This window comes from Coregonus clupeaformis, chromosome 27 (genome assembly GCF_020615455.1).
Source record: "Coregonus clupeaformis isolate EN_2021a chromosome 27, ASM2061545v1, whole genome shotgun sequence".
Lineage (NCBI taxonomy): Eukaryota > Metazoa > Chordata > Actinopteri > Salmoniformes > Salmonidae > Coregonus > Coregonus clupeaformis.
In genome coordinates this window covers 17,007,605-17,136,116 of record NC_059218.1, presented here as the reverse complement: position 1 = coordinate 17,136,116, position 128,512 = coordinate 17,007,605, and the positions used below count along the sequence as shown (strand labels likewise).

Genomic DNA, 128,512 nt, shown 5'->3' with positions numbered 1-128,512 from the left:
ACCGTGTAAAGGAACAGTCCAGCAGGCATCAGCTGTGTAGCTGAGTGATCATAAGGTCCAGTGAACAGCAATAGGTAAGTCCGGGAGCAGTTCGTAGGCTGCTACAGCACAGGCGAGCAGGAGGCACGGCTGTTGATTACGCGTGCTAGCGGGCCGGGGCTAGCAGATGGATCTTCGTGGTCGTCGCAACGGGAAGCCTGTTGAAACCACATCAGACGATTATGTCGGCAGACCAGTCGTGATGGATTGGCGGGGCTCCATGTCGACACTAGGAGGCCCGTCCGGTGGACAGAGAGGTAGATAGCCGGGAGATGGGCCTGGCTTGAGGCTAGCTCAAGGCTAACTGGTGCGTCGGGACAGTGGTGATTAGCCAACAACAGCCATTTGGTTGCAGCTAGCTAGTTGCAATGATCCGGTGTTAAGGTCCAGTGATTCAGTGATTCCGGCAGAAAATCCGATATGCTCTGGGTCGCATATGTGCAGACTGGCCAATAATTGTCCAGGCTAGAGCTGGCTGGTAGGTAGTGCAGGCCACGGACAGTGGTGAAGACTGCTAACGGCTAAAGTGTTAAGAGATGGGAGCTTGTTGGTGTACTGTAAGGAAATGGCGGAGAGGGAAATAGTTCTCAGAGTGAAGCAAATAGGGAAGTGTAAGGTGGTTTCGAGCAGCTGGACTGATCAAGCAGGGAAGCAGTGGATTAAATGGGTGATAACAGGAGTGCCTGTGAGTGTTAGCACTAAAGAGGTAAGCGACAACTTGAAAGGATGCGCTCTAGTGAATGTTCAAAGATTGCAAACAACAAGGGGTGGCGTTAGGGTAGATAACCCGTCTATTCTGTTACACTTCAAGGACTGGGCATTACCAAATAAAGTAACCATAGGATATATGAGTTATTATGTACCAAAGCCTTTAAGATGTTATAACTGCCAGAGGTTTGGGCATGTGGCAACGGCCTGTAAAGACAAAAAGAGGTGTGCCAGGTGTGGAGGGAGTATGGGAAGTGTGGGGATGGTGTACAGCCAAAGTGCCGCAGCTGTGGGGGTGCTCATAGTGTGGCATATAGTGGGCGTGAGGCAATGAAGCAGGCAGTGGAGGTGCAACAAGTGAGAGTGGAGAGAAGGATGTCATATGCAGAGGCAGTGAAGGTGGTCCAGGTCCAGGGAGATACAGGTTCAAGGGAGAGATGGGTATGAGCATCTAGACCGGGGATTATGGGGCAGGTGGGCGACGATATGGTATTGTGATGTCACGAGAGGCTGTGTCCTGGAGGGACGTTACATCCCCCTGAGGTGGCTGCAAACCCAGACAGCTATGGCTCCATCTGCTGGTATGGTCGGGAACTCCACCCCTCTATGGCCAATCTTCCCACGCAGCTGAAACCAATCAGGAGCTGATGAGCTGAAGGTTTGTTGAAGGGAAGAGACACGGTCTCCAAGCTGGGCTCTCTGGAGGACAAGAGTGCTGCACGTCCACTTCCATGAGGAATATAAGGATTTGGAGATACTTACCTTTGGGAAATACTCACCTTTGGATATATGCACCTGTGGAAATACGTGTGGGACATTTGGAAGGACGTTTTGCTGGGTTGGCCACTAGCTGCAACGGGGAATACAGTAAGACTGGGGAAAAGTTATTTGAGCGAGTGAGAGTTATGATTGTGGATGTGGAAGAGACATCCCTGAACTGTTAACCCTTAAAGAGCCACCAGAGAACAGAATTGTGTTATACTTTCGTTAGTTTCCCAAGACCTTTAATAAAATCCTTGTTTTGGTTGAACCTGGTCTCCTTGCACTACGTGAGCAATCCCGCTGAAAGCTGTGTAGCCTCTCGTGACATCACAGATGGTGGAGAATACGGGCACGCTCAAGCGTTAATAGTGCATGTCAGAGGAGGATACCGAAGGTTTGATCACCCAGTTTTCCAAGTTGGCCGTAGGCTCCCCGCCGACTGAAATGGAGGACATATTGAAAGCCCTTGTTGCTGGCCAGCAAGCCCAGATGCAAGCAAACGTGGCTCTCTTGGAGGAGCAAAAGAAAGCCAACCTTCTGAAGGCAGAGGAATTGCAGTTGCAGAGACAGAGGGTGGTCCAAAATACCCGCCCAATAAAGGCAAGTGACTTTATATCTAAGATGGGAGCTACCGATGACATTGAGGCATACCTGCATGCATTTGAGGCCACGGCCACTAGGGAAGCCTGGCCCAAGCAACAGTGGGTTGGTCTGTTAGCCCCTTCCTAACCGGGGAAGCGCTGAATGCTGTCCGGGACCTGGGCCCTGACCAGGTTACTGACTATGATGCCCTGAAGTCTGAGATCCTCAGCAGATATGGACTCACAAGGTTTGGTATGGCCCAGCGCTTTCACAGTTGGACCTTCCAACCAGACCAACCTCCTCGGGCGCAGATGCATGAACTTGTCCGAATCGCAAGGAAATGGCTGGATCCGCGAGAGGAATACAGCAGCGGCGGTGGTGGAGACCGTTGTGGTGGATCGTTACCTACGCGCCCTGCCTTATGAGGCAAAACGGTTCATCAGTCAACAGGCCTTGACCACGGCTGATCTGACCGTGGAAGCTGTGGAAAAGTACCAGGCCACAGCGGAGATGCTGAATGCTTCCCGGAAAAACCCCAGGAGTGCGGCCCCACCACAAATGGGGAAAACCCGTCCAAAGGACCCCAAGGTCTCGGACCCCGCCGCGTCAGGACTTATCCCGGCTCCAGGGGGAGCCAGAAACCAGGCGGGTCCAAGAAGAGTACACCAGGATGGGGAACCTCGACAGTGTTACCGGTGTGGGGAGATGGGACATATCTCCTGGCAGTGTGGGAAACCAGCCGATGAACCTATGCCCACTGCGGAGTCCTCCATCTCAGCACCCACACATCGTTTTGCCTCGCTCTTGGGAGTCGTAGATGGCGGCCCAGATCGACCCCCCACCTGCCCGGTAACTGTGAATCACCATGATGTGGAGGCCTTACTGGATTCTGGTAGCCGGGCCACCCTGGTGCGTAAGGATTTGGTGGGCCCAACGTGTCTGACCCCCGGGGAAAGTCCTCCCAGTTTCCTGTGTCCATGGGGACACCAGAGAATACCCCATTACTGAACTTACAATGACCAGCACACGGGGAACCATACACACGACGGCGGGGGTGGTTGATTCCCTCCCCGTCCCTGTCCTAATTGGACGAGACTGCCCAGCCTTTTACCCACTCTGGAGAGAGTCTCAGGAGAGGATAACCCGAGTACCTCGGAAACGGAGAGGCAAGACTCATCCTGGGAAGGCTCCGGTGCAATCCTCCGAGTTACTCACTCCCGCCCGGGCTCTGATAGGGATGGCAGGTGCCCAGACCGACACAGAGACGGAGCTACAGAAGCTGGACAAAGAACTGTCTGGTCTGAAGGGGACCGCTGAGAGGTATCGTTTGTTAAAGCAACAGTTAGACATGAAGACAGAAGAGTTAGATATCCTCCAGGCTAAACTCCAACAGAGCTCCTTCCATAAGCAACAGGAGGAGCTGGAGAGGCTGCGCAGGACCATCGAGGAGTGTGAGGAGACCCTGCGCAGTAGTAAGGAGGTCCAGAAGAAGGCAGAGGAGAAGTACAAGGTGTTGGAGAACAAGATGAAGAATGCGGAGGCAGAGAGAGAGAAGGAACTGAAAGCTGCTCAACAGAAGCTAAACTCTGCTAAAACCAAGGCTGATGCGTTTCAGTAAGAAACTCAAGGAGAGACAACAGGAGGCTGAGTCCCTGGTCCTAGAGTTGGAGGAGTTGAAGAGAGAGCAGTCTGGCAAGCACCACGGCAATGCAGACGCCCTCTCCCGGCGTGATGCCTTCTTCGCTGCCTTTACCCGACGAGGACGTCGGTCCCGAGGAGGGGGATGTGTGATGTCACGAGAGGCTGTGTCCTGGAGGGACGTTACATCCCCCTGAGGTGGCTGCAAACCCAGACAGCTATGGCTCCATCTGCTGGTATGGTCGGGAACTCCACCCCTCTATGGCCAATCTTCCCACGCAGCTGAAACCAATCAGGAGCTGATGAGCTGAAGGTTTGTTGAAGGGAAGAGACACGGTCTCCAAGCTGGGCTCTCTGGAGGACAAGAGTGCTGCACGTCCACTTCCATGAGGAATATAAGGATTTGGAGATACTTACCTTTGGGAAATACTCACCTTTGGATATATGCACCTGTGGAAATACGTGTGGGACATTTGGAAGGACGTTTTGCTGGGTTGGCCACTAGCTGCAACGGGGAATACAGTAAGACTGGGGAAAAGTTATTTGAGCGAGTGAGAGTTATGATTGTGGATGTGGAAGAGACATCCCTGAACTGTTAACCCTTAAAGAGCCACCAGAGAACAGAATTGTGTTATACTTTCGTTAGTTTCCCAAGACCTTTAATAAAATCCTTGTTTTGGTTGAACCTGGTCTCCTTGCACTACGTGAGCAATCCCGCTGAAAGCTGTGTAGCCTCTCGTGACATCACAGTATACATAGATAAGAGAAAGCTGGTGACGTTCATAACAGGAGCTATCAATAGCTCTGATAAAGTAGAGTCTAAAACAGAGAGGATTCAGCTAATAGTGAAAGCGGCTGGGAGACATCTGAGTATGACAGGGTTGACATGGGAAGAGGTTCGAGATAACCTCAATCAGCCGAGGGTAGAGTCATGTATTACTGGATCTTAGTTATGGTGGTAGTACTACAATGGAATGCTCGAAGCCTGTTGGCTAATGGGCAGGAGTTCAAGCAGTTCATTGTGGATATACCAGCTAAGCCTGATGTGATTTGTGTGCAGAAAACATGGCTCAAACCGACTGTGGAGTTTATCATACAGGGATATGTAGTGGTTCATAGGGACAGAGATGTAGTGGGAGGAGGCGGATGTGCCACCTTCATAAAGCAAGGACTTCCTTACAGGATGCTAGGCAAAGGTATTGAACGAGAATATGTGGTGGTGGAGGTGTGGTTGAGAGGAGGGGTGCTAGTGGTTGTGAACTACTATAATCCGTGTCAGATATTGGACCTGGAAGTGCTGGAGAGGGTGGAGGGCCAGGATAGAAGTAAGGTAAAGTCATCTGTGAGTGGAAGGTATGGGAGGAGTCGACAGTAGGGAGTGATCATTACCCCATAGTATGCACAGGAGGAGGTGTCAGTGAATGGAGTAGGCAGGTGGGTGTTTGGAAGGGCAAAGTGGGATCAGTTTCAGGAGCTGAGTGAGCAGGTGATGGCTCGGGTGGATATGAGAGGGGATGTGGATAGTATGAATAACTGGGTGAGAACAGCATTAGTGGGGGCAGCTACTGAGGCTATACCTAAGAGTTCAGGGAGGAGGAGGAGGAAAGCAGTCCCATGGTGGATGGAGGAGTGTAGGGCAATGGTGAGGAGTAGGAACAGGGCATTTAGAGTACTGAAAAGGACGCATAACTTCCAACATCTGATTCAGTATAAGCAGGCCCTGGTGAGGAGAACTATCCGTCAGACACCATTGGAAGGGCGACACCTGTGGGGGATGATTAAGAGGATGGGTGGGGTCAGAAGGGAGTGGGATTATCCAGTGTTGACGAGTGGGAAGGATGTGGCAGTAACAGATGAGGAGAAAGCAGAGATGATGGCCAAAGCATTTGTCCAAGTGCATAGCTTTGCAAATTTGTCAAAGGAGGGGGAGAGAGAGAACGAGAGAGGAGTGTCCTGGATAGGAGGGAGGATGTAAATGATGCGTTGAATGCACCATTTACCATGGCAGAGGTAAAAGGGCAATAGGTAAGGCTGGGTTAACTTCACCTGGGAAAGATGAGGTGTGCTATGTTATGTTCGCACATCTTAGTGATGAGAAACTGGATAAGGTATTGGTATTGATCAACAGAGTGTGGGAGTAGGGGAAACTACCAGGCAGCTGGAAGGAGGCAGTAGTGGTACCAATCCGGAAGCCAGGGAAGGACCCAACGAGGCCAACAAGCCTCCTTCCTCTGCCAATAGCTTTAACATCACATGTATGTAAGATTATGGAACATATGATTACGTAGAGGCTAACTTACTTCCTGGAGAGCAGGGAGCTAGTATTGCCACATCAGGCGAAGCAGAGGTCAGGAAGGCTCAGGTGAACAAGGAAACTGTTGCAGCTGTCTTTTTTTATGTGGAGCAGGTGTATGATATGATGTGGAAGGAAGGGTTGTTATTCAAGCTTGATATTATGGGGATAGGAGGAAGAACATACAACTGGATAAAGGATTTCCTGTTTGGAAGGTCTAATCAGGTGAGGGTGGGGAAGTCTCTATCAGGCAGCTACCTGGTGAATAACGGTACACCGCAGGGGAGCATGATTAGTCCTCTGTTGTTCTCAATCATGATCAATGATGTTTACTCTCAGGTACGGCCGGATATAGGGAGGTCATTATTTGCAGATGATGGGGCCTTATGGAATAGGGGAAGAAATGTGCCTTACATAGTCAGGAAGGTACAGGAAGCAATTGATGAGGTAGAGCGTTGGGCATTAATGTGGGTATTCAGGTTCTCTGAAGAGAGAAGTCAGACAGTGTTCTTTACCAGGAGGAAGGTGGGAGATGAGGTATGCTTGAGGTTATATGGAGAAACTTGGAGAGGGTGGGTGCCTTCAGGTTCCATGTGGTGTACTTTGACACTAGGATGACTGGGCAGAACACATTGAGAGAGTGGTGGGAAAGTGTAGGAAGGTGCTAAATGTGATGCGCTGTCTGACGGGAAAGGAGTGGGGGGTGTTCATCATTGAGGACCATGTATGTTGCATTGATCCAATCTGTAATAGACTATGGCAGTATAGCGTATGGTTCGGCAGCCCGGACCTCATTGGAAAGGCTAGATGTCATACAGGGGCAAGGACTAGTGGGGCGTTTCGAACCTCCCCAGTGGCTGCAATAGAGGTGGAGATGGGGGATATGCCATTGCAGATTAGGAGACAGCAGCTGGAAATTAATTATTTGGTCAACCTACAGGGACATGGGGTGTCTCATCTGGCGAAAGGGATTTTACAGGCATGCTGGGAACCTGAGTGAAGACAGAACACAAGCTTTGGGTGGGTGGGTAATACCCAGGCGAAGGAGATGGGACTGTATGGAAGGGAGTTTAGTCCAACGGTAGCTATTCCTGTAAATCCACCATGGCTACTCCCGCCTCCAGTAGTTGATCTAGAAGTGTTGGAGAGACTACAGAAAGATAGGGAGGATGTTGATCCATCTGATTTGTTTAAGACACGTGTAGCTCAGTTGGTAGAGCATGGCGCTTGCAACGCCAGGGTTGTGGGTTCGATTCCCACGGGGGGCCAGTATGAAAAATGTATGCACTCACTAAACTGTAAGTCAAGTCGCTCTGGATAAGAGCGTCTGCTAAATGACAAAAAATTGTAATATATCAGGATTTTGTGGCAATTTACACAGATGGTTCAAAAGATCAAAGAACAGGACAGACTGGGTCAGCATTTGTAGTGCAGGAATGTGGGGTGGCAGTCAGGAAACGTATTACTGATCATCTGGCTGTATATACGGCAGAGCTGATGTCCATGCTGTTGGCCTTGCAGTGGGTGGAGGAAGTCAAGCCAGAAAGAGTAGTTATTTGCTCTGATTCATGTGCAGTGTTGAGTCTCCAGTCCTTTAGCTCACGTAGTAGACAAGACCTGCTTTATGAGGTGCTACAAACCCATGGCAGGATTAGACAGATGGGTATACAGATAAGATTTACTTGGGTCGGAGCCCATGTGGGGGTGGAGGGGAACGAGGCAGTTGATGCACTGGCTAAACAAGCACTTAGTAGTGGGGGATGTTGGTGTTTCAATAAGCAAGGCAGAGGCAAAAAGCCTGATCTGGACAGTGATGGTGCAGAGATGGCAGGAGCAGTGGAATAGAGATACTAAGGGCAGGCATTTATTTCAAGTACAGAGGAAAGTCAGGGAGGGGAGGACAGCAGGAAGGGACAGGAGAGAGGTTATTTTTTACAAGATTAAGGGTGGGACACAGCCGGTTTAATAAGACCTTAAATGTGATAGGAAAGCATCCAACAGGAAAGTGTGATTATTGCCAGGAAACAGAGTCCTTTGGAGCGTGTATCAGAGGGAAAGAGAGAGGCTGAGATCTAATATGAGGGATAAGGGGATACAGGAAATTAGTTTAAAGAGTATATTGAGTAGAACGTAATTAGATATAGTCTCAAATATGTTATTGTTTTAAGAGCAACGGGGCTGGCAGATGGGATTTAGTTTCTCCCTGTCGCTGACCCACACTCCAGTACAGCAGGTCGCGGTAATGCACCGTAACGTTGGATGCCAACCGCCGAAAAACCCCACAGAACAAGAAGAAGAAGACTTCCTCAATGCCGAGTTGTGATTGGTTGTTAACACTAGCGTTCTGGACGTCTTGGATGTGGAGGCCTCGTGGTTTATGAGGAGAATACCAGCAGTAGTTGAAGCACGCTGGCTGAACCGTGTAGTGGATGGGGGGGGAATAAAAAAGCCTATCGGTATTATTGATGTTTGACGAAGAGTATCTCCCTTCACGTGTGAAGGTGGGATATGTTAGATATGCGGTGAGAGCTTTTGTGTCCAAGCTGTTGTTTTGCCGGAATTGTAAAAGGTATGGACATGTATCAAGTGTGTGCCGAAGGAATGTTGTTGAAGAATCTGAGGTTGTACGATGATGTAATTGTGATGGCAACCGCATTCCCAATTCACCAGAATGCCCGGTTGGGGTAAAGGAGTATGTGGCAAGAGTCAGGGCTATACAGCAGGTCTCCTACACGGAGGCACGTGAAATAGTTGAAGGAGCGAAGGGAGTTGAAAATATGGCGGCGGATGCTCCGCAGACTGTGGAGATTGTGTTGTTCAAGTGTTACCGTATACGCACTCCATTAGGTGGCGACAAAGACCTTCAGCTAGAATTAATATTCGTCTTGTGAAGACGAAGCCTTCCTCAATACCGAGTTCTGATTGGTTGTTAACACTAGCGGTCAGCGTCTCGTTGGATGTGGAGGCCTCATGGTTTACGAGGAGCATACCAGGAGTAGTTGGAACACGCTGGCTGAACTGTGTGGGGAGGTGGGGGTAAAAAATTAATAAAAGCCTGTTGTATTATTGATGTTTGACGAAGAATATCTCCCTTCACATGTGAAGGTGGGGTATGTTAGATATGCGGTGAGAGCTTTGTGTCGAAGCTGTTTTGCCGGAATTGTAAAATGTATGGACATGTATTTAGTGTGTGCCGAAGGAGTGTTGTTGAAAAATCTGAGGAGGTTCGTTATTGTAATTGTGATGGCAACCACATTCCCAATTCCCCGGAGTGCGGGGTTAGGGTAAAGGAATATGAAGTTGCAAGGGTCAGGGCTATACAGCAGGTCTCCTACACAGAGGCACGTGAAATAGTTGAAGGAGCGAAGGGAGCTGAATATATGTTGGCGGATGCTCCGCAGACCTGGAGATTCAGTGTTCAACAGTTGAGGGAAACTGATATGCTGATCGTGAAGGTGGATTTTATGGTGTTTATTGCACGTGATTAATTGTACTGCACAAACGAACAAAAAGTAAAAGAAACTGGACGTAGTAGTATCTGCGGCTGAAAGGTTTTTGGGTTTCCAGGACTTCACTGGCGAAACATTGCAAAGCTTGTCCGAAGATTCTCTTCCTGTAGGGATGGGCGTTGACAGTTGAACACATTGAGTAGTTTTATTTTAATTATTTGGGCTGATATACAGCCAAAACAGTAGGTGGCGGCATGCACCTATAGCATTTGTTTGAAGACCGCAGTAATATTTAAAAAGAAGACCCCGTACAGTAGATGGCGGCAATACACCAGTAGGTGTAGTCTGCCATAACTTTGAAGAAGAAGAACACTAGCGTTCTACACACTCACGATGGCAGCGTCCTTAGGAAAGGTGTGCTCTTATCAGCTGCATCTGACTGCAGGGAGATCTGGCAGGTAATATACGTTGCTGTTTCAATGTGTGGTAGCTACACACTATTGGAAGAGTCGTAATATACAGTAGCTGTCTTGGTGGGAGAAAATGAATGCTGGTTTGCTCATTTCATAAATTCTTGCAGCTAACATTAGCTAGCCAGCTAGCTAACTAGCAAGCTCTTATTTTATGATGCCAATGTCTTGTTACTCGTGTCAATTTTTTTATTTTATTTAACCTTTATTTAACCAGGAAGGGCTCATTGAGATTTAAAATCTCTTTTTCAAGAGCGTCCTGGCCAAGATAGGCAGCACCAAGTCATTACAAAAAATTACAGACAGACAACATGAAAAACTACAAGTAATCTAGTAAAAACCATTCATGAATTCACAAGAGTATAACAATATCAAAAACAGCAAATTAAAAACATTGACAGGTCAGGGAATCAGCCTCAAAATCCTTCATCAGAGATTTAAAAACACCAATCGGGACAAGTTCTTCCAGTTTAAAATTATTTTGTAAGGTGTTCCAAGACGATGGCGCAGAGTACATAAAAGACCTTTTACCAAATTCAGTTCGGACATTTGGAACAGTTAGCAGGATAAAGTCCAGTGAACGAAGAGAGTACCCACCACATTTCTGAACAATAAAAATGCCCAAATAAAAAGGTAGTAAACCCAAAATGGCTTTGTAAATAAAAGTATACCAGTGACTGAGCCTACGAGTGACTAGAGAAGGCCAGCCAACCCTGGTATACAAAGTACAGTGGTGCGTAAGGGTTTTGCAGTTTAAAATAAATCTCAAAGTACTATGATAAAGAGTGTCAATTGATCTCAAACACTGAGCGGAAGCATTCATATATAAAATATCCCCATAGTCTAGTAAAGGCATAAATTTAGCTGATACTAGCCTCCTTCTGGCTTCAAAAGAAAAACAGGCCTTATTCCTAAAATAAAATCCCAATTTCAGCTTCAATTTTTTTGTAAGTTGTTGAATATGCAATTTAAAAGAGAGGCCGTCATCAATTAGAATTCCAAGATATTTATATGAGGTTACAACCTCAATCTCCTTGCCCTGACAGGAAGTAACAGGTGAAAGGTTCAGAGGTCTATTTCTTGCATTAGAAAACACCATTAGTTTAGTTTTGTCAGTATTGAGGATAAGCTTCAATTGACACAAGGTATGTTGAACAGTATAAAAAGCAGTTTGCAAGTTCTGGAAAGCTTTTTGTAAGAGATGAGGCACAACAGTAAATAACAGTATCATCAGCATAAAAATGAAGTTGTGCATTTTGGACATTTTTGTCTAAATCATTAATATAAATAGTGAATAAGAGAGGACCAAGTACAGAGCCCTGGGGCACACCATTCAGGACAGACAATTTAACAGACATAAGCCCATCAAATTGAGTGCACTGAGTTCTATCAGACAGATAGTTAGCAAACCATGCAACTGCATGCTCCGAAAGACCTACACTCAACAATCTCTGCCTTAGTATAGCATGATCAACTGTATCAAAAGCCTTAGAGAGATCAATAAAAAGTGAGACACAGTGCTGTTTTTTGTCAAGGGCTTCAGTGATATCATTTAAAACCTTCATGGCTGCTGTAATTGTGCTATGCTTCTTCCTGAAGCCCGATTGATACATTGATAAAATAGAGTTAGTAAATAAAAACTCTTTTAGCTGTTCACTTACAAGGGTTTCAAGTATTTTCACCAGGGGTGACAGCTTTGAGATTGGCCTATAATTATTTAAAAGAGTTGGATCTCCCCCTTTTAAAAGTGGTAGGACAAATGCTGACTTCCAGATCTTTGGAATTTCATTACATTCCAGGGTTAGATTGAACAGATATGTAAGTGGTTCAGCAATATAGTCTATTATAGACATGTATAAACTGGGTGGTTCGAGCCCTTAATGCTGATTGGCTAAAAGCCGTCATATACCACTGCTATGACAAAAACAATTTTTTGCTGTTCTAATTACGTTGGTAACCAGTTTATAATAGCAATAAGGCACCTCGGAGGTTTGTAGTATGTAGCCAGTATACCACGGCTAAGGGCTGTATCCAGGCACACCCCCTCGTGCCTTATTGCTTAAGTATACCACACCAACTTACTTTTTTGATTCTGCATTGTCTATGTTAAATTGTCAATGACAGTGTCTCTCAGTTTAGTAGTTGCACCACTATGCCAGGCAAAGGAGAAAGTAACTTTATTGCACCAATAATATGCTCTGGTGGAGAGCTGTTTCTGGCAGGTGCCCTAGTATTATTAGCCTTACAGACATGTCCAACCTGAACAGGAGAGTGGCTGTTCCTTTCTGACTTCTCATCTGACTGTCAAACAGCCACTCCTCTGTTTTTGGTATAGTTTGCAATGCTTTTTGGTCTGAGTATTGTGTCATAATGCCAATAAGTTTGACACAGACAAGTAAGAAACTTCATTTTGGAGGCCATCTCATTGGGTACATTTGCATTACACTACACATTTAATTTTCTATGTCGGATCTCTTAATATAGTATTGGGGTAGTTATTGAAATATATACAGTATATTTACAATATGTGCTTCTTCTCTCTCTCTTGGTCTGTCTGCAGTGACACGCTCCTCCTCAGAGCACAAGGAGCCCGACAGTTTCAGCAGGGGCCATGGCATTCATTATCCGGTGGTGAGTTTCACACTGACATCCTCACGCAACAGTCCCAGACCAGACCCAGGTTTTTACAACCTACATAATGGTGACTGAGGCTGTCACACACTCCTAGGCTACCTTCACATTAGTCTCTGTGCTAATAAGATGAACACACTCGGTGAACACACTTTACTACTTTCTACCCTTTTGTATTGCTTACAAACTTTATTTTAAAACACCTTCAGATTCATACAAGTGCATTCCTCCAATGGCCTCACAGGGGCGACATCTTATCTCTGACACCAAGGTAGCAAATTCAGAGACAGTGAGCCGCAAACTGTAGTACCAACATTCCAATGGCCTTAGTAGGTGTATCAATCAGTGGCTGCGTTATTCTTATGGCAAAGTCATATTTATTTTCTTGAACAGACATTTGCATCTTAAAAGTTTTTCAGTAATGGATTACACCACAATGGTTTCAGTGTTTGCAAGAATTTTGCATCGATGCAAGAATTTAGGCAAATTATTAGGTAGAGGTATTCTAGGGTTGCCACCACAACCATGGCTGTGGGATTGTGAAGCACTGGTCTGTTCATTATTCATATTAGGGGCAGTAGCAGCTACTTTATCAGTAAAAACATACATGGTGAACTTTCACTGACACACATAATGACATAATTTAATGAGTCAAAACTATATCACTATCCAGCTAGTAGCTTAGGCCATTGTCTCAACTCAGTAATTAGTCTACCCTGTTCTATGTTTTATTTAAAGTAACATGAAGTGCACATTTAGGCTACAATAAGAATGATGATCAAATATATATGCAAGACTTGTTATGGGAAATGCTTAAACTGTTCCTAATATAAACCTCTGTGTATGTGCATGGTGCAGGGCGAGGGTGGTTCAGTGCAGCCTCTCTAGGCCTTCAGGCTCGCGTCAGGCCCTTTCCCCTCCTCATCGCCACCGGCGGAGGCTACATGGGATACGACCAGTACGGCCGCTACAAGGACCGCGAGCTAACAAAGATTGGCATCGAGGTGCCTCCACGCATCGCCAATGACACCCAGGTAGGGTAACTTCTGATGTCAATCTATTGTCTTTGGACCTGGTCATGGTCCCAGGTACCAGGAGAGAGCAATATCACATCTTCTTATGCTTGCTGTCAACACTAATTCAGCGCACTGTTTACTGGTTGAACTTGAGTAGCTTACTCAAATGGCTACTCACCAGCAAGGAAAATCCACCCCTGGTATGATTGAGCACCGTGGTTTTTCAGTCCCTCCATGTAAGACAAACTCAAAACCTCAAGTTTGATACCTCTGGATGCTGAGAAGTGTGTACAGAGCTAAGACTCAAAGGATGTGTGTATTATGTATGATTGAGCTCGTATGTTTTTGTCCGTCGGACTCTGTCCATATGTGTCCTTCCTCCATGATGCTGCTCTTTCTTTTCTTCCTGCTTGCTGGCATTGTCTGTGTTCTGTTGCTCTGTTTTGCGATGTCTGTATTTTGTGGATCCACAGGGAATATGTTTGGGGTGTCGCCATAACTCTATTCCTTCCCCAATAGTTGGAAAGTACCTACCCTTGTGTTCAAGATGAGCAGCTGTTGCTAAATTAATTGCTTTCACAGTTTCAGTTCTGTTGCACCTATGGTTTAGCCTATGTAGGCTAAATATTGTTTGCTGAGATCACATCAACTGCATCATTGCTTCGAATTATGCCAGATATGTTGGCTTCATCAGTTTATGTTCTCCGTTTTAGTTCTGTCTTTCTTTCTGAGTGCAGAACTAGGCCTATTTGTTCCTCACTTTGGGCCTCTAATGCCCTACAAGTTGTTGACCTAATTAAGATTGTTTGGAACAGCTGGATTAGCGAACCTAATCCAGAAGTGATACTGAAGCACAATCTGTGGGATTTTACTGTTGGAATAGTGACGAGTGAGGAGGGTCACCGTGTTCTTAAAGAGTCCATAGTGTCATAGGAGTAAAACACGTCCTGTGACGGTAGTAATCACAACAGGTCCTATATCTGTGTGTCATAGGAATAATCACAACAGGCTCCACATAGCTTATTGTTTGCTTAGGCTATTTAACATGGGAGAGAGCCTAGTGGCACCATAGGTGATGTCTTTGGAGATAACTACCATAACATCAGATCAGACAGATCAGATGGGCTAAGCATAGGTTATAAACCTGTTTTACATGCCGTATCAGTGGCTTTTCCCCGCTTTCTGTAGTGATATTCTTCTTACTATAAGTGTGTTAGATACTGTACAAGTCAGACTTTCAAATCACCTATTCTGTCTTATTTATGTAACGGTCCATTTAAAGCCTTCAGGGCATTTACCAACATGACGTTCAAGAGGATCGCGGGGCTGTAGAGAGATAAGATAGAGATAATGTAGCCTATACATGAAGCAATATAGATCTCTTCTAGCACAAATTAGCATGGGTAAAGCCCAGGTTGTGGTATTGCATTTGCAAGTGTGTAGGCACTAGGCATAAGGCAATGTGTACATTTGAGGTCAAGTGATAGCCTAAAAGGTAGGGCTGGGAATTGCCAGGGACCTCACGATACGATATTATCACAATACCTAGGTGCCGATACGATATGTATTGCGACTCTATACAACGTATTCAGCCCCCTTGACTTTTTCCACATTTTGTTACGTTACAGCCTTATTCTAAAATTGATTAATGAAGTATTCAGACCCTTTACTCAGTACTTTGTTGAAGCACCTTTGGCAGCGATTAGACTCAAGTCTTAATAATATATAATAATAATAGTCTAAAAGTCTTCTTGGGTATGACACTACAAGCTTGGCACACCTGTATTTGGGGAGTTTCTCCCATTCTTCTCTGCAGATCCTCTCAAGCTCTGTCAGGTTGGATGGGGAGCGTTGCTGCACAGCTATTTTCAGGTCTCTCCAGAGATGTTAGATCGGGTTCAAGTCCGGGCTTTGTCTGGGGCACCCAAGGACATTCCGAGACTTGTCATGAAACCACTCCTGCGTTGTCTTGGCTGTGTGCTTAGGGTTGTTGTCCTGTTGGAAGGTGAACCTTCGCCCCAGTCTAAGGTCCTGAATGCTCTGGAGCAGGTTTTCATCAAGGATCTCTCTTTCCTCCAGACATGATGCTTGGCATTCAGGCCAAAGAGTTCAATCTTGGTTTCATCAGACCAGAGAATCTTGTTTCTCATGGTCTGAGAGTCCTTTAGGTGCCTTTTGGCAAACTCCAAGCGGGCTGTCATGTGCCTTTTACTGAGGAGTGGCTTCCGTCTGGCCACTACCAAAAAGGCCTAATTGGTGGAGTGCTGCAGAGATGGTTGTCCTTCTGGAAGGTTCTCCCATCTCCACAGAAGAACACTAGAGCTCTGTCAGAGTGACCATCGGGTTCTTGGTCACCTCCCTGACCAAGGCCCTTCTCCCCAGATTCCTCAGTTTGGCTGCGGCGCCAAGCTCTAGGAAGAGTCTTGGTGGTTCCAAACTTCTTCTGTTTAAGAATGATGGAGGCCACTGTGTTCTTGGGGACCTCAATGCTGCAGAATTTTTTTTGGTACTCTTCCCCAGATCTGTGCCTCGACACAATCCTGTCTTGGAGTTCTACAGACAATTCCTTCAACCTCATGGCTTGGTTTTTGCTCTGACATGCACTGTCAACTGTGGGACCTTATATAGACAGGTATGTACTTTTCCAAATCCTGTCCAATCAATTGAATTTACCACAGATGGACTCCAATTAAGTTGTAGAAACATCTCAAGGTTGATCAATGGAAACAGGATGCACCTTAGCTCAATTTCAAGTCTCATAGCAAAGGTTCTGAATACTTACTAAGCTATTTCTGGTGGATTTTTTTTTTGTGCAAATGTATAAAAGATCGAAACTGTATTCGCTTTGTCATTATGGGGTATTGTGTGTAGATTGAGGAAAAAATATAATTTAACCGTTTTAGAATAAGGCTGTAACGTAACAACGTGTGGGAAGGGGTCTGAATACTTTCCGAATGCGCTGTATGTATTGTGATTTGATACTTTGATTTGTATTGCGATTCAATGTTTTTTTTAAATTGCTCACCATGTCTGCTGCAGAGGGACAAGAGAAAGCTATGAGAAAATGGTGAGCTCCAAGTATTGGGACAGATACTTTTTAGTTGTTTTGGCTCTACTCCAGCACTTTGGATTTGAAATTATAGGATGACTGAGGTTAAAGTGCAGACTGTAAGCTTTAATTTTGGGGTATTTTCATCCATATCGGGTGAACCGTTTAGAAATTACAGCACTCTTTTACGTAGTCCCTCCATTTTAAGGGACCAAATGTATTGTGTCAAATTCACTTATGTGTATTAGTAGTCAAAAGTTTAGTATTTGATCCCATATTCCTATCACGCAATGATTACATCAAACTTGTGACTACAAACTTTTTGGATGCATTTGCTGTTTTGTTTTGGTTGTTTCAGATTATTTTGTGCCCAATAGAAATGAATGGTAAATACAGTTGAAGTCGGAAGTTTACACACACCAAATACATTTAAAATCAGTTTTTCACAATTCCTGACATTTAATCCTAGTAAAAATTCCCTTTCTTAGGTCAGTTAGGATAACCACTTTATTTTAAGAATGTGAAATGTCAGAATAATAGTAGAGAATTATTTATTTCAGCTTTTATTTCTTTCATCACATTCCCAGTGGGTCAGAAGTTTACATACACTCAATTAGTATTTGGTAGCATTGCCTTTAAATTGTTTAACTTGGGTCAAACGTTTCGGGTAGCCTTCCACAAGCTTCCCACAATAAGTTGGGTTAATTTTGGCCCATTCCTCCTGACAGAGCTGATGTAACAGAGTCAGGTTTGTAGGCCTCCTTGCTCGCCTTTGTTGTCCTTAAGCCATTTTGCCACAACTTTGGAAGTATGCTTGGGGTCATTGTCCATTTGGAAGACCCATTTGCGACCAAGCTTTAACTTCCTGACTGATGTCTTGAGATGTTGCTTCAATATATCCACATCATTTTCCTTCCTCATGATGCCATCTATTTTGTGAAGTGCACCAGTCCCTCCTGCAGCAAAGCACCTCCACATCATGATGTTGCCACCCCCGTGCTTCACGGTTGGGATGGTGTTCTTTGGCTTGCAAGCAACCCCCTTTTTCCTCCAAACAAAACGATGGTCATTATGGCCAAACAGTTCTATTTTTGTTTCATCAGACCAGAGGACATTTCTCCAAAAAGTACGATCTTTGTCCCCATGTGCAGTTTCAAACCGTAGTCTGGTTTTTTTATGGCGGTTTTGGAGCAGTGGCTTCTTCCTTGCTGAGTGGCCTTTCAGGTTATGTCGCTATAGGACTTGTTTTACTGTGGATATAGATACTTTTGTACCTGTTTCCTCCAGCATCTTCACAAGGTCCTTTGCTGTTCTGGGATTGATTTGCACTTTTCGCACCAAAGTACGTTCAACTCTAGGAGACAACGCGTCTCGTTCCTGAGCGGTATGACGGCTGCGTGGTCCCATGGTGTTTATACTTGCGCACTGTTGTTTGTACAGATGAACGTGGTACCTTCAGGCGTTTGGAAATTGCTCCCAAGGATGAACCAGACTTGTGGAGGTCTACAATTCTTTTTCTGAAGTCTTGGCTAATTTCTTTTGATTTTCCCATGATGTCAAGCAAAGAGGCACAGAGTTTGAAGGTAGGCCTTGAAATACATCCACAGGTACACCTCCAATTGACTCAAATGATGTCAATTAGCTTATCAGAAGCTTCTAAAGCCATAACATAATTTTCTGGAATTTTCCAAGCTGTTTAAAGGCACAGTCAACTTAGTATATGTAAACTTCTGACCCACTGGAATTGTGATACAGTGAAATAATATTGTTTGAAAAATTACTTATGTCATGCACAAAGTAGATGTCCTAACCGACTTGCCAAAACAATAGTTTGTAACAAGAAATGTGTTGAGTGGTTGATAAACGAGTTTTAATGACTCCAACCTAAGTGTATGTAAACTTCCGACTTCAACTGTAATGTGTTGTCATTTTGGAGTCACGTTTATTGTAAATAAGAATAGAATATGTTTCTAAACACTTCTACATTAATGTGGATGCTACCATGATTACAGATAATCCTGAATGAATTGTGGATAATGATTCAGAATGTTAGAGGCATGCTAAATACACCAAATAAAATGCTATTGCTTTAATATGAGGACATTTCTATTCTCTTTCCCTCTGTAGAATCAGTGCTTTTATTCAGTGGTATTTATGGACTTTAGTCTCATACTTTTCTACTACTGTACTGTTAAACGAGAGTCTTGCTTTTGACAAAATTGTACCTGACAAAACATCCCTTTTTAAAACGTTTCACTTTTGTATTTAAAGAAGGAACTCATCTTATGTAAACTGACAGTTTGGTGGTCTTATTTGCTGTAGCTACAAAAGGGTGATTATTTATTCACCAAAACGAATACAATCTTGCTTATTGTGAAGTGTACTCTTTGGGGGCCTGGCCAGCAGATTTGCTCAATAGGGCTTTGCAATAAGTTGAGTGTGGGGTGAGGTTTACAGTGGAAATGTAAGCTCATTGGCAGCTTTGGGGAATTGGTTTAGGGAATTTCCCTGACTGCAAATTATGTTTTTATCTCGCTATATTGTAAATAAAAATGGAACAGCAAACATGGTGGGCTTTCGGTTGCTCCCCCTTTGAACTGTTCAGTACAACATGCAACGATCAGAAAGTGACTTAGCAAGGTCCTGTGGTCCCTGTCAAGGCCAGCATTGTCATCATGACATACTGATTGTGAACCCACGCGCAAACACACCTGGACGCAGACGCACACAATGAAGTGTGAACACTAGGGCTAGATGATATGGCTATGTGTTTATGTATATATGTGTGTGTGTGTGAGTGTACACTACCAGTCAAAAGTTTTAGAACATCTACTCATTCAGGGGTTTTTCTTTATTTTTTTACTATTTTCTACATTGTAGAATAATAGTGAAGACATCAAAACTATGAAATAACACACATGAAATCATGTAGTAACAAAAGAAGTGTTAAACAAATCAAAATATATTTTATATTTGAGATTCTTCAAATAGCCACCCTTTGCCTTGATGACAGCTTTGCACACTCTTGGCATTCTCTCAACCAGCTTCACCTGGAATGCTTTTCAAACGGTCTTGAAGGAGTTCCCACATATGCTGAGCACTTGTTGGCCTCTTTTCCTTCACTCTGTGGTCCGACTCATCCCAAACCATCTCAATTTGGTTGAGGTCGGGGGATTGTGGAGGCCAGGTCATCTGATGCAGCACTCCATCACTCTCCTTCTTGGTAAAATAGCCCTTACACAGCCTGGAGGTGTGTTGGGTCATTGTCCTGTTGAAAAACAAATGATAGTCCCACTAAGCCCAAATCAGATGGGATGGCATATAGCTGCAGAATGATGTGGTAGCCATGCTGGGTAAATGTATTTGGCTAAGGTGTATGTAAACTTCCGACTTCAACTATATGTGAGTGGCGCAGCGGTCTAAGGCACTGCATCTCAGTGCTTGAGGCGTCACTACAGACCCCCTGGTTCGATTCATTTACATTTACATTTTAGTCATTTAGCAGACGCTCTTATCCAGAGCGACTTACAGTTAGTGAATACATATATTTTTTTTTATACTGGCCCCCCGTGGGAATCGAACCCACAACCCTGGCGTTGCAAACGCCATGCTCTATCAACTGAGCTACATCCCTGCCGGCCATTCCCTCCCCTACCCTGGACAACGCTGGGCCAATTGTGCGCCGCCCATGAGTCTCCCGGTCGCAGCCGGCTGCGACAGAGCCTGGATTCGAACCAGGATCTCTAGTGGCACAGTTAGCACTGCGATGCAGTGCCTTAGACCACTGCGCCACTCCAGGCTGTATCACAACCGGCCGTGATTGGGAGTCCCATAGGGCGGCCCAGCGTTGTCCGGGTTTGGCCGGTGTAGGCCGTCATTGTAAATAAGAATTTGTTCTTAACTGACTTGCCTAGTTAAATAAAGGTAAAATGTTAAAAAATGTGTGTGTATATAAAGAGACCACTGCAAAATTATCAGTTTCTCAGGTTTTACAATTTACAGGTATGTGTTTGGGTAAAAATAACATTTTTGTTTTATTCTATAATCTACTGACAACATTTCTCCCAAATTCCAAATAAAAATATTGTCATTTAGAGCATTTATTTGCAGAAAATGACAACTGGTCAAAATAACAAAAAAAGATGCAGTGTTGTCAGACCTCGAATAATGCAAAGAAAAAAAGTTCATGTTAATTTTTAAACAACACAATAGTAATGTTTTAACTTAGGAAGAGTTCAGAAATCAATATTTGGTGGAATAACCCTGATTTTCAATCACAGCGTTCATGCGTCTTGGCATGCTCTCCACCAGTCTTTCACATTGATGTTGGGTGACTTAATGCCACTCCTGGCGCAAAAATTCAAGCAGCTCGGCTTTGTTTGATGGCTTGTGACCATCCACATTCCAGAAGTTTTCAATGGGGTTCAGGTCTGGAGATTGGGCTGACCATGACAGGGTCTTGATCTGGTGGTCCTCCATCCACACCTTAATTGACCTGGCTGCGTGGCATGGCACATTTTCCTGCTGGAAAAAACAATCCTCAGAGTTGGGGAACAATGTCAGAGCAAAAGGAAGCAAGTTTTCTTCCAGGACAACGTTGTACGTGGCTTGATTCATGCGTCCTTCACAAAGACAAATCTGCCCGATTCCAGCATTGCTGAAGCACCCCCAGATAATCACAGATCCTCCACCAAATTTCACAGTGGGTGCGAGACACTGTGGCTTGTAGGCCTCTCCAGGTCTCCGTCTAACCATTAGACGACCAGGTGTTGGGCAAAGCTAAAAATTGGACTCATCAGAGAAGATTACCTTGCTCCAGTCTTCTATGGTCCAATCCTTATGGTCTTTTGCAAACCTCAGCCTGGCACTTCTTTGCTTCTCATTGATGAAGGGCTTTTTTCTAGCTTTGCAAGACTTCAGCCCTGCCCCTAGGGGCCTGTTTCGAACCGTCCTCGCCATGCACTTCATTCCAGCTGTCGTTTGCCATTCTTTTTGTAGGTCACTTGTTGTCATCCTACGGTTGTTGACTGACATTCGAATGAGTTGGCGGTCATCCCGGTCAGTAGTTGTTTTCGCCCTCTGCCGGTCTGTAGCTTTGTTGTCCCCAATGTCTGCTGCTTGACCTTGTTCTTATGAACCGCCGTCTTTGAAATTTTAAGGATGGAAGCAACCTGAAGCTCACTGTATCCCTCTGCCAGTAAAGCCAGAATTGACCCCTTCTTTTCAACTCTTTTTGGCATGGTCAATAGTTATTTTTTGATTAATATTACTTTTGAGGTACTATTAGCACTGTTTTTGCCATCCAGCTGGTCCTATTGCAAGAGGATAGTGATGACCACAGCAGTGTTTTTTATACTTTTCCTCGTTAAATAAGATTTGGTTCAGGTGATCACCTAATCAGTATCTAATTCAGAAGAATGAGGTGTGCCTGTATTGGAATTCAACAGACACTGGAATGGAATGGCTGTCATATATGTAGAGATGCTGATTTAAGAAAAATGTGCAGTGGTCTCTTAATTTTTTCCACAGCTGTGGGTGTGTGTGTGTGTGTGTGTGTGTGTGTGTGTATATACGTGTGTGTATATACAGTGGGGAGAACAAGTATTTGATACACTGCCGATTTTGCAGGTTTTCCTACTTACAAAGCATGTAGAGGTCTGTAATTTTTATCATAGGCATACTTCAACTGTGAGACGGAATCTAAAACAAAAATCCAGAAAATCACATTGTATGATTTTTAAGTAATTAATTTGCATTTTATTGCATGACATAAGTATTTGATCACCTACCAACCAGTAAGAATTCCGGCTCTCACAGACCTGTTAGTTTTTCTTTAAGAAGCCCTCCTGTTCTCCACTCATTACCTGTATTAACTGCACCTGTTTGAACTCGTTACCTGTATAAAAGACACCTGTCCACACACTCAATCAAACAGACTCCAACCTCTCCACAATGGCCAAGACCAGAGAGCTGTGTAAGGACCTCAGGGATAAAATTGTAGACCTGCACAAGGCTGGGATGGGCTACAGGACAATAGGCAAGCAGCTTGGTGAGAAGGCAACAACTGTTGGCGTAATTATTAGAAAATGGAAGAAGTTCAAGATGACGGTCAATCACCCTCGGTCTGGGGCTCCATGCAAGATCTCACCTCGTGGGGCATCAATGATCATGAGGAAGGTGAGGGATCAGCCCAGAACTACACAGCAGGACCTGGTCAATGACCTGAAGAGAGCTGGGACCACAGTCTCAAAGAAAACCATTAGTAACACACTACGCCGTCATGGCTTAAAATCCTGCAGCGCACGCAAGGTCCCTCTGCTCAAGCCAGCGCATGTCCAGGCCCGTCTGAAGTTTGCCAATGACCATCTGGATGATCCAGAGGAGGAATGGGAGAAGTTCATGTGGTCTGATGAGACAAAAATAGAGCTTTTTGGTCTAAACTCCACTCGCCGTGTTTGGAGGAAGAAGAAGGATGAGTACAACCCCAAGAACACCATCCCAACCGTGAAGCATGGAGGTGGAAACATCATTCTTTGGGGATGCTTTTCTGCAAAGGGGACAGGATGACTGCACCGTATTGAGGGGAGGATGGATGGGGCCATGTATCGCGAGATCTTGGCCAACAACCACCTTCCCTCAGTAAGAGCATTGAAGATGGGTCGTGGCTGGGTCTTCCAGCATGACAACGACCCGAAACACACAGCCAGGGCAACTAAGGAGTGGCTCCGTAAGAAGCATCTCAAGGTCCTGGAGTGGCCTAGCCAGTCTCCAGACCTGAACCCAATAGAAAATCTTTGGAGGGAGCTGAAAGTCCGTATTGCCCAGCGACAGCCCCGAAACCTGAAGGATCTGGAGAAGGTCTGTATGGAGGAGTGGGCCAAAATCCCTGCTGCAGTGTGTGCAAACCTGGTCAAGACCTACAGGAAACGTATGATCTCTGTAATTGCAAACAAAGGTTTCTGTACCAAATATTAAGTTCTGCTTTTCTGATGTATCAAATACTTATGTCATGCAATAAAATGCAAATTAATTACTTAAAAATCATACAATGTGATTATATATATATATACACACACATACATGCATACATACATGCATATCCTTAAAAATATAGATATATTCCCCTTTATTACTTTCCAACCCCGCCACCCTTTCCCCACTTGGAGTAAACTAGTGAACAACAACGCCTAGGCCTCTACTTCCAGCCCATACCCACTATCTACATTTTATGGACACAGTCAATTTTACAGTAATTACATTTTTGTTTTGTTCTTTCTCCTGAACTACTTCTACTCTCAACCTCTCCGATCATTTTCATGATGTCCATCCGGTTTGCTTCTATATAATACAATACTTTGTAAAAGTGTTTTTGTTTTGATTCGTTGGTCTTTAGAGTATCTTGTATTTGTAACAAGATACAATTTTATGTATATTTTGCCCATCTCTGATTGCGATACAAATTAATGATTGCCATTTTTTTTTCTAGTCATTACTGAATTATTAAATGTGACAAATAAAACATTAAAATATCGTTATAGAATTATGATTTTATTTATTTTTTACAGTTTATCGCCCAGCCCTAGTAAACACACTCATCATGACACAACACATTGGAACAAATACATACAGAGAGTTTGGCCCATGCTTTCCTAAGACACGAATGCACATCCCCTCCTAACAATGGCCTGAGTTTTTCTCCGGGTGAATTTGGGCTGAGACGTGAATGGAATGGTAATGAGCAGACTGGCGAGGGGCCCTCTATTTTCCCTCCGACAAGCCAAAGACACGCAGCATTCTGAGCCAGCTACATGGATAGGAGCATTCACTGTCTGTCTCACTCTCTAGTCTCTACCCAAAGAGGAACTGCTAAATCTGGCTGTAAAGATAGTGCCACTGAGGTATTTGTATAACTTATTTTACATTTGCATGTAGTATGGATAAATGTGGATGGATACATTTAGAATATCTTAAATATTTCTTAACACTTTTTATTTGGATAGTCCATCTGTAGATGCTTTACAGACTATCAGTAACGTTTCAACTATATCTACTAACCCTAGCTCTAACCCTTATCCTATCCCTAAACTTAACATTAACCCTTACCCTACCCGTTATTTTAAACCTAACCGTCACCTTAGCAAGCAGTTGCTTATCAACAGATAGTTTGTTAGTAGTATGATCTATAGATGAAAAATCCAGACTATCCAAATAAAATGACCAAATATATAAATATATTTAAATAGGCTAATTGTGGTGCTTTCCATCTCTGCTCAGCCTATAACAATATGCATGTCGGTACACAGTTCATCACCCCAAATTGTTAAAGAATCCTTAGTTGCTGTATCCATTTTGTACTGATAAATTAATGAGATATATATATATACCCATTAATTCTTGAAGAATATAACTTTTATAAATGCTTCATGAGGTTAGTTCAACTGTCATACCCCATCAGAACTCAAAATATAAGCTTTTTTACTCCCATGTTTGGAAACAACGTAAATGTAAACAAACTCTGTATAGCCTCAACATGGTTAAATCTATACATTTGATATCATGGATGGTCAGTCCTTGTATCCATAGCAGAACGCTTTATTGTATCAATTAAGGATTGTAGCTTTTAAGTTAGCCTCGCTGTAAACTTGATGAGATATTGTACACCTACAGTAGATTTGTGCGTTTGGACAATCAGGCTACTTTTTCTGATGACATCACCCAGCAATGATAGTCTTTTGAATGTGATATCTGCCCGCCCACCCTCTCTTAAAGGGCTTGTGTTCAACCAGTATGCAGCACTTTGTTGTGAGAGAGTAGAGGGACCTGACTAGCCTTCACCTTTAACTAGCACGCAGTGAGAGACTTCCCCTTCCCCTTTGTCAATTTTATTCACACTTCAGACAAAAAAACACAAAGAGAAGGTAAGGTTCTGAGTTTCTTTTTTTAAATAAGGAAAAACTCAATACTTTCAGATTAACTTTGTATAAAGCATTATCTGAAATACGTAACTATGTTTATGGAAATTGTTCAATGTAATCTAGGTAAACAGAAGAGAGAATGTTTAATAGGGAACTGTTACAGTAAACAGTGGTCAAAAACCTAAGTGAATTTAGGGATAAACAGAATGAAGTTTTATTTGGACAGTTCCTATGTCTTTACAGTAACTGTTATTATAAGTCATCTCACAGGATACGTAGTCTGTAGCGTCAGTGTTACAGATAAGGAAGGAAGTGGTTCCTGTTTCCTGCTTTTAGGGACCGCCTCCCTCTTTGGTCAAGACAAGTTGGTTGAGAGACTAATAGAGTAGGAACTTAACTCTTACCAAGGCAGCAGCTACTCTTCCTGGGGTCCAGCAAAATTAAGGCAGTTCTACATAAAAACGTTACTATACATTCACAACAGGTTTCACTACATATTAAGTGTGTGTACTCAGGCCCCTACTCTACTACCACATAACCACAACGCATCCATGTGTGTGTGTCTGTGCCTATGTTTGTGTTGCTTCACAGTCCCCGCTGTTCCATAAGGTGTATTTTTATCCGTTTTTTTAAATTGACAGACAGATTCATTCACTTATAATTCACTATCACAATTCCAGTAGGTCAGAAGTTTACATACACTAAGTTGACTGTGCCTTAAAACAGCTTTAGAAGCTTCTGATAGGCTAATTGACATCATTTGAGTCAATTGGAGGTATACCTGTGGATGTATTTCAAGGCCTACCTTCAAACTCAGTGCCTCTTTGCTTGACATCACAGGAAAATCAAAAGAAATCAGCCAAGACCTCAGAAAAAAGACTGTAGACCTCCACAAGTCTGGTTCATCCATGGAAGCAATTTCTGAAAAAGTGTGTGCAAGCAAGGAGGCCTACAAACCTGACTCAGTTACACCAGCTCTGTCAGGAGGAATGGGCCAAAATTCACCCAACCTATTGTGGGAAGCTTGTGGAAGGCTACCTAAAACATTTGACCCAAGTTAAACAATTTAAAGGCAATGCTACCAAATACTAATTGAGTGTATGTAAACTTCTGACCCACTGGGAATGTGATGAAATAAATAAAAGCTGAAATAAATCATTCTCTCTACTGTTATTCTGACATTTCACATTCTTAAAATAAAGTGATGATCCTAACTGACCTAAGGGAATGTTTGCTAGGATTAAATGTCAGGAATTGTGTGAAACTGAGTTTAAATGTATTTGGCTAAGGTGTATGTAAACTTCCGACTTCAACTGTACATCACATCTTCCACACTTACTTTACTGAATTCAAAACTACAATGCTTGTCTTTCATAATTTGGTCAGATATACTTGGGTGTGTAGTGTCAGTGTTTGTTGCTGGCATGTCATGCCTAAGTTTGCTAATCTTGCCAATTAAAAAAATAATTAAAGTAGTTGGCAATATCGGTGGGTTTTGTGATGAATGAGCCATCTGATTCAATGAATGATGGAGCAGAGTTTGCATTTTTACCCAAAATTTCATTTAAGATGCCCCGGCGCTTTTGACTATCATTGTCATTTATCTTTGTTTCATAGTGTAGTTTCTTCCTTTTATTCAGTTTAGTCACATGATTTCTCAATTTGCTGTACGTTTGCCAATCGGTTGTACAGCCAGACTTATTTGCTATTTCTTTTGCCTCATCCCGCTCAACCATACAGTTGTTGAATTCCTCATCAATCCACAGGGATTTAACTGTTTTAAAAGTCATTTTCTTAATGGGTGCATGCTTATTAGTAAGGGGGGTAAGCAATTTCATAAATGTGTCAAGTGCAGCGTCTGGTTGCTCCTCATTACACACCATGGACCAACAAATATTATTTACATCAACAACCTAGGAATTGCTACAAAAGGTATTGTATTATTTCTCTCTATCATCAAGCTGCCCCTCCCCCCAGGCAGAACAGTCCTCCTTCAGTCTCTCACCAGTCTGCTGCAGCTCCTCTCAGATCAGCCGTGAAAAAGTCACCCCACCCAGAAGGTGCCCATTCTCTAGTACAAAATAACTGCCAGAGGCCCCTGAGAGCGAGAAGACCGAGAGAGAAGAGGAGCGAACCAATTCCCCCCCTACCCCCTCCCCCCCACGTCACATCCGTCCTACCAGAGAAGGGGGCTGGGCTTGAGAGTAGTGGAGCGAGAGAACGAGATCCAGCAAGAGCACAGAAGTGCGCACACCGAGCGAGAGAGCGGCAGCCCCAGTGAGAGAGAAGCGTCTGTAATCCCCCCCCCACGCCTTCAGTGATCATGTGTCAGAACAGGAGCCTGTGGCGTGCAGCAGCGCAGAGCTCAGGGAAATGGTGAGATGCTGCAGGTCTTTGCACAGCCCTCCGTCTTGCTACAATCTCCACAGAGTTAGGGTTGATGTGCGTCGGCTCCGGACAATCAGCTCCGCAGGAGCTGCCGGGGAGCAGGGGGGAGGCAACGCCGGAAACATCTCAGGCCAGGGGGCCCGGGCACTCAGCCACAGGAACCGATTCAGGTATGCTGGGAGAGAATGAGAGCGAGAACAAGAGATTAATGACCACGGGATGCCTTAGCATGTGTATAACATGCCTGCTGGACATGACGTGACAAAGACAGGACGGACGCGGAGAGAGAATCGATGATACTTAGCCTATAGAGTGATTGTTTACAGTACGTAAGAGAGGGAGATGGATTAAAGGCAAGTGAGAGAGGGATGAATAGAGCGAGCATAGAGGGGATTATTAATGTGATGTTCTGCTGTGAGATTGAAGCTCTAGCAGTTATGGTTTGTGAGTGGGGGGTTGTGTGTACGTTGTTGAGCTGTGGCCTGGCTGCTACATGAGCAGGGGGACAACCGTGAGCCGAGGGGGTGAAATATTGAGTGGGCACAGTCGGTCCACTCTCCCAAAGCCCGGGCTTTCTCTCTTGCTCTCTTTTTCCTCGATCCTTTTCTCTTTTTCCCTCTATGTCCCAGGCAGCACAAAGCCTCTGTTTGGCCTAATTGCAGCGTAATGCCCATAAGCCCCGTCCAGGCAGGCCAGTCTAAGGGGGAACGATGTATCTGTGCCAGGGCCAGCCCTTTGCAGCCATTTAGCCAGCCTTACCTCGGAAGTGGGCCTGAAAGCAGTGAGGGATAGATGGAGTTTTAGAGAGCTTTGTGGAGGCTGAGAGATTCTGCTAATGTAGATAGAGCGAGCCAGTAGAGGCAGGAGAGAGAGAATGCTATGCAGCCAGTGATTGGCTAATATGTGTCTGCATTGAGGAAGAGGGGGGGGGGTGCTGCTAGAGTGTGCGTTTTGTGTTGTGGAGGGAGACCGTACAGCCGGGAAATAAAACAATTATAGAAGTGTATTCTTTACGTGTTGGCTTTTATTGCATTAATCCGGTTGGCTGGGTTGTTTTTAAGCTATACTTTACGATTGCTGAAACCAAGGCATATGACAGGCTACGGTAAATCATATTTAAATTATTCTGCCCTGGTAGACTTGTATGAGAATTGAGATTCAATTACATCAAATGAACGACTTTAAGGTTCATTTCCATGTAAAAGGACCCATGAGCACCAAAGTGAACTTCATAGAAGCATGTCAGATTGGGTGTCAAATTAAAGCTTTTTTGGGAAGTTAAAGTATTATTTTATTTTTTCAACCATTTTCCATCCTAATTATTAGGAATAAGAAGCTTTGATTTCTAGTCAAACAGATGGAAAAGTGGTCTTAGAAAGCATCTACCAAAAAGTCTTAAGGTATTAGAAATACATAAAAACACCATCAATTTAAAGGAAAGACCCCTGCCTACTAATATCAACACATATTTAGTCTGTCTATAGCGATTGCATGGCTGTATGCTCTATTTTATACGCCTGTCAGCAACTTGTGTTGCTGAAATAGCCGAATCCACTAATTTGAAGGGGTGTCCACATACCTTTGTGTATATAGTGTATCTTTAAGATATTTTCTAATTTCTCTCCCTCATGAGGGAGGATAATGAAAGTTCACAGAAGTAACAAGTAAAGTTAGGTCTATCAATTTGTTCGTGTTTTTACTGATATCAATTTTGTTGATTTTAATTATTAAGTGATTAAAACTCAATTCTGTTACCAAATCTTTAACGGAATTTCAGGAAAAAAACGGTAATGGAATTTCTGCAATTGAATTGGCTACAATAGAAAATCCTAGTAGTCAAACAGTTGGGTTCACAAGTTTGGACAGTACAATACTGGAAAGTAAAGTGGAGTATAGGACAGCAGAGTACAGTAAAGAAAAGCAGCGTATAGTTTTGTACAGTATTGTAGAACTCACTAGAGTTGTACTGAACTGTACTTTGATGTCCAACCTTGTGAAACATACATGTCTGATTATTTAAATGTTGTCTTGTTTGTGTGTAGAATAATATTTCTACCCTTTTTGTACCTAATTTAGTATACATCGCTATAAAGAGTTACATTCATATCCATAATTATGCATTTCTGTGTTATACAGTTCAGGGACCCACGATGCAATTCCGTTACCGGGTGTAAATTCACTTCACTTACAGTAGTTCAATAACCAAAAGCAAAAAAAAAAATCAGTCAATGTGTCATGTCATAGCTTACACCCCATTCTTTCTGCAGACATCTCTTTGAATCTTAATTTGGAGCAGATATTTAAGAGTTTTTGGAAACCGTGGACACATAAAAAAAAAACGTGTTTTACCTAAATTGGCATCTGCACAGTTCTTCCATTTTAAATGTGTTTTTGTAAAATGTTCTGTGTCAATTGTTAAAAGTAGTCATTGTGCATGGTTTTTGTTTGGCATACATTTTAAGTGAAAAATCTCGGCGCAATTCCGTTACTGTGGAATTGCCCTAAACCTATATTAGCTCCATTAGCACAAATCTAATTATAGGCTGTTGTCCCAGGCTGTGTAGTAAACCTTGCTGTCCTGTTTAGAGCTTAGCGAGGATGAGTGGCCCAGTCTAACGCTCTGCAGTCCAAACTAGGCCTGCCAGCCAGCGGTGACTGAGGAGAGCAGTCGATCTCCAGTACACTACGCACAGCACCCTACAGCCACATCAGCAGCATGCCTCAGTGGAAGTAATCCCGTACCCAGCTATCCGTGTAGCCAAAGTCATCAGAGATGTGATTTTCCCTGATGAATCAGGAATTTTCATTCCAGATTTTCAGAATCGGGCGTATCTTAAATCTCTTGCTGTGGATCATTCAGATGTGTTAATGATAGCCTTTTCTTTCATGACTGGCGTGCTGTGGTGATCAAACCCTTGAGAAATTAGACAGTAAAAAAAATGTGGTGATGGGGATGTGTGTGCGGCTGTCTGTGCGGACCCACTGAACCGCACAGCTCCACACACTGCTCCGGATCTGAAGGCCATCCTCAGATACATGTGTATTCAGATAGTGGAACAATATTGGCAGTGTTGTGTCTGTGAATGGCTGTGCTGGGAGACGATCACTCAGCACTGGCTGCAGTTTCACAAAGGGGGCATCAACACCAGCCCGTGAAGCACCATTCAATTGATCTGATTCAACACAGAGGCCAAACAGGTCTATAATAACACAGGGATGAATATAGACGACACAGCAGAGCGACAGGAGCTGACTGCTGTTTGCCAGTCACTAGACCATTTTTTGTTGTTGCGTGTGTATTTCTCTGAGTGTGTGTCATGTCAGTGTGTCTCTGGACTGTGTGCTTCTGTGTGTGCATGCGTGAGAGATCGTCGGGGTCAACTGTTTGACAATTGAACGTTTCCAGCCCTACTCCATTGTTGTCATTAGGGTTGTTGGCCTACGGGTCCTCTCGAGCTGGCAGCATGTGTGTGTGTGTGCCAGTGATTAGTGTTAAGGTGCTGCTGACTGACGGATGTCCGTTAGGGTGTCATTGGCTAAACCATGCATGGCTTTGGCCTCATGCTTTGCCTTTATCCTGATTAGTGTGGACAGGTGTTCTTTAGGCCTATAGATAGCCCCACAGAGGCTATACAGCTAGCCTGTATTATACCTCTTTCACTTCTTTCAATTCTGGACTTTGCGGAGCACCTCCGTGTCACTTGGCTATACCTGCCATACACACTGAATTCTTTTGGCATAATTTTTAGTTAACCTAGCTAGAACACCGATAGCTATCACTTGCGTTGTAGGCTATTGTCCTTTTGTAACTCCTATTTCCAAATAAAATAAGAATTGTTTTTACATAGCATATTTTCTATACTCAACTGTTATCCAGGCCTTTTGACTTCAATGCGACAAACTGACATTTTAAAAATTAATCTAGCCCATACTGTTTAAACAACACGTTTGTTTGACCCCCTTGTTGAGGTAACATTGGCCTCCCCCTTAGAGTCCAGTCCACCTCTGCATCACTGCTGCCCTAGTTGTTCCTGTTGTACAGAGTCAGGACAATACAACCACCACTGAAGCCTATTTTAATAGACTTATACAGTGCAGCCAGGCATAGTCATGCACAGATGATGGATTTGGCTGTTGGGTGGATATGCTGTTTCTATGCATTTTTAGCTGTGTGTTTACCACCCACACTTCGAGAGCACAGAGTTTGTCATTAAAATCCCTCTCCGCATTTATCGGCTACGGCTAAGAGAATAAAGTGATGGATTTATCTTTGAGCAATTCTAACATGGCATATTGAGATCTGGATGGATGGGAGTTAGAAATTAGGATATTTTAAGGAGACAGTTAGCTTGACTTAAAGCAGTCTGAAGAGTAGAGTGGATTCTGTATGAAATATTAATACATGATTAATTTTTAGGAAACTATCCATGTGGGGGTTTAGATGCGATACTGTCGAAGAGTATCATCTGCATGGTTGTGGAGAGTTTGGGGAGGATGTGCAGTCAACGTGTGAACGTACAGTAGCCTCTTTCCCGATAGGAATGTGTTGTGTGATTGTTTGAACAGTATAAAGTAAGAGGGAGCTGTCAGCTATTTCTGTTTGTGCGGTTGTGTCATTGAGTTTTTCCCATTATACGTGTATTTACCCACGTCTTTATGTCGTGTCCTTGCGTAGACACAAGCATGTGCATTCTGTCATTTTTCACGTGCTTTGTGGGTGTGCGTGGTTGAGAGAGTCTGTGGGTGTCTGAATGTGAGTCTGTCCTGTCTGTCAGTGTTTGCGTGAGTCTGAGACTCTGTCTGTGTACACTGCCATACCTGTGCCAACCCAGGGCTTTGTATGGTTGCGCAGGTTGCAGTTCCCTCAGTTGGCCTTGCGGCGTCGTCTTGGCCAGTTGAGCTGCATGTCCCGGCCCGTCTTGCGGCTGCGCTCATGGCCGCTCAGCTTCCTCTACTACTTCCTGACCTTCGACGCACTCAAGCCCCTGGCCAAGGTTGGCTGGAGACCAACAAGCAGGGTGAGTACTTCCCTACTAACAAGCTACAACAGCATTTGTCTGTGGGTTTGTGTGTGTGAAAGTCAATCTCAGCATCCAGAGGTACCAAGTCATATAATGCTAGTGGAGTAGGATACCAGTTCCTCCCGTACAAGGTAAAGCACAGCTTGAACACTTGAAAAGGCACTATTCAAATCCACTCGAATAACCCCTATGGTCGTTAGTTCCTACCAAACATAATTTGTTTCCCCTGCGTCGTGGCCCTAGGTGTTCTCGGCTAGAGGTGCTCTGATGTGAGGTGCACCCCCCTCCTCCACCGTCACAGATGGCCAGACCCATATGGACCTGCAGAGCTCTGATCTCTGTACAGACTCTATCATAACGCCTATCAAAGGCCCTTTGTGTGGTCCACACAATAACAGAGGAATGTTTTGTTCTCCTGCTCTGCTCGCTCACGCTGTCACGGTCAAGGGGCGAGTGAGTGGATGTGGTTTCTCACTTATCAGCCAATAAGCATTTAATGTTAATAAAATGTTGATCTATTCCACCTCCCTTGGACCATTAATCAAATGGGACTTAATCATGGAGCTAGAACTTGTCTGCCACCAATATTCTCAGCGGATCTATTTTCTGCAGTTTGGACAAGATCTGTGATCTATCTCTAGAGCTACAGGACCTAACTGCCTATGAGTTATGTGGGGCGGATCCAGACTCCGCAGGCAACACCTGTGTGTGGCTTTAATTCAGGAGGGTGCGCAACGTTCCAGAACATTCGGATAGAAATGTTGTAGAACAGACAGAAGTATATCATGCACATTGAATCAGTTTGTCAGCTCGATCTATACATTCTATTTCTATCGGCAATGTTAAGCTCCTGTATTTCTCCGTTTTTGTTTTTCTGTTTACAGTCTGAACTCGGATCAGCTTGAAGGTTTTTAATCCTGCCGTCAACAATTTGGGTCAAATGGCTTTTCTAGACCCCCTCCTACCTACCTGTTAAAATCCTATTCTATTGCAGGTTTATTTGAAATCTGATGTTCTATGTGTATTATCCTGACCTCGTATCTGAGGCCATGTAAAGAAATAGCTATTTTATTGCATCTTTTAATGTGCCGGCGGTCTATTCGTAGCCGCGTTGGATTTGAGATGGAATATTGTTAAGGGCTTCAGCTGTTCGGCAGGGATAAGGGGTGGGAGATCCCCTAGGCGGCCGATCCCTAAAGTGCACAGTCAGCAAGTTAGAATTAACACAAGGCTCGCTTCCACATATGTCAGTATTAGCGTTGTATTAAATTAAACAAGTTGTGCATATTAAACCCCAACTATATTAAAGCAGTAAGTCCTGAGGGGGTGTGATATATGGCCAATATACCACGGCTAAGGGCTGTTCTTATGCACAACGTAACGCAGAGTGCCTGGATACAGCCCTTAGCCGTGGTATATAGGCTATATACTACAAACCCTCAAGGTGCCTTATTGCTATTATAAACTGGTTACCAATGTAATTAGAGCAGTAAAAATACATGTTTTGTCATACCGTGGTGTACCACGGCTTTCAGCCAATCAGCATTCAGGGCTCAAACCACCCAGTTCATAATATCAGATGAGTTCTTGTAGGACATGTACGGGTCCGATTCGCAAAATTTTTAAAGGGGGGGTTAGCTAAGCTGGTCCAGAAGCTGACTAATCCACTTAACTATGCAGAAGCCATCCATGATGCCAGCGAGCAGCAGTCGCAAATCAAGCGGCAAACCATCTGGAGCTCTGTAGATGGAGATTCTAAAGAGAACTGACTGCTTGCAGGTGCTAGGAGAGGTGCGAGGTGAGATCATCAGACAGCTCTGTCATACTTCATTCACTTCCTTGCACACTGAATTTCTTGCTTCGCATTGTAAGCATCTCGGAGTAGCAGATGGAGGTTCTTCTACACATGTGGCCGCTGCCTGCCGCCACGATGCAGAGAAGTCAAGCGACAAGCGCCTCCTTCAGCTACTGGTCACATCTCATGGATATGAAGATAACTCGGATAGAACAGGATTTAATTGGCTACTCAATTAAGTTTCGTTTTTTTGATGCTGCTGCTCAGACTTGGCCTTGTTTTGGTGAGTGCAGTTTAAGGTGTCTGTAAAGCTGTGACTAGATGGCTTTCTATGCGACTTAAACTTTGCATCTCTGGAAGAGTTTAATTTGCAAATGTACATGGTCTGTGCGAGTTCTAACGTTCACGTTTGGCTTCTACAAGGCACCTGTAAATGAAGACAGTACTTCAGGCGTGCAAAAGTTTGATCTATTCAGGCGTGTTAAAACCCTGTCCACCTCTCGCTTGCTACCTATCCTGCACATGGCCTTGATGCAGTTGACGTAGTGATGTGGGTGGCAAATACTTGTAATATTCTTGTCAAGCTTAGTGATCTAGGCAACTCTATAGCCTCGACTGCCAGGGTACTAGCTTCTCCAGGTAGAGTTCTCCCAGTAGAGAAGCAGTTAGCCTGGTCTCAAATCTGTTTGTGTAGTCTGGCCAACTCCTATAGTTGTTTTGCGCAACAATGAGCATAGGACTTGGCCAGACAGCACAAACAGGTCTGGGAGAAGCCAGGATGCAGTTTAGCTATGTGTAGATTAACCCAACCTTCTCTCCCTCCCTGGCCCAGGTTGCTCTGTACAAGACCATCCCAACACGGCTGCTGTCTCGGGCCTGGGGTCGCCTGAACCAGGTGGAGCTACCGACCTGGCTGAGGAAGCCAGTTTACAGTCTGTATATCTGGACGTTTGGCGTCAACATGCAGGAGGCAGCTGTGGAAGACCTAATTCAATACAGGAACCTGGGAGAGTTCTTTAGACGGAAACTCAAACCGGCTGTCCGGCCCGTGTGCGACTCGCACTGCGTGGTGAGTGTGCGTGTGTACAGGGCCTTCAAAGTATTCATACCCCTTGACTTATTCCACATTTTGTTTCAGAATTCACCCATCTACACACAATACCCCATAATGACAAAGTGAAAACATGTTTTTAGAAATGTTTGCAAATGTATTGAAAATGAAATGCGGAGACCCCTGAGTCAATACTTTGTAGAAGCACCTTTGGCAGCGATTACAGCTGCGAGTCTTTCTGGGTAAGTCTCTAAGAGCTTTCCACACCTGGATTGGCAACATTTGCACATTTTATTATTTTTTGAATTCTTCAAGCTCTGTCAAATTGGTTGTTGATCATTGCTATACAACCATTTTCAGGTCTTGCCATAGATTTACAAGTAGATTTAAGTCAAAACTGTAACTCTGCCACTCAGGAACATTCACTGTCGTCTTGGTAAGCAACTCCAGTGTAGATTTGCCTTGTTTTAGGTGATTGTCCTGCAGAAAGGTGAAATACTCTCCTAGTGTCTGGTGGAAAGCAGACTGAACCATGTTTTCCTCTAAGATTTTGCCTGTGCTTAGCTCCACTAAGTTTCTTTTTCATCCTGAAAAACTCCCAAGTCCTTAATGATTATGAGCATATCCAAAACTACGTAATCTGTTTCAGTAGCTAAATGTCTAGCTAGGTGTCATCTAAAATACCCCTGATTTATAAGACAGTTCGTATTTGCTTAATGATGGTCTGACCCACCTATGTGAAGCTAGCCACAATAGTGGAATTTGGTTCGCCTTCAAAATAAGTATCTAATTGAAAGTGATGCAAATGAACACAAATAGTGGAATCATGCCATAATGGAATAGATAGTGCTAAACGATGTTGAAATGTTATATAAATTCAACAAAATACTTTGTTAATTTGACAATCTGTTGAAATCACACTGTTGATGTATTAAACTTTAGAATTGCATTGGGGCATACTTATTTCACTGTACAGCCTTACCTATGGGATTGTGGATCAATGACATGGGGTACCAGTCTGCTCATTCGCATCATAGCTCTTATTGCAGGACTCTGAAACCACTGAAATGAGCAACAATTATTATACCAGGCAACCTACTATGTGTATTGAACACTATTCCAGAGGAAAACAATATGTGGATGTTTTGGAGTCTCATAACTCCGGGGAGGACTTTGGAGGGAAAAAAGCACTTGTGTACGGAGTAGACTGATACCCCATTTCATTTATCCCCAATCCATAGGCAAGGCTGTACAGTGCAATATGAATGTCAATATGCACAATAGGCTGACTGGGGAGGTGATTTCCCACAGTCAAACTCCCGCAATAAGCGTTACTATGCTAATATTTGTGTAAACTCTTCACAGTTGTGTTCTGTGGGTGTCACCGAGTAGACTGATACCTAATTCCATTGCTCCACATTCCAACACTCCAACCTTGTATAACATTATCTAGTCTAAATATGATATTGTAACCATTTGCATCACTTTCAAATAGGGACTTTTATTTTGAAGGTGAAGCGCAAATTCCACTTGTGGCTAATCCTTATTGTGGCTAGCTTCACAACACATAACCCAGTCCGGTCAAGCCACACTAGCCAGATCAAATCAAATGTTATTTGCCACCTGCGCCAAATACAACAGGTGTAGACATTACAGTGAAATGCTTACTTAAAAGCCCTTAACCAACAATGCAGTTTTTAAGAAAATAAAAGTGTTAAGTAAGAAATAGATAAGTAAAAAATTAAAAGCAAATAATTAAAGAGCAGCAGTAAAATAAAATAACAGTAAGGAGGCTATATACAGGGGGTACCGGTACAGAGTCAATGTTCGGGGGCACTGGTTAGTCAAGGTAATCGAGGTAATATGTACATGTGGGTAGAGTTAAAGTGACTATGCATAAATAATAAACAGAGTAGCAGCAGCGTAAAGCCTCAATTCGTTGTGGCATGGACACTCTAGGTGTCGAAAGCGTTCCACAGGGATGCTGGCCCATGTTGACTCCAATGTTTCACACAGTTGTCAAGTTTGCTGGATGTCCTTTGGGAGGTGGACTGTTCTTGATACACACGGGAAACTGTTGAGCGTGAAAAACCCAGCAGCGTTGGAGTTCTTGACACACACCGGTGCGCCTGGCACCTACTACCATTCAAAGGGGCTTATATTTTTTGTCTTGCCCATTCACTCTCTGAATGGCACACATACACAATCCATGTCTCAATTGGCTCAGGGCTTAAAAATCCTTAAACCTGTCTCCTCCCCTTCATCTACACTGATTTGAAGTGGATTTAACAAGTGATATCAATAAGGGATAATAGCTTTCACCTCGTCAGTGTATGTCATAGAATGTACAGCATGTCATGTATGTCACTTAATGGAAATAAGCTATTTTGTTTTTTTCATGCTCAGGTTGACCTTACTATGGAATTGCTCCATACTGGCTGGCAACGTTCTTATCCCTTGCTTGCTAGCTAGCCAACTACGGCTAACTTACAGTCACGTCAAAAAGTGCAGCCAGAATAACAGGAAAGTAGCTGCATTTGCATTTGTTTAAGCTGTTTTCTAGTGACATTTATTTGGAGACATCCATAACAATGCGCTAATGAGGTGCGATTTCGCCTGGCATAGAAAATGTGCTCACTTGTCAGGACACTGTTGTTCAGAGGAGCTAGACAACAACACAGCTAACACAGTCACTTCAAACTGAAGCTGGAAAGACTGCAAAATAGTTCTTATTTTGTTAATTAAACAGACAAGAGACACACTTTACTTTCCCATGCCCTGATCAGTCAACACACAGGGCCTATAATTTATAGTAAGATTTAATATAATGGAATATAACAGAATAAAATAGAAATGATATTTAGAACGTGTGGAACCACTGTCATATAACAAACGTTTTATTTTGAAATGGAGCCTCATTTTTGTGAGCCCATGTCCTAATTTTTTTGCTATAGAATCTGCTCTTTCCAACAGTTATTTTGACTAAAGACAGAAACTACAAATCGCTAGTAGGCTAAGTTAGAAACATATGCGTAGTAACCCATCATTTATTTGCTAAATATACGGCCCTTTATATGTTTATCTGTCAAAGTCAAAAAATAAATAAATGAAATGGCAGTGTGTGTTCCCCCAGGCTAAATGCCAAAGTATTTATGTGACAATGGACAAGAACAGCTCAAGGATAGAACTACATACATTTAAATGGAGAGAATAAATGCATTAAAAGCATTTCTGTGACGCTTTCTGATTGACAATGACAAGTTTGATGTCAGACAACAATAGAATGTTCATGATTTAATGCGTGTCAGACTGTAATATGAAAGGCAATGTTTATACTGAGGGGTTGGCAGGACTTTTAAATACAATAAAGCAATCATGATGGTGGAAATAAAAGTACAGGCTTTGTTGCCAGCAGATATAAAGAAAAGGCTGCGAAAAGTTGGCGGCATTGGTAAAGTTGGCTGAAAAACGTCTTGGTGTGAAAGGTACAGTGCCTTCAAAGTATTCACACCCCTTGACCTTTCCCCCAAAACAATTGTTACAGCCTGAATTTTAAATAGATTCAATTTTGTTTGTGTGTCACTGGCCTACACACAATACCCCATAATGTGAAAGTGGAATTATGTTTTTAGAAACGTTAACAAATTTATAAAAAATGAAAAGCTGAAATGTCTTGAGTCAATAAGTATTCAACCCCTTTTGTTATGGCAAGTCTAAATAAGTTCAGGAGTAAAAATGTGCTTAAGTCACAGGTTGCATGGACTCACTATGTGCAATAATAGTGTTTAACATTATTTCTTTATGATTACCTCATCTCTGTACCCCACACAACGATTATCTGTGAGGTCCATCAGTTGAGCAGTACATTTCAAACACAGATTCAACCACAAAGACCAGGGAGGTTTTCCAATGTCTCGCAAAGGGCACCTATTGGTAGGTAACTTATTTTTTTTAAAGGAGACATTGAATACCCCTTTTGAGCATGGTGAAGTTATTACACTTTGGATGGTGTATCAATGCAACCAGTCACTACAAAGATACAGGCGTCCTTCCTAACTCAGTTGCCGGAGAGGAAGGAAACTGCTCAGGGATTTCACCAATGGTGACTTTAAAACAGAGTTTTTAATGGCTGTGATAGGAGAAAACTGAGGATGACTCAACAACATTGTATTTACTCCACAATACTAACCTAAATGACAAGAGTGAAAACATGCATCCTGTTTGCAATAAGGTACTAAAGTAAAACTGCAAAAAATGTGGGAAAGAAATGAACTTTATGTCCTGAATACAAAAGTGTTATGTTTGGGGAAAATACAACACATCACTGAGTACCACTCTTCATATTTTCAAGTGTGGTTGTGGCTGCTTCATGTTATAGGTGTGCTTGTCATCGGCAAGGACTAGGGAGTTTTTTTTAGGATGAAAATAAATGCAATAGAGCTAAGCACAGGCAAAATCCTACAGGAAAACCTGGTTAAGTCTGCTTTCCAACAGACACTGGGAGACATTCACCTTTCAGCAGGACAATAACCTAACACACAAGGCCAAATATACAGTGGAGTAGCTTACCAAGAAAACATTGAATGTTCCTGAGTGGCCTAGTTACAGTTTTGATTTAAATCTGCTTGAAAATCTATGCCAAGACTTAAATGGCTGTCTAGCAATGATTAACAACCAACTTGACAAAGCTTGAAGAATTGTAAAAATAATAATGTGCAGATATTGTACAATCCAGGTGTGCAGTGTTTTTAGAGACATACCCAGAAAGACGCACAGCTTTAATCGCTGCCAAAGGTGATTGATTCTAACATGTATTGATTCCGGGGTGTGAATACTTATGTAAATGAGATCTATTTCATTTTCAATAAATTTGCCAACATTTCTAAAAACATGTTTTCACTTTGTCATTATGGGGTATTGTGTGTAAATGAGTGAGAGAACAATATTTAATCTATTTTGAGTTCAAGCTGTAACTCAACAAAATGTGGAATAAGTCTGCGCCACTCCTCCCGAGTGGCGCAGTGGTCTAAGGCACTGCATTGCAGTGCTAGCTGTGCCACTAGAGATCCTGGTTCGAATACAGGCTCTGTCGTAGCCGGCCGCGACCGGGAGACCCATGGGGCGGCGCACAATTGTCCCAGCATCGTCCAGGGTAGGGGAGGGAATGGCTGGCAGGGATGTAGCTCAGTTGGTAGAGCATGGCGTTTGCAACGCCAGGGTTGTGGGTTCGATTCCCACGGGGGGTATGAAAAAAAATAAAATAAACATAAATAAATTAAATAATGTATGCACTCACTAACTGTAAGTCGCTCTGGATAAGAGCGTCTGCTAAATTACTAAAATGTAAAAAAAAATTAAAATGTAAGTCAAGGGGTATGAATACTTTCTGAAGGTACTGTATATTATAGACATATACAGGAGTAGATCCCTGGCTGAAGCCATAAATGTCTGAGTACTTTTTTCAGATCAGCCCAGCAGATGGGAAGATCCTGCACTTTGGGCGGGTGCGGAACTGTGAGGTGGAGCAAGTCAAAGGAGTCACCTACTCTTTGGAGACCTTCCTGGGACCCCACACCTGGGCTGAGGCCATCAACAGTACCATCAAGCCATCAAGTGAGTACCTCTTCCCTTTCCTAATGTCTAATGGGATCTAATGCCCAATCCTAATTCAACCCTTAATCCCCTTGAGATTTGTTGATCTCAAAGGTTTGGGTAGGTAAATACTGTATAACTGATACTTTAGGCCTAATAGACCCACCTTGCCCCCAATCATTTTTATTCATTTTAGCAGAATTAGACCCATCTAATCCTGGTTTGTCTAGATCAGAGGCTATGGATTTAGGATTGGTTTGTATGACGCACCTTACCACCCTGCCTGCTGACAATTATGTGCGTTTTCCCAGATGAAGAGGACCCCAGCTCATTCCAGGATCTGCTGGTGACTAAGGAGGGGAATGAGCTGTTCCACTGTGTGGTGTACCTGGCTCCAGGAGACTACCACTGCTTCCACTCCCCCACAGACTGGAGGGTGGCCCACAGAAGACACTTCCCTGGTCAGTGCACTATTAGGACTGTCCTGCTCATACATTCGACATTGTAATTGCCCTATATAAACACCAGAATTACTCCGCTACGCTAGGACAATCCCAGGACGTTCAGGACACACACACTCACACATCGTAATCAGGGGCGTCATGCACCCGAAAAACCTGTGGAGGCACAAAGTATGTGAGGATGGCTGGGGGTGGTAAATTGGAGAATGTGTTATTTTTCAAAAACCTGAAACAGCTTTTTCCTGCAATCTATAGCCATAATCATTATGGTTAATTCTATGTAATTTATTTTTATTTAAAGTACTTTTTTCTGCATATCTAAGACTACCTCTTGTTGTCTATCATTCTGACTGGTGGTTATTTTTTTAACCCTTCTCTTACAATTTCCGCGGCCACGCAGAAATCTAACATGATAAAAAAAATGCCCATCAGAATCCGTTTAAAATATGTTTTTTTGCATGGGTTGCGTTTCAATCCACCACGTCCGCCGATATCGCCCTTCCGCATCTGCGGTGAAAGGTGGCAGAGCTAGAGCGGTGTTTGTCAGATCATGAGACATCCCGAAAATCTGTCTTCTCGCGAAAACGTCTGTAGTGTCCAAATGGTTTGGCCTAAAAACTATTATGACCCCCACAAGCATCACGGGACTCGTCTGAATTTGGTACGGCCTCTTCTGCCAACTTCTGTCTGTTGGGCTACATTTACATTTACATTTTAGTCATTTAGCAGACTCTTATCCAGAGAGACTTACAGTTAGTGAATACATATATATTTTTTTTATACTGGCCCCCCGTGGGAATCGAACCCACAACCCTGGCGTTGCAAACGCCATGCTCTATCAACTGAGCTACATCCCCGCTGGCCATTCCCTCCCCTACCCTGGACGACGCTGGGCCAATTGTGCGCCGCCCATGAGTCTCCCGGTCGCGGCCGGCTGCGACAGAGCCTGGATTCGAACCAGGATCTCTAGTGGCACAGTTAGCACTGCGATGCAGTGCCTTAGACCACTGCGCCACTCAGGAGAGTCACACACTAAGAGTTTGGGCTACACACTAATATGACCCCTCTTACGAAACACATACATGTCGGTTGTTTTGTTCTAGGACGCCTCACAAGACTCGTCTGAAGCCCCCCCCCCCCGGTACCAGTTAGAACAATTTATGGAAGTATATATGGAGATAGTTTTAGTGTCTAAAACATCAACAACAACAAAAAATAACACTTCAGAATATATATATACACACACACACTCTACCGTTCAGAACTTTGGGGTCACTTAGAAATGTCCTTGTTTTCCATGAAAACATACATGAAATGAGTTTGAATAGAAATATATAGCAAAATGAATAGGAAATGTAGTCATTGACAAGGTTAGAGATAATGATTTTTTATTGAAATAATAATTGTCCTTCAAACTTTGCGTTCGTCAAAGAATCCTCCATTTGCAGAAATTACAGCCTTGCAGACCTTTGGCATTCTAGTTGTCAATTTGTTGAGGTAATCTGAAGAGATTTCACCCCATGCTTCCTGAAGCACCTCCCACAAGTTGGATTGGCTTGATGGGCACTTCTTACATACCATACGGTCAAGCTGCTCCCACAACAGCTCAATAGGGTTGAGATCCGGTGACTGTGCTGGCCACTCCATTATAGACAGAATACCAGCTGATTGCTTCTTCCCTAAATAGTTATTGCATAGTTTGGAGCTGTGCTTTAGGTCATTGTCCTGTTGTAGGAGGAAATTGCCTCCAATCAAGCGCCGTTCACAGGGTATATGGCGTTGGGAAATGGAGTGATAGCCTTCCTTCTTCAAGATCCCTTTTACCCTGTACAAATCTCCAACTTTACCACCACCAAAGCACCCCTACACCATCACATTGCCTCCACCATGCTTGACAGATGGCATCAATTACTCCTCCTGCATCTTTTCATTTGGTCTGCGTCTCACAAATTTTCTTCTTTGTGATCTGAACACCTCAAACTTCGATTTGTCTGTCCATAACACTTTTTTTCCAATCTTCCTCTGTCTAGTGTCTGTGTTCTTTTGCCCATCTTAGACTGGTGTTTTGCGGGTACTATTTAATGAAGCTGCCAGTTGAGGATCTGTGAGGCCCCGGTGCACAAAACATTTCAATAGGACAAATGCATTAGTGTCTAGTTTGAGAAACAGGCGCCTCACAGGTAATCAACTGGCAGCTTCATTAAATAGTACCCGCAAAAAACCCGTCTCAACGTCAACAGTGAAGAGGCGACTCCGGGATGCTGACCTTCTAGGCAGAGTTGCAAAGAAAAAGCCATATCTCAGACTGGCCAATAAAAAGAAAAGATTAAGATAGGCAAAAGAACACACACTGGACTTCTTCTTTGCACCGGGGCCTCCCACTCCTCTTTCTATTATGGTTAGAGCCAGTTTGCGCTGTTCTGTGAAGGGAGTAGTACAGAGCGTTGTACGAGATCTTCAGTTTCTTGGCAATTTCTCGCATGGAATAGCCTGACGAGTTTCAGAAGAAAGTTATTTGTTTCTGGCCATTTTGAGCCTGTAATCGAACCCACAATTGCTGACGCTCCAGATACTCAACTAGTCTCAAGAAGGGACGTTTTATTGCTTCTTTAATCAGCACAACAGTTTTCAGCTGTGCTAACATAATTGCAAAAGGGTTTTCTAATGATCAATTAGCCTTTTAAAATGATAAACTTGGATTAGCAAACACAACGTGCCATTGGAACACAGGACTGATGGTTGCTGATAATGGGCCTCTGTACGCCTATGTAGAGATTCCATAAAAAATCTGCCGTTTCCGGCTACAATAGCCATTTACAACATTAACAATGTCTACACTGTACTTCTGATCAATTTGATGTTATTTTAATGGACAGAAAATGTTGAGTTTTCTTTCGAAAACAAGAATTTCTATGTGACCCCAAACTTTTGAACGGTTGTGTGTGTGTGTGTGTGTTTGTCCAGTCAAAAGTTTGGACACCTAATCATTCCAGGCCTTTTCTTTATTTTTACTATTTTCTACATTCTAACTATGAAATAACACATGGAATCATGTAGTAATCAAATAGCCACCCTTTGCCTTGATGACAGCTTTGCACACTCTTGGCATTCTCTCAACCAGCTTCACCTGGAATGCTTTTCCAACGGTCTTGAAGATAATCCATTTACTCACACCATGTCTCACAAAGCCACGGCAGTTAGAACCAAAAATCTCCAATTTGGACTCCAGACCAAAGGACAAATTTCCACCGGTCTAATGTCAATTACTCGTGTTTATTGGCCCAAGCAGGTCTCTTCTTCTTATTGGTGTCCTTTAGTAGTGGTTTCTTTGCAGCAATTCGACCATGAAGGCCTGATTTCACACAGTCTCCTCTGAACAGTTGATGTTGATATGTGTCTGTTACTTGAACTCTGAAGCATTTATTTGGGCTGCAATTTCTGAGGCTGGTAACTCTAATAAACTTATCCTCTGCAGCAGAGGTAACTCTGGGTCTTCCATTCCTGTGGCGGTCCTCATGAGAGCCAATTTCATCATAGCGCTTGATGGTTTTTGCGACTGCACTTGAAGAAACTTTCAAAGTTCTTGAAATGTTCCGTATTGACTGATCTTCATGTCTTAAAGTAATGATGGACTGTTTCTCTTTGCTTATTTGAGCTGTTCTTGCCATAATATGGACTTTGTCTTTTACCAAATAGGGCTATCTTCTGTATACCACCCCACCCCTACCTTGTCACAACACAACTGATTGGCTCAAACGCATTAAGAAGGAAAGACATTCCACAAATTAACTTTTACGAAGGCACACCTGTTAATTGAAATGCATTCCAGGTGCTTACCTCATGAAGCTGGTTGAGAGAATGCCAAGAGTGTGCAAAGCTGTCATCAAGGCAAAGGGTGGCTATTTGAAGAATCTAAAATCTAAAATATATTTTGTTTTAACACTTTTTTGGTTACTACATGATTCCATATGTGTTATTTCATAGTTTTGATGTCTTCACTATTATTCTACAATGTAAAAATAAGGAAAACCCTTGAATGAGTAGGTGTGTCCAAACGTTTGACTGGTAATGTAAAAAAAAAATATATATATATACAGTGGGGGAAAAAAGTATTTAGTCAGCCACCAATTGTGCAAGTTCTCCCACTTAAAAAGATGAGGCCTGTAATTTTCATCATAGGTACACGTCAACTATGGAAGTTGCTGTAGACCTGCTTGGGATATTTAGCCTACATTGGCTATTGGTTGAGACACAGGGCCCGTTCTAGCTTGGAAAGATGGAGGTAATAATGCATTTAGGTTATACAGTGAGGGAAAAAAGTATTTGATCCCCTGCTGATTTTGTACGTTTGCCCACTGACAAAGAAATGAGGCCACTCCAGGACCTTGAAATGCTTCTTACGAAGCCACTCCTTCGTTGCCCAGGCGGTGTGTTTGGGATCATTGTCATGCTGAAAGACCCAGCCACGTTTCATCTTCAATGCCCTTGCTGATTGAAGGAGGTTTTCACTCAAAATCTCACGATACATGGCCCCATTCATTCTTTCCTTTACACGGATCAGTCGTCCTGGTCCCTTTGCAGAAAAACAGCCCCAAAGCATGATGTTTCCACCCCCATGCTTCACAGTAGGTATGGTGTTCTTTGGATGCAACTCAGCATTCTTTGTCCTCCAAACACGACGAGTTGAGTTTTTACCAAAAAGTTCTATTTTGGTTTCATCTGACCATATGACATTCTCCCAATCCTCTTCTGGATCATCCAAATGCACTCTAGCAAACTTCTGACGGGCCTGGACATGTACTGGCTTAAGCAGGGGGACACGTCTGGCACTGCAGGATTTGAGTCCCTGGCGGCGTAGTGTGTTACTGATGGTAGGCTTTGTTACTTTGGTCCCAGCTCTCTGCAGGTCATTCACTAGGTCCCCCCGTGTGGTTCTGGGATTTTTTGCTCACCGTTCTTGTGATCATTTTGACCCCACGGGGTGAGATCTTGCGTGGAGCCCCAGATCGAGGGAGATTATCAGTGGTCTTGTATGTCTTCCATTTCCTAATAATTGCTCCCACAGTTGATTTCTTCAAACCAAGCTGCTTACCTATTGCAGATTCAGTCTTCCCAGCCTAGTGCAGGTCTACAATTTTGTTTCTGGTGTCCTTTGACAGCTCTTTGGTCTTGGCCATAGTGGAGTTTGGAGTGTGACTGTTTTGAGGTTGTGGACAGGTGTCTTTTATACTGATAAGTTCAAACAGGTCCCATTAATACAGGTAACGAGTGGAGGACAGAGGAGCCTCTTAAAGAAGAAGTTACAGGTCTGTGAGAGCCAGAAATCTTGCTTGTTTGTAGGTGACCAAATACTTATTTTCCACCATAATTTGCAAATAAATTCATTAAAAATCCTACAATGTGATTTTCTGGATTTCTTTTTCTTATTTTGTCTGTCATAGTTGACGTGTACCTATGATGAAAATTACAGGCCTCTCTCATCTTTTTAAGTGGGAGAACTTGCACAATTGGTGGCTGACTAAATACTTTTTTCCCCCACTGTACACACACACACTTCAGAAAGTATTCAGACCGCTTCCCTTTTTCCAAATGTTACATTACAGCCTTATTCAAAAAAAAAATATATATTCTCATCAATCTACAAACAATACCCCTTAATGAGAAAGCGAAAAACAGATTTTTGTTAATGTTTGCAAATTTCTGGAGAAAAAACCCCCCAGAAAAGTATTCAGACCTTTTTCTATGAGACTTGAAATTGAGCTCAGGTGCATCCTGTTTCCATTGATCATCCTTGATGTTTCTACAACTTGATTGGAGTCCACTTGTGGTAAATTCAATTGATTGGACATGATTTTGAAAGACACATACCTGTCTATATAAGGTCCAAGAGTTGACAGTGCATGTTAGAGCGAAAACCAAGCCATGAGGTGGAAGGAATTGTCCGTAGAGCTCCGAGACAGGATTGTGTCGAGGCACAGATATGAGGAAGGGTACCAAAAAATGTCTGCAGCATTGAAGGTATATGTGTGTGTGTGTATGTATATATGTATATATATATATATACACTGCTCAAAAAATGAAGGGAACACTTAAACAACACAATGTAACTCCAAGTCAATCACACTTCTGTGAAATCAAACTGTCCACTTAGGAAGCAACACTGATTGACAATAAATGTAACATGCTGTTGTGTAAATGGAATAGACAACAGGTGGAAATTATAGGCAATTAGCAAGACACCCCCAATAACGGACTGGTTTTGCAGTTGGTGACCACAGACCACTTCTCAGTTCCTATGCTTCCTGGCTGATGTTTTGGTCACTTTTGAATGCTGCCGGTGCTTTCACTCTAGTGGTAGCATGAGACGGAGTCTACAACCCACACAAGTGGCTCAGATAGTGCAGCTCATCCAGGATGGCACATCAATGCGAGCTGTGGCAAGAAGGTTTGCTGTGTCTGTCAGCATAGTGTCCAGAGCATGGAGGCGCTACCAGGAGACAGGCCAGTACATCAGGAGACGTGGAGGAGGCCGTAGGAGGGCAACAACCCAGCAGCAGGACCGCTACCTCCGCCTTTGTGCAAGGAGGAGCACTGCCAGAGCCCTGCAAAATGACCTCCAGCAGGCCACAAATGTGCATGTGTCTGCTCAAACGGTCAGAAACAGACTCCAAGAGGGTGGTATGAGGGCCCGACGTCCACAGGTGGGGGTTGTGCTTACAGCCCAACACCGTGCAGGACGCTTGGCATTTGCCAGAGAACACCAAGATTGGCAAATTCGCCACTGGCGCCCCTGTGCTCTTCACAGATGAAAGCAGGTTCACACTGAGCACATGTGACAGACGTGACAGAGTCTGGAGATGCCGTGGAGAACGTTCTGCTGCCTGCAACATCCTCCAGCATGACCGGTTTGGCGGTGGGTCAGTCATGGTGTGGGGTGGCATTTCTTTGGGGGGCCGCACAGCCCTCCATGTGCTCGCCAGAGGTAGCCTGACTGCCATTAGGTACCGAGATGAGATCCTCAGACCCCTTGTGAGACCATATGCTGGTGCGGTTGGCCCTGGGTTCCTCCTAATGCATGACAATGCTAGACCTCATGTGGCTGGAGTGTGTCAGCAGTTCCTGCAAGAGGAAGGCATTGATGCTATGGACTGGCCCGCCCGTTCCCCAGACCTGAATCCAATTGAGCACATCTGGGACATCATGTTTCGCACCATCCACCAACGCCACGTTGCACCACAGACTGTCCAGGAGTTGGCGGATGCTTTAGTCCAGGTCTGGGAGGAGATCCCTCAGGAGACCATCCGCCACCTCATCAGGAGCATGCCCAGGCGTTGTAGGGAGGTCATACAGGCACGTGGAGGCCACACACACTACTGAGCCTCATTTTGACTTGTTTTAAGGACATTACATCAAAGTTGGATCAGCCTGTAGTGTGGTTTTCCACTTTAATTTTGAGGGTGACTCCAAATCCAGACCTCCATGGGTTGATAAATTTGATTTCCATTGATAATTTTTGTGTGATTTTGTTGTCAGCACAGTTAACTATGTAAAGAATAAAGTATTTAATAATATTATTTCATTCATTCAGATCTAGGATGTGTTGTTTAAGTGTTCCCTTTATTTTTTTGAGCAGTGTGTATATATATATATCTATATATTTATCTAAAATAAATGATATACCTTTTTAGGGGTCTTTTTAAAATTCAAAATCAAGACAAACTAACTTGATTGATAGGCTGAAATGGCTTCTTGGTAGGTAGTTACGATGTTGGGCGATAGGTTCCCAATCTGGGCTAGCTAAAGCCAGCCAACTTCATAAAATTAGGTGCCTAGTAGTATTACAGAGAAACAACCAAAATTAAATATTAACAGGACAAATCTGAGGGGGCACGTGCATGACGCCTCTGATCATAATCCTTCTACATACTCACTCGCCATGCCTCACCTACCACTCACTCCTATCTGATCTGAAATGGCACAGTCCTAAAATCATATTTTGTACTCAGTGACCAGTTTATAAGTTACACCCATCTAGTACTCGGTCGGACCCCCTTTGCCTCCAGAACAGCCTTAATTCTTCGGGGCATGGAAACGTTGCCAGGAAAACATTCCCCACATCATTACACCACTGCCACCAGCCTGTATCGTTGACACCAGGCAGGATGGGGCCATGGACTCATGTTGCGTACGCCAAATCCTGACCCTGACAGGACCCGTGATTCATCGAACCAGGCCAAGTTTTTCCACTCCTCAATTGTCCAGTGTTGGTGATTGTGTGCCCACTGGAGCCGCTTCATTTTGTTTTTAGCTGATAGGAGTGGAACACGGTGTGGTCGTCTGCTGCAATAACCCATCCGTGACAAGGACCAACGAGTCATGCGTTCCAAGATGCCATTCTGCTCACCACTGTTGTAATGCGCCGTTATTTGCATCTTTTTGGCCTGTCTGTTAGCTGGCACGATTCTTGCCATTCTCCTTCGACCTCTCATCAATGAGCTGTTTTCACCCACAGGACTGCCGCTGACGGGATGTTTTTTGTTTGTCGCACCATTCTCGTAAACCCTAAACACTGTCGTGCGTGAAAAGCCCAGGATGCCAGCCGTTTCTGAGATACTGGAACCGGCGCGCATGGCACCGACAACCATACCGCGTTCAGAGTCGCTTAGGTCACTCATTTTGCCCATTTCTAACATTCAATCGAACAGTAACTGAATGCCTCGATGCGTGTCTGCCTGCTTTATATAGCAAGCCACAGCCACGTGACTCATGTTCTGTAGCAGCGAACCATTTCCGTAACCGGGTTGTGTACCTAATAAACCGGCCACTGGATGTACAGTGCTGCTTGCGGTGTTTGTATTATACCTCATGTTTTGTATCTGTGTCGGTATACCTGTGTATTTACCTCCTGCTCCCTCTCTGTGTCCCTCCCAGGCTCTCTGATGTCAGTGAACCCTGGCGTGGCTCGCTGGATCAAAGAACTGTTCTGCCATAACGAGAGGGTGGTGCTGAGCGGAGAGTGGACGCATGGCTTCTTCTCCCTCACCGCCGTAGGAGCCACCAACGTGGGCTCCATACGCATCTACTTTGACAAGGTTGGTTGGCTGTTTACTGGTCTGAACCTATTCTGGTACTGCCTTAGTATTTACTCACTCACTCATCCATTTTGCGCCGGCTGGTGCATAGTGCAGCATCAATGTCTCTCCACGTCATAGTATTTAGGGACCTTGACATTGTCCATACATAGAGGAAGTTCTGAATGAGAGCAACGAAGTTAGTGGTCCCACTATTGTTTCTTAAACATGTATTTACACCACAATTATATACTATTGACAAGCAGTGTAGTTGTAGTGTACGTACACATGTTTTTAACTGGCGTTAGATGTACTACTTATGGTGACCTCTTTCTCTGATAATGTGAGGACAGAGACAAAGGTCACCTGCTTAACCTATTAGGACATAACAGTACATGCAGTACAAAGTCAGTGTGACATAAATCTGCGAGTGGGCCAGCCTGACTCAGGGTTACTGACCCCTTGTCTCTCTGAGCCATGTTCCACTTCTTTTCACTCCCTTCAGCTCCCTCTGCTTCCTGTCTCACATACCTTTACGTCAGGCCATTTCCCTAAGCTGCCGACACACACACCGGTAGGCCTATTTAATCTTCCCACTCACTGTGTTTAAACTGACTGATGTCCCGTAGACTCCCATTGATTAGACCAGAGGCTTAGGATGACGTGGACATTTTAAAAGCCCACCCTCACACTTCCCTACTGTAGGGGTTAGAGGTCAATAGGATCTCAGCTTCGGTTGCAGACAGGCTAATGCGATTGGTCCTCTGGCTCAACCCTCCACTGGGCTGCCTCCCTGTGACAGTAAACAGAGAGGAGGGCAATAAACGGACGTTCTGCTTGCTGGCGCAGCCTGCTGTCTCCTGTTTCATCTGAAATAGATGGGGACAGGAGTTTCTCCTTATCATGTGACATTGTGACATGACCAGGAAAACCCCCCTAGTTTTTGGACCCTAGTCATAGGATTCCGGATTCAGTTGGTATAGGATTAGGCCCTACATTTTTCCTTGACCAGGTGGGAAGGGAGTAAAAAGTAGAGGGGGGATTGGGAGGGAAGGAGAGGCAAGATGAGATGAGAAGGGACGATGAGAGGAAGAGCGAGGAGGAGGCCAGTTATACAAGCTGTTTCAACCTGGGCGTAGTCAACAACACAACAGGAGGATATGACCTCATTCAGCTGCACTGCTCATAGTCTAATGGGGATTAGTCCAATTAAACTATTCTCCCCCCCCCCCCACCAGGAGCTGCGGACCAACAGCCCGCGCTACAGCAAAGGCTCGTACAACGACTTCAGCTACTTGTCCAACAACAACCAGGAGGGCGTGAGCATGAGGAAAGGGGAGCACCTGGGAGAGTTCAACCTGGGCTCCACCATCGTCTTGCTCTTCGAGGCTCCGCACGACTTCACCTTCAACCTGAAGGCTGGCCAGAAGATCCGCTACGGAGAACCCCTGGGGACTATGTGAGCCAAGATGGCTAACCAGAGACACTTTCTGGGGGAAACGGCTAAACTAAAAGAAACTGATGGACACGCTAACGTGTGTGTACAGATCTGAGGGGAGGCATACAGGCTAACTTGCAAACTGACTGACACACACGTACTCATTCATACACTGACATTCAGTACATGCACTGTACTGTACATTGAAATTGAAAGACGTACGGCTATCCATACGATGCACTGACTGACTCACAGCGAAAACTCACAAGCCACCACTGTTGCTTTACCAACAAGGGGGTCTCCCCATTCCATCGACTAATTTCAATTAACTATTTACTTATTTTGACAATTGATTAGAACCAGTACCTAGACCAACAACAGTAAGATAGACCAGCAAAAGCAAGATAGTTTACAGCAATTAGTTACATTTTATTAACCTATTTTTTAAAATTATTTTTTAGATACATTTGACCCATATTGCCTTTTGTCAGGGGTCTCCTCATCAATGGGGAGTTCCTCTGAGGTTTCAGACACGAGCAGCACTAGCCTGGTCCCAGATCTGCTTAGTGCCGTGTAGCCCAACTCCTATAACCGTTGGCCATACATCCCAAACAGATCTGGGACCAGGCTAGAGAGCCGCGAGACACAGCCACACACAGGGTAACCCCTGTCACACACAGCCACTATCATGTGGACAGGCTTCCCTATACAATATACACACCTACAGTAAACACACCACGAAGGAATGTACCAGAGACGATATACACAGCTACCCCCTTCCTTCTCCTCCTCTTTCCCTCCCTCCTTCACTCTGATACTGAATGCCTTCTGTCTCTCACACACACTCTCCGTCCGCACTGCTGGCTCTCCCTCTTCTGCCATCCCCAGAGAAGGTGCTTGTGTTGGGATGATTATGTGGACCTCCCCTCCCCCCTCCCTGTCATGGAGGTAAATACTGTTACGATTCCTCCCAGTCAAATGTGTCTGGGTCGTATTCATTAGGCACCCGCCACAAGAAAACTGTCTGAAACCAGGCAGGAGTACCTGGACTTGGGCCAATAGGAACTGCTTATTTTTGGTATCTGGTAAAAAAAACACGTTTTGCTACGGTGTGCCCTAATGAATACAACCCTGTTGTATTAAGCTCATGGTGTACGATCTCTGCCATCCCAGCCATGCATTATTAATCATCATTAGTGGTAGCTAGTAGTGCTGCCTGCTGCCAATTTACTGCTCCTGTAACCCTAAATGACTGCTAAAAGGGGTATGTCACATTTAGATTAGACATTGTTTAACATATGATAATGAAGTGATGACTACAGTGATTTCTATGAAGATGATGATGATTTATAACGTGTGTTAATCTAACCCAATTCATGAATGGACTAAATCCTGATGTATTCCTCTGAATGGAGCCATACCTTTTATCTGACCATCGTTACAAAAACAAACCCATGCCTACGTGCAGCACGGGTGGTAGGATCATGGGAGAGAATGTGCAAACTGGTACTTTTTGTCTTCTGCTGTTCGGTTGAATTGGAATAAGTTGTTAAACTAGAAGGTATCTGCCAGTGATAATATTAAAATAAGTTGGGCTAAAATATTTTGTTAAGACTGTAAAACGTATGCTGATATCAATACTAACGACTGTGACACCCTTGGCGGAACATTCAGATGCCCAGGGCTGAGCTATTTAAAGCTATATTTTTTTCTGTATTTCTGTTTAGATTTTCTAGTAGTGCCAAAAATGCAGTGTTTTTTGGTTATTGTTTTTCGATGTATTCAACAAAAAAAATGCTTTGAACAAATGTGGACTTTCTGGCGCTTTGTGTTTCTGCTGCTGGACTATTTATTGCTCTGTTTGAGGGGGTAGAGACCTCCTCTGACTCTGACCCCTCGGTAAAGGAACTTTGACCTCTAGCGTATGGCGAGCGGGGGTCACAGACATGATGGACCGGGGAGATGCCTGTGACACCAAACCCCTTGGCTACGTCATCGTTCCACAAATAGTGTCGCATACAGAAACCAAAATGCCAGGGTCTGGCCTGGCCACTGCCTGTTGCATACTTGTTTTTATATGTACATTGTAATATACTTGAATCATGTGACTCATTCAACACTACATAGATTTTAATCTCACATTTTTTTTAGAAGCAAGAAAACATGTCTAATAAATTTTTGCGTATTCTTAAAAAAATTGTTTTTGTATGTGTGTAGGCGTGTGATGAGAAAATGTACTTCACACATTACAGGATTAGAGTTGATCTCTGGAGCTAACCCCCGCTCGATATTAATGTTAGAGGAGTGATTTGATTGGAGAACAACAAGGAAAAATGTTTGGGTAATGGGAGCAATGGTCTGGTATGTAAATTAGCTTGAGGTAGAAGTTACCCTAAACCACAGGTTTAGGATCAGATTCCCCTATCCTAATGTTGATAGTAAGAAGGATCAAGAAATATCTGACTAATAGTGTGGTGAAACAACTTGAACTAAGCTTTCCTGGGCACACCAGTGTGTTTTAGTGCTTCCAACCCCTTTTAAACATTGTGTTTGAGCTACAGACTTTTTTTTTGCAATGGATTCTTCTATTTCTTCTGCACCCGCTGATACCAACCATTAGCCTGTGCGATTAACGGCGGCTGAGCTATCTGAGCTTGAGCGGTGTTTGTGAGGGTGTTTTCACAGTCCTCTTTTAAAAGAACTGATCTCAGTCCTCTTTAAAGTGAACTCTGGGGTAAAAAAGAAAAATAACTCTGTTCTCTTTGTATTCACACTGCCCTTGCTTTTGAATGAGGACTCAACTCTTTTGCCAGTTCACTTCACCGATTTAGTGGTCCGAGTCCCCTTTGTATTCACATTGCTATGTTTAGAAAGGAACCAAGGTCTTTTTCCAACATTCACTCAATGCACTCTGGGTTTTTACAAAGTGCAAGATAAGCCATTCCATCAGATCGTGTTATCGGACAGCTTGATATACCTACTTAAATTGTAAAGCTAATCGATTGCATTTACTTAAAAGGTGAGACATAATTGTAATAAGATACTGTTAACATGTAAATATTATTGATAACAGAATAAATAGCAGAATAATAACTACAGATTTAAATAATTATGTAATTGAAAGTTGTACACCCAATGTAGGCTACTTCCATTTTTACATTTTAGTCATTTAGCAGACGCTCTTATCCAGAGCGACTTACAGTTAGTGCATACATTTTTCATACTGGCCCCCTGTGGGAAACGAACCCACAACCCTGGCGTTGTAAGCGCCATGCTCTACCAACTGAGCTAGAATTGATTTTGTCCCTATGTTGTGATTCTCACCAAATATCGTGTCTTCTCACACAATTCAAACCCCACTATCGAATAAGCAGCCTATGAAGCTTTTAGCCTATAGATCACATATTGCAAATAAATAATCTGAACTAAAAACTCCAATCGCTAATCAATATCCCAAAACTGCACACTTTTTTTCTGTGAACCTGCACATCTCTCTCTTGTGGGACGAGTGTCTAGTGTGTGGGTTTATGGCAGGGGAAACAGTGTTGCAGTAGTCTAGTGTGAGGGTTTATGGCAGGGGAAACAGTGTTGCAGTAGTCTAGTGTGAGGGTTTATGGCAGGGGAAACAGTGTTGCAGTAGTCTAGTGTGAGGGTTTATGGCAGGGGAAACAGTGTTGCAGTAGTCTAGTGTGAGGGTTTATGGCAGGGGAAACAGTGTTGCAGTAGTCTAGTGTGTGGGTTTATGGCAGGGGAAACAGTGTTGCAGTAGTCTAGTGTGTGGGTTTATGGCAGGGGAAACAGTGTTGCAGTAGTCTAGTGTGAGGGTTTATGGCAGGGAAACAGTGTTGCAGTAGTCTAGTGTGAGGGTTTATGGCAGGGGAAACAGTGTTGCAGTAGTCTAGTGTGAGGGTTTATGGCAGGGGAAACAGTGTTGCAGTAGTCTAGTGTGTGGGTTTATGGCAGGGGAAACAGTGTTGCAGTAGTCTAGTGTGTGGGTCTAGTGTGTGGGTTTATGGCAGGGGAAACAGTGTTGCAGTAGTCTAGTGTGTGGGTTTATGGCAGGGGAAACAGTGTTGCAGTAGTCTAGTGTGTGGGTTTATGGCAGGGGAAACAGTGTTGCAGTAGTCTAGTGTGTGGGTTTATGGCAGGGGAAACAGTGTTGCAGTAGTCTAGTGTGTGGGTTTATGGCAGGGGAAACAGTGTTGCAGTAGTCTAGTGTGTGGGTTTATGGCAGGGGAAACAGTGTTGCAGTAGTCTAGTGTGTGGGTCTAGTGTGTGGGTTTATGGCAGGGGAAACAGTGTTGCAGTAGTCTAGTGTGAGGGTTTATGGCAGGGGAAACAGTGTTGCAGTAGTCTAGTGTGAGGGTTTATGGCAGGGGAAACAGTGTTGCAGTAGTCTAGTGTGAGGGGTTATGGCAGGGGAAACAGTGTTGCAGTAGTCTAGTGTGAGGGTTTGTGGCAGGGGAAACAGTGTTGCAGTAGTCTAGTGTGAGGGTTTATGGCAGGGAAACAGTGTTGCAGTAGTCTAGTGTGAGGGGTTATGGCAGGGGAAACAGTGTTGCAGTAGTCTAGTGTGAGGGTTTATGGCAGGGAAACAGTGTTGCAGTAGTCTAGTGTGAGGGTTTATGGCAGGGGAAACAGTGTTGCAGTAGTCTAGTGTGAGGGTTTATGGCAGGGGAAACAGTGTTGCAGTAGTCTAGTGTGAGGGTTTATGGCAGGGGGAAACAGTGTTGCAGTAGTCTAGTGTGAGGGTTTATGGCAGGGGAAACAGTGTTGCAGTAGTCTAGTGTGTGGGTTTATGGCAGGGGAAACAGTGTTGCAGTAGTCTAGTGTGTGGGTTTATGGCAGGGGAAACAGTGTTGCAGTAGTCTAGTGTGAGGGTTTATGGCAGGGGAAACAGTGTTGCAGTAGTCTAGTGTGAGGGTTTATGGCAGGGGAAACAGTGTTGCAGTAGTCTAGTGTGAGGGTTTATGGCAGGGGAAACAGTGTTGCAGTAGTCTAGTGTGAGGGTTTATGGCAGGGGAAACAGTGTTGCAGTAGTCTAGTGTGAGGGTTTATGGCAGGGGAAACAGTGTTGCAGTAGTCTAGTGTGAGGGTTTATGGCAGGGGAAACAGTGTTGCAGTAGTCTAGTGTGTGGGTTTATGGCAGGGGAAACAGTGTTGCAGTAGTCTAGTGTGTGGGTTTATGGCAGGGGAAACAGTGTTGCAGTAGTCTAGTGTGAGGGTTTATGGCAGGGGAAACAGTGTTGCAGTAGTCTAGTGTGAGGGTTTATGGCAGGGGAAACAGTGTTGCAGTAGTCTAGTGTGAGGGTTTATGGCAGGGGAAACAGTGTTGCAGTAGTCTAGTGTGTGGGTTTATGGCAGGGGAAACAGTGTTGCAGTAGTCTAGTGTGAGGGTTTATGGCAGGGGAAACAGTGTTGCAGTAGTCTAGTGTGAGGGGTTTATGGCAGGGGAAACAGTGTTGCAGTAGTCTAGTGTGTGGGTTTATGGCAGGGGAAACAGTGTTGCAGTAGTCTAGTGTGAGGGTTTATGGCAGGGGAAACAGTGTTGCAGTAGTCTAGTGTGAGGGTTTATGGCAGGGGGAAACAGTGTTGCAGTAGTCTAGTGTGTGGGTTTATGGCAGGGGAAACAGTGTTGCAGTAGTCTAGTGTGTGGGTTTATGGCAGGGGAAACAGTGTTGCAGTAGTCTAGTGTGTGGGTCTAGTGTGTGGGTTTATGGCAGGGGAAACAGTGTTGCAGTAGTCTAGTGTGTGGGTTTATGGCAGGGGAAACAGTGTTGCAGTAGTCTAGTGTGTGGGTTTATGGCAGGGGAAACAGTGTTGCAGTAGTCTAGTGTGTGGGTTTATGGCAGGGGAAACAGTGTTGCAGTAGTCTAGTGTGTGGGTTTATGGCAGGGGAAACAGTGTTGCAGTAGTCTAGTGTGTGGTGCGGGAATAATGACGAGAACCTGGGGAGCTTTGTTCAGTGTGCTAAAAAAGGGAACCAGACTGCAGAATTCAAGCAAGCTGAACTCTGATCACCTCAAGATGGTCTCAGTTCGGTTCCCTTCGGGCGCTCTTTTTAGGGGTCTGAGTTTCTTTGGAGAGGTCACACTGCACAAAAAATTCAGTGAACTGCACAGAGTTCACAAATTTGCTGAAAGGGACCAAGTGTGAACACCCGGATCAAGTGTGGATCCCCCTTCCTTCAAATTAGTGAATTCGGTTATTTCAGCCACACCTGTTGCTGACCAGTGTATAAAATCGAGCACACAGCCATGCAATCTCCATAGACAAACATTGGCAGCAGAATGGCCTTACTGAAGAGCTCAGTGACTTTCAACATTGCACCGTCATAGGATGCCACCTTTCCAACAAGTCAGTCAAATTTCTGCCCTGCTAGAACTGCCCCGGTCAACTGTAAGTGCTATTATTTTGAAGTGGAAATGTCTAGAAGCAACAACTGCTCAGCCGTGAAATGGTAGGCCACAGAAGCTCACAGAACGGGAACGCAAAGTGCTGAAGCGCGTAGCCTGCCCCAATGCATAGTGCCAACTGTAAAGTTTGGAGGTGGAATAATGGTCTGGGGCTGTTTTTCATGGTTTGGGCTAGGCCCCTTAATTCCATTGAAGGGAAATCTTAAAGCTACAGCATACAATGGCATTCTAGACGATTCTGTGCTTTCAACTTTGTGGCAACAGTTTGCGGAAGGCCCTTTCCTGTTTCAGCATGACAATGCCCCCGTGCACAAAGCGAGGTCCATACAAAAATGGTTTGTTGATCGGTGTGGAAGAACTTGACTGGCCTGCACAGAGCCCTGACCTCAATCCCATCGAACACCTTTGGGATGAATTGGAACTAAGACTGCGAGCTAGGCCTAATTGCCCAACTCCATATTAATGCCCATGATTTTGGAATGAGATGTTCGATGAGCAGGTGTCCACATACTTGTAGTGTAGCTCCCAGAATTTGAGACCAATTCTGAAAGTGAAAAACTGAAATATATGTAGACTAACATACTCAATAGCATAAATGCACAAAAAAAGTACCAAACCTTAGTTGCTGTAAAGTGAAAAGCATTGACCAGTAAAACCACTTGAGGGAAACAAAGGGCCATAGAATTGTTATCTTACAAAATCATGACACGTGTGTGTGTGCGGTAGTGTTTAACTATACTTGTGGGGACCAGAAGCTAGGGTTAGGTTTTGGGGTTAGGGAAAATAGGATTTTGAATGGCACTGAGTTGTCTCCCCACAAGGTCAGTTATACAAGACCGTGTGTGTGTGCATCTGTCTGTGTGCATGCGCTTGTTCACTTTAATTCATTTAACAAACATTGCTGAGAGGAATGTTTGTTGAGCATACAAATGTAAAGGTTCTGGGTGAAAGTAGAAGAAATAGGTAAATGGAACCAGGTAATTGTAACACTGGAACTAAACCTAAATTCAACAATACCCATACCGGTAGCTATGTCGGCAATCCTGTTCAAGTTAACTGTAGTATCCTGGTTTTAACTTGAGTGGTGTTAATAGAACACTCCCTGCAACCCAACAAGTCTCAAATACAACAAACACAAGACTAGAGACTAATAATAACAAACGACATACTGTACCTGTGATTATAGCTTTGAGTGGTCACACTCATTTACCAGTTACATTATATTGCAATGGGCTGCGTAGCTTAGCAGCAAGCTACAGATACTGAGTGAGATACTGTGAGACAGAGAGAGGAGAGGCAGGGGGAGAAAGAGAGGGACCTGGTCGCCATGACAAATGTGCCTGTGTTGAGCAGCGAGAGGAATTACATTCCAGGACTGAGGCTGCCAGTCGTCACCGCCCTCTCAGGTTTTCAGGTGGCTGCTCTGTTCTCATAGGGGTGGGGTCAGGTGGCTCCCAGGTAGACCAACAGCACTCCCTCTCACCTGAGTGTGTGGCCACCTTAGTCCTTACTCTGACACACTGCTACAGGTGTGGCTCCCTTTTCCAATAAAGACACAAACAGGGAGTACACCTAGAAGGATCTTCAAGAGACAACCATTCAACCTTTTAAGTGCTCACTGGATTGTATGAACCATCTAAAGACCAGGGGAATTGACATGGGATATCATACAACACTTGACTGCTGAGGAACTCCACAAGTTAAAAAGGTAAGCATGAAAAAGCAGTGTTTGTTACTGGTGGTGTTTTAAATAGATCCATATAAACAACATGTTTCAGTTTCGACGTGACATACGAAAATGATTTGGAAAGAGAATGGGATAGAACAATTCTAGCAGTAAGATGAGTTAATGGATAAACCCTAAATTGAGAAAGATCCTACAGTGAGTTTTGGATCAGGAATATGCAGGAAAATTATGAAGCAGAGGGAATGAAAATGGGAAAAAAGAAACATTTAAGTGTAATTCTACTCTATTGTGATGCTCCTCTTTTCCCCAAATGTCTCGAATGTCAAGCAGAACAAAACCAGAGCTTTTGTAGTTTCAGAATTCTCTTTATAACCATAGTTGTTTTTTCAATGTCTTTTACAGGAGTATTCTTGGAAAACCAGTTCAAGTCACCAGAGGAAACCAGAACAAATGGTGACAGCAAAGCTTCATGTTCAGATCAGTCTCAGAGCCTCAATACCCAGTCTGAGATCTAAGACATTGACAGTCACAGACCCTATCTGCCTGTGTTTCGTCCTCTCAGCCTTCTAGAACCAGCCATCATGAATCTGTCTCTGGACAGCTCTTATGGAGACGTGACCATCCCTCGGGCCAAGCTACGTTCTACAGAGGACAGCACAATCATCATTAACCCCATGGCCCTGGAAAGTACCCACAGCAACCGCAACTCCTCCCTCAACCCGTACGGCGCCTTCAAACCCAGCGGGGAGTCGCTAGCCCCGTCAGAAGTAACCAAGGATGGGGACGGTGATGGTGGCGCCTCAAACCCCCATCGCTACAACGCCAAGACCTCCTACACAGTGATGGAGGACACTGAAGAGGAGGTGGGACGCTCTCGGGCCTGCTGCCTGCGCTGCCGACGGAAGTGAACTGGCAACCTCCACCCAGATCAGGAAACAGTCAAACAACGCCCGGCTGCAAAGGATTCTGGGTATATGAACTAAGACAATCAAGGGACACTGTCGGAAGACACTGTCCAATCTGGTGTTACCAGCTGGTTTAAAAGCCAAAGCCATCACTGGTGAAACGTGTAGGTTTTTAAGGATTCATTAGTGATATCATTTATATTTAATGCAATTTCCAAAGGGATTCTTCTCGGGATTCGATGCAAGATGCGCTCACAGCCACTATGGCAGAATCTGCCTTTGAAACAGAAGTTTTACATAAGCCTTTCACTTACGACTTTGTATGCTTGCTTTTTTTCTTACATTTGAGTCATTTAGCAGACGCTCTTATCCAGAGCGACTTACAGTTAGTGAGTGCATACATTTTCATACATTCTTCTAGTCGACAACACTGTGCTATATTTAGCTATGGATTTTTTTGTTAAATATTTATACCCTGATGTCTTTATGCCTTATCTGTCTGTGTTTGAATGACGTCAAAAAGGCCACTCTTGGGTGGATGATGCAATTAGCCAGTGTTCAGGGAGTGGTATAGAGTAGGACAACTGATACAGTACACAAATGTCAAGGAATTAGTATGCAACAACCTTTAACTTCCTCTATCAAACCAACCCGTCACAAAGATGACATGCTAGGCCTTTGCTATGGCCGGGACAGACTTGACCGCACCAGTGAGTTGGAACTAGAGGAGGGGCAGCTAGCTCAGAGGCTGGGTTAGTTTCTATGGGCTGAGTCCAGTCTTCCCAACCCAGATCACACCACAACACACCACTCTGTCCTGCTGATCCATCTGCTGGGTTGGTCGCTCTGCTGCTGATGGTTTACAATGCTGCCTTTGTGCGACTGGGTCCCAGGAAACCAGGCCCCCGCAGCCCCAGCCCCAGCCCCAACCATTCTGCTCTGTGTATGTGGTAGACAGTACCTCACTGTCCCCCCTGGCCAAAAAGAGTTGAAAGCGAGGCCTGACTGGATGAGATTGAAATGCAATATGGCCATGCTCATGCCGTCTTGTTTGTATGAGTTACACAAAACCACTGTATGTCCATAGTTTATGCTTGTGAAACTATTACTGAAATTCAACTCTGCATCGTTTGTTTTTAGAAATTAGATTACATTTTTAGCAAACTTGTACAGCATATTAGGGTCACCTCATGAACTGGTTCCATGTATGAAAGCCCCTCTTAGTTCAAGACCCTAATCCCCCAACAGGATTACATGAGGTGCATGAGTTCGAACTTCACTGCATGAACTGTTCTTTTTTCTCCAGTCAGCAGTGGACTACAACTACTCAGCAAAGCTCACATACTGTAACTAGGACTGAGTTAAAGGAATGTATAACAAAGATCGACACTATGTATGATTGATTTTTGTAATGATAAAGTGGAATAAAATGTTAAAATAAAGAATGTACGAATGATAATTGGGACTGTGGTATTAACTATACTGAACAAAAATATAAACGCAACATGTAAAGTGTTGGTCCCATGTTTCATGAGCTGAAATAAAATATCCCAGAAATGTTCCATTCGCACAAAAAGCTTATTTCTCTAAAATGTGCACAAATTTGTTTACATCCCTGTTAGTGAGCATTTCTCCTTGCCAAGATAATCCATCCACCTGACAGGTGTGGCATTTCAAAAAGCTGATTAAACAGCATGATCATTACACAGGTGCACCTTGTGCTGTGAACAGTAAATGGTCACTCTAAAATGTGCAGTTTTGTCACACAACACAATGCCACAGATGTCTCAAGTTTTGAGGGAAGGTGCAATTGGCATGCTGACTGCAGGAATGTCCACCAGAGCTGTTGCCATGTTCATTTCTCTACCATAAGCCGCCTCCAATGTTGGTTTAGAGAATTTGGCAGTACGTCCTACCGGCCTCACAACTGCAGACCACATGTATTCACACCAGCCCAGGACCTCCACATCCAGCTTATTCACATGCGGGATGGTCTGAGACCAGCCAACTGGACAGCTGATGAAACTGTGGGTTTGCACAACAGAATAATTTCTGCAAAAACTGTCAGAATCCGTCTCAGTGAAGCTCATCTGCGTGCTCGTTGTCCTCACCAGGGTCTTGACCTCACTGCAGTTCGGCGTCGTAACCGACTTCAGTGGGCAAATGCTCATTTTCGATGGCCATTGGCACGCTGGAGAAGTGTGCTCTTTACGGATTAATCCTGGTTTCAACTGTACCAGGCAGATGGCAGACAGCGTGTATGGCGTCGTGTGGGCGAGCGGTTTGCTGACGTCAACATTGTGAACAGAGTGCCCCATGGTGGGATTATGGTATGGGCAGGCATAAGCTACGGACAATGAACACAATTGCATTTTATTGATGGCAATTTGAATGCACAGAGATGCCGTGACGAGATCCTGCCCATTGTCGTGCCAATCATCCGCCGCCATCACCTCATGTTTCAGCATGATAATGCACGGCCCCATGTCGCAAAGATCTGTACACAATTCCAGGAAGCTGAAAATCTACAAGTTCTTCCATGGCCTGGATACTCACCAGACATTGAAAATGTTTGGGATGCTCTGGATCGACAGCATGTTCCAGTTCCCGCCAACATTCCACAGGCCACAATCAACAGTCTGATCAACTCTATGCGAAGGAGATGTGTCCTGCAGCATGAGGCAAATGGTGGTCACACTAGACTGACTGGTTTTCTGATCCACGCCCCTACCTTTTTTAAAGGTATCTGTGACCAACATATGTATATTTACATTTTAGTCATTTAGCAGACGCTCTTATCCAGAGAGACTTAGTTAGTGAGTGCATTTTTTTTCTTTTTTTTCTTTTCATAATGGCCCCCCGTGGGAATCGAACCCACAACCCTGGCGTTGCAAACGCCATGCTCTACCAACTGAGCTACATCCCTGCCGGCCATTCCCTCCCCTACCCTGGACGACGCTGGGCCAATTGTGCACCGCCCCATGGGTCTCCCGGTTGCGGCCGGCTACGACATAGCCGTATATCTGTATTCCCAGTCATGTGAAATCCATAGATTAGGGCCTAATTAATTTATTTCAATTGACTGATTTCCTTTTATGAACTGTAACTCAGTAAAATCTTTCTTCTTTCTACCCATGACGAGGTTGAGGTGTAACAGTCACAGGACAGTGACGGCAGCAACAGAACCGGTTTAGGTTGAACTTGCTGTACTTCTCAGAGCAGGAAGTAGATGCTTAATGTTTTCCAAATAATAGGTAGACATTGTGCAGGTAGACATTTGTAAAAAATAGTTACAGATGCAAATCATGACTAAGAACTTAATCACTGGGTCAAATTGAATCTAGCATTTCTACTGTCATTCATTCACATTTAGTGATCATAATTACGATCATCATTATGTCATACTGCACTTATGAGAACAGTGAAATACACGACTTGTTCAATTTATGAAGCTACTACCCGTCTTTCGTTCACACTTACACTAACTCTGTCACTTGTGAACAACAGACCATTTTATTACTGTGCCTGTGGGAGTACAGGAATGCATTCCTGCCCTTAATAGTCCTCATCTCAGTGAGCTGTCAGAGTACCAATAACAGGTTTGAGTGCATTGCTCGGAAGCTTGTGTCATAGAACAGTTAATGCACCTGTTCCGGCTCACACGTTCCTTCAGAGGCTGTGATTTTTGAGGCTACGTAAGTCGATGTGCCCTTGAGCAAGGCACTTAACCCTAATTGCTCCTGTAAGTCGCTCTGGATAAGAGCGTCTGCTAAATGACGTAAATGTAAGTGTTCTGGAGTAGAGTGTACTATATATGGATGTATCTCCATCCCAGACCCTGCTAGTGGAACAGGATAGGCCATTGGTGTGTCTGTTTTCTATGACAGGCATGCCTTACAAGTCTCTCCACCAAGATACTTACTGGAATAACTGGCCCTACCAGCCTCAGGTGCTCTCTGCCCATAGGCCCCCGTCCTCAGCCTGGTCAACCTTGAATGTCCTGTCCTCTATCAGTGGCGTAGCACAGTTTCGCAAGGTCCCCACCTATTTTACTCATTTTGCCATGAGGCTGAGAGAAAATGTTGCAGCTGCAACAAGCTAGCCGGGCTATCCCCTCCCTCATGGAATGGTAGCACAAAAGCTGCTTTCCACACATTTGGAATATTTCCTGATACTAAAGTTAAATAAAAAATGTGTGTTACTGAGCCAGCAATGAAGGACACTGCATACGTAAAATACAACGATATACAACAACAACAAAAATGATGTGTGTGAAAGTGTATAGTATACATTTGTTTGAACATACAGTTACAACAAATGGGGAAATTATATTATTTTATACTAATACAATTGCTCAGAGAAATAGATTTTGCTTAACAAGTAATATGTTTTTTTTCTCAAAATGATAGGAGTTAAAAATGATTGGCACCCCTAAAGATTCTTATAAATAACATTCTAATTAACATTCTACTTTTTAAAGCCCCTGTGTAGCTCAGTTGGTAGAGCATGGCGTTTGCAACGCCAGGGTTGTGGGTTCGATTCCCACGGGGGGCCAGTATGAAAATGTATGCACTCACTAACTATAAGTTGCTCTGGATAAGAGCGTCTGCTAAATGATGTAAATGTAAATATCAGCTTAAGGAACTGTTTTGTGGCCTTCCATGGCTTCCTGTTTCACTTGGGTATAAAAATTTGGTAACACGCATGTAAAATCCCTTCGTCATCCATCACCATGGGAAAAGGTAAAGAACTTACAAACAAAAAGAGACAAATACTTGTTGACCTTCATAAATCAGGCAATGGGTACAAAAAAATTGCTTCAAAAAAAACAATTGTACCACACCACTATTAGGGCAACAATTAAGAAGCTCCATGCCAGTAAACCTGCCTGGTATTGGACACAAGTGTATCTTGTCCCCACGCACAGTGAGGAAGATGGTTCGGGAGGCAAAGAAAAATCCAAGGGCCACAGTTGGAGAATTACAGGACTAGGTCGCCTCTTGGGGTCACCAAGTTTCTAAATCTCCAATTAGACACCACTTCCATGCCAATAGGCTCTTTGGAAGGGTTGCCAGAAAAAAAGCTTGAATTAAGCGCAACCAACAAATATATATGCCTGGAGTGCTAAACGGCATTGGCATTGGCACTTGGATTGGAACTGGTGTTATGGTCAGATGACACGAAAATAGAGCTATTGGAGCACACACACACCAGTAGTGGATTTGGCATCGAAAGAAGGATGTATACGCAGAAAATAACCTCATACCTATTGTAAAATAAGGTGGTGGATATTTGATGTTATGGGGCTGTTTTCCTTCCACTGGTCCTTGGGCCCTTGTTAAGGTCAAATGCATAATGAGCTTTACCAAGTACCAGGACATTTTAGACAAAAACCTGGTTGTCTCTGCCAGGATGCTGAAACTTGGCTGCAGGTGGATCTTTCAGCAAGACAATAACCCCAAACACACATCAAAATCCACAAAGAAATTGTTAATTGCCCACAAAATCTACATTTTGCAATGCTATCTCACAAACAACAGTAACCCTATAAAAACCAGTGGTTTGAATTGAAGAGGGCAGTCCATAAGCGCAGACTGAAGGATATCAAGGATCTGGAAAGATTCTGTATGGAGGAATGGTCTAAGATCCCTCCCCATGTGTTCTCCAATCTCATAAAACATTTTAGAAAAAGGCTCATTGCCCTTATCCTCGAAAGGGGAGGGTGCTGGAGTATTGAAAACATGGGTGCCAATACTTTTTACACCTACAGTGGCTTGGGAAACAGAAAACTTGAGGTGTTCTCGGGGTGATGAGAGATGTTTAGTTTGCGCCAGACATAGCATTTTCCTTGATGGCCAAAAAGCTCAATTTGAGTCTCATCTGACCAGAGTACCTTCTTCCATATGTTTGGGGAGTCTCCACACATGCGTTTTGGCGAACACCAAACGTGTTTGCTAATTTTTTTCTTTAAGCAATGGCTTTTTTCTGGCCACTCTTCCGTAAAGCCCAGCTCTGTGAGTGTACGGCTTGAAGTGGTCCTATGGACAGATACTCCAATCTCCGCTGTGGAGCTTTGCAGCTCCTTCAGGGTTATATTTGGTCTCTTTGTTGCCTCTCTGATTAATGCCCTCCTTGCCTGGTCCGTGAGTTTTGGTGGGCAGCCCTCACTTGGCAGGTTTGTTGTGGTACCATATTCTTTCAATTTTTAAATAATGGATTTAATGGTGCTCTGTGGGATGTTCAAAGTTTCTGATAATTTTTTATAACCAAACCCTGTTCTGTACTTCTCCACAACTTTGTCACTGACCTGTTTGGAGAGCTCCTTGGTCTTCATGGTGCCACTTGCTTGGTGGTGCCCCTTGCTTAGTGGTGTTGCAGACTCTGGGGCCTTTCAGAACAGGTGTATATATACTGAGATCATGTGACACTTAGATTGCACACAGGTGGACTTTATTTAACTAATTATGTGACTTCTGAAGGTAATTGGTTGCACCAGATCTTATTTAGGGGCTTCATAGCAAAGGGTTGAATACATACAGTGAGGGAAAGTTAGCCACCAGGTTTGCACACATCTCAGGAGGGATTTTGTCCCACTCCTCTTTGCAGATCTTCTCCAAGTCATTAAGGTTTCGAGGCTGACATTTGGCAACACAAACCTTCAGCTCCCTCCACAGATTTTCTATGGGATTAAGGTCTGGAGACTGGAGACTGTGTTTTGGGTCATTGTCATGCTGGAATACCCATCCACGACCCATTTTCAATGCCCTGGCTGAGGGAATTAGGTTCTCACCCAAGATTTGACGGTACATGGCCCCGTCCATCGTCCCTTTGATGCGGTGAAGTTGTCCTGTCCCCTTAGCAGAAAAATACCCCCAAAGCATAACGTTTCCACCTCCATGTTTGACGGTGGGGATGGTGTTCTTGGGGTCATAGGCAGCATTCCTCCTCCTCCAAACACGGTGAGTTGAGTTGATGCCAAAGAGCTCCATTTTGGTCTCATCTGACCACAACACTTTCACCCAGTTCTCCTCTGAATCATTCAGATGTTCATTGGCAAACTTCAGACGGGCATGTATATGTACTTTCTTGAGCAGGGGGACCTTGCGGGCGCTGCAGGATTTCAGTCCTTCACGGCGTAGTGTGTTACCAATTGTTTTCTTGGTGACTATGGTCCCAGCTGCCTTGAGATCATTGACAAGATCCTCCCGTGTAGTTCTGGGCTGATTCCTCACCGTTGTCATGATCATTGCAACTCCACGAGGCAACTCCACATGGAGCCCCAGGCCGAGGGAGATTGACAGTTATTTTGTGTTTCTTCCATTTGCGAATAATCGCACCAACTGTTGTCACCTTCTCACCAAGCTGCTTGGCGATGGTCTTGTAGCCCATTCCAGCCTTGTGTAGGTCTACAATCTTGTCCCTGACATCCTTGGAGAGCTCTTTGGTCTTGTCCATGGTGGAGAGTTTGGAATCTGATTGATTGATTGCTTCTGTGGACAGGTGTATTTTATACAGGTAACAAGCTGAGATTAGGAGCACTCCCTTTAAGAGTGTGCTCCTAATCTCAGCTCATTACCTGTATAAAAGACACCTGGGAGCCAGAAATCTTTCTGATTGAGAGGGGGTCAAATACTTATTTCCCTCATTAAAATGCAAATCAGTTTATAACATTTTTGACATGCGTTTTTCTGGATTTTGTTGTTGTTATTCTGTCTCTCATTGTTCAAATAAACCTACCATTAAAATTATAGACTGATCATTTCTTTGTCAGTGGGCAAACGTACAAAATCAGCAGGGGATCAAATACTTTTTTCCCTCACTGTATGCACGCACCACTTTTCGTTTATTTATTTTTTAGAATCTTTAAAGTAATTTTTTTCATTTCACTTTACCAATTTGGACTATTTTGTGTATGTCCATTACATGAAATCCAAATAAAAATCTATTTAAATTACAGGTTGTAATGCAACAAAATAGTAAAAATGGCAACGGGGATGAATACTTTTGCAAGGCACTGTATCTTTTTTAGTTTTTCTGTATTACTTGTTAAACAAAATGTATTTCTCTGAGCAATTGTATAAGTATAAAATAAAATTGAGCATGCAATATAGCTAAGTATTTTTATTATTTATTTTATACAGTCTTTTTTGCTCATCTTTATCAAGGGTGTCACTCATTTTGGATGTGACCGTCTATCAAACATTAACAGTGCTATTAGGCTATTACTTTGTAGGATTGAACAAAGAGGCTTCAGTGAAACTATATATAAAAAATCAAGTACAATGTATTTCCATCACATAGGAGACAGTATATAGTGGAAATTAATACTTTTTCTGTTATTTCAAGGACTGTTCCACTATAAAAAATATCCCAATTTAATCTACAACAATAACCTACAGTAAGCTAATAAAATACCTACAATATAATCTCAGGGATAACTTCTACAGAAGTTCAGAGAGACGGGGAAATCTTCTGAAGATTAAGATAAGAATCAGCTGTTTTCATCCTTTACTCATCTTTCATAGACCTGTTTTACGGTCACAAGCAAAGAACACACAACAGTAACTTCCCTCAATCATATGTTGCAATGGTCAGTCTTTGTGTAGACAGTCCATTTGTGGCGGTCATCTTCCACTCAACTCGACCGCCCGCCTACACCCCTGAACATGCTGTGGATTTGGCTTGCAATTTATATCTCTGGCTGTCTATCTAATCTTTGCTACCATCTAGTGTCTCAACACCAACATATCAAGCACTGTTTTTTTTTCATGCCATCCATTTACAACAATCCTCAAGCCTGCAATTAAACAATGCTTTGTACTATATTGTACATTGATTATGAACAAACCTAAAGTTTAAAACATAGACAAGAAGGGAGTTTACAGCATAGACAAGAGGGTAACCTAATTGAAACAACCATTGGTTCCTTGTTCCAGCCCCTAACACTTTGGTGTTTTCAGATCACTACGAACTGGATAGGTATAAGTTCCATTAAGTCCATCACCATATAATTGCTTACACTTATCCAGTCTCTTCAGATCTAAATGTGGATTGCTGGGAGAAAAGGCTAATGGGGGCTAGGGTAATCTTCAACCTGGACAAGGCAATGTCACGTTGTAAAGGTTACTTTAGGATACCTACAGTATTTTGCTTATGGGCCCTGGGTGACTGGGTCTTATGGGCCAACACACAGTGCTGACAACTGGCTCCTGTGAGTGCTGGTGGATGGAGAGTGTAGGGTTTCTGCTTGTCTATTGTTGCCAGTGTAAGCTGATCTGCTGCCTGCTCCCTCCATACAGGAACGTGAGCCTGGGTCGCCTTTCACCTGGTCAGACTGTTGGGATACTCACAACACGAAGTAGGAGGTGGAAAAGAGAGGAATGGACTAGTGACACAACCAGCTCCCAGTGTTTGTGTCTGTTTGAGTGCAGTGCACATATGTGTGTTAGCGCACACGTGTTTGCGTCTGTTTGTGTGCACACTCACACCTGTGCATATGTGTGTTTGATTATATACATGCTAGGGCAGAGAGGCCGAGGGCCCATCCCATCGGCCCCATAGATGAGGATAATAAGCTCCCTCTCCCCCTGAGAACCCCACTGTTCTCTGTGGCCTCTTTAATATGTAACACGCTCCATTGACAGGCCTATGAGTGTGAGTTTACAGGGAAGGGCAGCCTGAAATATTAAAGGGCCTGACGAGCTGCTGCAGGCTCACGTTGTTTGCCCTTCATTAGAGACGAGAGTAGTTTCTGTGGAAGAGCAGAAGGGTAGATAAAGGGAGGAGGACCTACCCTCCAGGGGACTGTACTACAGATACACAGGGACTAGGCAACAATATTCTCTCTCTACTATCTGATCCTATAATGTACATCAGTAGTGTAGCATTAGTTTGTCATTAGTTTTTCATAATGAAAAACAGTAAAGGAATAATACACTGGACTGGTCCCGGGAAGGAGGTTGCTTTGAAAACAGAAGCCATGGCAGAACTCCAGAGAACTACCAAGGACCTTTAGGGGGTTTGGAGGACAAACTAGATGGTATGTCATGTTTTGTTATGGGGGTTTTCAGTTCTGTTAGGCATGCTTTTGGTTGAGGACAGTTTTCCTTCAACAGGTAGTATAGAAGATCTGAGTGAGACTGACAAATTTGGTTTTATAACAAATGTTTCTCAATTAGTTGATCTGATATGTCCAAATGTATTGAATACGAGAACATTTCTAACAGATTGTTAGCTATGAGTTTAAAAATACTTAAAATAGTATGAATGTTTCAATTAATTATTAGTAGTTCCAGACACAGCAGAAAGGGAGAAGCACCTAGCACATCATGATAACCATCTCCCCTTTTCAGTGACATAGTTTCAGCCAGTAAATAGATATCTGTGTCTCTGCTTACAGGAGTATTAACCAACCTGTTGTGTTGTATCATCCCACAACTGACTGAACGGACAGAGAATGTTGTAACAGAAGTACACAGCTGACATCAAACATCTGGGTCTCAATTATTTTCTTCAGTCTAAATTTATTATCAATTCCATTCCTCTATTTTCCTCTCTCTTTGTATTAATCAACTGGAACGCTGCATGCATGTTTGATTATTTGAAATGCTAACTATAAAGTAGTAGTAATGTCACTAAAGGACCCTGAGTTTTTCTTGAGAATCCAAACTAACCAGGAAAAACTCTGGGCCATAGCAATAAGCGCCATTCATAATCTGTTCTCCTGTACAGGATGGATGAGGAGGAGGAAGCCCCAGTTCCTGATGCCCCAGACGTTCCTGCCCCAGAGGCCCTAGCAGAGGCCCCTGTAGATCCCCCGGTAGAGGGCGGTGTGGAGGCCGGAGGAGTTCAGCCATCCAGAGACAGCCGTAAACTGGACTGTATCATCTGCTACTGTGCCTTCAACCTGACTGAGAGGCTGCCACGCAAGCTCTACTGCGGCCACACCTTCTGCCAGGCCTGCCTGAGACGCCTCGACACCATCCTCAATGAGCAGGTGGGTCTGACTGACTGTCATGACACCGGTCCCACCATAGACTCACACAGAGGCAGGATCTATCTCAATGGACTAAGATATGCTAGTTAAACTGTAAAAGATATTTGATAAGATATTCAATATTTTTGGACCACTTCCAGAATTATTCAAACAGACTGGGCCTTGTCACAAAACGTGCAGTAATGTTCCCTTCGTGAAAAGGAACACTAATTTGTTGAAGATCAGCCAATACGCATCATCTCAAACTAATTTTAAGATGACCAAAGCTGCAGAGTAATGGATTGCATCAAGATACTTTTCTAGGGAGGGATTCTGTATTGAACACAACAGTCAGAACGGTTAGACCACCTAAAAGAGGCGTGTTCAGTTTGACACTAACATGTGTCCCAAGTGACAACCCTTACCCTGCCCTCTCTTCTACTCCCAGCAGATGTGGATCCCCTGTCCACAGTGTCGGCAGAACACCCCTCTCCCACGCGGGGGTGCTACAGCCCTGGACCTGGACCTAGCAGCCTTCCTGGGGGTCAAGGCCGAGATGGAAAACCAGAGGTCCAGCCCCCGGCAGGGAGGAAGAGAACTAGGCACCCAGCTCGAGCACAAGCCCTCTTTTGGGAAGCATTCCATCATAGAGCAGCCTCAGGCCACCTGGAATCATGGAGGACTGGCTGAGCCTCGCTTTCACAGGAGTCCCTGCTGCAGGCGCTTCTTCTGCTGCTGGTGGTGCTGCTAAGTCATGTATGAATGACAGGAGTTGATTAAAGCATCTGGCCAAGAGTTTTCCCCATTACAGTACCTCCTGCAGCTGATTATAGGGACGCCTGGGCTTCCAAGGCTACAAAGTGGAAAACCCTAGGGCCTGACTGCCTGACCTAGAAAAACTCCAGGCCTTATTTGGTCAGGAGACAAAGTTGTGTGGGGGACAACATTGTGTCGGTATCGTTTTACAAAGACACACTGTCTGTGTATGATTTGTTTTGAAGACTCATAGGAGAAAGAACGTTTCAGCCCTCAAAATGGGATGCTTGATAAGGACCTCCATTTTGAGCTTGCCTACAACCCAAAGAATCCTCGGCTGCCTCCTTTCAAATAAGCAACTGGACATATGGCCTATTGGTACCTTGTGGAACAGTCAACTGTTGAAAGTATCATTATATGCACACCTTTTTGAGTTATAGTATCATTTCTAAGTGTGTTTAATGTATGTATGTAACCATTTTGTCATGTGGAAGTGTAAAATAATGAAAGATATTATGGAGTTTGTTTTTATTAAAAACCAAAACAAATGGCAATTGGATCAACTTCTGACCCCAAATGACTCATTGTGTTTAAAAATCACCTAAAACAATGTTATAAAAAAAAAAAAAAAGAATCTGGGAGAAAGGACAGAAGGTATGTCCACAACTTCAAAGTTGTAGACAACATCAACAGCCTCAAATGTTGTTGTTCAATAATAATTGAACCATCTACTAAATGTCAGACAAATTCAGAATATTTAGGATGTTCAGATTAATCAATCAATCGAGAAGTTAATATTTTGCAGATCTTGGTTCAACATTCTTCTATTTGCATGGAATGACAGTCAGGTATTACCATAGAAATAGAATGTCATCCTATTTCTATGGTAGTACAGGTATGGTTACAGTTAGTACCATAGAAAGTCATTCTATTTCTATGGGTATTTCTATGGGTGGTCCTTCCTCTCCTCCTCACTCTGACATCCAGAGCTTGAAGGTGCGGTCGTAGGAGCAGGTGGCGATGAGCTGTCCGTCAGGGGACATGTCCACGCCCATCACCTTGCCCTCGTGGCCCGCCAGGGTCTTCAGGGGGGACCAGCCCGGGTGGGTCCACACCTTGGCTGTGTTGTCATAGGCCCCGGTCAGGAGGAAGTGACCATTATTGGCTAAGAGAGGGAGATTGATGGAGGGAAATGTGAACACAGAAATATTGCAACAGAAAGATACAACTCAAACTCTGCATATGAACTGCTTTTTTTATCCAGCTAGACTTAGAGTTCAGACTTTTTAAAAGGTTAAGACATTGTTATTAAAAGTCCAAAATTATGTTCACAAATACAACATCAGTTCTTAAGTGTCTTATAGAGCCGGTTATTGCATCTGCCTTATTTTCCATTTAGGAGGTTATAACCAGTTATAACAGCACAGAACAAGCCGCTAAACTTTCTCAGTCCTCCAAAAGTGTGTGTGATAGATTGAGCTGTTGCAAAAAAAATCCCATGGCTGAAACTAAAGTCGATCTCTAAACTTTTTGGCTTGAGGGCCACATTTGGAATTTCAAAATTCAACGTAGGGCTGCACATATGTTTTTATGTCTGATTTGTTTGTCAAAATCGATTTGCGGGCCAGAAAAAGGGCAGTTATTTGAAAATGTATAGGTCCATTATCATTTCTACATACTTTCTATCTAGTTTTAGACATTCTAACCTAATGTGTCATCCATATGACGGAAATCCGTCGCAGTGACGGAGAACTTTCAACCCTGTGATCACTCAATTGCTTAATTAAAGGAGGCCTCTGGGACCTGGAGAAACTCACGCTGGAATTTGACAGAGGACACCAGGTTCTGATGGGAGGGGATGGTGTAGATGCACTTCCTGCGACGAAGGTCCCACACCTTACAGGTGTTATCCCCACTTCCTGTTGCTGCGTGGTAGCTAAACGGAGGAGAAGATGGTTTCATTAGTGGACCTATAAACACCCTCCTGCTTATCATCATCAATAAGTAGGGCCAGGAGTTCTTCTTCACCATTGAATAACTCTGGGCTGTAGTTCTAGATCACATGTTCAGGAATATCTGGCCCTATCCATAAGATATGAATAACACAGTATCTTCCATGTCATTTACCCGTTGGGAGAGAAGTCGATGCTGTAGATCTCTTTGAGGTGGCCCTCCAGGAACATCACACAGCGCCCGGTGCGAAGGTCCCAAATACGCCCAAATGAATCCAGACCCCTGAGAAAGAGAGATGAATATTGTGTAGTAAAGCAAACTAGGATTCAACCAACAGTACAGATGAGGGCTAAATAGGGATCCGTCATTCTTTCTACTGTAAATCATTCTGTGCTGAATTGCACCAGTCAAGATGCTTTACAACAAACAAAAAGATACATCTGTACACAAACACAACGTCAGCTCTAATGTGTCACATGTAGCTGGTTTGTCGCATCTGCCTTCATTTTCATTTAGGAGGTTATAACCAGTTATAACAGCACAGAACGAGCTGCTAAACCTTCTCAGTCCTCCAAATTGTTCAGGTAGTAGATTGAGTTGATTATATGCATGAGATCAATGTGCACTGAAAGAGTAGGTGTGTGTGTGTGTGTGTAAGGCAGCATGTTATTATGACGAAGGGAGATGAAGGGAACATCCCTGTATGATTCAGACCAAGCCAGCCACTGCGAGGCTCTTGTTCTGCCAAGCCTCTAATTGAGATAACTGGGTGGACATCTACTAGCCTTCATTAAAACAGACTATTAAATCAGACCATTGTTTTACTATAGCGACCACTCCCTTTAATAGGCTAATCTAGATCTGCTCTATGACCTGACGGCACTTCAATTACGGGGTTGATTAAAGCCTTTTCTAGATAATATCTTAGTTTTGGGGAGGGCACTGAGATCACAGTTATCTGAAGCCAAGGTTTGTTGTAAAAAATAATGGGTTAATACTCTACAAAAGTCACCCGCCATTTGCTAGATTTGCTGGCAACATCCATTGCAACAGCATGTGCAGGGAAAACCAAAAGAGAACACAGAAATTAATTACGCTTCAGGGATATCTTCAACAGTATCTCCAATAATGACGTATTGTAAACAAATATTGACAATAATAATATAATAATATGCCATTTAGCAGACGCTTTTATCCAAAGCGACTTACAGTCATGCGTGCATACATTTTTTGTGTATGGGTGGTCCCGGGGATCGAACCCACTACCTTGGCGTTACAAGCGCCGTGCTCTACCAGCTGAGCTACAGAGGACATTGACTTTCAACTGACATTGACTTTCAATGACATTGACTGACATTGACTAGTCAACTGACATTGACTTTCATAGCATATCCAGTGAGATCTTACCCAGTAGCTGCCAGAGATCCATCAGGGTGGAATTGCATGTCATGGACTCCTTTACTGTGTCCCTCTTGGTGCAGGATCTCCTCCTGGGCCTCCAGGTCCCACAGCCTCCATGAATTATCATAACTGCCAAGGAGAGGGTAGAGAGGATTAAGCCCCACTTCAGATTCAATTTGAACAACTCAAGTCTGGCCAGAGTACGATTGATCTATTTCTATGGTTGAGACATTTGGTACAAGTGATCATGTTTCGTTTTTATTGTATTGCCTGGAGTTCTCAACTGACGTGCCGGGGTTAAATAATGCTTCAGAATAAATTCACCCACCAGGTGGTGCCCAGGAACCTTCCAGAGGGGTGCCAGGCTACTCTTGCCACCCTCATGGAGTGGCCCTCGATGTCAGCTACAGGTACATCACTGTAAAGAGAGGGGTCACCATGGTCACAAAACATCGACATGCATTTTAAATCGCCACCATTCATTTCACAACTAACTCCACAACCTCAGCTACGGTTTATGATGATACCTGACGAACATTTGGGAAAAACCTACACTGCTTTTGTCAACCCCTCACCCTTTTTTCCTGAATAATATTTTATTAACCTTTAGGTAGTCTCCCTTATTTGACAGATGGAGATAAAGACAGACACACAGTATGATAGCAATCAGAGCAGACCTGTCCAGACTCCAGAGTTTGACGGAGCCGTCGGCAGCACAGGAGGCCATGTTAACATCAGAGTCGTCCAGAGTCAGAGTGGCCTGAGGATGGAAACAGATGGCCCCCACATGGGTGTTGTGGCCTGAGGGGAGAGAAAGAGAACAACACAAGATGATAAGGATGCACAAATAAATCCTGAAAAACACATGTCAAAAATGTTATACATTGATTTGCATTTTATTGAGGGAAATAAGTATTTGACCCCCTCTCTATCAGAAAGATTTCTGGCTCCCAGGTGTCTTTTATACAGGTAACGAGCTGAGATTAGGAGCACACTCTTAAAGGGAGTGCTCCTAATCTCAGCTTGTTACCTGTATAAAAGACACCTGTCCACAGAAGCAATCAATCAATCAGATTCCAAACTCTCCACCATGGCCAAGACCAAAGAGCTCTCCAAGGATGTCATGGACAAGATTGTAGACCTACACAAGGCTGGAATGGGCTACAAGACCATCGCCAAGCAGCTTGGTGAGAAGGTGACAACAGTTGGTGCGATTATTCGCAAATGGAAGAAACATAAAATAACTGTCAATCTCCCTCTGCCTGGGACTCCATGCAAGACCTCACCTCGTGGAGTTGCAATGATCATGAGAACGGTGAGGAATCAGCCCAGAACTACACGGGAGGATCTTGTCAATGATCTCAAGACAGCTGGGACCATAGTCACCAAGAAAACAATTGGTAACACACTACGCCGTGAAGGACTGAAATCCTGCAGCGCCCACAAGGTCCCCCTGCTCAAGAAAGCACATATACATGCCCGTCTGAAGTTTTCCAATGAACATCTGAATGATTCAGAGGAGAACTGTGTGAAAGTGTTGTGGTCAGATGAGACCAGAATCAAGCTCTTTGGCATCAACTCAACGTGTTTGGAGGAGGAGGAATGCTGCCTATGACCCCAAGAACACCATCCCCACCGTCAAACATGGAGGTGGAAACATTATGCTTTGGGGGTGTTTTTCTGCTAAGGGGACAGGACAACTTCACCGCATCAAAGGGACGATGGACGGGGCCATGTACCGTCAAATCTTGGGTGAGAACCTCCTTCCCTCAGCCAGGGCATTGAAAATGGGTCATGGATGGGTATTCCAGCATGACAATGACCCAAAACACACAGCCAAGGCAACAAAGGAGTGGCTCAAGAAGCACATTAAGGTCCTGGAGTGGCCTAGCCAGTCTCCAGACCTTAATCCCATAGAAAATCTGTGGAGGGAGCTGAAGGTTCGAGTTGCCAAACGTCAGGCTCGAAACCTTAATGACTTGGAGAAGATCTGCAAAGAGGAGTGGGACAAAATCCCTCCTGAGATGTGTGCAAACCTGGTGTCCAACTACAAGAAACATCTGACCTCTGTGATTGCCAACAAGGGTTTTGCCACCAAGTACTAAGTCATGTTTTGCAGAGGGGTCAAATACTTATTTCCCTCATTAAAATGCAAATCAATTTATAACATTTTTGACATGGGTTTTTCTGGATTTTTTTGTTGTTATTCTGTCTCTCACTGTTTAAATAAACCTACCATTAAAATTATAGACTGATCATGTCTTTGTCAGTGGGCAAACGTACAAAATCAGCAGGGGATCAAATACTTTTTCCCCCTCACTGTATAAGGTTTGGAAATACTTTTATTTTACTTCAGAATTATTACAGACTTCAGTAGCCCAAGCAAAGAGTAATTGCAAAGAAGGGGGAAAAGGATTGAGGAAAATAAGAGATTCTTCTTACCCCGAAGGGTACGGACAAGGGTACAGTCAGGAGCATTCCACAGTTTACACAGGCCACTCCTAGAGAGAAAAACAAGTCAGGAAGACTGAGGGAAAAGTCACACATACCTTTTTGATAGCAACATTTTAAATACAAAACACACCCAAAGTCATTCAGTACGTTTACATGCACACTAATAATTTGATAGTAAACCAATTACGGCAGTAGGCAGAGTATAGAAATTCTAATGTAAACACTTTACTATGCATATCTGGCGTAAAGTCCAAATCTAAATAAGCATACGCCGATTAAAACACCTGATTTTCTGAAAAATCTTTTGAATTATTAGGACACGTAAACAGCTTAATCAGCGTTCCAGCTATGTATTTGATCTGCGCATTTGCCAGCACAGGCTAGCGCAAGCCTCCCTCTTATGCGAGAGTGAAGTGAGTTCGGAAAAACTGAAAGTATGCATCTTAGAAAGAGTTCACATACAAACGTTATATGTCCAAACTCAGAATCAAAAATGGTCACTGTGGTAGAAAGTTTATTTTGATTGGCGATTTTCTGCATTTATCAAATGTTCCATCAGTAGCCTGATTTCCATGTAAACATGATTTTTAGGGACATCGTTCTCCTTGCAAAGTACGTAAACATTTTAAACAAACTACTATATTAAATCGGACTATCCATAATAATCGTATTATTGTGTGCATGTAACCATGCTCACTGCTGCCTGTGCGGTACACTGAGAGAGGGGACTCACCAAGATGCAGTCACCAGCATTTTGGAGTTGGGGCTGAACTGGCAAAAGGATATAGGCCTGTCGTCACCAATCTGACTGCAGAAGTTATTCAGGTTCTGGATAGGCAGAGGAAATCATGTCATTCTACAACTGTTTTTCACAAACAAGACAGGTCCTTTCATGCTTTTGGAGACTGATGGAGGACGTACCCTGAGCGTCTTGTGAAGTTCTTGTGTTCGGACTGTTCGTGTAGATTCTGGGATCTCCCTGTGAGCTCTGGCGGCTTCTAACCTTTTCACGGCCCTGTTGAGACATCACACATGTTTTTATGAATATAATTTTGTTGAAAAACCAATTCCCTTCAGTTTTCTAAGACAACCTTTGAAACTATCATTGTCATCATGGTAACTATGGTCCAACAGAATAAAGCTGTACCTTGGCAGAGAGTATCTGGCCAACCAGAGCCTTGCCTCCTTAAGAGTGGTCGGTCCCTCATGGTACCACGTCTGCTGACACTGAAAGAGGGGGACAGGAGAATATATAAAATGTGTGTATCTCCATATTGAATGAATACTGACTGTAAAAGTTGTAGTAGTGAGAGAAAGATATAGGAGAGTCAAGCCACATATCATACCTCCTCTTGGGAGCGTTTGGATTTCTCGTCATCCTTCTTAGATTTCTTCAATGCATCTGGACCCACTACAGAGAGGATATTCCTTAGCCTGGAAAAGAGAGCAAGTACAAATTGAGCAGGGAGAGGGGAAGAGAGATTGTGAGTAAAGATGGACATAATGCAAGTAAAATATAACTATCGATACAGTGTGTTAAAGCATTAAGGCAATTCTTCAAAACGGCTGTTTTAATTGGCGAGTTAACATGTTGTAAAAGCATCAGCAAAGGGTCACAGATGTGTGGATTGTTCATTCACACATTCAAATATTAGAAGGGGTGGACAGAGCCATGCTTGTGTCCCTCACCTCTCTCGTCTCTCAGCAGGCCCCTCCCCAAACAGTGTGATTGGTTCCCTGAGGGCCCGTAAGCAGGCTTTGACCTCTGCATCATCTGTGGATACTGTGATTTGTCTCGCTCTCTTTCTGCGCTCAAAATCTGCCAATACCTCAGACTGGCGCTCACTCACACGTTCCTCAAGCTCAAGGGACTCACCTGAGGGGAGAGGAGATAATAAATTAGATGATACCGCCACAAACTTTTCATAATTGTTTTCAAATACAGATTTGTGTTTGTTGACAGTTTGTGGTTGGTATACTAACCACTGGAGATGTTAATGTTGCCAGCCTCAATTCCTGCTTTGACAGAATCTTTGCCTGACCCAGAGGCCTCTCGTCCCAGCCTCTCCCTCTCCTTCTCCTCCAAACTGCCATAGAAGATCCTGGTCTTCTTCACCAGCGGAGCTTCTTCATCGTCAGACATTTCTAGTCCTTATGTCTGGTCCCACTGTTTACCACAATGATACTGACCTGGAATAGACAAGACATACACAGATAAATTAATGATAACTTGATAGTAAAACACCTCAATCGCTATAGCTAATGAGGCAAAGTGTAAAACTACTGTACCTAGCAATTTGCTGACCAACAATAGCCAAGTCCCTAATCAGTAAATCAAATGACTAAGATGCATTGACAAAATCTTGGGGAGTTTGTGCTGCCTTCCTACACAAGAGCACGTTGACGAAGCCTAGCTAGCTAACGTTAGCAAACAGCACTCAACAGTTTGCCAACAGCAAAAGCATTCCCCAAACAGACAAAATTCTCAACATTTACGGTGATTACGTTAACTGTATTTCAGTCTTGGGTTCGAAATAACAAAGCAACTACAAAAGAACAGTAACTAGCAAAATCTAATTACAAAAGTGGTAGCCGCGTCGTATCTCCGTCTGTGCACAGGAAGTTGTTTATCGAAAGAGTTGGTTTGAAATTTCACAGCGACATCTAGTGTAAAGGAGTCAAACCGAATATCTTCCTCTGGGTCAAACCAATGGCCGTGTTCGAGAGCATCCAAACCGTGATGCATCGTGGGTAAATTCTGACTTTATCTATAAACAATATTGGGCGCGTTCGAGCAGATCACTTTTGTCAAGACGTTGACCAACGTTGGTCACCGCCTTTCAAAGTGTGTTGCATTATGGGTATATGTCAGATTTGCGATGACATGTCGACTGCATGACCTTTACAACAACCATGTGATCAAAGGTCATGAACTTTCGACTGCAGTTGACTGGAAATTTCTGCAGTTGCCCCTCACCAACTGCAACTTGAAGTCGGAACTAAAGCATTGTGGGAGACAGCCTTCTGGTTTTTTGGAAGCAAAAGGCACTACATGCTCATAAATGGTTGATGTTACCAACTATCATTGGTTATTATCAGTGCATGTTTACAATTTAGGGTGGATGACTATTTAGAGCATTAATACATCTTAATCCTTACAATCTCATTACATAGGCGTACATATGATCCACATTTCTAACATAAATAAATGAAATATCCTACTTGTGACAATATAGCTAATGTATTTATCTAGATGTTACTGTAATGTTGTGTCCAATGTTATAGCCTACAATGGTCTTGTCTGTAATATTGTTGTCACCAAACAAATTCTAATTGGTTGATTGTCTATGAAGTGTGAATAAAATTGAATACACATTGTAGGCTACACATGGGCTATTGTCAGACATTTATACACTGGCAATTTTAGAGGCTTAATCTGTGCCGGGAATCCGGCCCTTAATGAGCAAGTACCCCAGACACCAGTCATGGGGTCAATTTTAAAATTTTATATTTCACCTTTATTTACCCAGGTAAGCCAGTTGAGAACAAGTTCTCATTTACAACTGCGACCTGGCCAAGATAAAGCAAAGCAGTGCGATAAAAACAACAACACAGAGCGCAGTGGTCTAAGGCGCCGCATCGCAGTGCTAACTGTGCCACTAGAGATCCTGGTTCGAATCCAGGCTCTGTCGCAGCCGGCCGCGACCGGGAGACTCATGGGCGGCGCACAATTGGCCCAGCGTCGTCCAGGGTAGGGGAGGGAATGGCCGGCAGGGATGTAGCTCAGTTGATAGAGCATGGCGTTTGCAACGCCAGGGTTGTGGGTTCGATTCCCACGGGGGGCCAGTATAAAAATAAAAAATATAAATAAAAAATATGTATTCACTAACTGTAAGTCGCTCTGGATAAGAGCGTCTGCTAAATGACTTAAATGTAAAACATAAAGTCAAAAATACAACAGAAAATATATATACAGTGTGTGCAAATGTAGCAAGTTATGGAGGTAAGGAAATAAATAGGCCATAGTGCAAAATAATTACAATTAGTATTAACACTGGAATGATAGATGTGCAAGAGATGATGCGCAAATAGAGATACTGGGGTGCAAATTAGCAAAATAAATAAATAATATGGGGATGAGGTAGTTGGGTGGGCTAATTACAGATGGGCTGTGTACAGGTGCAGTGATCGGTAAGGTGCTCTGACAACTGATGCTTAAAGTTAGTGAGGGAGATAAGAGTCTCCAGCTTCAGAGATTTTTGCAGTTCGTTCCAGTCATTGGCAGCAGAGAACTGGAAGGAATGGCGGCCAAAGGAGGTGTTGGCTTTGGGGATGACCAGTGAGATATACCTGCTGGAGCGCATACTACGGGTGGGTGTTGCTATGGTGACCAATGAGCTAAGATAAGGCAGGGATTTGCCTAGCAGTGATTTATAGATGGCCTGGAGCCAGTGGGTTTGGCGACGAATATGTAGTGAGGACCAGCCAACAAGAGCGTACAGGTCACAGTGGTGGGTAGTATATGGGGCTTTGGTGACAAAACGGATGGCACTGTGATAGACTACATCCAATTTGCTGAGTAGAGTGTTGGAGGATATTTTGTAAATGACATCGCCAAAGTCAAGGATCGGTAGGATAGTCAGTTTTACAAGGGCATGTTTGGCAGCATGAGTGAAGGAGGCTTTGTTGCGAAATAGGAAGCCGATTCTAGATTTAACTTTGGATTGGAGATGCTTAATGTGAATCTGGAAGGAGAGTTTACAGTCTAACCAGACACCTAGGTATTTGTAGTTGTCCACATACTCTAGGTCTGACACGTCGAGAGTAGTGATTCTAGTCGGGTGGGCGGGTGCCAGCAGCGTTCGATTGAAGAGCATGCATTTAGTTTTACTAGTGTTAAAGAGCAGTTGGAGGCTACGGAAGGAGTGTTGTATGGCATTGAAGCTTGTTTGGAGGTTTGTTAACACAGTGTCCAATGAAGGGCCAGATGTATACAAAATGGTGTCGTCTGCGTAGAGGTGGATCTGAGAGTCACCAGCAGCAAGAGCGCCATCATTGATATACACAGAGAAAAGAGTCGGCCCAAGAATTGAACCCTGTGGCACCCCCATAGAGACTGCCATAGGTCCAGACAACAGGCCCTCCAATTTGACACATTGAACTCTATCTGAGAAGTAGTTGGTGAACCAGGCGAGGCAGTCATTTGAGAAACCAAGGCTATTTAGTCTGCCAATAAGAATGTGGTGGTTGACAGAGTCAAAAGCCTTGGCCAGGTCGATGAAGACGGCTGCACAGTACTGTCTATTATCGATCGCGGTTATAATATCGTTTAGGACCTTGAGCGTGGCTGAGGTGCACCCATGACCAGCTCGGAAACCGGATTGCATAGCGGAGAAGGTACGGTGGGATTCGAAATGGTCGGTGATCTGTTTGTTAACTTGGCTTTCAAAAACTTTCGAATGGCAGGGCAGGATGGATATAGGTCTGTAACAGTTTGGATCTAGAGTGTCACCCCAATGACCGCGGTAGCTTTCCAATCTCTGGGGATCTCAGACGTTACGAAAGAGAGGTTGAAAAGGCTAGTAATAGGGGTTGTGACAATTTCAGCGGCTATTTTTGGAAAGAAAGGGTCCAGATTGTCTAGCCCAGATGATTTGTAGGGGTCCAGATTTTGCAGCTCTTTCAGAACATCAGCTGTCTGAATTTGGGTAAAGGAGCAGCAGGGGGGGGCATGGGCAAGTTGCAGCGGAGGGTGCAGAGCTGGTGGCCGGGGTAGTGGTAGCCAAGTGGAAAGCATGGCCAGCCGTAGCAAAATGCTTGTTGAAATTCTCAATTATTGTAGATTTATCAGTGGTGATAGTGTTTCCTAGCCTCAGTGCAATGGGCAGCTGGGAGGAGGTGCTCTTATTCTCCATGGACTTTACAGTGTCCCAAAACATATTGGAGTTAGTGCTACAGGATGCACATTTCTGTTTGAAAAAGCTAGCCTTTGCTTTCCTAACTGCTTGTGTATATTGGTTCCTAACTTCCCTGAAAAGTTGCATATCGCGGGGGCTATTCGATGCTAATGCAGTACACCAATACCAAGTACATTTGACTTCTTGGCATATTGTTTACCCAGTAACTTAAATGAACTGCTGTATATGTAGTCTAATCCTTTTCGTATTGTTTACCCAGTATGTGAACTGATGTACAGTACCAGTCAAAAGTTTGGAAACACCTACTCATTCAAGGGTTTTTCTTTATGTGTTGATTTCTTCACTATTATTCTACAATGTAGAAAATAGTAAAAATAAAGAAAAACCCTTGAATGAGTAGCTGTCCAAACTTTTGACTGGTACTGTACATGTATTATCTAATACTTTTCTGTACAGTGAGTGTTTTGTCTTTCATGTGATTGAATCAAATTCTGTTCTTTACATGGTTACTGACAGAAACAACATAAAGGCTGAGAATGAAAGAAATACACTGCAGACTGTAGTGATGCTGACATGCAATCAATTACCATACAGTAAGAATCTTTTTTGACTCAATTTTAATCACATCTGTTACAATTCCATGTTGCACAATCACAAATAATAATGAGGAAAGTACAAGGGGATGAAGTAATGGTAAACAACAGAGCATAAACACCTATATGTTCTCATTCTAGTAGCCTATGCACTCACTACCTGGTCTTGTGAACGTTAGAAAGAGCTTGGGCTGGTATCTAATTTCCTTATCATCGGGATATTCATTCCTTGGACCATGTTAAGCTTCGTGTAGGAGAAGTGGAATTTACATAGCATCCACTTCATCGGCAACAACAAAGGCGAATGCCATGTCTGCCATTGTCGCGTTTCCTAGAAACAGTAGAAATTGTCCGACTTGCAGTTGGTTTACTCATCAGCTTCTGTCTACAGTCGTCTAATTTCGGTTTACCGATCAAACGCGCCTATTGAGTAGTTGCAAGGTGATTTGTAGATTAGTCAGTCTTGACTCCCCTTTAAAGTCGGCTGCAATAGAGCTCGCCAGCTTGTTCTACTAAAACCCCAAAATTAGTTACATCTGGTTCCTTCAGCCATTCCTATGACAAAAATGTATGGGGAAAGAATGGGGTTTTCAGATAAACGCCGAAAATTAAGGTCTGAGGTTAACACAGGTTTAGGATATCTCGTACGTTTTGTTCTATTATATAATATCAGTCAGTTAACATGACCTTTATGAATTATGTGCTTTCTTTGATTACATAAATTATTCAAAATTCACAAAAAGTGACATTAGCTTATGAAGATTATCTCATAGAACAAAACTTATAAGATCTCCTAATTTTGAAGCGTTTATGTAATAAAAAAGAAAGCACAAAGGTCATGTTAACTGACTAATATTATCTCATAGAACAAAACGTATAAGCTCTCATAAGCCTGTGTTTACCACAGACCTTATTTTCGGCATTTATCCAAAAACCCTACAAAAACTTCATTAATTTTCCCATAGGCTTTGTCGAAACCACGTGGTGGAGTTAGTGCTTACAAAAAGATGCTAAAACCCAGAAATGTGTTACCTCTGTTTCGTTCAGCCATTTCTATGGGGGAAATTAATGGGGAAAGAAAATAGTTTGGGGATAAATGTCGAAAATAAGATCTGAGGTTAACACAGGCTTAGGAGATGTTATACGTTTTGTTCTATAAGATAATATCTGTCAGTTAACATTACCTTTATGAACTATGAAACCTTTGTGCTGTTTTTGATAACATAAATGTTTCAAAATTCACCAAAAAGGTACTTTAGTTGATGAAGACGATCTCATAGAACAAAACATATCAGCATGTGTTTAAAACATACCTTATTTCGGCGTTTATCACCATTAATATCCCCATAGGCTTTGTCCAACGAACCATGGCGGGGTTAGTGCCTACAAAAATATGACGTTACTATTGCCATTTCCGCCATGGTTCGTAGGACCAAATAAGGTATGTGGTAAACACAGGCTTAGGAGATCTTTTATGTTTTGTTCTATAAAATAATATTAATCAGCTAACTTGTGAATTTTTAAGCATTTATGTAATAAAAAAAAAAAAACTAGCATATAAAGGCTTAATAATTCATAAAGGTCATGTTAATTGACTGATATTATTTCATAGAACAAAACGTATAATTTTCGGCATTTATCCCAAAACCCTATGCTTTCCAATTCATTTGAATGGCTGAACGAACCAAAACGAACCAGAGGTAACTAATTTACGGGTTTTAGGACTACACGATGGCGAGCTCTATGGGTCAAACACGCCCACGCGGGGCACTGCTGAAAAACTACTTTACCCAGAAGCTTTTCGTCAATTTATGGCGGATTCTACAGAGCGTGGCTAGCTAGCTTATATACAAAAAAACAACAACAAAATGTAAGTAAATATGAACGATTTGCCTGTTTCATTGTGTCTCAGAGACGAAGTATTGACGTGGAGAGCTCGCTATTTTGGTCTCTTTTGCCAAGTTTGGTCCGTCTTTGTAGTCTTTGATCCAGTTAGCCAGCTAACACGCCGTTACTAACTAGCTAGCTTGCTAGTTAGCTACTAGCTAGGAGTAGGACGTTGCAGAGATTTGAGTGCAATTAATTTCTTTGGTAGCCTAAATCATATCAAATGTTATTTGTCACAGGCTTCGTAAACAACAGGTGTAGACTAACAGTGACATTATTACTTACGTGTCCTTTTTCAACAATGCAGAGTGAACAAAAATTACTAATTTTGTGTAGTAATTTCATATACAGTAAGTGATTTAATGCTACCTATTGCACTCAGCACTTGACTTATCACCTTTTTTTCTATCATTAGCCAGCGATAATAGTACAGCAGTTTCCTAGGGCACTTGTGTGAATAAGTATTAATTGATACTGCACATCTGCTTCCCAGCTAGTGGGTAGAAGATGCTGCGGAGAAAGCCCACCCGTCTGGAGCTGAAGTTGGATGACACTGAGGAGTTCGAGAGTGTCAAGAAAGAGCTTGAGGTGAGTAGCCACACTATCATGAATAATCTATAGTATTTGCAGGTATAAAAGCATAAAATACCATCTTATTAGTGTATGAACAATGCAGTCCCCATGGACTTTGCAAGAAAAGCTTGATGATTAGCAGAACTTCCATTTGTCTAACTACCACCCACACTTATTTTCTCTTTCAGAGTCGGAAGAAACAGCGAGATGAGGTGGATGTTGTTGGCGTGGCGATGTCGAGTGACATGGTGGGGGCCAGTAGTGGAACAGGGGATGGGAAGACACGGGAACAGATGATCAATGAGAGAATAGGCTACAAGCCCCATCCTAAACCCAACACCTTGCCATCGCTCTTTGGAAACCTGCAATTTTAGGTTCCTAATGGACACATTAGAGACTGCTAAAACTGTTGGCCCCTCCAGCATTGGTGTGTGGTTGGCACAGTGACTGTGCTCTTGACATGGTCAGGGATATTTGTTTACCTGAGATAAGTATATCTCTACAAATAAATGTGTACTTTGAGGATCACTTTGCATTTATAACAGTCTAAAGTAATGTTGCTGCATTTACCTGAAAAGTTATGACTTGCGATACAAAGTGTGGCCTTTTGTACAATTTATTGTTTGATGGGAGCGGTTGTGTACAGCGGTTTCCCTCCTTTATTACAAACATCCAGACTTTGTAGTCCCAGGAAGGTGAAGGTAGCATCTGTGGAAAGATGGATGAACAGAATGGACTTGATAACTAATCAGTTATTACTTACAATGGTATGATTGTACTTTTATTTGCCTACAAGGCCGCATTATGTCAAGGACCGGAGAATGCAACAGAATCAAACAAATACAGTTCTTGAATGATACCATTTATTACTTGTTTTCTCTAAAAAGATTATAGTACTGTAAATATGTAAAGCTATACAGACATGTTCACACTGATGATGCGCTAGAGTGCTGGTCAGATTCCCACTGTTGTTTTGGCCAATTTGCTTCAACACTCGGTTTGTACAGTAGACTATACTAATATCCTCTTTATACATGATCCCACGTGGTAAAGCAGAAACGGTTATATGTTCAAGTATACACTAACTATTAATGTCCCTGGCTTGATTGTAATGTAATGAGAACGTGTGGCTGTTAAATCCAGTTATAGCAATTGGGAATTTGACCCCCAAACCAGACACAGCACAATGTCACTCAGGCAACTGATAAACATTTTACTACAGTCATTTATCTCAGAAATGGAAAAAAAGCACAACATTAAGAAATGAAAAAGACATACCTAAAAGTGAAATATTTTCTCTTTAGGTTCTACTTCATAGAAATCCCCCTTCTGTAAAAGTATGTACTGTCAGTAGTGTGCGGCCTAAGCACCGATAGGTCACAAGAAGTGCAGAAATCATGTGGTACTAGGCCAGTCTGAGAAAGCACTGGATCCAGTCTCCTACTTTCCCAGAGTTCTCTGCTTGTCCTTGGGACTGGAAGACTTGCTCCAATAAGGACACTAGTATCCATGTTGTGTTGACTGTGTCTCCCGAGTGGCGCAGTGGTCTAAGGCACTGCATCGCAGTGCTAGCTGTGCCACTAGAGATCCTGGTTCGAATCCAGGCTCTGTCGTAGCCGGCCGCGACTGGGAGACCCATGGGGCGGTGCACAATTGGCCCAGCGTCGTCCAGGGTATGGGAGGGAATGGCCGGCAGGGATGTAGCTCAGTTGGTAGAGCATGGCGTTTGCAACGCCAGGGTTGTGGGTTCGATTCCCACGGGGGGCCAGTATGAAAAAATTACAAAAATAATAATGTATGCACTCACTAACTGTAAGTCGCTCTGGATAAGAGCGTCTGCTAAATGACTAAAATGTAAATGTAATGCGCTACTTTAACCCTATTGAATGAACACACCAAAAGTTACTTCCCAGTTATAGCAGGGAATCCCACTTTATCAAGTGATAGTTAACCCTTTTTAGGTTGAGGTTTTTAGGCATGTCCTTATGTGCTCAGATTAGACCCAGTAATCTGTTCAATACATTTGTTTCTTGAAACAAGCCAATTAAAGATTTGGCCAGCAACAATTTAAGATAGTGAAGATTTAAAAAGGCAGACACTTGAATTTAGACATCAAATGTTAACTAAAATATCTTAGCTGGAAGTGATACTAGCAGTAGGTTTGTTTGACATGTACATGTGTTTTTTTACATTGGCTTCTTAATGTGCAAGAGCCAATTTTGAGTGCACATTTATGGGTCAGATCAAGCCTACTCTTAAGTGAAGCATCATTGGTAAATACTGAGGTTTTTATTCATAAACTATCCAAAATGGAACATTGCATAGCAGTGTGTATCATGAAGAGGGTTTTAAGGGTCATCACTATTTCTGCTGCATTATACTCTTTAATTAATATAATCACATGACACGTACAGTGTACTGTACTTAATTGCTCGTCCATTGGACAAACTTCTTTAAAATGGCACTGGCACTTATCAGTAGACTACGGGTCCTGTCTACAGTTGGCCTATGCTGTCACATGTTTTCCTCCTTTAAAGCAAAGGGTTTAGTAAGGCTCAGTCATACAGCCAAAGCTGCCCCACCATCCCCACACAATCTCAAGTATGACCTTTGACTCCTGTTGTGAGACACTGATTATGTATGGCCCCCACCGGATTGTCAGATGGAATGCAGATATGACTTGGCTTCAGAATGCCAGAGCCCAGCATTTTTCCCTGGTTAGGAGCTACTCTAGGCCCTATTCATTTAACTACTCACTGCTTGCACCAGCACACTGTTCTTCAAGGAGAAAGTTGTTGCAAATGCCCTGTGTGAGCAGAAGAGCCTAGGTCCGATGCTATAAGGCTGAACGTGCACTGATTGTTGCGCAATAATACAAATAGACTGAGAATTGCACGACTGGGGGAAGAGTGGATGTTTAGCTCTTTTCACAGAGACGTGGAGATTGAGACGGGGGGGGTATGTTGGTATAACAGCAGCAAGCATTTGGAATACCAACATCGTGTTACGGTGACACAGGTAGTCTTCTAGAGCTACCAATAGGACAGACTGTCACAAATGTAAAAACTCATGGTCACCGTATGAAGAGAAAAAAAAGTATGCTCTCACTAACTGTAAGTCGCTCTGAATAAGAGCGTCTGCTAAAATGACTAAAATGTAAAATGTCATAATTCACATTTGCCATCGAGCAGCTTTAGTGTGACAAAGTGAACTGTCCAAATGTGATACATGTATATAAAACTGGATGTATGATGATGACGATGGGGATTGAAAGGAGAATGCCTGTGTGTGTGTTTATGTGTGTGGGAGGATGAATAAAGACCAGGTGGGGGTGTTAGTGACAGTGTTCGGTGATGTCGACAACCACAGCCTTTTTCCAGCTGAATAAGAAATATCCCACCCCGGCCCCCGCTGCCACGGCGATACACAGGTAAGCGTTGTAGGTCATGAAGACCAACATAAGGAAGTAGCTGACCACCACCTGGATGATGTGTAACACTGTCTGCAATAAGTGGGACAGACTCAGCATCCGCTGGCTGCAGGGGAGAGAGAAGGAAACAGGATTATTAAAAGGATTCTTTTTAATCAATTCATTCACAGCACTCTGCAAGTCTGGTGTTAGTGGCTACTTAGAAATTTAAAAATTCATGTTATGGCCACAACATTCCCCACAAACAGTAAGGCAGGGCAGCAGGTAGCCTAGTGGTTAGAGCATTTGGCCAGTCTGTGAGGGTGTCTCAGGGAGAGTTGGGATATGTAAAAAACATTTCAGATTCACACATGCGTATTAATACACACTTGAAATAGGACAAATATAAGCACCCACCAAATGTTTATAAAGCTTCAAAATGTCCTACTACAAGTTAATGTGGAGATATTAGCCTTTTTTGGCTGCCATGTCTAGAAGTCTCACATTTGGGGTGTAAACTGGAACACTTCACTACAGTACTACTGTGTGTCCGTTTAGTGAGGAGGCCTGTTGCATATTTGGTCTCACTCACCCTACAGTCTTGTGGGTCTCCATAAGCATGGTGCCGTCTGCTCCCGGGACAGGCATGGAGTTATAGCGCACGTTGACCTGGTTCCTCCTCAGCAGGAACTCCCTGCTGATCTTCAGTCCTTCGTAGAGCACAGCCAGCATGAAACAACCAATGCAGGCCCCTGCCATCTCTGAGAGAGGAGACATGGTCGAGATGTTAATTTTGGTTAGATATTCAAATTTTTATTTTTGGGGATAATAATGAACCGTTAATGGCCATGGTCATAAAATACTTTTTGTACTACATTTCAAGTCTTCAAATGCATTCTGGAAACACAAACACACTTACCTCCAGGTGTGTTGATGATCAAACCGGCAAACAGCAGCTCCACGTTTGTGTAGCCAAAGTAGAAGGTCATTTGCTTCAGAAGAGGAATAGAAAACAATAAATAGTATTACTACAGAACCAAGGGGTTTACAGTGATTCAGCTCACACAGCAGAGAAAAATGTCAAGCAGGCCGTTTGAACTACAGTTTAAAACCATTCATCTTAATCAGATTTGCAACTTTGTGAGAGGTGGTAGAAAGTGCAGAGACAGGGTGCCAAGCCTAAATAAATCCCACACTGTAACAGAGAGAAATTAGTGTGTGATTTATTTACGGATGTGGCCTCGGGTTGTTTGGCAAGGCCCACTCACCATCATCATCATTCCCCCTCCTGCACAGTGTCCTATTCCATGCCCTCCTCCATCCCCATGGGAGTCTGTCCCCATGGGAGGAGCCACGGTGCCAGCCATGTTGCCGTTGCCGTGGTCGTGGTGCTCATGGTGCGTGTCCATGTTCATCTGTACTGTAGGACTGCAAGAACCAGGAAATACAGACACAAAATACACATCAGTCATGCACACTTCACACAGACTAATTTGTCCACGACAGGTAGCTTTTGTTGTAGGTATCAAAGGTGTTTCGAAAATTCTTGCTTAGGGCAAACCTGAACGTTGTGAAAATTCTGTGCAACTTCCAACACGCGTTTACTGTGCACACTGAGGCTGTACCTGCTTTAAGTTACAGTTTTAACAGTGGCCAAGTAGGCTACTGTGGCTATTTGATCATAATGTAGGTCTACCAGAGTGGCCTACCATTAAAAACAATGGAGAAAATGCATCCCATAACATTTTAACATGGACATAGCTGTTCTATCATTCAGCCTACAGTAGCAGCCAATGTGGGGTGTTCAATGTAGGCCTACATTCCATGAGACCTTTGAAAACAACATGCAGGGCTTGACATTAACCTGTTGATCCACTTGTCCTTCAGACAAGGTGGTGACTGAAAATGTTGTTGTTTGATGCAAGAAACCACTTTACAAAATAAAAAGCATTATTATTCCCATACAATCAGAAAAATTATGCTACACTCTGCCTATAGAGTACCACAGTAGGAGTCATAATACCAATAAAACCTTGCGGTCAAACAAGGAAATGGTTCTAATAGTTTTTCCACCATTAATTTTATAAACACTTAAAATAAGGGCTGTGTTTCGTGTAGGCTTACCCTGGCGTGACATTTTGATAACCGTGTAAATCTCTCTAGGACAAGGTGATTTTCTATCAACATAGTCGCCTCTATTTACCCCACAAAAATGAAATGCTAATTAGCTGCTAATGTGGCTATCATAAAGAACTACAGATGCCATTATGATCTGGACGAGACTGCCTGATTCGAGGCAAAGGTAAGAATCTCCAGATGAACTATCTAATGTTAGCTAAATTTAGAAATGAATAAATTGGCTACATTTCTTTAAATTTAAAATTCTGTGAACTGTCTTGTGCAAGTTGTAAATTGATAATGCCTGTTAGCAAAGGTGTCAGCTAGAGATGACGTGCAGGAGCTTGCAGAGATTTGTAGTCTTGCATGATTTCTACGTTGATGCTAATTTGCATTTTTGAATCAGCGTAAATAGAGCCGAATATATTGATAAAAGTCACCTTGCCTGAGAGAGATTTACATAGTTATCAAAACGTCACACCAGGGTAAGCCTACACGAAACACAGACCTTATTTTAAGTGTTTCTAAAACCAGACAAAATGAATGGTGGAAAAACGATTGGAACCATTTCCCTGTTTGACCGCTAGGTTTTATGGGTATTATGACACCTCCACTGTGGGGCTCTTGTAGGAAGCAATCACTCCCCTATTGCTGACAACAAATGATCTATAACTGGGCTAATAACTCACTAACTAGCAAAGGATATGAACAAAATGTGCACACGTGGCTACATGCAGCTCTCGCTTTGATCTCAAACAAAGCGCATCTACTCACGACCGCTCATGCTATAAACACAGTCCAGTTCAAAGTAAATGGCACAGATCCATATATGGCAATGGTCTATTTGCATATAGGCCTACTGTAGCTCTGATTGGTTATGCCACACCGGTCTGTGTAGAGTACTGGCTGAGTCCTGCGTGTCAATGCAATAGAATTCTACTCCGATGCGTTCTGCCTACATCAACATCTCTTGCATAGTTAGTTTTGCATACTAAAAGTCTTGCATAGTTCATTTTGTTTCGGTATGTTGCATTGGAAGTGGCTAATATTGCGTTGATTCGATCACAATTGCCACAGTAAAGGGAAGTGTTGATAGTGTTAACAGGGAAAACTCTAGAAAGTTGAGTGAAGTTCAATCTTGTGCTTCTCTCTGTGGGCTGATATTTCTTCTGCCCATGCACGCAGTTTAGAGGGAACATTGCCCCACCCTATTGCCTTAGCAGCATTGTAGGACTCTTGCTTATTATCGTCCAGGAAAAACGCTTAGTGTGCAATTTTCCAGGTGCCTGCACATTGAATCGAATTTAGGTCCTCTCAAACCACATTTTCCAGGTTTATGAGGACACAGGTCCGTGTTTGACTCTGTGAGCTTAAAGACGGATAAAGTGGGTAATCACTCAGACTTGGAGTAGCCTGGTCCTTGGCTTGGCACCAGATCCTCTCTAATGCGCCTTGGTTAGCACCGATTAAAAAGTTAAGACCGTAATTAAACGAGTCAGTCAAAGTCTCCAAAGTGCCCAGTGTTATTGCTATGGAGAGACAGTGATGGTGTGGTTCAGCTGAGAGGTGTTTTAACCATGAACCCCAACCTACTGTACTGAACCCACTGGTGGAGAATGCTGACTGGGGTCTATTGTAAACGCTGATTGAAACTGTTTTCTTGAGTTTGAGTTTAAGTTTATTTTTACAGGGACAGTGCACATTAATCAACGTTTCAGTAAAAGTGCCGGTTTTAGCCAGCCGGCTAATTTTCAACCGCAGTCCCTGGGCAGGTTATTAAAAACAATTACAATATAGACAATAACAACATAGAACAAGACATAGCATACAGACATAGCAACATAGAACAAGCAAGACGTAGCATACAGACAGAGCAACATAGAACAAAAAGCAGCAAGACAAAATTCATAAAAGCAACAACGTGTTTCCACACCTCACAAGTTACAGACAACAGACATGGAAAGCGGCAACACACAGCTAGGGACCATGTTCACAAATCTGATTGACCTTTAGCCATGTCTTCAAGCATTTTGTGAAAGTGTGATATGTGGTGCAGTTATGTGTGTCTGATGGCAGTGTATTCCAGACATGGGAAGCTCTCACAGAAAAAGCGGATTTACTAAAGGTGCTTTTCCTTAGGGGAACTACACAGTCACCTCTCATGGCAGACCTTGTGGATCTGCTGCCATATGTTTGGGTTTTCTGTTTAACAAAAATACTGAGTGGAGGGGGAGCCAAGCCATTTAGGATCTTGAATACAAGACATGCATCGGTGTATTGCACAAGATTTTCCCAACTCAGGAGCTCATGCTTTCTAAGGATGTCACAGTGATGATGGCTATTGGGCTTCCTATCAAGCAATTTGAGAGCCTGTTTGTAGACAGACTGAATAGGTCTTACTGTTGTACAGCAAGCTTGGGCCCAACTAGCCAAACAGTATGTTAAGTGGGGGAGTATCATAGATTTGAAGTACAGTTTTGCTACCTCTGTAGTCAAACAATTTCATATAAATCGGAAATTAGCTAGGACATCAAGTACGTGCAAAAGGAAGCACAGTATCCAGACTATAAATGTTTATAGTTCAAGATAACGATTACAGCGTTGCCATTTTGTAATCTAGTTATTGATAATGCAATTACAATGGTTAGGCTAATTATAGTTGCGTTTGTTGGATCTGAAGAGTACACAAATTGAGGAAAGAACAGACACATATTAGGCTACAGCTAGAACCACATGGTCCCAAGAACTGTGAAGCCAGTTTGGACCACTGTGTGCCAAGGCTATTTCATACACAGCTTCAGGTTCATCCAAATCTACTAGACATGTCACCTTAAAAGCACCTTCACTCCCTACTTGAGAGAGAGAGAGCAATCATTCAAAGAGGAAGAATTAGCCACTTGACTCGAGAGCTCCAACAGGACCCTTACTAATCTAATGGCCAATAAATTCCCACTTAATTGACATCAATGTCAATCAATTAGAGAAAAACATGATATACGAAAAGGTCTAGAACACACCAAGGGAGAAACCAATGACATCAGCGGACAAGGAAAATAAACATAGAGAATCTAAATGAAAAGACACAAAATCATATCATTTAACCTGCTGGTTTCCAGTCAAAACCTCTGTTGCCTCATGTTGTTCTACTCTGCTCTGCTAGACTCAGTTGCTGCCACAGTGAGAAGTTAGCCATTCCCAAAAGTATAACCCTCACCAGAACAAACAGGCAAGACTCAGGTAGACATCAGTGGCGGTGGGTGCAGTTTAAGATTAGGGAGGACGATATATATATATTTTTATGAGCATGACCTTATTTCTATTACAGCATATTGGATGACTGTCATTCATATTACATTCATTTACATTTTAGTAATTTAGCAGACGCTCTTATCCAGAGCGACTTACAGTTAGTGAGTGCATACATTTTTCATACTGGCCTCCCGTGGGAAACGAACCCACAACCCTGGCGTTGCAAACGCCATGCTCTACCAACTGAGCTACACGGGGCCCAGCTCAATGTAATGTTGACAGGTTTGGCTACTACATGATACTCGAATTTGAGTGACGCATTCAATACCGCCTTGCACACTCTTGGCTGCATCTAGCTGATCTGGGGTGTAATCATTAGTCCAAACAGTTGTTTTGCAACTGAAATTCAGATAGGTCCATCCCGTTTCATTTAGTTTGCATCTGTTTAAGAAACAAACGTTTTGCAACAGAATTGGCGGAATGAATACACCCCTGATCACCCGCACACACAGTTCACTTTCATAGCAGCCACATACAGCATAATAACTTTTCTGGTTGTATAATTCCTTCTCGGATCTACGCACTCTCCTCCTCTCACCTTTTCCCTTCGCTTTTGGACTCTCCAAGCCAAACCTTCATATAACCGTGGGTGTCTGAGTGTTTTATGAAATAATACTCCAGTCTGAAATTAAACAACTTAAACCAGGTAGAAATGATAATGAACTCAGTATTATTTTTTTATCACGATTTTCAATATAGAGCGCACTATTGTGAGTTTATCAACATTCTTCATCAAGAAAATGGGCAAAATTATATTACTGACAATGAAAGTGGTGGGAACGTTGTTCCCTTGTCATATAATTGCTACATGTATCAATATAGTATTAAAAATAGTTTTCCAGATTGTATTTGGCGATTGTTTTTCACGATGTATATTGGTTTGCGACTGAGAAAACCTGGTTCAATTTGGGTCCCGAGGCAAACCCAGTTGAGAACCACTGCTTTAAAGCAAGACAAGAACAGTCTAGAGTCGAGCTACACCCTTGTCTCTCTGAGTTCAGAGAATTTTCATTACAATTGCACTCCACATGAGGTTGTAAAAGCCATTGTGAAATGTTCCTGCAAGTTATGGAATAATAAACCTGTGAACTCAGTGATCTTTAACCAAAGCAAATCCTCACTAAATGGTTTTGTATGTATGTGAGTGGAATTCCTCAGAAACAACACACACAAGTTTAACTCATGAAGTAAGCTACGAAATGTAGGAAGATCGTTACAACAAACAATGGTGAAAAGGCCTTTGATAAAGTACGACTAGAAATTATATACACTGAACAAAAATAAACGCAACATGTAGTGTTGGTCCCATGTTTCCTGAGCTGAAATGAAAAATCCCCAAAATGTTCCATTAGCAGAAAAAGCTTATCTCAAATTTTGTGCACAAATTTGTTTATATCCCTGTTAGTGAGCATTTCTCCTTTGCCAAGATAATCCATCCACCTGACAGGTGTGGTATATCAAGAAGCTGATTAAACAGCATGATCATTACACAGGTGCACCTTGTGCTGTGGACAATAAAAGGCCACTTTAAAATGTGCAGTATTGTCACACAACACATTGCCAATGAGGGAGCATGCAATTGGCACGCTGACTGCAGGAATGTCCACCAGAGCTGTTGCCAGAGAATTGAATGTTTATTTCTCTACCATAAGCTGCCTCCAACCTCGTTTTAGAGAATTTGGCAGTACGTCCAACCAGCCTCACAACTGCAGACCACGTGTAACCACGCCAGCGCAGGACGTCCACATCCGGCTTCTTCACCTGTGGGATCGTCTGGGGGGGGGGGGCCTAATTTATTTATTTAAATTTACTGATTTCTTATATGAACTGTAATCTTTGAAATTATTGCATGTTGCATTTATATTTTTGTTCAGTATATAAATGCATGGACTATTTTAATTTAGGAGAATCTCTTATACAATGAGTTAAAGTGATGTATAGTAACCCCAGGTGTAAATGATGGCTACTTCTCAGAAAGTATTAAACTGTCAAGAGGAGTAAAACAAGGTTGTCCACTATTGGCATATGTATTTATTATGGCCATAGAAATGTTAGCTATTAAAATCAGATTCAACAGTAAAAACAAAGGTGTCATTGTACGCTGATGACTCATGTTTTCTTTTAAATCCGCAATATCGATCCCTGCACTGCCTCATAGAGGATCTAGATAACTTCTCTAACCTCTCTGGATTACAACCAAACTATGATTAGTGTCCCATATTATGTATTGGATCGCTAAAAAAATAAAATGTTTACATTATTGTGTCGTTTACCAATAAAATGGTATGACAGTGAAGTGGACATACTCTGTGTTCATATCCCGAAAAAAATAAATGATCTCAATACAATATATTTTAATAGAAAGTTAGCAAAAATAGATAACATCTTGCTACCATGGAAAGGTAAATACTTGTCTATTTGTGGAAAATTCCCCCTGATAAATTGTTTAGTCATATCCCAGTTTACCTATTTACTGATGGCCCTGCCTACACCAAACAACTTGTTTTTTAAAATTATATGAGCAAAAAAGATGCCACTTTATTTGGAATGGCAAGCAAGACAAAATTAAACGGGTCTATTTATATAATGAATATGAATTCGGAGGACTAAAATTATGAAATATTAAAACATTGAACCTCTCACTAAAGGCTTCAGTCATACAAAAGTTATACTTATATCCGAACTGGTTCTCCAGTAGATTAGGAAGAATGTCTCACCCTATGTTCAAAAATGGCCTTTTCCCATTTATTCAGACTACAACCTCTCACTTTCAGTTATTTGAAAATTAAATAATATCCAAAATATCACTATTTTTAAAACAAGCTGGTTATTTTTGGAGAAAAAACGTTTAAAAGGGTATAATCTTTGTTTATGATATAATAAATAGGACTGGGGGCGTTGTCACACATGGAGCTAAAAAATATATATGGAAATGTCTGCTCTATCCAAAATTACAACCAACTGATTGCAGCATTACCGCAAAAATGGAGGAGGCAAGCCTTCCCGAGTGGCGCAGTGGTCTAAGGCACTGCATCGCAGTGCTAGCTGTGCCACTAGAGATCCTGGTTCGAATCCAGGCTCTGTCGTAGCCGGCCGCGACCGGGAGACCCATGGGGCGGGGCACAATTGGTCCAGGGTAGGGGAGGGAATGGCCGGCAGGGATGTAGCTCAGTTGGTAGAACATGGCGTTTGCAACGCCAGGGTTGTGGGTTCGATTCCCACGGGGGGCCAGTATGAAAAATAAAAAAAATAATGTATGCACTCACTAACTGTAAGTCACTCTGGATAAGAGCGTCTGCTAAATGACTAAAATGTAAATGTAATAAAAGACCACAATTGGGTAAAAAAAAAAAAAGTGATACAAAAAAGTATACCAGTTCCATTTAAGGACCAAAGAATTGACAGCTGTGCCATACAGTGTTGGGAAGGGATTTTTGATCCTTGATGAAAACCTGCTCAGGACCTCAGACTGGGGCGAAGGTTCACCTTCCAACAGGACAACGACCCTAAACACACAGCCAAGACAACGCAGGAGTGGCTTCGGGAAAAGTATCTGAATGTCCTTGAGTGGCCCAGACAGAGGCTACATCTGAAAATAGCTGTGCAGCGACGCTCCCCATCCAACCTGACAGAGCTTGAGAGGATCTGCAGAGAAGAATGGGAGAAACTCCCCAAATACAGGTGTGCCAAGCTTGTAGAGTCATACCTAAGACGACTCAAGGCTGTAATCGCTGCCACAGATGCTTCAACAAAGTACTGAGTAAAGGGTCTGAATACTTATGTAAATGTCATATTTCCGTTTTTTTTTTTTTTATAAATTTGCACAAAATTCTAAAAACCTGTTTTTGCTTTGTCATTATGGGGTATTGTGTGTAGATTGATGAGGAAAAAAAACAATTTAATCAATTTTAGAATAAGGCTTTAACATAACAAGATGTGAAAAAAGTCAAGGGGTCTGAATACTTTCCGAATGCACTGTATGTAGCTTGTTTTAGGTTGCAGGTTCAGGAATGGCTGAAAATCACAATATTTACTTAAATCTATCTTTGCAAATAGCACTGCTGGGTGACTTGAAAAGCCATGGTCAGTCTATCAATAATATAATAGTACTTTTAGTAAAGATGTTCATCTTTCATTTAGAATCTGTGGAAACTATGAGAATAGAAAGGTCAAGACTGGATGGTTTTTAGAGATAGATGGGTGGCTGAAGGGTGGGATAAAACAATTAAATAAAGATATAACTAATGTAAAATGTACCATATCCATAAAATGTATATAGTATGTATAAGCTGGAAGTAGAAGCCTAAGTATAGTTGTCCATTAGTTTACTCCAATTAGGGGAGGGGAGGTAGGGTTAGGGGAAAATAAAGGAACATATATTTATTTATAAAATAATATTTTTGGGGATTGGAAATGATGCAAACAATTACATTGATAGAACCCACAATATATCTGCAATTTTAAAGCTGATCTAGCCCCTTAAATAAAAAAAACAATGGTGATCATCATGTAGATATGACTCACACTAGAAACGACTGCTCTCAAAGTACTGGATAATAGCCTAAATTAACCCTGCATATATTAGCTTCCTCAGTTGAGCTATACATAAAAACAGTCCATGCTTTCCTTCCAGAACAGTCAAAGACTGTTTGGAGCATGTGGGAGTAAAAACAGCTGAAATACATTTCATACAAGGAAAATGTATAATATTAAATGGTAGCCTAAACATTCTTGTTTCGATAATTTATATGAAATAGTTTTATTCCAGATAAAATCTCACATTTTAAAACTTACCCAAATGTCTCACCACATGCAGTGCCTCTGTTACAGCCAAATCAATGACAAGATACTTGTCAATACGTGTGTGTTCATGCAACCTATCAATGTGTACAGGTGTGTAGTCTGATCCTGAGTGTGCTCTCCTGCTCGAGTCAGGGAGAGAGTGAAAGTGTGTCAGAGTGGGAATGTGAATGTGTGTTGTGCACAAAGTTGCTCTCTCATGACTACCCTCCTCATGTGACCTTTCATCTGCCTCTCATTTCCTCTAATCCAGCCAATCACATGGGTTTGTCACCCTCCCCCCCAGGAAAACAGTCATTACAAAAAGCAAATAAAGCGCTGGACAAAACATACATTAGCTGATGAAATAATGGGATGTCCACTCACTTATTTGTTTGGTAAAACCCACATCAGCTAGCCTATACTGTAACACAAGAAAACGTTTCTGATCAAAATAATTGATCATAAACTGAATGCCAACTAATAATGCCATTTCCGGTGCTTGGGTCCATGTACAGGGAATTGTTAATCATTAGACTTTATGGTGCCCAAACTCTGAGACAAAGATAAATGATAATGGATACACTGCAGCGTGCTGTGAATAATAAAATGCCTTTAGAAAGTATTCACACCCCTTGACCTTTTCCAGATTTTGTTGCGTTACAAAGTGGGATTAAAATTGATTTAATTGTTATTTTTGGTTTAACGATCTACATAAAATACTCTGTAATGTCAAAGTGGAATAAAAATGCAAGGCATTGAAAAACCTCCATAGTCTTTGTGATTGAATCTGTGCTAGAAATTCACTACTCGATTGAGGGACCTTACAGATAATTGTATATGTGGGAGATGGGGTAGTCATTCAAAAATCTCGTGTAGTGACACAAAATCTCAACTTTAAGCAATGTAACAACAAAATGTGGAAAAAGGGGTGTGAATTGTTTCTGAAGGCACCGTACATGTAATGTACTTGCACCTTTAGTCTAAAATGAGTTCTAGTGTGACTGTGTTGGAACAGTCTGACCTCCAGCTTTGTGGAACATGAGGTGAAAGTGCATGCCATGTCAAGGCTGACGTAGGCCTATTAGATGAAAGCCAAAGGTGCTGAAAAACTGCCTCATAATAATCCTCACCAAAGATTAAAAGTGACCGAAGCAATGATGAAATGTGCAGTAAATAGCACAGAGTACAAAATTATGGAACAGAAAATAGCATCAACAACCACTGACCAACAAAACATTCCATGATTGTGCAACTCAAACATTGTGATTAGAGGTCAGAGGTGATGATTACTCAGTGAAGCCTACTATTTACTCAACAGTTTGTGTGTGTGTGTGTGTGTGTGTGTGTACTGTAGCTTTGTTTAGAGAGCGATATTAACTTTCTTCAGCTCTTGCCTTTAGTAAAAGCTGCATCCTCAAGTTCAGCACCTTGATGGAACAAAGATAAGCTGAGTAGAGAAGACAATGTTCAAAGCCATTTTCTGCCTGCGTCTGTCAATGTGGCAACATGCCATTTGGAAAGGCCTGCCTAATTCACTAATCACTTCAGTGGACAGTAAAGAAAACCCTTGACCTACAATTTGAAAGTGTGCAATTAATCAGTCTTATCTAAATAAATACTGTACGATATCGCCATCAATGACCCTAACTGGCCTCACATGATCAAGTATACCTAAGCCTAATCCTTTCACATTTAACAGTACACCACTGACCTAATTTTGCTACATGCTGCATAATTGCCAGACTTTAAACACATTTCTAATGAATGCACAAGAGCCACTACTTGATGCAAATACAGTACAGTAAAGGGTAGCTAGAAAGATATGGCATATAGAAGCAAACCGGATGGACATCATGAAAATGATCGGAGAGGTTGAGGGTAAAGGAAGATCAGGAGTAAAAACAAACAAAATAGAACTATTGTAAAATTGACTGTGTCCATAAAATGTATATAGTATGTATAAACTGGAAGTAGAGGCCTAAGTGTTGTTGTTCACTAGTTTAATCCAATTATGGGAGGGGTGGTGGGGTTGGAAAGTAATCAAGGAAAATATATATTTTCAAAGGATATGTGTATATACACTACCGGTCAAAAGTTTTAGAACACCTACTCATTCAAGGGTTTTTCTTTTTATTATAGCAAGAACAGCTCGAATAAGCTAAGATAAACGACAGCCCATCATTACTTTAAGACATGAAGGTCAGTCAATACTGAAAATGTCAAGAACTTTGAAAGTTTCTTCAAGTGCAGTCGCAAAAACCATCAATAGCTATCATGGCTCTCATGAGGACCACCACAGAAATGGAAGACCCAGAGTTACCTCTGCTGCAGAAGATAAGTTCATTAGAGTTACCAGCCTCAGAAATTGCAGCCCAAATAAATGCTTCACAGAGTTCAAGTAACAGACACATCTCAACATCAACTGTTCAGAGGAGACTGTGTGAATCAGGCCTTCATGGTCGAATTGTTGCAAAGAAACCACTACTAAAGGAAACCAATAAGAAGAAGAGACTTGCTTGGGCCAAGAAACACGAGCAATGGACATTAGACCGGTGGAAATGTGTCCTTTGGTCAGGAGTCCAAATTTGAGATTTTTGGTTCCAACCGCCGTGTCTTTGTGAGACGCGGTGTGGGTGAACGGATGATCTCCTCATGTGTTTTTCCCACCGTAAAGCATGGAGGAGGAGGTGTTATGGTGTGGGGGTGGTCTGCTGGTGACACTGTCTGTGATTTATTTAGAATTTAAGGCACACTTAACCAGCATGGCTACCACAGCATTCTGCAGCAATACGCCATCCCATCTGGTTTGGGCTTAGTGGGACTATAATTTGTTTTTCAACAGGACAATGACCCAACACCTCCAGGCTGTGTAAGGGCTATTTTACCAAGACGGAGAGTGATGGAATGCTGCATCAGATGACCTGGCCTCCACAATCCCCCGACCTCAATCAAATTGAGATGGTTTGGGATGAGTCGGACCGCAGAGTGAAAGAAAAGCAGCAAACAAGTGCTCAGCATATGTGGGAACTCCTTCAAGACTGTTGGAAAAGCATTCCAGGTGAAGCCGATTGAGAGAATGCCAAGAGTGTTCAAAGCTGTCATCAAGGCAAAGGGTGGCTATTTGAGGAATCTCAAATATAAAATATATTTTGACTTGTTTAACACTTTTTGGGCTACTACATGATTCCAAGGGTTATTTTATAGTTTTGATGTCTTCACTATTATTTTACAATGTAGAAAATAGTAAAAAATAAAGAAAAACCCTTGAATGAGTAGGTGTTCTAAAACTTTTGACCGGTAGTGTATATGTATGTATTTATATGTATGTATGTATTTATATGTACAGTGGGGGAAAAAGGTATTTAGTCAGCCACCAATTGTGCAAGTTCTCCCACTTAAAAAGATGAGAGAGGCCTGTAATTTTCATCATAGGTACACGTCAACTATGACAGACAAAATGAGAAAAAGAAAACCAGAAAATCACATTGTAGGATTTTTTATGAATTTATTTGCAAATTATGGTGGAAAATAAGTATTTGGTCAATAACAAAAGTTTCTCAATACTTTGTTATATACCCTTTGTTGGCAATGACACAGGTCAAACGTTTTCTGTAAGTCTTCACAAGGTTTTCACACACTGTTGCTGGTATTTTGGCCCATTGCTCCATGCAGATCTCCTCTAGAGCAGTGATGTTTTGGGACTGTCGCTGGGCAACACGGACTTTCAACTCCCCTCCAAAGATTTTCTATGGGGTTGAGATCTGAGACTGGCTAGGCCACTCCAGGACCTTGAAATGCTTCTTACGAAGCCACTCCTTCGTTGCCCGGGCGGTGTGTTTGGGATCATTGTCATGCTGAAAGACCCAGCCACGTTTCATCTTCAATGCACTTGCTGATGGAAGGAGGTTTTCACTCAAAATCTCACGATACATGGCCCCATTCATTCTTTCCTTTACACGGATCAGTCGTCCTGGTCCCTTTGCAGAAAAACAGCCCCAAAGCATGATGTTTCCACCCCCCATGCTTCACAGTAGGTATGGTGTTCTTTGGATGCAACTCAGCATTCTTTGTCCTCCAAACACGACGAGTTGAGTTTTTACCAAAAAGTTCTATTTTGGTTTCATCTGACCATATGACATTCTCCCAATCCTCTTCTGGATCATCCAAATGCACTCTAGCAAACTTCAGACGGGCCTGGACATGTACTGGCTTAAGCAGGGGGACACGTCTGGCACTGCAGGATTTGAGTACCTGGCGGCGTAGTGTGTTACTGATGGTAGGCTTTGTTACTTTGGTCCCAGCTCTCTGCAGGTCATTCACTAGGGCCCCCCGTGTGGTTCTGGGATTTTTGCTCACCGTTCTTGTGATCATTTTGACCCCACGGGGTGAGATCTTGCGTGGAGCCCCAGATCGAGGGAGATTATCAGTGGTCTTGTATGTCTTCCATTTCCTAATAATTGCTCCCACAGTTGATTTCTTCAAACCAAGCTGCTTACCTATTGCAGATTCAGTCTTCCCAGCCTGGTGCAGGTCTACAATTTTGTTTCTGGTGTCCTTTGACAGCTCTTTGGTCTTGGCCATAGTGGAGTTTGGAGTGTGACTGTTTGAGGTTGTGGACAGGTGTCTTTTATACTGATAACAAGTTCAAACAGGTGCCATTAATACAGGTAACGAGTGGAGGACAGAGGAGCCTCTTAAAGAAGAAGTTACAGGTCTGTGAGAGCCAGAAATCTTGCTTGTTTGTAGGTGACCAAATACTTATTTTCCACCATAATTTGCAAATAAATTCATAAAAAATACTACAATGTGAGTTTCTGGAGAAAAAAATTCTCAATTTGTCTGTCATAGTTGACGTGTACCTATGATGAAAATTACAGGCCTCTCATCTTTTTAAGTGGGAGAACTTGCACAATTGGTGGCTGACTAAATACTTTTTTTCCCCACTGTATGTATGTATGTATGGAGATATATATATTTGTGAAAAAATATATATGGGGGATTGGAAGTGATGCAGACAATTACATTGATGGAAGTTACAATCTATCTGCAATATTAAAGCTGATCTACCCCCTAAGAAAAAAAGAAAAAAGAATGTGGTCCTCTGTAGCTCAGCTGGTAGAGCACAGCGCTTGTAATGCCAAGGTAGTGGGTTCGATCCCCGGGACCACCCATACACAAAAAAATGTATGCACGCATGACTGTAAGTCGCTGTGGATAAAAGCGTCTGCTAAATGGCTTATTATTATAATGGGTAGCTAGTTGCGACACAGGCTAGCTAAAAAAGTACATTGGCAAGGTAGGCCTACTTTCCACCTTTTAAAACAAGATGGTACAGAACAATAATTATATAAATATTGAGGTACAATAACCAAAAGGTTGTCAATTCAAACTTGAATTTCTCCATTAGATTCTGATCACACTCTCATCACTCCATCTTTGATTTACAGGTGTTGTTTAAGCCTTGTTTTATTTTACCTGTCATTTCTGTGTTATCATTCCACTGCTTTGTGTTGCAGGGATCTCAGAGGACCATTCATGGAATGTTGAATGTGACTAGGGTTGGGCGGTCTCCGGATTTTCATACCTTCATACCGTTCCTGTACTGTCTGTAAAGTAAACCTTTTGTTGAGAATGAGAACCCTTACCAGGAAAACAAGGTTCAGTCATGTAGGAGCGATGCCAATGGGAAACAGGGCCAACTACAGCAGCATAGCTGGAGGACAGCATGGCCCATTGGATACTGTCACTGTCCTCTTGATACATAGAGACAATAGGGCACTGTTTCACTCAGACCCACTCATAAACATTCCTCCCATTCACATATCTGAGAGTAAATGAAAATATAATAGTCAGTTAATTATGAGCGACCCTGTTATTCCCAGAGCAGTCGAATTGAGAGCGAAATCCAAAAGATGCGAAAAGCATATCTTTAAAACAGCCTCTCAGTCGCATAGATTTTTGTGCATTGGGGTTCAAGTCTTGTGCCAGAGTTTGCCGTGGCCGTTGAGTGCCACTCAATAGCAGACTTCCCACAATAAGATCAGTGAGCACCGACCATTTGAGAGATAATGAAGGTTCCATACATTTCTTGACGTTGACCATTTTTTATGTACTTTTGGATTTAATGACCACCAGGTCGTGACACTTTCTGCCTCTAGAGGCCCACTTTTTTCTATGTCACATTAAGCATCTCCAATCCAAAGTTAAATCTAGAATCGGCTTCCTATTTCGCAACAAAGCCTCCTTCACTCATGCTGCCAAACATGCCCTCGTAAAACGGACTAGCCTACCGATCCTTGACTTCGGCGATGTCATTTACAAAATAGCCTCCAACACTCTACTCAGCAAATTGGATGTAGTCTATCACAGTGCCATCCGTTTTGTCACCAAAGCCCCATATACTACCCACCATTGTGACCTGTACGCTCTCGTTGGCTGGCCCTCACTACATATTCGTCGCCAAACCCACTGGCTCCAGGTCATCTATAAATCACTGTTAGGCAAATCCCCGCCTTATTTTAGCGCATTGGTCACCATAGCAACATCCACCTGTAGTAGCAACATCCACCTGTAGTATGCGCTCCAGCAGGTATATCTCACTGGTCATCCCCAAAGCCAACACCTCCTTTGGCCGCCATTCCTTCCAGTTCTCTGCTGCAAATGACTGGAACGAACTGAAAAAATCTCTGAAGCTGGAGACACATATCTCCCTCACTAACTTTAAGCATCAGTTGTCAGAGCAGCTTACCGATCACTGCACCTGTACACAGCCCATCTGAAATTAGCCCACCCAACTACCTCATCCCCATATTGTTATTTATTTTGCTCATTTGCACCCCAGTATCTCTATTTGCACATCATCTTCTGCACATCTATCACTCCAGTGTTAATACTAAATTGTAATTATTTTGCACTATGGCCTATTTATTGCCTTACCTCCATAACTTACTAAATTTGCACACACTGTATATATATATTATATTGTGTTATTGACTGTATGTTTTGTTTTATCCCATGTGTAACTCTGTGTTGTTGTTGTTTTTATCGCACTGCTTTGCTTTATCTTGGCCAGGTCGCAGTTGTAAATGAGAACTTGTTCTCAACTGGCTTACCTGGTTAAATAAATGTAAAAAATAAAATAAAAATCCCTGTGACAGGTAATGTGTTCAAAGTTGGAATTGGCTGTGAAAATCAAGGTAAGAGGTTTCCTACTATATTGCACTGTCTATAGGAACCGCAGTACAATTGGTTCTATGCTCATCACAATGCTCTGAAAAGGCTGCAATTGAATTAGCTTTAAAAAATATGCTTTTGCATATTTGTAGCTTAAGTTCTAGTTGTGGTATAGGTAATAGACATTGAAATAGGGAATATTGCATGTTTGTGCTTTATGACAAGTTAATGAGCATGACAATGTGATAGATATATTGATAGCTTACTTGTTTTCGCAATATGAGTATGATGCAAAAGAGCAAAGTAAAACCTTGAGGTAGTGGCGAGACTAAGATCAATTAGTCTTTGGCAACAATGTAGTTTTGTGTACTGTAGCTGTGTAGAAAATACAAAAGCAAAGTGTTTCTCAACAATAAATGACCGTCTGAATATTATTGTCAGAGGCTAGAAATCTGTTTTGTTGGCAGCTAGCTTTATGGGGTTGTCTTTAAAAAATATATATATATAAAATGGGATATCGAACATATGCACATTTGTTTGAAATTGTGAGTTGGCTCAAGTTGCATAATACCAAAAAACTACTTTGCTAACTAATTACCTAGATAGTCACTGTACTTGCTAGCCAGCTAGTTTACCTAGTAGCTACAGAGATCAAACACGTCCGAAAGAACTATACAGTTTAACTTAGTCTGGGAATGCACGCACGCGCTTACCTCACAATACAGCTAACACCGTGCCAGCAACGACAGTACAGTAGGTTTAGAAACTGTGGTTCCAGCGTGATTTTCTCGGGCCTAGATAACTCACAACCTAATCATTAACTATGAGCTTTCAAATTAACTTTCAGACTCCCGTTTACTCTACTGGCAAAACGCCGACAGCACAGCAATCTGACATTTGACAAAGCAGGAAAATGTAGACGTAGCACGGATGTTTTTCCTGTGGTAGCAAATCAGCTGACCGTTCAGGGTAGGCACTGCCGCCCCCACATGGCAGTCATAAACCTACATAACAGTTTATAACATCTCATTTTGTGTAGTTGGCATTTAATGTAGCCCTCATAATACCACCGAATGTAATTTTTCATTCACAGATATTCTCCGAAAATGTGTGTAGTGGCCTCTTCTCTGGCTGGGTTGACTGGCAACCTGGTCTCAGAGTATTTCGTATTATTCTGTATGTTAATCCGAGACACTCCATTTAGGATGATATGTATCATATGGCATGGATTAATTTGTGGAACTCCGTCATCCATCTCGTATGATATGTTACGAATTACAATTCGTATCATATGTTACGAATTTGCTAAAGGTACAATATTTTATGAATTTGCAAAATATAATATGAATGAGCAAAACTAGCTAGCTGGCTAACGTTAGCTAGACTAGGGGTTAGGGTTAGGGGTTGGGTTAGGGTTAATATTAAGAGTTAGCTTAAATGGTTAAGGTTAGGGGAAGGTTTAGCTAACATGCTAAGTAGTTGCAAAGTAGCTAAAAAGTAGTAAGTAGTTGAAAAGTTGCTAATTAGCTTAAATTGTCCGGGATGAGATTCAAACTTGCAATCTTCGGGTTGCTATACGTTCGCATTGTACACCCACCCATCCACCAAGACCAACCAATCTACTTTAATTTTTGCCTTAAGTAACCATCTGTTTTATGAAACCATACCAAAGTAACATATAATACTAATTTGAGAGTCCCGGATTTACATTTACTGTTATGTCTACTGTAGAGACTAGGCTGCTTCACTCCACATTGTACATTATCTAATTTTATCAAATGTATATGATGAGAATAATTTGAAGTACTAATATTAGTACCACTGAGCTACTGTTGTCTGAAGAAATAAGCATTCTTAACCTAAATCAGTTCTGACATTAGAACCAGTTTTTAAACCAGAGGCATAACATCGCGAGACATCGGGGAACGCTTGCGAAACAGACCAAGCAGACTAGGCCTGGGTTTGGGGTTTGAGAAGTAAATGCTCGCGTTTGAGTGGTAAAATAACTGTAGACGGAAGTCAAATCAAATCAAATTCACAACGAGTAAAGTCGGGGGAGGTACATATTTATGCACGGACAGTTTGCTGTCTGACAACTTCTGTTGTTTCTAGGAAACGTTACAATGGCAGACATGGAATTTGCCTTTGTTATTGCCGATGATGCTATCGAAATTCCACTTCTCCTACACGAAGCTGAACATGATCAACACGGTCCAAGGAATGAATATCCTAATAAGGAAATTAGATACCAGCCGAAGCTCTTTCTAACATTCACAATAAAAATGTTTTGTGTGTGTGATGGTTTTCTCAAAATATAACCAGGTAGTAGTGGCTACTAGAATGAGATATTGGTGTTTTTGTAGCATATGGGATATTCTCTGTTGTTTGCTATTACTTCATGACCTTGTACTTTCCTCATTATTATTTGTGATTGTGCAACATGGAATTGTAACAGTCCACAAAGATTCTTACTGTATGGTAATTGATTGCATGTCAGCATCACTACAGTCTGCAGTGTATTTATTTAATTCTCAACCTTTATGTTGCTTTTGTCAGTAAGCATGTAAAGAACAGAATTTCATGAAATCATATGAAGGACACTGTACAGAAAAGGATTAGACTATACATGTACATCAGTTCACAAAAGTTACTGGTTAAACAATATGAAAAGGATTAGACCAGGGGTACTCAAGTACTATTTGAGAAAGTCCGGTCACATAAAATGTCCTAGGTGGCAAAGTTCCTGATGGATATTGTAATTTATCGGTGTAGTAACAAAGCCCCACCTTGCAACCTATGCGACCCCAGACTGTTCACCCCCCTCTTTTTGGCGGAGAGAACATTTTGCAGTTTTAAAGCTAATTTCCCACAATTGTACACATTTTGCATGGGGCAGGGCATTTTTTTGCTGTTTTAAATATAATTTCCTGCATTTTCCCATAACTTATATGTGTTTATATGATAGCAGGGGTCGATGCCCAACCAAGCTCCCTTAACCGGTGTGAAATGGCTAGCTAGTTAGCGGTGTGCGCTAGTAGCATTTCAATCGGTGACGTCACTCGCTCTGAGACCTTGAAGTAGTTGTTTCCCTTGCTCTGCAAGGGCCGCGGCTTTTGTGGAGCGACGGGTAACGGTGCATCGAGGGTGACTGTTGTCAATGTGTGCAGAGGGTCCCTGGTTCGAGCCCAGGTAGGGGCGAGGAGAGGGACGGAAGCAACACTGTTACATTGATGCTGTTGACCCGGATCACTGGTTGCTGCGGAAAAGGAGGAGGTCAAAAGGGGGGTGAGTGTAACCGGTATGAAATGGCTAGCTAGTTAGCGGTGCGCACTAGTAGCATTTCAATCGGTGACGTCACTCGCTCTGAGACCTTGAAGTAGTTGTTTCCCTTGCTCTGCAAGGGCCGCAGCTTTTGTGGAGCGACGGGTATTGGCGCTTCGAGGGTGATTGTTGTCGATGTGTGCAGAGGGTCCCTAGTTCAAGCCCAGGTAGGGTCGAGGAGAGGGACGGAAGCAACACTGTTACATATATACAGTGCATTCGGAAAGAATTCAGACACCTTTACTTTTACAACATTTTGTTACGTTACTGCCTTATTCTAAAATTGATTAAATTCATTGTTTTCCTCATCAATCTACACACAATACCCCATAATGACGAAGCAAAAACAGGTTTTTAGAAATGTATTACAAATAAAAAACAGAAATACCTTATTTACATAAGTATTCAGACCCTTTGCTATGAGACTCGAAATTGAGCTCAGGTGCATCCTGTTTCCATTGATCATCCTTGAGATGTTTCTACAACTTGAATGGAGTCCACCTGTGGTAAATTCAATTGCTTGGACATGACTTGGAAAGGCACACCTGTCTATATAAGGCCCCACAGTTGACAGTGCATGTCAGAGCAAAAACCAAGCCATGAGGTCGAAGGAATTGTCCGTAGAGCTCCAAGACAGGATTGTGTCGAGGCACAGATCTGGGGAAGGGTACTAAAACATTTCTGCAGCATTCAAGGTCACCAAGAAGACAGTGGCCTCCATCATTCTTAAATGGAAAAAGTTTGGAACCACCAAGACTCTTCCTAGAGCTGGCCGCCTGGCCAAACTGAGCAATCGGGGGACAAGGGCCTTGGTCAGGGGTATTCTGTGTAGATTGATGAGGGGAAAAAAACAATTTATTCAATTTTAGAATAAGGCTGTAAGGTTCGGATCCGGACTGTGGTCCGCCAGTTGAGTATGGGGGGGATTAGACTATACGTATACAGCAGTTCACATAAATTACTGGGTAAACAATATGCCAAGCAATATGCCAAGCAGTCAAATGCACTTCGTATTGACCCCACAACTGGTGTCTGGGGTACTTGCTCATTAAGGCCCGGACACAGATTAAGCCTCTAAAATTGCCATTTAAGAATTCCCCTACAATAATATCCCATGTTACGCCTCATGTCCACGAGATGCATCAAACTCTTTGCGTTCCAGCTGAAGTCATTAATTGTCAATGGAGCAGTCCACAAAGCTACATTGGGGATCCCGCACTAGGCTGCAGTGCGTTCTGTGTCCCGCATGCGTTCAATATTTTCAACTTGTACGTTTCTTTACCATGTTGTGGTACAAACGGAAGTACACACAGACTCCAACTAGCTAGCGTTTAGCTAGTTGAAAAGCGAAGCACATGGGCGTCAAGTATGGAAAAATGTAGCCTAGACATCGGGCAAAACAAAACGCATATGCATCCACCCGATGACCTTTCTGTGCATGAGCTTAGCTAGCCAACGTTGCCATGACATTGCCTACAAGCATTACTGGAGATTTCTATTGAAGTTTCTTTGATTAGATTTTTTATTTGATTTCTGCATCCTGTACTGTCTTTGTTAGAAATACATATTGGGCCAAACTTGCTCCGTCCATACGCTACACAACCACGGACGTTCATTTATTTTCCGCAGTTGAGTCTGGAACCGAGTACCTCCCCAAGAACGCTGAGGTGTATTTCTGTCTGTAATAAAGCCCTTTTGTGGGGGAAAACTAATTCTGATTGGCTGGGCCTGGCTCCCCAGTGGGTGGGTCTGGCTGCCAAGTGGGTGGGCCTGGCACCCCTGCAGTCATGTGAAATCCATTGATTAGGGCCTAATGAATTTATTTCAATTTACTGATTTCCTTATATGAACTGTAACTCAGTAGAATCGTTGAAATTGTTGCGGACCACCATAGTCCCTGTGCCCAAGAACACTAACGTAACCTGCCTAAATGACTACAGATCCGTAGCACTCACATCTGTAGCCATGAAGTGCTTTGAAAGGCTGGTCATGGCTCACATCAACACCATTATCCCAGAAACACTAGCCCCACTCCAATTTGCATACCGCCCCAACAGATCCACAGATGATGGAATATCTATTGCACTCCACACTGCCCTTTCCCACCTGGACAAAAGGAACACTATGTGAGAATGCTATTCATTGACTACAGCTCAGCGTTCAACACCATCGTGCCCTCAAAGCTCAGCACTAAGCTAAGGACCCTGGGACTAAACACCTCCCTGCAACTGGATCCTGGAGGGGACTGAGCACGCACCCCTGAGGGGCCCCCAGGTGGTAAGGGTAGGTAACAACACCTCTGCCATGCTGATCCTCAACACAGGGGCCCCTCAGGGGTGCGTGCTCAGTCCCCTCCTGTACTCCCTGTTCACCCATGACTGCATGGCCAGGCACGACTCCAACACCATCATTAAGTTTGCCGACGACACAACAGTGGTAGGCCTGATCCCCGACAACGATGAGACAGCCTATTGGGAGGAGGTCAGAGACCTGGCCGTTTGGTGCCAGGATAACAACCTTTCCCTCAACGTGATCAAGACAAGGAGACGATTGTGGACTACAGGAAAAGGGGGACCGAGCACGCCCCCATTCTCATCGACAGGGCTGTAGTGGAGCAGGTTGAGAGCTTCAAGTTCCTTGGTGTCCACATCACCAACAAACTATCATGGTCCAAACACACCAAGACAGCCGTGAAGAGGGCACGACAAAGCCTATTCCCCCTCAGGAGACTGAAAAGATTTGGCATTGGTCCTCAGATCCTCAAAAAGTTATACAGCTGCACCATCGAGAGCATCCTGTCTGGTATGGCAACTCCTCGGCCTCCGACCGCAAGGCACTACAGAGGGTAGTGTGTACGGCCCAGTACATCACTGGGACAAAGCTTCCTGCCATCCAGGACCTCTATACCAGGCGGTATCAGAGCAAGGCCCTAAAAATTGCCAAAGACTCCAGCCACCATAGTCATAGACTGTTCTCTCTGCTACTGCACAACAAGCGGTACCGGAGTGCCAAGACTAGGTCCAAAAGGCTCCTTAACAGCTTCTACCCCCAAGCAATAAGACTCCTGAACAGCTAAAATGGCTACCCAGACTATTTGCATACCTCAATTACCTGGCCTAACCTGTGCCCCCGCACATTGACTCTGTACCGGTACCCCCTGCATATAGCCTCGCTACTGTTATTTTACTGCTGCTCTTCAATTTGTTTTTTCTTTTTTACTTAACTGCATTGTTGGTTAAGGGCTTGTAAGTAAGCATTTCACAGTAAGGTCTACACCGGTTGTATTCGGCACATGTGACAAATACTTTTTGATTTGGTTTATATTTTTGTCCAGTATTAATGAGGAAAACTGCATACGGTCATTTCAGCAATTAAGATTAAAGTCAGCAGAACACTTTATTACAGTTTCATTATGTCACGCTGTCTGAACAGAAGAATGTCCACTACACATACAGGATCTTATATTCATAGCAGGAAAACATTTAAACAAAACAGATTGGATTTTCACAATTTAATTGTTTATTTTTAGGCTAAAATTCTATTAATTGAAATAAGTACTGTATTTTGGTCTCCACAAATAAAACAAAAATATGTCCATATAAATAAACGTCACACTGCATAGCAAGACACACACTAACCATCACAGAAACACCTTGATACTAGAAGCCAATAAGACGGAACCACAGAGACATTGCACTACATCGGACCAAAACAACCTCTGCCTGCTTTGATTAACCAATTGAGAGAGTCAATTTGCTTTATATTTGACTGGACAAATGTATAGCTTACCTATGTGAATCTTATACCCATCTGATGATTCTATATCTAGAGGAAATAAGACTTATGAATAGAGCGTTCAAGTGAGTAGGCAGAGAAAGATGTTGCGCCATTCATGGGTGTCGTAGATGTATTAATGAAGTATGTCAACTGGTGGCAGTACAATGGGAGTGTCTCAGTGCTTCCTTAGTTTAAGGGATTGGGGGGGGGGTCTAACCAGAAAAACGGTAATTGGCATGGATCTCTGGCTTGATGTCACACACCATCTTCAGCAGATTGCCCAGCACCCCTTCACGGTTCCGCTGGTAGCTAGTCTGGATGCTGCCCATCTTGCCCACGGTCTCTTTGTCCACCTCCACAGCAGAGTTACCATGGGATCCAAGAGCCTAATGGAGAAATGGGATTAAGGCCACCTTACAAGACAAACCACTTCACAAACATACAGTAAGTATTAAGTAGGGCTGTGGCGGTCATGAAAGTCAGCAGGTACCTCATGCAAATGACTGCCAGTCTAATGGTAATTGACCATTAATGAACATAAACACATTTAGCATCTCCAGGCTTCTATGCATACAAGCTGCTGATGCGCACATTTGGAACATCTACATTTTAAAAAGTGAAATAAATCAATGTAATATTTAATACATGAAACAGGTCCTATAGGCTACACTTAATTTAGAGTTAATTGGTAACTTTAGCTGTGACAGGCCTACAAAAACCTTGGAATGTTTTAGAAATCAAAACATATGGGCTGCATGATGCTACTCTATATTGGTGATTTGGAAAAAGTTGCAAAAAGGCATGCGCTCTGATCCTTGCGCTTCCCACTGAGAGAATTGCATGGCTGCTCTGCTTGTAGCAAGCAAGTCAGGAGATTTCTAATCAATGGAAAATGAGAACGAAAGGCTACAACAATCAAAAGCCAACAGGTAGGCTGCTATTTATAATCTGAACGGAGTTGTTGTTATTTGTAGGCCAACTGTAGGAAGCTGAGAAGCACAGTAACATTATAGCTAGCTTCTCTCTGTTTGATGCAGTCAAGACAGGTACTATGTAATCGGATGGGATGATAAATAACTAGCAAGAAGTTAGTCTATTAATGCGAGTTAAGTGGATGCTGTCTCTCTCCCTCTGTGCCTGCTCTGGTGATCTGAACCTCCTGCGTCTTACTCACACATCTTCCCCCGTTCCCTAGTAGCTACGGCTGCTCGCTCTGTGCCTCTCTCTCCCTTTCTCTGTAGCTCCGGTTAATAAAGTAGCAAAACAGTTGGCTTTTCTGCTGCTTCCCTCACTTGGATAGCTACCAACTACAGTTCCTTATGACTAGGAAAGCATATGACTTGTGTTTCTCCTTTGCCAATTCAAATCCTCCCCCCAGTGACTCACCGCAGCCTCCTTGGTCTTAAACTCCTTCTCCCTCTGCGTACGGTACTGCTCAATCTCTGCCTGGGCTTCCTCCTTGGCCTGCTTCAGCCTACGGTTCTTACCTGATCAAACACAGAAACAATCTGCACTTAGGCTTAGTAAGTCAAATGCATTGGAGCAGACATTGAATTCCCAGTCCCATCAAGTCTACTATAACTATGCAGTTTATTGTGTGCTTCCTGGCAACAGAGGAAGTGGGAAATCCTATTGTTAGGGAAATGAGACCTAGTGAAAGAATAGTGAGGAAAGACAAGCAAGTAGCCTACTGTCAGGGCAGGTTTCCCAGGCCCAGAGTACAGTCTACTCCGGGGTTCAGTGAAGAATCTCCATTCAAAAGTGTTTTTTAGTCCTGGGGTAGGCCTAATCTAGGTCTGGGAAACCTGTAAACTGGGGGGTAAAGGAAAAATAAAGACAAGGAAGTATTTAAGTTAAGGCTCTCTTTGTGATCGAGTCATGTTACTCTGACTAAATTCACTCACTGGAATATGACTGTCAGACAGACAACGCTAAAGTTAAATCTATGTCTATTGTTGGCCATTCACTAGACCAATATTGGACTAAAGGAGCCTAACGTTACTCCATAGTCCAAGGACCTTATATGTTCTGTTTAAAAGGCGAATTGGCTCTGGAAGCCAAAACTTCCAAATACTCCATCGAAACGTTAATCGATTCTCAATTGCATACAGTTTTAGAAACATAAATCCCTCTTTCATATCACATCAAAATATTTTCACAAATGCAAAACCCACACTTAATGTACACTGTTTTAACCCAGTTGAAGCTGAAAGTATTTCAGTGACAACATTTGTGGCTTCTGTCTTCCGTTTACACACAGGTGTTCGGAGACGTAGATAGCTAATTAGCATAGTCTACTGTGCCTTCCATCTGTTTTCCGTAAACAAGCGCTGTAACATGGGAATATAGTCGTGTGGGAACCCTTTTTTTGTTGTTGCCGATATGAAAAATAAGGTCCTTATGCTTCCAAAACAGTAGCTTAATGTTAAGACCAAGCGTCGCGGCTCTTAATAAAACTCCCCCCTACAGAAGACGCCTTCGTCCAATAACTCTTATGTGTAATGTAATGGAACTGAGAGTCATGATCAAGGGCTACCCATTCACCTACTGTAATGCTAGCGCTTAGGTCTGACTGGCACCTCGAGAGTTAGGCCTATTGAAGATCTCATCTGATCTCACACTTACCAGTCTTCTCTAGATGTAGGCTAGGTGTGTTTTTCCCAAGATAATTTCTAAGGGGCCAGTATAGGGGAGTTACCGTACACACCGATTGCTATCCCTTAAAATTGCCACCCCTATGGAACATTTCTCATCTTACTGGCTCAGTTGTGTATGATATGGAACAGCCAGCCAATGCCAATTGTAAAACATAGCATTAGGCCCATTTGGTTGACATCTATCATGTGCACGACACCCTTGGCTTGTGCATAGACCTTTACAATAAATAACAGTAGCTAACTAGTTAGCTAACAAACAGTTACTACAGGTGGCAATAGTTAGCAAACTAACAAACAAACCACAGATACCTTAACAGTTAGCTAACGTTAGTTATGTAAAAAAATAAAAATAAAAAAACATACTGCCGGTAGCTAGCTATCAGATGTTGCTAGCTAGTTAGCTTGGATTGAAGCAAGGATTTGCAGGCCTTGCCATCTCCACATTGTGCCGTTAGCCAATCAATGAATTTATTCCTATCAAATCTGGGGTATATTCTAGTAGCTATTTATTGATCAAATGTTTGTTATGCCATTAGCTAGCTAACGTTACCTTCCAGCAAAATGTTAGCCAATCAAGCTAAAGTCAGATAGTTCACTGCTAGCTAAATTGACCTAAGCCGTTGAATATCAACAGATTTTAACTTACGTTTACGTGCTTCTGCTACCTTTTCTGCAGCTCGTTTTTCAGCTTGCAGTAGCTGCTGAATACCCTGGGACTGGCTAGCCATTATTTGGTTCGGAGAGAGATGTCTAGATGGACAAGAAGATGTTGTTCCAGCTGCTGGTCGGTGAATTTACTGCAGTCAGCTGACAACGCATCATGTCGTTGTCAGGCTCAAACCACGTGACCGGGGGTGCGGTCGATTTGCCTCCCGGCCTATCCGAGATGCACCCCGCAGCAGCCTGTGACTAAATCTAGCCTGTCACTAAAACCAATACTATAGCCATCTACTGACCGTGGTTAATCCCTACCACATACAGGTGAACTCCTCCTTTCCTTTCCAAGCTTCCTTTCCTCCTTTCCTCTCTACTGGCCGTTGTTAATCCCTACCACATACATGTGAACTCCTTTACTTTACTAGATTCCTTTCCTCATTCCCTTTCCTCTTTTCCTAGATCCCTTTATTTCCCCTTCTTTCCTAGTTTACTTTCCTACTTTCCTTTCCTAGCCCCATTTCCTAGCTTCCTTTCCTTCTTCCTTTCCTCTCTACTGGCCGTGTTTAATCCTAGGAAAGGAGGAAAATAAAGGGTGTTAGGGAAGGAGGAAATGAAAGGAAAGGGAGCAAGTAAAGGGAGCTAGGAAAGGAGATAAAGGAAGACAGGGAAGGAGAGGAAGTTGAGGTAGGGAAGGAAAAGAAGCAATGAAAGGTGGAAAGGAAAGGGAGCTATGAAAGGAGTAAAATAAAGGGTTCTAGGAAATGAGGAAAATAATCTTGGAAAGGAGGAAAATAATCAAGGAAAGAAAAGGAAGAGTTCACGTGTATGTGGTAGGATTAACCACAGCCAGTAAATAGGAAAGCAAAGGAAGAAGGAAAGGAAGTTAGGGTAGGAGGAAAGGAAGCTAGGAAAGGAGGAAAAGAAAGGGAGCGAGGAAAGGAGTAAAGGAATCTAGGAAAGGGGCTGCAGCTGGATACTATTGTCTTATCCCTTCAGTGGGTGCAGGTGCCATATTACATCAGTTTGGGGCAGAAAAGTAAAGCCTGAGTAGCAGTAGTAGCTTCCACCACTCATAACAAACGTTGTTCCAACAATGTTTTCCTTGACTTTCTTTAGCATAATATTTTAAGTTGAATAAATAGGGTTTCTTCACACATTGTGTACATTAATTCAGCATGCATTGGAATAGGCTACAAACGAGCATTTCTGAAATAGAGTACACAGAAATCTAAACTGTCAACAGAATGTCGTTTATACTGTAACAAACACATTATGGACATTGTATGCACAGCCAAAGACTGAAAGAATGACTAATATTGTAAAATTATATGAAACAGCCTCACCTGGAGGATGCATAATATATTGCAGCCTGAATAAACAGAAGGCTATAAAAAAAATGAGAGCTGCACACTATGTATAAGCCACCAGAAATGTATTGGGTAAACCACTCACATTTCCTTCTTCAGGGAGGGTGAAGAACTAACCCTGAAGCAAGCAATGTGATGTGGTTTACCCAATACATTTCTGGGAGCATAGTGTGTGGCTGTCTTTATTGTTATAGTTTACATTCAGTTAGTCAGCTCACGCCAGCTCATGCCTTTTACTAGCCTGAAAAAACAGACCAATGGTGCTCAAGCCAGGAAACAAAAAGGGATCTATTCCCATTGGTAGAGACAGGAATAACTTCATTACTGAAATAATTTATTTTACTAATAACAATAATTTTAGCTGTATAATGGAACCAATGGAATTGTCCCAAAAGTGCAGACTCCAATGTAAATCAAGCACACCTAAAATACTTTCAAGTAGAGACATTATTTGATGCCTTTGGAAAGTATTCAGACCCCTTGACCTTTTCCACATTTTGTTAGGTTACAGCTGTATTCTGAAATTGATGTTTTTTCCCTCTCAATCTACACACAATACCCCATAATAACAAAGCAAAAACAGGTTTAGAAATGTTTGCTAATTTATTACAAATAAAAAACAGTGGGGCCTCCCGAGTGGCGCAGCGGACTAAGGCACTACAGACCAGGGTTCGATCCTGGGCTGTATCACAACCGGCCGTGATCGGGAGTCCCATAGGGCGGCGCACAATTGGCCCAGGGTCGTCCGGGTTAGGGGAGGGTTTGGCCAGGGGCTTTACTTGGCACATCGCGCTCTAGCGACTCCTTGTGGCGGGCCGGGCGCCTGCAGGCTGACCTCGGTCATCAGGTGAACAGTGTTTCCTCCGACACGTTGGTGCGGCTGGCTTCCGGGTTAAGCGGGCAGGTATTAAGAAGCGCGGTTTGGTGGGTCATGTTTCGGAGGACGCATGACTCGACCTTCGCTTCCCGAGCCCGTTGGGGAGTTGCAGCGATGAGACAAGTTCGAAATTGGAGAGAAGGGGGTAAAATCTTTTTATAATAAAAAATATATATTACATTTACATAAGTATTCAGACCTACTTTGTTGAAGCACCTTTGGCAGCAATTACAGCCTAGAGTCTTCTTGGGTATGACCCTACAAGCTTGGCACACCTGTATTTGGGGAGTTTCTCCCATTCTTCTCTACAGATCCTCTCGAGCTCTGTCAGATTGGATGGGGAGCGTTGCTGCACAGCTATTTTCAGGTCTCTTGAGAGATGTTCGCTCGGGTTCAAGTCTGGGCTCTGGCTGGGCCACTCAAGGATATTCACAGACTTGTCCCAAAGCCACTCCTGCATTGTCTTGGCTATGTGCTTAGGGTCATTGTCCTGTTGGAAGGTGAACCTTCACCCCAGTCTGAGGTCCTGAGCAGGTTGTCATCAAGGATCTCTCTGTACTTTGCTCCGTTCATCTTTGCCTCAAACCTGACTAGTCTCCCAGTCCCTGCCGCTAAAAAACATCCCCACAGCATGATGCTGCCACCACGCTTCACCGTAGGGATGGTGCCAGGTTTCCTCCAGATGTGACGCTTGGCATTCAGGCCAAAGTGTTGAATCTTTGTTTCATCAGACCAGAGAATCTTGTTTCTCATGGTTTGAGAGTCTTTAGGTGCCTTTTGGCAAACTCCAAGCAGGCTGTAATGTGCCTTTTACTGAAAAGTGGCTTCCGTCTGGCCACGCTACCATAAAGGCCTGATTGGTAGAGTTCTGCAGAGATTGTTGTCCTTCTGGAAGGGTCTCCCATTTCCACAGAGGAACTCTAGAGCTCTGTCAGAGTGACCATCAGGTTCTTGGTCACCTCCCTGACCAAGGCCCTTCTCCCCTGATTGCTCAGTTTGGCCGGGCGGCCAGCTCTAGGAAGAGTCTTGGTGGTTCCAAACTTCTTCCATTTAAGAATGATGGAGGCCACTGTGTTCTTAGGGACCTTCAATGCTGCAGACATTTTTTGGTACCCTTCCCCAGATCTGTGCCTCGACACAATCCTGTCTTGGCGCTCTACTGACAATTCCTTCGACCTCATGGCTTGGTTTTTGCTCTGACATGCACTGTCAACTGTAGGTCCTTATATAGACAGGTGTGTGCCTTCCCAAATCATGTCCAATCAATTGAATTTACCACAGGTGGACTTCAATCAAGTTGTAGAAACGTCTCCAGGATGATCAATGGAAACAGGATGCACCTGAGCTCAATTTCGAGTCTCATTGCAAAGGTTCTGAATACTTATGTAAATAAGGTATCTGTTTTTTAATTTGAATACACTTGCAAAAAATTCTCAAAACCTGTCTTCGCTTTCTCATTATGGGGTATTGTGTGTAGATTGCTGAGGATTTTTATTTATTTAATCAATTTTAGAATAAGGCTGTAACGTAACAAAATGTGGAAAAAGTCAAGGGGTTTGAATACTTTCCCAATAAGAGCGAATAGAGCTCCAACAGGGATCAAGCTGTGTAACAAAGACAGAATGCACTGGAGTCATTTTTTCCAAAACTTCTCACCTCATGGCATTTCATTGTCATTGTCACAGGCACTGATGATCTCCTTGCCAGAAAATGTAAAAATTATCAATACCATACAATAATATGAGTTGGTAAATCTTTTGGTGGATGCTCTGCTTAATATGATGAATGTTTGTTCAAAGTTGAGATAGAGAGATAATATTCTGTTTTTAATGGTCCCAGTTTTGGAACACTAGATTAGCTTCTTTCCTTCCCTCACAAAACAAATATTTGTTTCTCTAGCTTTGAAAATGTGAAGTACAAAAGTGTAAGAAAATAGAAACACTTAAAAATACAAATTATTGGAGGAGATTTAACTGAAAAATAGAGAAAGTGAAAAATAGAGTGAAAATAACGCTGTAAGCAAATTGAAATGTACAGTCAGAGCACATAAAAAATATAAAATAAATAAACTGTCATGATGAAAGCCAAGTAGTAGTTTCACAAATCGGAAATGTTTTACAGCAAAAATCTAAATCATTCTGGGCCCGGTTTCCCAATAAAGATTGCATTTAGGCATACAAATACAACGGCTGAAGATGTAACATGTGTTTCCCAAAACACCATGCAGAGAGGTTGGTCACTAAGTGAGTTGTGGAGCATGTATAGATACTGATAGGATCGAAAGACAGACAGCGCTGCTCTCAGATCAGCTTTCTCTATTCAAATCTTTCCTTAACATTATAATTATTTCACAATACTGATGACGGATCAGCTGCTAGAGAGATATTACCACCTATGGCTGAAAATATTGAGGTGGCTTATTCTAATGCTTACCCAATACAAATCACAGATTTAGCACATCATTGCACACATATTAGGCTATATTGAGACAAATTACAGACAGTAGCCTACATGTAGCAAAATATAACAATTAATTGAACATGAAACGTATTTCAATATGATTGAAAACACCTATAGCCTACTGTTTATATTTTAATGCAGTCATCTCAGTTTTCATTTGAAGCATATTTTCATACTCGCTTGTTTGTATCAATTGCAAAGACGTTGGCAATTTAGTATTTGTAGTCAACTTTTGTTCTGAAGTTATCAGCGGTCACAGATACGGATGAACCACGTGATTCTGTTTATTGGAAATCTGTGTGGCATTCAAGTCCTAATCGGAACTAGGAAACTCGAAAACGTCATGGTAGTAGTTATCCACGTGCCGCGTTCAACGAATTAGCATGTCGGAAATTTCAGTTTCTTAGTTCCGACTAGCATGTGAACGCGGCACTAGCTGTTCTACGAGTGGTCTGAGGCAGGCGTTAGATTACGAGTGTTTTCAAGTGCAACGTTAAAAACGATGGTTTTGGGAAACAGCTCGGATATTTAACGATGCTCCTACAAAGGTTCCATGATTACATCAGACAGTAGCTGTGTGCCTGTGGATGGGTCAGTTTGAGGGACACATTTCTACATTTGTCATTTAGCAGACGCTCTTATCCAGAGCGACTTAAAGTTAGTGATGCATACATGCATACATTTTTCACACTTGCCCCCCGTGGGAAAAGAACCCACAACCCTGGCGTTGCAAGCGCCATGCTCTACCAACTGAGCTACAGGAGGGCCTGTCAAATGAGTTTCAAGTTTCAATGTCACATGCACAAGTACAGTGAAATGCCTTTCTTGCAAACTCAAAACCCAACAATGCAATAACAATGTAATGCTAGAAAAACGGCTCATAATAATGGCATATGACGAGTACTGAGTATACGAAGAGGCAGGACGCAGACGCAGGAATTAACACAGTAAAGCTTTACTTAACATAGAGAATGACAACGCGCACGTAAACAACACGACGCTAATAATTACACACAACAATGAACGAAAAGTCCAGGGCTATATAGTGGTGGTGATGAGGTGCAGGAGCGCTGGAGGCGTGCCCGTTAGTAAGTCCAGGATCCAGTTGCAGAGGGAGGTGTTCAAACCCAGTCCTAAACTTGGTGACGAGCTTGGAGGCAATGGTGTTGAACGCTGAGCTGTAGTCATTGAACAGCATTCTCACATAGGTATTCCTCTTATCTAAGTGAGTGAGGGCAGTGTGGAGAGCAATTGAGATTGCATAATCTATGGATCTGTTGGGGCAGTATGGAAATTGGAGTGGGTCTACGGTGTCTGGGATGGTGGAGTTAATGTGTGCCATAACCAGCCTCTCAAAGTACTTCATGATTACAGAAGTGAGTTCTACAGAGTGGTAGTTATTGTGGCATTAAGCCATAGAGTTCTTGGGGACAGGAATGATGGTAGTCATTTTATAACATGTGGGGATTACATTTGGGATAAGGAGAGTTTGAAAATTACTGTGAATATGCCGGCCAGCTGTTCTGTGCATGCTCTGAGAACGTGCCGTGGAATACCTAAAGGCCCGCGGCCTTGCGGGTGTTGACATTATTAAAGACCCAACCCTTTTCACGCTGCTTTGGAGAGCGAGGTCACCCAAACCTCTGGTTCAGTGACGGCCCTCACACCCGGCACGATGGTGTTGTTGTCAAAGCATGCATAAAATGCATTGAGTAATGAAGGTAAAGTTTTGCCCCAACATGTAAGCTATGAAATTAAAAGCACTTGTGAGTAGTTGATCAGTCATTACGTGGTCTAAAATGAACTTATCCTGCCTGAGTGATTTGAGACATCCATGCTGCATTCAAAACAACTGGGAACTCCGAATTCTCAGACTTCAGTGTGTTTAAGACAACTGGGGCCTCTGAAAACAACGTGCTCCGACTGGGAAAAATCTTCTAAAATGGTCATCCAACTTGGAATTCCAAGTAGTGAACTCAGGCCTATTTTTAGAGTGTTTTGACACAATAATGTTGAAGTTATTTAACCTGGACTGGGTTGGGTTGGGAGCATAGAGATAAATAGAGGACTCATCATGGATATAACCCATTTTAGCATGGACATTGCTATTGAGGGATTTCCACCATGCTTCCGCCATTTTAAAGTAGTCAACTGGTTGGGGATTCCTATGGGTTGTAGCCTCAATGGCGCTGCCCATGCTGTCACAGATGCTGTAATGGCACAGATATAAAGATGAGTCTATCTATCTATCTATCTATCTATCTATCTATCTATCTATCTATCTATCTATCTATCTATCTATCTATCTATCTATCTATCTATCTATCTATCTATCTATCTATCTATCTATCTATCTATCTATCTATCTATCTATCTATCTATCTATCTATCTATCTATCTATCATCTATCTATCTATCTATCTATCTATCTATCTATCTATCTATCTATCTATCTATCTATCTATCTCTATGGTTGGGAGTGACAGCTAGTATGCTAAGCCTGTTGTTAGCTAACTAGCAAGCTAACGATAGCTAATACCATGCTGTCAAAAATGGTAGTGAACAATGTAGTTAGATACAGTCACAGCTGGTTAGCTATACGTTTGCTATTTGTATTGTTTACTAGCTCATTTGCTAGCTAGCTAGCATAGCACGTTTTTAGGCTCGTTCAGTAGTTTTTACCTGATAAAGTAGAATAGCAATAGGGGTTGTCTTTCATTTGAATGATAGCTTAACCCTCAAATCAATGAATTCATGTGAAACCAGAGATGTTTATAGAAGGAGCGCCCGATTCTTTCACGATTTCACTAATATCATTAAAAATCAAAATAAATCATAGCACGTTTTTGGGCTCATTCAGTAGTTTTTACCTGATAAAGTAGAATAGCAATAGGGGTTGTCTTTCACTTGAATGATAGCATAACCCTCAAATCGATGAATTCATGTGAGGCCAGAGACATTTATAGAAGGAGCGGCCAATTCTTTCTAGCCACCTTGGTCTGAAAATTACAGACTAGCGGACTGGGGCCAGAGCATATGACAAAAATACTGGCCCTAAACCAATACTGTATATTGTTCTGGTTTAAGCTATCGATTTTGTGAGCTCGTGAAGACTATAAACTTTAATACTAACATCACCAATCTGAGGTAAAAAGGATGTGTATTTCCTGTAATTCATGTGTTCAATTCTCACATTCTGTCCACCATGCGGAATTTAGCATGATATAACATGATGAAATATGTGAAAATAATTAAATATATGATGATAGTAAATGTAGCACACACACATTTTTACAACACTAAGGGACAGATCGAAATGTACAGAATGGTTACCTGGAGGAAAATGGGGGAGGGTCATGCTTTTTCAATTAAAGTAATGGGCAGGGTTTAGTTAAAAAAATATCTAGTCCAGGGGAGAGACATGTAATTTGTAATTGATGACATTTCTATATTTCTCAGTGTTTTAGAATTATTTGCTTATTAGGCTATCTATCGATGTGTGCCCGACGCCGCCCCTCACCTCATCTCTGAGAGAGACGGTCCTCTGTAGCTCAGCTGGTAGAGCACGGCGCTTGTAACGCCAAGGTAGTGGGTTCGATCCCCGGGACCACCCATACACAAAAATGTATGCACGCATGACTGTAAGTCGCTTTGGATAAAAGCGTCTGCTAAATGGCATATTATATCATATTATTCTCCGCTGGGCGAACAATATCAATTGCACCTATTTAGTGTGGTCTCAATCAAATGATCCATAGGCTATAGGCTACGAAGTGCATGCTCGGAGAAGCACAGAGCAAAGTTATATTTCTAAGATAGCTGCTGGGATGGTGTAAATAAAATGAGGCTGCATCACATGAATATTCCAACCCTGATCCAAATGTATTTGTGTGGAGCTTAACCAATGGCTGTGCTGTGTAGGGCTACGGTGGCAGTTCAGGAAGAGAGTCAAAGGATTCTTCAGATTTATTTTTATTTATCTTGCACGCAGACTAGTCTATAGCCTATATTCTGTTCAGTTTGAGAAGGAGAGAGCGAAGATGAGAAGGAGGACCGGAGGTCAACTTTCATAGCTTGCTACTACTCTAATAGTTTTTATTAAAAAGAATATGTTTCTTGCCTGTGATGCAGGCTATTTACCAGAGTTATTGCCCTCAAAATAAGCCAGATTCAAGTAACTTACATTGTGGTGCTGAAACTTGAAGCAGCAGTCGTGACACAATCAATCGGAAATGGACAGCTCATGGTGCTAAAAGTAGGCAAATTCGAGTAGGCATAATTCATTTCAACAGTCTTCATTTTAATTAGGCCTTACTAACAACAAGAGGGCTTTGTGTTGGAGCCTATTTCTTCCTATTTAAGAAATAAGAGGTAGGCCTACCTGTTTGACAGATGAAACTAGGCTATAGGCTGCTATATCCATAGATTTGTCAGTCAATTCCTCCACCCACCATGCACTCTTTAAATAGCCTACCTCGGTGTCAGTGAAGGGCTGTTAAGTTAACCAATACTCAAATTGAGGGGGTGTGAGAGGGTATGCCATAAGCCTACCTTTTATTAAAGAAAATGTCAAAAAGCACAGGCCTACCCATTGTTAGCTTATGATTTTGAAAAAAATAAAAGGATTAGATTATTATTAAGTGATCTATAATGCCGCTTTGGTCGGTGATGCTTTATGCTAGAAACAAGCTGTAAAATACCAGGGAAAGATGTGACTC

General features: G+C 42.8%; 7 protein-coding genes and 2 non-coding genes across 19 annotated transcripts; 4 read left to right on the top strand and 5 right to left on the bottom strand.

The window, feature by feature from the left end:
* The first annotated feature begins 8,362 nt into the window (after positions 1–8,362).
* Positions 8,363–54,566, top strand: pisd (phosphatidylserine decarboxylase). Of its 6 annotated transcripts, none has more exons than XM_041850677.2 (8): positions 8,363–8,591; positions 12,502–12,572; positions 13,431–13,606; positions 35,589–35,825; positions 41,273–41,420; positions 41,711–41,860; positions 50,792–50,952; positions 52,170–54,566. In XM_041850677.2, exons 1-8 carry the CDS (start codon positions 8,488–8,490, stop codon positions 52,392–52,394), a joined length of 1,272 nt encoding a protein of 423 aa, XP_041706611.1. In that variant the 5' UTR covers positions 8,363–8,487; the 3' UTR covers positions 52,395–54,566. The 6 variants fall into 6 exon arrangements, with proteins under 6 accessions (XP_041706611.1, XP_041706612.1, XP_041706613.1 ...); XM_041850678.2 differs by having other exon boundaries at positions 8,505–9,929; XM_041850679.1 differs by lacking the exons at positions 8,363–8,591; positions 12,502–12,572 and adding an exon at positions 32,793–32,958 and having other exon boundaries at positions 13,514–13,606.
* A 5,721-nt stretch (positions 54,567–60,287) lies between these two features.
* On the top strand, positions 60,288–62,925 carry si:ch211-202f5.3. The gene is made up of 2 exons (XM_041850117.1): positions 60,288–60,493; positions 60,875–62,925. Exon 2 carries the CDS (start codon positions 61,054–61,056, stop codon positions 61,378–61,380), a length of 327 nt encoding a protein of 108 aa, XP_041706051.1. The 5' UTR covers positions 60,288–60,493; positions 60,875–61,053; the 3' UTR covers positions 61,381–62,925.
* Positions 62,926–71,214: 8,289 nt separating this feature from the next.
* rnf224 (ring finger protein 224) lies at positions 71,215–73,756 on the top strand. 2 transcript variants are annotated; one of them, XM_041850675.2, is made up of 3 exons: positions 71,215–71,416; positions 71,777–72,373; positions 72,804–73,756. In XM_041850675.2, the coding sequence occupies exons 2-3, from the start codon at positions 72,110–72,112 to the stop codon at positions 73,101–73,103; spliced, it is 564 nt and encodes a 187-aa protein (XP_041706609.1). In that variant the 5' UTR covers positions 71,215–71,416; positions 71,777–72,109; the 3' UTR covers positions 73,104–73,756. The 2 variants fall into 2 exon arrangements, with proteins under 2 accessions (XP_041706609.1, XP_041706608.1); XM_041850674.2 differs by having other exon boundaries at positions 72,801–73,756.
* On the bottom strand, positions 73,622–87,018 carry prpf4 (PRP4 pre-mRNA processing factor 4 homolog (yeast)). 4 transcript variants are annotated; one of them, XM_041850672.2, is made up of 14 exons: positions 86,741–87,018; positions 80,900–81,106; positions 80,606–80,792; positions 80,263–80,350; positions 80,064–80,143; positions 79,838–79,931; positions 79,650–79,744; positions 78,905–78,963; positions 77,140–77,263; positions 76,791–76,880; positions 76,469–76,591; positions 75,236–75,343; positions 74,926–75,044; positions 73,622–74,273 (listed from the first exon to the last, which is right to left on the bottom strand). In XM_041850672.2, exons 2-14 carry the CDS (start codon positions 81,057–81,059, stop codon positions 74,080–74,082), a joined length of 1,521 nt encoding a protein of 506 aa, XP_041706606.1. In that variant the 5' UTR covers positions 81,060–81,106; positions 86,741–87,018; the 3' UTR covers positions 73,622–74,079. The 4 variants fall into 4 exon arrangements, with proteins under 4 accessions (XP_041706606.1, XP_041706603.1, XP_041706605.1 ...); XM_041850669.2 differs by lacking the exon at positions 86,741–87,018 and adding an exon at positions 81,206–81,628; XM_041850671.2 differs by lacking the exon at positions 86,741–87,018 and adding an exon at positions 81,422–81,628.
* LOC121542276 lies at positions 74,430–74,565 on the bottom strand. Its single transcript, XR_005995883.1, has one exon. It is a non-coding gene; the product is annotated as a small nucleolar RNA SNORA47 (small nucleolar RNA).
* LOC121542275 lies at positions 75,499–75,635 on the bottom strand. The gene has a single exon (XR_005995882.1). It is a non-coding gene; the product is annotated as a small nucleolar RNA SNORA47 (small nucleolar RNA).
* Positions 87,019–87,108: 90 nt separating the features above from the next.
* Positions 87,109–88,746, top strand: cdc26 (cell division cycle 26 homolog). The gene is made up of 3 exons (XM_041850668.1): positions 87,109–87,297; positions 87,808–87,902; positions 88,076–88,746. The coding sequence occupies exons 2-3, from the start codon at positions 87,822–87,824 to the stop codon at positions 88,259–88,261; spliced, it is 267 nt and encodes an 88-aa protein (XP_041706602.1). The 5' UTR covers positions 87,109–87,297; positions 87,808–87,821; the 3' UTR covers positions 88,262–88,746.
* Positions 88,747–90,161: 1,415 nt separating this feature from the next.
* On the bottom strand, positions 90,162–109,547 carry LOC121541570 (high affinity copper uptake protein 1). 2 transcript variants are annotated; one of them, XM_041850667.1, is made up of 5 exons: positions 109,392–109,547; positions 92,565–92,724; positions 92,216–92,288; positions 91,889–92,057; positions 90,162–91,423 (listed from the first exon to the last, which is right to left on the bottom strand). In XM_041850667.1, exons 2-5 carry the CDS (start codon positions 92,709–92,711, stop codon positions 91,222–91,224), a joined length of 591 nt encoding a protein of 196 aa, XP_041706601.1. In that variant the 5' UTR covers positions 92,712–92,724; positions 109,392–109,547; the 3' UTR covers positions 90,162–91,221. The 2 variants fall into 2 exon arrangements, with proteins under 2 accessions (XP_041706601.1, XP_041706600.1); XM_041850666.1 differs by lacking the exon at positions 109,392–109,547 and adding an exon at positions 101,518–101,716.
* A 5,823-nt stretch (positions 109,548–115,370) lies between these two features.
* Positions 115,371–119,249, bottom strand: atp6v1g1 (ATPase H+ transporting V1 subunit G1). Its single transcript, XM_041850665.2, has 3 exons — positions 119,080–119,249; positions 117,163–117,263; positions 115,371–116,162 (listed from the first exon to the last, which is right to left on the bottom strand). Exons 1-3 carry the CDS (start codon positions 119,159–119,161, stop codon positions 115,989–115,991), a joined length of 357 nt encoding a protein of 118 aa, XP_041706599.1. The 5' UTR covers positions 119,162–119,249; the 3' UTR covers positions 115,371–115,988.
* Positions 119,250–128,512: the final 9,263 nt, after the last annotated feature.

Excerpts from the sequence above, each read along its gene's own strand:
- pisd (XM_041850677.2), top strand. The coding sequence starts at position 8,488 with ATGTTTGACGAAGAGTATCTCCCTTCACGTGTGAAGGTGGGATATGTT. Across the intron at positions 41,861-50,791 it reads CCACAGAAGACACTTCCCTG|GCTCTCTGATGTCAGTGAAC; the intron begins GTCAGTGCACTA and ends TGTCCCTCCCAG. Across the intron at positions 50,953-52,169 it reads TACGCATCTACTTTGACAAG|GAGCTGCGGACCAACAGCCC; the intron begins GTTGGTTGGCTG and ends CCCCCCCACCAG.
- si:ch211-202f5.3 (XM_041850117.1), top strand. The coding sequence starts at position 61,054 with ATGAATCTGTCTCTGGACAGCTCTTATGGAGACGTGACCATCCCTCGG.
- rnf224 (XM_041850674.2), top strand. The coding sequence starts at position 72,110 with ATGGATGAGGAGGAGGAAGCCCCAGTTCCTGATGCCCCAGACGTTCCT. Across the intron at positions 72,374-72,800 it reads ACACCATCCTCAATGAGCAG|CAGATGTGGATCCCCTGTCC; the intron begins GTGGGTCTGACT and ends TTCTACTCCCAG.
- prpf4 (XM_041850672.2), bottom strand. The coding sequence starts at position 81,059 with ATGTCTGACGATGAAGAAGCTCCGCTGGTGAAGAAGACCAGGATCTTC. Across the intron at positions 80,144-80,262 it reads CCAAACGCTCCCAAGAGGAG|TGTCAGCAGACGTGGTACCA; the intron begins GTATGATATGTG and ends CCCCTCTTTCAG. Across the intron at positions 77,264-78,904 it reads CCTTGTCCGTACCCTTCGGG|GCCACAACACCCATGTGGGG; the intron begins GTAAGAAGAATC and ends CTCTCCCCTCAG.
- cdc26 (XM_041850668.1), top strand. The coding sequence starts at position 87,822 with ATGCTGCGGAGAAAGCCCACCCGTCTGGAGCTGAAGTTGGATGACACT. Across the intron at positions 87,903-88,075 it reads GTGTCAAGAAAGAGCTTGAG|AGTCGGAAGAAACAGCGAGA; the intron begins GTGAGTAGCCAC and ends TTTCTCTTTCAG.
- LOC121541570 (XM_041850667.1), bottom strand. The coding sequence starts at position 92,711 with ATGAACATGGACACGCACCATGAGCACCACGACCACGGCAACGGCAAC. Across the intron at positions 92,058-92,215 it reads GATCATCAACACACCTGGAG|AGATGGCAGGGGCCTGCATT; the intron begins GTAAGTGTGTTT and ends CTCCTCTCTCAG. Across the intron at positions 91,424-91,888 it reads GAGACCCACAAGACTGTAGG|CCAGCGGATGCTGAGTCTGT; the intron begins GTGAGTGAGACC and ends TCTCCCCTGCAG.
- atp6v1g1 (XM_041850665.2), bottom strand. The coding sequence starts at position 119,161 with ATGGCTAGCCAGTCCCAGGGTATTCAGCAGCTACTGCAAGCTGAAAAA. Across the intron at positions 117,264-119,079 it reads GGTAGCAGAAGCACGTAAAC|GTAAGAACCGTAGGCTGAAG; the intron begins GTAAGTTAAAAT and ends GTGTTTGATCAG. Across the intron at positions 116,163-117,162 it reads TTAAGACCAAGGAGGCTGCG|GCTCTTGGATCCCATGGTAA; the intron begins GTGAGTCACTGG and ends TTTCTCCATTAG.